General features: G+C 40.4%; 4 protein-coding genes across 8 annotated transcripts; 2 read left to right on the top strand and 2 right to left on the bottom strand.

Moving 5' to 3' along the window:
• Window positions 1–4,193: 4,193 nt before the first annotated feature.
• LOC137261855 (ras and EF-hand domain-containing protein-like) lies at window positions 4,194–44,940 on the bottom strand. 4 transcript variants are annotated; one of them, XM_067799659.1, is made up of 18 exons: window positions 44,766–44,940; window positions 32,679–33,105; window positions 21,389–21,538; window positions 20,715–20,805; window positions 16,397–16,492; window positions 15,843–16,036; window positions 15,387–15,455; window positions 14,591–14,693; window positions 14,261–14,340; window positions 13,135–13,280; window positions 12,132–12,265; window positions 11,352–11,576; window positions 10,825–10,963; window positions 10,364–10,445; window positions 9,912–10,026; window positions 9,021–9,140; window positions 8,653–8,729; window positions 4,194–7,601 (listed from the first exon to the last, which is right to left on the bottom strand). In XM_067799659.1, exons 2-18 carry the CDS (start codon window positions 33,017–33,019, stop codon window positions 7,505–7,507), a joined length of 2,259 nt encoding a protein of 752 aa, XP_067655760.1. In that variant the 5' UTR covers window positions 33,020–33,105; window positions 44,766–44,940; the 3' UTR covers window positions 4,194–7,504. The 4 variants fall into 4 exon arrangements, with proteins under 4 accessions (XP_067655760.1, XP_067655758.1, XP_067655759.1 ...); XM_067799657.1 differs by having other exon boundaries at window positions 12,132–12,280; window positions 44,766–44,924; XM_067799658.1 differs by lacking the exons at window positions 32,679–33,105; window positions 44,766–44,940 and adding an exon at window positions 28,665–30,552 and having other exon boundaries at window positions 9,900–10,026.
• A 20,334-nt stretch (window positions 44,941–65,274) lies between these two features.
• Window positions 65,275–88,662, top strand: LOC137260932 (cell cycle control protein 50A-like). Of its 2 annotated transcripts, XM_067798493.1 has the most exons (9): window positions 65,275–65,371; window positions 67,817–67,950; window positions 69,752–69,898; window positions 70,951–71,146; window positions 72,420–72,530; window positions 73,863–74,081; window positions 75,581–75,746; window positions 79,943–79,971; window positions 84,877–88,662. In XM_067798493.1, exons 1-9 carry the CDS (start codon window positions 65,311–65,313, stop codon window positions 84,888–84,890), a joined length of 1,077 nt encoding a protein of 358 aa, XP_067654594.1. In that variant the 5' UTR covers window positions 65,275–65,310; the 3' UTR covers window positions 84,891–88,662. The 2 variants fall into 2 exon arrangements, with proteins under 2 accessions (XP_067654594.1, XP_067654593.1); XM_067798492.1 differs by lacking the exon at window positions 79,943–79,971.
• A 3,323-nt stretch (window positions 88,663–91,985) lies between these two features.
• On the top strand, window positions 91,986–104,343 carry LOC137260930 (uncharacterized). Its single transcript, XM_067798491.1, has 3 exons — window positions 91,986–92,281; window positions 101,103–101,516; window positions 101,855–104,343. Exons 1-3 carry the CDS (start codon window positions 92,206–92,208, stop codon window positions 102,001–102,003), a joined length of 639 nt encoding a protein of 212 aa, XP_067654592.1. The 5' UTR covers window positions 91,986–92,205; the 3' UTR covers window positions 102,004–104,343.
• Window positions 104,344–109,985: 5,642 nt separating this feature from the next.
• On the bottom strand, window positions 109,986–131,796 carry LOC137262172 (uncharacterized). The gene is made up of 8 exons (XM_067799957.1): window positions 131,457–131,796; window positions 129,588–129,648; window positions 125,412–125,580; window positions 122,284–122,384; window positions 118,125–118,253; window positions 113,199–113,364; window positions 112,665–112,768; window positions 109,986–111,639 (listed from the first exon to the last, which is right to left on the bottom strand). Exons 1-8 carry the CDS (start codon window positions 131,457–131,459, stop codon window positions 111,521–111,523), a joined length of 852 nt encoding a protein of 283 aa, XP_067656058.1. The 5' UTR covers window positions 131,460–131,796; the 3' UTR covers window positions 109,986–111,520.
• Between the last annotated feature and the right edge of the window lie 4,907 nt (window positions 131,797–136,703).

The following is a 136,703-nucleotide window of genomic DNA, read 5'->3' as shown; positions in this document are numbered from 1 at the left end:
CCAGTCGTAACGCTAAGGTCACAGTAGTTCCTACACCCTAACATACTAGACGTACGACAGTCGTAACGCTAAGGTCACAGTAGTTCCTACACCCTAACATACTAGACTTACGACAGTCGTAACGCTAAGGTCACAGTAGTTCCTACACCCTAACATACTAGACTTACGACAGTCGTAACGCTAAGGTCGCAGTAGTTCCTATACCTTAACATACCAGACTTACTCCAGTCGTAACGCTAAGGTCACAGTAGTTCCTACACCCTAACATACTAGACTTACGACAGTCGTAACGCTAAGGTCACAGTAGTTCCTATACCTTAACATACCAGACTTACGCCAGTCGTAACGCTAAGGTCACAGTAGTTCCTACACCCTAACATACTAGACTTACGACAGTCGTAACGCTAAGGTCACAGTAGTTCCTACACCCTAACATACTAGACTTACGACAGTCGTAACGCTAAGGTCGCAGTAGTTCCTATACCTTAACATACCAGATTTACTCCAGTCGTAACGCTAAGGTCACAGTAGTTCCTACACCCTAACATACTAGACTTACGACAGTCGTAACGCTAAGGTCACAGTAGTTCCTACACCCTAACATACTAGACTTACGACAGTCGTAACGCTAAGGTCACAGTAGTTCCTATACCTTAACATACCAGACTTACTCCAGTCGTAACGCTAAGGTCACAGTAGTTCCTACACCCTAACATACTAGACGTACGACAGTCGTAACGCTAAGGTCACAGTAGTTCCTACACCCTAACATACTAGACTTACGACAGTCGTAACGCTAAGGTCACAGTAGTTCCTACACCCTAACATACTAGACTTACTCCAGTCGTAACGCTAAGGTCACAGTAGTTCCTACACCCTAACATACTAGACTTACGACAGTCGTAACGCTAAGGTCACAGTAGTTCCTATACCTTTACATACCAGACTTACGACAGTCGTAACGCTAAGGTCACAGTAGTTCCTATACCTTAACATACCAGACTTACGCCAGTCGTAACGCTAAGGTCACAGTAGTTCCTATACCTTAACATACCAGACTTACGCCAGTCGTAACGCTAAAGTCACAGTAGTTCCTACACCCTAACATACTAGACTTACGACAGTCGTAGCCGTCAAGGTGACCGTAACTGCCATTCCTTAACACAGACTTGCAACAGTCGTAACGCTAACGCTGCTTTGTACACCCAGACCAACAGGACAAGGTGTATTGTATTCTACACAAGATCAGGCTTATTCATGTGTTGTCAGTTGAAAAAATGACTAGATCATGAAGATAGAGATTTCAGTGAGTGTTATGTGTCAGGGTGACCCCGGACGTTTAGTGGTCTTGTCTATTGTTCAGTAAACATCATGCCTAAAATTCTAAAAGATGGTTCTGTGTTTGAGAAGATGCCGTATTTTTTTTTTCTTCTTTATTTTGACAAGGGTGTGCATTCCTGGATAAACTACAATTTGTACTGTGCTTACAAGAATTACTTTTGGTCCACGATCTTACTGAGAAAAATTGTTGGACGGCACATTTTCAAAATATGTTTGAGGGAAGCATATTTTCATGATCTGAACTATGACTTGACATGTGTGCAACTAATGTAGAAAGTATTATTGTATGTTTATTTTTATAGATAAATATACTTATGCGTCGGTCTACATTTTCAGCTAATTTCCAATATCATTCACTAAGGATTTGACTCACTATGCAAAATAACCACTAAAAACACTAGTAAAAATCAGCTGGTTAGGCTAGCTAGTGAATTTGCATGGGATCCTTTTTTCATTCTCTCGGACTTGTTATGTTATAATAAACTAAGTCTTTTAAATCATGCAAGATTATGGCCCTATAAAAAATCTTCATCATATTACAGAGGTTAATTATAAAACTCGTGTCTACATTCAATTTGCGGGCTTGTGAATTATTTTGTGGGCATAGCAAGCCAGCAAAATTTGGAAATTGTTTCGCACTCTGGCATTATTGGACTGATTGGAATCGACCCGTATCCTGAGGCGGGATAAGACAGCGTTCAAACTGCTCGCCTACTTCAAACCAAAAGGTTTGTCTCGGAGCATTGTTTCGAATCTTTTCACTGTTTCTCAGAAGGTTTTCTCCTTAACGGTTTTCAAATATTTTCAACACTTTTCCACATAGTCTGACGGGACAAGGAGGGACATATAGATTAACCTACACAGTGAAGACGCTTGTTGAGATTAGAAGATAATCCCTCTTCAAATGCTCACTGACCCCCAGGCTGTGGGAGGTAAACCCCGAAACATGTTCACACCGCCCTTCGTGGGGGCGGGGGTAGCTTAAAACCGCCCGGGAAAGGAGATATCGCCCACATCGATCTGTGTACAAATATGACAGCAGTCATAGGACAAGTTATCGAGCGTTATCGAGAGTTGAGTCACTGTCTATAATCTGAGGTTTGCTTTGTTTGATGGGAAACGGGCAATGTTTTTAGTAATGCCATGACATGCAGCTTTATGTGGCAGAAAACCTCAAACTGACACATGTCCTTCCGACAGACACTAAGTCAGTTCTAGCCTTTTATATAGAATTCAGGACGGTGAAAGTACATGAAGCTATTGGTCAGGCATATGAAGGTATTTCTCATGTACATGAAGGTATTCCTCGGATATATGAAGGTTTAGCTCAGGTGAATGAAGGTATTGTTTAGGTATATGAATTTACAGCTTGCGTATGTGAAGGTAATGCTCCGGAAAATGAATTTATAGCTTAAGTATATGAAGGCATTGCTCTCGTATATGAAAGTATTGCTCAGGCATATGAAGGTATTGGTCAGGTATATGAAGGTATTTCTCATGTATATGAAGGTATTGCGCAAGTATATAAACGTATTGCGTTTTAGATCTCAATAATAAATGTCAGAGATATGAATATTTCACAGGTTTATAACGTACATACCTGCTTAGGAAAAGGATTCAATCAAATTAAAGGCTGAGACATTCACGAACATGTACGAGTGTTTTGCTGCTGAAAACGGGTATAGAAATGGCAAAATATGCCGGTAACGTCGTCTAGTGTGAAGGTCACGGTGCAGTTGACCTTTAGGTGTCAAATTTAGGAAATACTTCACCCGTTTGAAACTCGAAGATATACAATTTTCAGGTGTGACTGCCTTAGCGAGTATGGCATTTTGATGAAATCCAACATGTACTGGGAGTATTACAGTTGAGGAGAGCAAGACGCCGGACCGATGCTTGCATCACATGATAATGAGCGGTAGAACAATGATTGAAGATGTGTGTTTAGGGGCTGTTCGCAGGGGCGCATGATAAGTAAAAACACTTTGTTCGAACCCCATCATGGTTACAAGGTTTGAAACCGATCTACGATAGACTAAAAATTGCTAAAAGCATCGGGAATAATCTTCACTCACACTTCCTGTGGAATATTTCTGAAAACGCCGTAAGGGCGGGGAATACTCACACACGCATGTTCACATGTAGGGAATCGAACGCGGACCTAAGTGGACACGAGAGGAAGCTTTAACCACTCTCCTACCCTCTGACCTTCATACAGTGTGCGGGAATCTTATATTGGACATACTGTGACAATGAAAACAGTTACAAAGCTGAACAATAAGGATTGACTGGTTAAGCTGTGCCCTGACTGACTGATCGGGGTAGATTAGGTTAGATTAGTGGTTAGAACGTCGCTAGAAACACCCGGGTTTGATTCCCCTCAAGGGTACAGTTTGTGAAGTCCATTTCTGCTGCTCCCGCGCAAATGTTGCTGAAATGGCAGTGAAACGGCGTAAAAACGTACCCACTCACTCACTTCTGACTAATGACATGTGACATCATGACCTTGTAGAATAGTATCCATGCTATCAACCACTGCTTACAACCCAGAAGCTCCTTTCACGAAGCAACCTTTACTAAGGTTAACCTTAACTCCCACGCTTTAACACTGCACTAAGGTACCTTAGTGACTTACGATCACCTACGTGCATTGCAAAAAGAGGCCGTGGACCTAGACTTTCGATTGACATGTGCAATACATACACATTCAACATACGACTATGTTAGCGCTAAGAGAGCACCGGGAATCAAGACCCGGGGGGTACTGCTGAAAACAGGCCATCACACTCTCCTTTGTCGTCTAACTACAGCTGTTCTGTCCAGTTTTAGTGTAGTGACATAACATAAGACAATTAAGATTTCATTTTTTTTATTGAGACTGTATTTACAGAACTTTCCCCCTTCGACTGTGAGACAGGTATTAATTACAGGAAGTCCGATAAGACACCACTGAAACAGTTATCACAGGTAAGCTGGCGGCATACTTAGCGAACGAAATCTTGATTTGTCAGAAATGGAACAGTTTCGAGCATAACACTACAGAAGCGCGGATACGGTGTCCAGTAAACCTTTTTCCACCGATCAAATATGCACATTCCACATGTGCAAAATGCCTTACACCCTCGCCCTGTTCCGAAAACATATTGTTCGGCCGATGAACCAAGAAAACATGTCCTCTCAAGATCTTCCTTCGTACAATGTCCATGTTACCGAAACTTGCATCATGTTCAACTATAAGGTCCGTAAGCAAGTCACGGCACTCTGATCTTTGGTACTTCCGGTGACAAGCAACGTTTCATGCCTTTCCGAATAGCTTCACGGTTGTCAGTTGACAGCAAAGAACCGATAATTCCAGCATGAATAACAAAGTCCCAATCTAACGACCCCTAAATTTGCCAACCATTACAACTGCCAACAGCTGTGACAGCCCAGCTAGGTTGTATACTTGGTCCGGTCTAGTAAAGTCATATTTGACGGTCGCGCAGTTTGGCACCAGAAGTGGTTCTTGAATATACGCTTGTCATCGGAAATCTGACACTGTAAGTGACCTGGGCCCCAAGCTGACACGCCCTAAGGGAGTCGGAACCAACGTATTACCGGAAGTGGATCCTCCGCGAAACTTAAAGACCCTATTCCATGATACTGTTACCTCTGCATCTGTGATACGAGATGGGACAACAGCATGTGTCACTGACTGGAATCATTTTAATCTTTTTTATGAATAACGAACAACAGAATGACTCGACCTGATTATATCAACATATAATGTAATAATGTAACCGGACGTTGTAGAGTAATTCACCCAGGATTAACAATCAGAGAGCATCTTTAACAAGACGATCCGTAAATGTGTTTGCCCAGTCTACCCGGTGACCGAACTACAAGTGTCTGTGTTAACGGGACTATCGAAACCCGGATAAACGAAATATCCCGATTATCGATGCCCATGCACAATAGATGCCCAGATTATCAAGATCGAGGCGAATGGGTGTCCAGACAATCAAGACTCGGGATAAATGGGTGTCCTGACTGTTGAGGTCACGGCTATGTGGGTTTTCGTTTCATAAGAAATATTACTAACCAGCCTCTTCACATCAAAGCTCTAGCGCTACTCAAGCGAAAATGCTATGGGCAATTGTCATCTTGATACGATTTTTGTGCGTGGTTCTCACAGCAAGGGTTAGGAACATGGATGGATGTAAACGCTATGGAATTCAAAAGACATGGAATAAATAGCCTGTCATGACGATGATAATGAAACAAGTACATTCTACATATAAGTATTCTCATGACTGTCGTTGAGGTATAGTTTCAGTATGACGTAACGCTGATACTTTGGACGGACAACCATATGACTAATCCAATGTTAATGCTGATTATTAATCGTGATGATATTATGTAAAGTAGAAAAGTGTCAACATTTACTTCTTTCTACTCTCACAGATCAAACAAATACAAACCATTGAACCAAATATCAGCATGTTGTCCATTCAATTCAAATCAAATTTAGACTTTTCACAAACTGTTAATTCAAAGTATTAAAGAGGTGTCGCTACCTGGAGATAACATAAACGAAGATTATTGTGAACCCATTGAACATCATCGCGACTTAGCGACTGTTTCCTGGAAACACAGCTACCAGAACTCTGTGAAGTGGCCAGATACAGTTGGTACAAATGAACCTATCTGTTGACGCTTTGCCAATAAGCAAAGGATGATCCGTATAAATCTAAAGAGCGCGAGGTCCGACCAGCGACAATTAGCCGAAAGCGCCGAAAGCGCCCCCAAACGCCCAAGGCACAAGCACTATCACAACTTTTCAAAACGTATTTGAGACAGACATTTTTATGCACACAATTATTTCGTTCCTATAGGTGAATTCTAATTGTTCGGAAATCTTTTGGAACAAATTAATTTCAGGGGTGTTAGTGTATTTACCGACTGATATCTCGGTATTTAGAATTCTTTACAGATACGAATACCTGGGTCAAATTTCCCCTTGTAAACAGTACGTTCAATGTAGAATCGGAAGTCCTGAAATCGTACACAAACACGCAGATTCGATAAATACATTTGGAATGCAAACATATTTGCCCCGATATTTACAAGATCATGTACAAAACAGAATAATATTATTTTATCCTAAAACTATGACTAAAGGTATAAGATAAAAACATCAGGTAAAACACCAGCATCAAAACATATTGAGATAATTTTACGAAGATATAAGTTTGGTTAATTAACACAGGCTTCTAGTTTCAAGTATGAAATGGGACTTTTATACATGTAAGCATGTACTATGAAAACTGCATGTACAATATATACCATTTCAACATGTTGGTCACGATAACTCATATATATATATAAAATAAATTATGCATTTAATGTTGCAAATGAATGCAAAAATTGCTCATCAATGATACAAGCAACACCAGTATACATAAGCAACGCTATACAAGACGCTATGGTATATATCTGAAATGGAAGCACTTAAATAGAGCCAGTTTAAGCATGACTGGGGAATATTAAAGCACGTGAACTGGATATGGGTGTCATATAATTGACCTATATTGATGGAATAGATGTGCTTGCACATAATGCCGGAATATCGTAATGTTCCGCCGACCAGTCAGTGAGTGGATACATATATATACAATACAACCCTGTCAACACTCCCAGTGGACTCGTCCGGTGATCAGTCTTGCCGATCACAATAACCCATCGATCATCATTTCAAGCACTGCTGATCACAGAATGAAGCTGGTAATATGATACTATCACTTGTTTCCTAACCAGTCCAAACTGTTTGTCGTAACGCTGGTGCCCAGTGCAGAAGGGAAATTCCTGTGTGACGTAAATGGTCACGTGTTGATGGAGCACTTCCAACCTTCATGTATGACTCAATGGCCTCCTCTAGGAAATCAGGATTCTCAAATCATCTTCAGGGATATGTAACAGGATTGGCCGGAATCAGCTCATCAAGATTTACAGGATTTCTCACAGGTGTCTTCTTGAAGCATTTATCAGAAAATAACGTTTGCTATTTACACTGTGTCCACATACTGTGTCACGTTAGTTTCTGTTTGAATACAACAGATATATGCCTGGAATTGCGACATCCCACATTGCACTAAACGTCCGTCTGTCTGTGTGTCTTTCCGTCTTATCGACAACACGAGCTGCTTTTCTTCACCGTCTTCATATCCTGCAGCTGCATGCCCACATTTTTCACCTCTAAGTCCTCATTCGTCCGCAGTAATCTGACAAAATAGAGTTCCATCATTAATCGTAATATTGTAACATCAAAAGGCAACATAAGATGTGTTTGTTGTTTGTTGTTATTGCTGTTGGTGTTCTGGTCTGGAAATCGTTTTTGTTAACCCTGAGAGCTAGAGCTATTTTTCACATTTGTAAACGACGGGATCTTTCACTTAGCTTGGTTGTTACTGGCCTCATTTTGATGTGAAACCCTAATGTGCAGAACCTTATATCTATAGCAAATGCTATAAGTAAAATGCCAAAACTAAAAAATAGTGTATCAAAGAACATACATCGCCAGCAACTCTTTGAAAATCAATTGGTATTAAGATTTTACATGGTCACCTCAGAAATGACTGAAGCTTACGTACAATCGCCAAGAAAACCTTTGCCGAGAATCAGTTATTAATGAAAAGGTTCAAGCCTGGAATCTGGCCTATGGGCCACCTCAACGTAACAGTAAAGGCACAGCTCCAGATAAGGCGCGTATTTGCGTATTTTAATAAATAAAGATCACACTTACTCAGTTAATTACAAATCTGTGAATACTAAAGAATCACTAAAAACCCGATAGGTCTGTAATACCTTTCGTACTTTATTCAGTTAACTAAATTGGTTTGCATATGATTCTTCGTGGCACCCAAACAGCATTAGCAAACGGTAGGCGGTGCCTATACAGATTATGCATATACTGTTATAGCCGCAGCCATTGTCCGGAGTTTACTATGATGGTCATATGACTTCCATGTTGAGAATATGACTGAAAACTATTTTGAAATATAACAACGAATAACAACTTTAAGTCTATTGAGAAGCATCTATACTTATATATGTAGTTAATTACCTAATAAGGATAAGAAACTCTGTGTAAAAGTACTCAGTTCTTAAAATTTGTGGGAGTATGCAAAATGCTAGTTACTCATAAAAAATGCAATTACACATACATAAACAGACATGGGAGTAAATACCCAATTACTTGAAAACGTTTTATCACGTATCGTGTATTATATAAGAGCAACGTAACACACTGAGTTAATGTAACGTTCCGCTTACCTAGTCAATTCTATGACTGCTTCTTGTATATTTGATCCGTCCTTAGCGCTGGTTTCGATAAACAATCCTTCATATTCCTGAAAATGGACAAAAATGACAATGACAACGGAACAGAAGGGTGTTAAATGTGATGAAAGTAGCCGATGGAATCATATGACATATACGAAGCCAGTCAGTGAGCCTGACGACCCAATCCCGTTAGTCGCCCCTGACGACCAGCACATGGATTGCTGAGACCTGTCACTTACACATTAAATATCCATCTGTATCATTTAATTTACTAATTATTCCATCTTGCTAAAGAAATACAATGTGAATTTCAACTACCCTTTCATATCAACAGGCTGTAGTGTTTGAGAGTTACCTACCCTTGCCAGCCTTGACCCGTCATCAAACCGGACAACTCGTCGTCCCTGTTGCTGCATTTCGTCCCTGATGTCAGTCTTGTTGGCACAGAACATGATAGGTATTTTCTTCATGGCGCCATCCTGAGATGCCAGTAACCGAAACGGAATCATGGTTTATCAAGGAACTCGGAGACAAAAATAACACTTAACAGCACAAAGTACAAGTTCTATTACCTAACTCAGTCAGCAGCAAACATCCTGATTTATGATTTCACTATCAATACAGGACAAATGGTGAAAGGCCACATTGTAGAGATTTGCCTCCCTTATCTGTGTTGGGATCTGCTTGTCATTTACGACAAGAATCTGATCGTGGTTATTTTGAACAAGTGAACAACTTCCGAATGTCCTCTCAAATGAATCTGATTCGCCGTATGTAGATCACCGATATAACATTGGTAGATACAAAATAAGCATCACGTCAGTAACAGTGCCAATATTATTTTACGCCGTCGTAACAAAACACTTTCTAACGAAAAATCTCTTTCCTTGACCCATCAAATATCATAAGTATTACGTATAGTAATATACACGTTCTAAGTGGCGTATCGTATATAGTGTCATCATCAGCTGTCTACGTTTGGTGCGGGCAACAACAGCGAAAAAGCTAATTGAGTGATAATGAGTTTTGGACCGACATTCTAACGTTCCGAGATGGTAATGAGAATGCGAATTTATTTTGTCCTAAGCACACAATTTTCAGAACCGAACAAATCACATACTCATCGTAACGTCCCCGACCCCCGTCCCAGAATAAGAAATGGTCGCTTCCCTTCTGGCATGGCGTTATAAAGCAGGACAGAGGACAGGCCACATCTAGTAAAATGGGGGTCAACTAACTTGTCTACAAACCTCCACAGCTTCCACCCAATCGCGCACGTTGAGGAAGGAACGCTCGTATGTACAGTCGTACAGCAGCAGAACGCCGTCGGCACGCCGGAAATAAGACTTTGCGATGCTCCGGAACCTGTGTGTATACATCATACATTAATTGAGTCAGGAGTATACGACTGTAGATCGGGATATATAGTTGATGGTGTTTGAGTCAAACTGGATGATGACTGACAAAAAGCCTTCAAACAGATTTTTGCAAGATAAAACAACCGCTTGTAATGAAACACTCTTTCATTTCAACGTGTGAATGAATATACCAGCCAATACGCAGAGTACTACTCCTTGCGACTGACCACAATCCGACACAACTGACCACCACACCTTGAAACTGACCCTAATCCAAAACAACTGACCACTACACTTTGAAACAGAACAACACTCCCAACTGGCCACAATACGCAATAACTGACCTCTCCTGTCCAGCGGTGTCCCAAAGTTGAAGGGCGATGGTCCGGCCATCAACTTCAATCACTTTGGTCTGGAAGTCCACACCTGTGAAAACATACACAATGGGGATACTAAACATTTTGTCAACTGAAAAAACGCGAAGGCAATAAACTTTGTAATGAGTAATTGCTTAAATGATTGTGGTACAGCCCCTTAACGAACATTATCTATGTTACGTCACGATGAGCAAGTCTGTCAAGGGAGAAAGACCCGGAGTAAGGATGTTTGTAAACGTTGACTAAAGGCTAGTAATGATGAGCCAACCCAACAGGCACATCTGGGGCTTATTAGGAATTCGAACTCACATGTCGACGGACACATTGCCTTTTGGACCCAGCAGGTCACCTCAGGTCATCCATGGTAATGTTTAATGTTTACGTCTTGGCCGATGTTGCCTTTACCACAACAGATTTACTGAACGTACCCAGTGTGGAGCTGAGGTTGTTGACGAACTTGCCCTTGCACAGTCTCATGATGAAACTTGACTTGCCGACCGCAGCATCTCCGGCCAGGACCACCTTGTACATCCTCTCGGGCTCCTTGGACACCTTGACGTTGAGTAACTGTACGGCAGACATTAGAGAGTAAGTCGGCTGGATTTTAATGTCATCCCTTGGCAAGGGAGGTAACTGACTTCTAACGTACACTTTCGATCATTCGGCAAACTGGACTTTGAAAGTTAGTTAACTCCCTGTCCTTGGTAAGATGGTTTAAAGTTATCCTGAACATTAATAACGTTAGCACTGTCTCTTTATCCCCTCGTCGAGTAAATGTGAAATTTTAAAGGCCACCATTTTTTACGACAATGGACACCTCAGTTACTGTAGAGTGACCACGATTCGGTCATTAGGGGACTGTCTATGGGTGAACAAACCTGCTCGAACTAATATTGAAGATGATTTGAAGTTTTACAAGCTGGCGCATTGTCGTCATGGTTATCTATCGAGATACCTGTTCAGGGGATATCTGCATCTGTCGTCTTGTGGATCCGCGATTTCCTTTGGGAGTTCGAGTATTTCCGGTGTCACTGGTCGGCAAAGATCGGAGACTGCCACGTGACCCTCGACTTCCGGAGGAGCTGAGACGTTTACTCTGCATGTTCTTAAACAGTTCGGCTTCTGACCTCTCAATGGCGGTCTCTGCGTCAGTCTCCATCTCGTCATGGGAGTCGAACTCCTGGAATGACATGAACAGATCTTTAACAAAATGGCCTCCGACGCGCGGTGAATTTATATAAGATCACTGTGCACATACTGTGCATGTATGGGGGTGTTCTGGGCCCAGATGCACAAAATGATTTAAGCACTGCTAACAAAACTCATCGACTTGTCAGGTGTTGTTTAAGTTGCCACTAGAGTCACCGTTTCTTGTTTTCGGCTGTATTTATGTTATTTAGTAGTATTGAAGATACCTGAAAATACCCCAGATGGATAGCACAGCCTAGAGTGATATTACAACGTTTGTTCACAGGAAGTAAGAACTGAATAATATATATGGATCGATGGCGTTTTCTTTAAACTTCCATTCGCTAGTTATCTGACGATACACCAAAACATCTTTTGGAAGCCGAAAGTTCTATCCCTCATCTCCAAACAAGTCTTTTTACACAATCATTTAAAACAAACTTACGGCTCCAAAAATATGTAAAATCTAGTGATGTTTTGCTGTCCCGGGAAATTTTATGAAAATCATTCTGGTAACCATGACAACCTCATTAGTGTGGTCACTCACCTCCTCCTCCAACATATTGCCTGGCTTCAACCGCTTCGGCCTCCGTGGCAGTGACCGGGCATCGCTCTCGTAACTGAGGCACTCCGACTCGGTGTCAGGTTCGTTGTAGTCGCGCATGGTGGAATGGCCACTGTCTGAAAAGCCCACGACTGAAAACATATAACTGACCATATCTAGGTGGTTGATGCTTTGATTGCAATGATGCTTGCAAGGATATACAATGGAACCCTTTAGTGGTGAATATCAACGTATGCACCTGATCAATGGTGACAATCTCATCAGTATACGCAATATGATGTTTATATGATCGCTCATGGCGGATATACCGGGGATATCGGAACAGTTCGTCGAAGGCATTACATAGAGGTTTTGTGAAAGGAGGTTAGCGGATGGAGGAGGTTGCATGCTAATAAATGGATGCTATAACCAGCGGCGTATAGCAACCGTTAAGAAAAATAGACCCCTCTTACACTTGTGATTGTTGGTTGGGCACGCCCTGAATACAGTCTAAACATAAAGTTTTTCATCTTATCGTGTTTACACGAAAATACTAGCTAGCTACGTGCCTGATAATATCCTTAAGTGTTTTATTCAATGTGTATAAAATATACAGTATAACCTCGCAATACTATCCCCTGAAGATATAGTAAGCGATCCTGCACGACTTCGTTCACACATGATGTTAGGTAAAGGAGTAACCGAAGTGAAGACCACGTGTTTCGCAGTCACAGGAACGGAGGGGCACACATTTTAATAAATTGGTATATATTTTCAGAAACACCATTATACCTCTTCAGTACCTCAAACACACTCTTACCACATCTGCAGGAGGCAGTGATGAGGTAACCATTTCTGCCGTCCCATGCCATGATGGCGCTATAGGCGGCGTAAACGTCTGCAGGACACACATACCGAAAACAAGACCATTATCGGCCCTACACCATGTCAACACTACGCCCAAAGTGATGCAATGGGTCGATGTTGTGTTTACTGTTCAACTTACCTATTTCCTCGTCTTCACAGCTCTCCAGGTGCCGGAATCGTCGTAATGGCGACACCGTCGTCACCTGCATCACATTGGGCTCCAATTCACAAAGCTCCTCGGCCAGCGAGGAGTTGACACTGACAGCTCGGAGGTATTGTGGAGGGCTGAAAAGGGAGATCACTCTCATTCAATCACAACAATCGTAGATGACTAGCGAGAAGAGTCAGGGTATACGTCATATACGTCACGATGCAAGCAGAACTGGAACCCTTTTGATGCGAGGCTTCAAAACGGTTGTAACACAGAATCATATTTTTACTAAAATCGTAAACAAAATAAAACATATTTAACGAAAGTGTTCATCCAATATTGGCATGTTTCAAACAATATGAAACAAAACGGTTTCAGTTCATTCCGTTTCAGCCTCCACCATGTTTTCGACCCATATGCGATTTGTCTCCCTTACATGCTGATCTGCGCGGTAAGACAATGCTGTAGTCTTTTGAGGCAACATTGTCATAGTAATGTATATGGAACGTTGGCACTGACCATTACTGCAGCAAATGTCCTGACATATGTCATGCTTTTTTCAGAATTTACATGACAGCATCCCTGACCAAAATGAATATCGGAAGTTTCAAGGTATATTCGCAAAATATGACATGCAGAAATGTGCCTCAGTACCTCAACTGTATAGAACCTCTACAAAATGGAGACAAACAGTACAATAATATTCATAGTATATCCTTGTCAAGAAAGATAAGGATTCTGCGGTTAAAATCATGATTTCACGTTACAAGGGAGTACGCTACCCTATTTCATTATTAAGCATGATCCTCATAATCCCAGTTATTGCCTTTGAACTTAGTACCTGGGTTCCTAAGGCCAAGACAGAACTGAGCATACAATAAACAATTTCATAACGTGGGAGAAATGCATGTACTTCAGTGGCAGTCTCTCAGGAAACTCAATCGCGGCATTTGTATAGAGAAAACAAACATGGTGAAATTTACATGTATGACGGATTCGGTGACTGTCCGTGATATAATATCATGAGTGTGTCACTTCGCGGTGGGATCTTGGCCTTGTGTAAGTCATCGATTGTTACTGACCAGATTTGTAGCCAAACACCATACTAACTCACCAGGTGTTTTCGAAGTAGTCACTCATCACAGAGCCTTTCCTTGGGGGTCGGGGCGATGTGCTGCGTCCACTGGCCGCAGACTGAAACAACAAACAGGATAATCATCATCAACAACAATATCATCATCAACAGCAACAAAACCATCATCATTATCATCATCATCATCATCATCATCATCATCATCATCAACAACAACAATAACAACAACAATTATCTCTATTCAACATAATCATCGCCATCATCATCATTAACATATACTATCATCATCGTCATCATCAACAATAGCATCATCATCAGCATCAACAACATCGTTATCATTTTAATACCTACATCATTCGATAACGTCCGTTTATGGGAAGTCAGTTTATTTTGAGACGTCTCGAGAGATTCTCGAAGATTATCGTTCGCGTCTAGGAGCTTCTTGTTGGTCTCGCTGAAATATGGAGAAATACTTCTAAATATTTTAAAACTGTGAAGCGTTTTAAAGTTTAGGTTCAATGTCCTTTGACGCACATTTCAAGCATTAATGAAAATACTAATCAGATTTTCTTTTGTACTTTGTTTGTACACCAGACCTGTCAACGATCTTACCAAATAGGTACATCTTACACGTGCAATAACCATCTGTAATCGTTGGTATGGATCATCAGTAAACCTTCTTTATCTTATCGCATACCGTCTTCAGTGACATCACAATGCCCAATAAATGATTATTATGGCACAGCTACACTTGTTAAAGCTTGAGATAAAGAACTGACATAATATCCTTACAAAGATAAAATTATCTCACTTTGCTTTTGGATACTGGTTTCAGATTGGATACTGAATGACAAATCGTTTCCCATGTAACTTGTTGGCAGATAAGATACAAATTTATAATCACCGCAGAGAAATGTCGTATTTAGCAGCAGAGAGAATACACAACGACATAATAACGGCATCTCGAACCTGAATACCTCAAATGCAGTACGTCGAATTTAGCAGATCCTTGTAATTCAAGGGCGATAACCCTAAGCATGAATTATATTCTTAAGGTCTACCTACATAATTTAGATACCGAGGGACACACATTACCATGTGCCCAGTGTAGGCCAATGTAACTGCCGTCTTTCAATAACGTACTTACTGTAATATATGAAGCTGGCGAGTAAGGTTGTCTTGTTCTCTGATGCAGTCCATCACTGTAGTCCTCTCTCTGAAGCACAAAGCACACGTATATTGTCACGTTATATTTACGTTAATTCACATGATGTTGTAGCTACCATCAAAAGCATTATTATCATCATCTTTCTCGTTATCGTCCTAATAATCAGCATTAGTAGTAGAGGCAGCAATGGCACAAGAAGTAGCTGAGGTTATGTTATTTTTAGAGGTCATATTGTTTTTATCAGTTCTCGTTCAGATGACATCACCGCCACTGTCATCATCATCATCATCTTCTTCTTCTTCTTCTTCTGCTGCTGCTGCTGCTGCTTCTTTTTCTTCTTCGTCTTCTTCTTCATCATCATCATCATCATCATTGTTTTTATCATATCAGACATTTTTTATCAAAATGATCACCATAACTGTCATCTAAGCTTACACTTCTAACTCCCGACTCTTCTCCTGGAACTGCTGCTTCGTGGAGACCAGCTCCCCCTTGACCAGAGCCAGGTTCGTCTGTGTGTCTGTCAGCTCACTCCTCAGTTGTCTGTTCTCGTGCTGATATTCCTCCAGACGTGCCTTCAGACTGCACATATATTCCTCTGTCTCCCTCCCCACCTTATCGATACCCTCCTGGAACAACCATATTTGAGAAAGTCAGAACAGCTACAGACTAAGAGAATATTGGCAAATAAATGGATAATATTTGGTTGTTAGCTATGCCTTCAGGTAACTGTGGGAGGAAAGTGCACAATGACACAGGTTACAGACTTCTAATTTGGTAGAACCACTATTATGCTGCTGAAGTTCATAATCAGGGCAAATTTGAATCTATTCAAACCAAAGATCCCGGATCCGGTCACGACAAAGGGAAGTAACTGCACGGAACGTTGAAAGTTGAAATGCTTCCGTGGAACAAACGTACAATTGCTTTTGTTTCTGTACACACTGGGTAAATAATGGTACTGGAACAGATATATAGACAGTGCTTACGCTCTGCATCCTCTTCAGATTCTGCTGCAGCATGGCTATTTCGGCATCCATCAACTGTTTCAGTTCCGCCTTCTCCTGGTCGGATCTCTCCATCTCCTGTTGGGGAAAAAGGACGTTTCCATACAACAACACACAATAACGAGGAGTTTGAAATGAACCTTGAGGTATTATGAAGTCAATTTTCTGCTGGCATTGTGGTTGATTTCAGTTAGACACACATGTGTCTCACCATGGTGGGTTCATTACGTAATATATTTGTACTTTTAACCCTGTAAATGTCATTATACAAACGGTGCTGGCACATTACAATGAACAGTCTGTCAAGACATATAGGGGTGGCCATTTTCAATACTAGTTTTATTTCAGTACATTATGAAGAAAACTCATACATTTCCATGAGGGGTGGTATGGTCCTTCAAGATTTACAGAAGAAAGGCACGTTAATGTAACCAAGATATCAGAGGTTACAAGAAATGTAATCCAGCAGACTGTTTTATATTTGAATACATCACGTATACCTAAAATTGGGCTGCATGTGTGCATTTTTTGCGTAACGAGCTACACAAAAAATATTTTCTGGAAATGACCTGACTTCCAAACAGTAAGTGATATATGTGATTTGGTGAATACCGTTATCACAAGACTGAATCTAAACACAGCTGACATATGTACAAATACATAATGTCAACCCCACATTCTTTATAAACGAACAAAACAGGTTTATAGATTGTCAAGGTGTGTGTCGCATTCTTGCGTTGAAAATCCATACAAGTGGCGAGTTTGCCGTTGAAACTGACACGATTCGGCAACAGCTGTTGCTACAATATGAGTCACCGTCACTCAGGTAGAGCTATCTACACCATCCTTATCAGGCGGCGCATTTGATGTCCCGCTGGCGGCGCTTTGAAGTGTTAAAGACGATTGTACATGCATTGTGTACCTTGATTGACTTCTTTACATGCTAAGGTCAAATCGAATTATAATGTCGACGTTTGCACAGTATGTTATGTTGGAAAAATGCTTGACAATGATTACCTAAGGAATGGGTCATCCTTTTCAGGACAGTTTCAGAAGAAAATTAATAGAAGGCGTTGTGAAAAATGGCATACGACTGGTTTACCAATTTTCCATTTGCTTACTACTTAATAGAGAGCATAAGACTCCTATTTCAACTCTTCATTTTCCCAGCTAACGAGTAATCGTGTGTTTTGGACACAACTCTGTAGTGTACATCTCTTTCATCGTAACAATTTGGTGAAACTTTGATTGACTCAATAAACATTTTAAAAGGGTCTCCACTGTTAGTCAGTGTAAGTGTTGCTGGTTCTTAACGAGTGAGTGACTATGGTTTCACGCCGCGGTTAGTAATATTCCAGGCATGTCAGGACCGGGGCCACCAGAAATGGGCTTTAAGCATTGTATTTACGCCGAGAATCGTGACGAGCGAACGCTCTAACCAATAGGCTGGCCCTATTTCTTTACGAACATGTATACATATATGGGAGATATGAGAGACGTAAGCACTTTAAGACAACTTGACATATTAGTGAGAAACTGTATTCGCGAAAAGAGTATGCATTTGGAATAATAATTATATCATGCCATAAGATTTTTTTTCTCTAATGTTGGGAATATGAATCAGTAGCTCATTGAGAAAGAAGAGGTTACATTAATATGTGGAGCTGGCATATTTTTTTCAGAATGGTACCAAGTTTATCTGGTTTGTTTACCACCTCAATAAGATACGTCATTGTAGGATAAATTTGTTTAGAGCACTTTTAAAATACGCTTATATATACTGACTGAGTGTCCCTTATCTAATACAATGTGAAGACTGTATAACACTATTGAAAGTGCAACATGCGGACGAGTGAATGGAAAACGAGCAGTTGCTCAAGGGACAGTTCAATATCGATCTGGTGACGAAAACACTAAAAGGACGTGACCTGCTGAAATGTGCTGACGGGACATTGGTCATATACGAATGATCTACAAGAATCGTGATTTTGTGTCTCTTGTGGTCACATGTAGTGAGTGTGACCATGTCAAATGACCAACTCTCGTGTCGCATTAGTAGCTTTCTTTAAAGTGATGTAGCACCCCAGGTCAGATAGGCCGGGTATGTTTGACTCTAACAAGTATCAGCGGATTATTTAGGGCAGAATATGTTCTATTCTTATAATTAACTATGAGTTTTGTTGAAGACGGGATATTGTTCAATCAAAGCTAGCTAGCAGTGAGTGAGTGAGTGAGTATGGTGTAACGCCGTATGCAACAGTGTTCCAGCAATATTACATCGAGTGACACCAGAAATGGGTTTCACACATTGTACCCACCCAAAGAAAATGCCAAAACAGTTCATTAATGAGAATATTACACACGGTCTGTGAACGACCATTTTCGGATCCAGAATAATCTTTTCAATTTTGGCCTTCAGGTTTGGCATCCGCGGCGGTCTGCTACCTCACTCTGGGTGAGAGTGGATTCGAGCCTAGGACTGGGCCAAACAGGTACCAGAATGTGCACTTTACTGAGAAAGTGTTATCCCACGTTCTGTAGGATTTTAATTCTTTTTTTAAAAATCACACGCATTAGAGTGACTATTCTTAAAAAGGCGAATATTTATTGTTACAAATCCTCTTTTCTGTACACTTTGCCACATCATTTACCTAAGTATGATGTTTTAAACACCCAATATCTTAGTTCTACTTGTATACATTGATTCTGGAAAATTTCAGACGTACATGTGTCCATGAATACATACAATGTCCACTTTCTTCATTTCTAATTCGAAATATAACAACGAAAGGAGGTATGTCAATAACTACACGTGTCCTGAATGTATCAAAACACCTACACAATCCTTCTTTAAGTATTTCTATATGGTTGCAATTTTGCAAAGCACATATGTTACATTTGGTCACTTTCTATATGGCATGGCGTATGCATTATTTTGCAATATAAGACAATATTACCTTTCGTGTCAATCAAGTGTGAATCGTGATCACTTAATCGCATATTGTTATTACCTGAAACGCGCTATATCTTGACGAATACATGCATATTTCATAGACGCCTACTGGAAGTTTTATTTAAAGGAAAGTGGCAGTGTGAACGTGTTATAAGTTGAGAAATAGTGGCTTTGTGCTTGCGTTGACACTTAAAAATATTGATAGATACATACATAGGTAACATGATAAGTATTAATGCCTTCAGCCTTGACATCCAGAATTATATTAATCTTAATGGTCGCTTCAAATAACAATACCCATCTCCATACATGTCGATGCTTATTGATTTGTCTCCATTGCAGCGAATAGTGCAATGCAACAAATATTGAATATGTAATTATAGGTTATTACAACGACGAGGTAGTGAATAAATAGGTTTTAATGTACACGGACATGTCTTTTTATTACCTGTTCTCATCATTAAATGTTGGAATTTATCGGGTCTTGAGTCTGTTTACCGAGTCTGCGCGAATACCATATCTTGGTGGTAAGTAATTTATAGTGGCGAAAGGAATTTATCTTTGCAGAATAAAATTGTGTATCAAATATAGGTCATTGATAATCTTTACAAAGTATGGTAATTGAGTTTCTGTCACATATGGCGTGAAAGTGAAAGGAGCAACCACGTGATGTACGCGGAGAACAGGAGACGAGAAATAAAGATCGATGTAATTCAAACCCGTAGGCGGAAATGCTTGGAATGCAATGTTCAGTTACAGATCTTAACCAGACGAGCTGTGATCACAAAAGAGGGGCGGTAGGGTAGCCTGGTGGTTAAAGCGTTCGATCATCACGTCGAGGAAAAAGGGTTCGATTCCTCAGTATTCTGATAGGTACAAAGCGTGAAGCCCATTCCTGTCCCGCCAAGAGATTGCTGGCGTAAAACCATATTCACTCACTCTGAAAGAAATAACTAAACACCCTGGATGTGCATTAAGATACCATAATTTCCCACTGTGGCCACAAAATCATATCCCCGTATCAGCGTTTACCTACTGAATCAGTTTATATAGAGCTACTGTCATGTTGAAAAGGACAGGTGTATTATGTACTAGTATGTAAATATATTATTTGGATAGCGTTATATCTACTTCTATGCTAAATGAGCTCAATAGTGACTTTGACGAGACACGGACGCGATTGTTCACCATGGGTGGGTGGGGGGTGGGGGTTGGATTCACGTTCAGTATCAACAAAATACTTGCAATACCGTGTTCCAGAAAAGCAGTTCATTTTGGTAATATCTAGTTAGACATTTACACAAAATGTTTGGTGTCGTCATGAGCTTAGTTATAGAGCATCCCTACCTCCTTTTTAACGCGTTCCTCCACTTTCTGTGTGTGGACGTCCATCTCGTCCTCCAGACTCCGCAAATGTCGTTCATGTTGTTCCTTCTCCCTGCAGACATAACAAATACATTCAGACAGGAACAAATATCAACAGAGAATCGTAACAAGCAGATAGCTGCCGTCAGTATCACCCTATTTAACCTGAAATATAGATATAGTAACAGACAGAAATTAGCAGATATCAACAGACACTTGGAGGCATTGACATACACGTGAAGATATCAGTACAGGCCAACAGGTATTAACAGATGATTTTTAAAATGTGCTTACACATTGCACAATTTCTCATTTGACCCACGAATCAGTCGAAAACGAAGCGTTGAACTTCAATAGAGAAACTTCACGTCTATCCAGTGAAGTATTTCTTCCTGTATTTCTTAAGCCACGTTGTCCTTGACATTTGACAAAGGTCTCTGTTTCTTAGGACATGCTGTTAACTTACACCCTAAAAGCATGCTCTAAATATCTGACTGCATCTACAAGTATACTTGACATCGATATGTCTTGCACTGACATTAATCCCTGTGCATTTGAATTCATTGTCATTTAGAGTATTTAGTCCTGGAAGCTGTTATCATACACTTTGAACCCTGGGACGGTTTCATGTGTATCCATGGCGACGTGGCGCTCACCTCTTGTAGGTCTTCTCCAACCTGTCATTCTCCTGCTGGTAGACCCGGATGTCCTTGATGACCCCTAGGATGATGTTCTCGAACTGGGTCAGAAGTTCTGGGTTCTCGCTGGCGTGCAGTGCCTGGTACAGCTCGATCACCTGCTCCTGGCTGAATAGACAACGTACACGATGTAGGGTACAACGTACACGATGTAGGGTACAACGTACACGATGTAGGGTACAACGTACACGATGTAGGGTACAACGTACACGATGTAGGGTATAACGTACACGATATAAGGTACATTATAGGGGTTCAGCCTACAGAATATAGCATATTAGATGTAGGGTTAAAAATAACGGTTACCTGACGTAACACAGGACATGGGATACAATACTGGGGTTGAGTGAGTGAATTGTTTTACGCCGCGTTTAGGAAAATTCCAGCAACGGCCAACACCAGAAATGGGCTTCACACATTGCACCATACGGGAATCAAACCCCGAGCCTTCCGCCTAACAAGCGAACGCCTTAACCGCTAGGCCACCCCACCACCTACATACGGGTCGAACATACGGAATATAACCTGGGTACAACATATCGGATACATGTACAACACACAGGATGCAATCTAGGATATAGGGTACAAGACGCTCGATATATAATGCAACAGAGCATCAACTATCAACATATAACATAGATGATTTAGGATATAGATTTTGGCAAAGAATATAGGATCAATGGTACAACGTGGGATACAGTATGCAGCATGAATAATTCATGTTACACCATACGCAATACAACCTAACGAATGCAGGAAAGCACATGAAACATCATACTGAATTCAGTGTGTAGCATATGGGACATATGATATCAGATATGGGATGCAAAACAATATAAATTCCTGAATATGTGTGTTACAATCACCTCAGGCAATCTGTATGATTCGAATGCTTTGTAAATGTGATATGTAAATATCGTGGCTATGAATCTTCTGTTACACTACATATATTTGAATATTTAAGCTGAACATCTGTCGTTGATAGAAATGCGTTCGTATACAGGTGCGTTGAGGTCAAACTGCAATCAGCTGTCCGGCACGCTGAGCTCATGAAACAAAGACTGGTATGTTTTGTAATACGTGAATATTTGAGTTCCATTCGTATATATACGAGCCTAAGGGGGCGGTGATGGCGTGGAGCAACAGAAACGTTCTGGTATATGGTGAACTAAAGAGACTTTTCTAAAACTATTAACATTAATATTAAAACATGTGACGTCGTTCATTATTTATGCATTGCTGAATTTACAGTTTTCAAAAAAGATTAATAGAACTAGGAAAGATTGGGCGTATGAATACAATAGCTCAGGGTAAACAGGCAGACACCGACGTGATCCACGTCATAATCCAATTGACTTAAATAGAATAATACAACCTCACTCACACTAATGCATTGATACAATATCATACAGACTTTCCTTCGCAACTCAACACCACAAAGTTTCCAAACCATGTTCAAATACCCTAAGACATAATTTATGAAATGGTGCTTCAAGATACACATGCGACAAAATGCCCTGTGACGTCATCCTAGCGCCAGGGTTGTTCTTTGTCGGTTGTACAAATCCATACACTCTAGATCTGCTATTATAATTTTTTTAAGTATATATTACGTGGGCGTAAATATTCGTTCGATGACAAGGTTTCTTGTTATTGTCAACAACAAATTAGATACCAGTCTACCATGACGTTGTTGACGTTGCTGACGTCACATAGACAAGGTTACGCAGAAGAAAGATAGTCTCTGTTTATATATGTCGGTATTCGTCGGTATTCAACACCTGTTGCACTTCACGCAGGTTACTATAGCAACATGGCGTGATATGTTATTGATCGTAATATCATCTCCCCAAAGTTATCTCCCTTTGTAGTATGAGAATGTGAATCTGTCATTGGGAGTTATTCGAGCCAGTACGAGGAAGGTCATAAACGATCGTGTATTGATGGAACCGGTTGGTCCTTTGTAACGGAAACAGTAAATAAGTTTACAAGTATGCACTTGCATAAAAACTGAAAAAATAAAACGTAGTATAGAACGATAAAGACCCCAGTACCATGACTGGTTACGTTTCCTACACTGTGAATACACGATACCATTCAGAGAGTTGTGAAAGTAACAGGTTATATTTGGGATTACACTTTCTTAGTAAAGTACCGATTCATGGGCTAGATTTCCTAAGCTCTCTTAGCGCTAAGATAGTCGTGGGTTAATGTTACCATATGGCACTTACGGCAATCTTAGCGCTAAGAGAGCTTCGAAACACTAGGATTTCATGGCTGACTTTGTGTCCTGGTAGATAGGTGCAAGACTAATTCTTGTGAGTGAAAGGGTCTCAATTGTCCAATTATGCTGCCACCTTGATCTTTATGTTTGTTATAGATATATCCTCTTACACCAGCATTTGTGGCTGAGAACAAATTGACATTTGACTGGGTCTATTAATGCACGCGCACATCTCGAGGTTCGACTTGGTCTCTCCCATGCGCGTGTTTACACAGTGACATACGCAAACATTGCGCCCGTCTGACAAACATCCTCATCCCTGCATGCCGTCAACCACGCTGATGCTAAGTCTCGGCAAATGCCAATGTCTACGAAAAGGGAGTAACGCAAACGGACTACCAGCTTTCCATGGTACAGAGATTGCACCAGTATATGGCCTCTGATATTGCACAACAATTCGCTGATAAGTCATTAGTCTTGAGAACACTACTTCACCAATTTTACTCCACCTGTGCTATATTACATATCATTCTACGTCCTTGTCTCCTTGTCACAGAGACCCTTGAAGATCTGTACGGAGCAAAACTAAACTCCTTCACTCCTTGGTGACTGAAAATTTCTTGAAGACCTAATTTCCCAAGGCGGCTTGTCTTTGAAGGTTTCAACATTCTTTGACAGACAACGGTTGGATTTTGACAACGTGAGGCAATTAAATCGCTGCTTCGACATTTCCCTGGGGTCTCTGACATCCAACGTGATACAGTGAATGAGCCTTCAAGTAGCTGTAGCGCGCTAACTGCTTAATCCAGCTATTAACATTTCAACGCCCTGAGCAAAACCACAATGACCTATCAGTGTTCGTCAGAGCGGGAGGCATGGTGGGAAGTTTCTAATTGTTTCCATAAATGTTTCCCATTATAACCTTGGTCGTTTGGTACGTGTGGTAGTTGGTACGATTCAACATACGGTTTGAAATGTAGTTCCAGTCATATAGATGCAGCCCTAATGTTTCCTTGCTATACTTTTCTGACATGTGATTGATCGATTGCCTGCCTATGGAGAAAGAGTCTGTTATTTTGAAACTGACGTTATGTTCAGAACTTTCCTTCCTCGTCATCTAGACCATGAACATGAGATTGAATAATGCGTTGCACATACAGTACATTGTACGTATAGGTGTATCTGCTTTAATGAGGCTGCGCATGACATAACAAAGCTGATAAAACAATATCATAAACGTTGTGAAACAGGGATTCGAACACCAGACCAGTGGATCCTGATACTGCCAAGAGATGTAACTCACTCACTACTGATCCGTGTCTCTAAATGCACATGGTGGCGGCGGTTTGTAAGAGGCCTGTTCAAAGGTTTATGACCCGTTATAAATATATACGTTGTAGCCAGTATTGGGGAGACGTTCTCGGAGGATTGTCGGAGGATTTCGATGTTGTATTCAAACTGTTTAATGTTCGAGAACTGGCACATGGACCTTTCTCGTAAACGACCTGTTTAATCTCTGATATCAAATGTCCACTGTGTCATGTTTAGGTTCAAAAAACGTTTAATGATTTTGTATGGAAGAGAGGTGGCCCTCTATTATCGACACTCGTGCTACTATGGGCTTAACTAAGTCAATAACAAGCACTAATGTTAAACCATATTGTGGTATAGTGGAAGTGGCGAAAGGTACGATGTGGTCAGGCCGACCATCTTTACCATCTTGTACTGACCCCTTCCGGTGACATCCTTTCACTGCACCCATACAAAACATACAAGTGAATGAGTTTGGTTTTACGCCGGTTTAGTAATGTTCCAGCAATATCACGGCGGGGACGCCAGATGAGGGCTTAGCACAGTGTACCCAAATGGAAAATCAAACCCGGATACTCGGCGTAACGCATTAACCACTAGGCTACCCCACTGCCCCTAACATATAAAAAGAGTAACCATGACAACTGATTTAACGTGTCGGATAGCAGAGACCACCATTGTTGTGCAACATGAACTACAATGTTTCCTGTATAGTCAACGGCACAGGAGAAGTAACGCTTGTAAAGTAACATTTCCAAATGGCAATACTCTGTAACGGAAAATTGCGATACCGAAGGTGGTCGGCAAATTACCATTAAATCGTCTCTATCTCTGAAAGTTATAATGGCAGAAAAATACAGCTTCGTTTAATCAGAGAAGAAGACCAACTGAAGAATTCCTCACTGCGGAAAATCTAGGCTATCTTCATTCAGGACAGCAGCACTACCTCTGGTACATCCTCAGGGCTTGGAATCAATGTTTGGACGACGTATTTTAAAATTGTTTTTGTATGTTATTTTTGAAAGAAATCGGTAAAGAAATAAAGATTGCCGAAAATTCTACCGTACACAATTATATGAGTTACAGCAGGGTGAACGAAGGGACAACCATGTTGGGCTCATAATTTTGCTTCAAGGAAAGGCTGTGTCCGAGTTTTAAATACAGCTACCTGCAGCGCCTCAAACCTGTTTAAACTTAATACGTGTCGATGTCAGGTCTGAAGCCAACTATTCGTGCCCGGGGTTGTTGAATGTTTCGGATGAATGAACCCCAGGGATACTGTTGCGGTTGGTGATTAGTGGGTCAAACCAATTAGACGTATATATCTAGTGAACGTTTACTGTTTCGGGTCACGGGTTTCAGTCTAGTTTATATAATGACTAATCTCCTGTGTAGATGTTTGTGTAGCGATTATTTCTATACGCAGTAATTGTAGCTTACCATCGTGGAATTTTGGCGATGTTGTTACAATGTTATTTACAATTATCAAAACATTGGACGACTATTACAAGAATAAAAGCCTCGGTTGAAAAGGAATAATTGTTTTTTCGTCCACAGACAAAGTATTGAATTAACAGACCTTGCACAGAACTGGGTGATTACACAAGAAGCATGAAATGTTTTGGATAATTAATTGGAACAATATTTATGTAAGTTATGTATAAAAATGTCAACACAGCTGTCCAGTAAATGATATGGATATTAACCCCATTAACATTTCATACATGAGTAGTTTTCAAATAATATTCAGTCGAATGTTACCGCAAAATATTGTCACCTCATTAGTTCGTAGAAATGTGTCACTTTATTCATATGACGGGTTCAATACACGGGCATCACTAGAAGATATTAATAGTGTCATTGCATATCACACACACTGCATGCATATTTTAACTTCATGAAATGTAACAGCTACGTATACTCACTGTGAATTCATATCATTATCAATGATGTCTTTCAACGTTCCACATAACATAATAACAATTCAATTAATGATGATGACGCACTGCCAGATTTAATCATATATATTCATATAAATATATATATTTTTATGTACAAAAGACTGGACATTGTTAGCCTAGTCATCATTATAACGACATATAACAGATACGTGAGTTTGATTTAATCTCCATTTATAGCCTCTCAGCATGGTAACACCTCGTGCTGAGATTGCCCGCAGGTTGTGTAGTTCAACTGTGAGAAATCTCAGGTGTCATTTCTCAGGTTTTCACAAAGAAATCTGCCAATTACGCCATGACAAAGCTTTTCTGTTGTATCAAGCCCCTTTACGTGCGTGTCTGCAATAATTGTCACGTTACGTAATGAGTAAAGCTTCAGCATATCTCCTTGTCCACTACCATTGACATTATATCTATTACTCAACGTTACTCGCTGAAACATTGATGTATTGTTCAGATATTACTCGATAAAATATCAGATAACTAAGTCATATCAATGTTCGCTAACCCTATGTGATATATTTTCGTTTATACCTGCATTGTGGCTTCTGGGTATTTCCAATTTTCGAAGATAGAAAATTTGATTCTGTAGACATTCAATAAACATTGTCGTGTATTAAATGTCAGGTAAGGTATCAGTTAACGAGTGGCACATTTACATTTTGAATTCTGACACTCAGCGACCCACACACCACCTCTAAAACTCTTGCCTTGCCCCCCACACACATGGACAATGTACCTCACTTATCAATGGAAACCATTCAAGTGTGCAAGACCCCGGGGCTTGTATCCGGTCAGACAGGTATAAAATATCTTTGTGTATAGAACAATCATGTTTGAAACTTACATAACACGACGTATTCAGTGATGTCTTTTCCTGAAACATGGTATTCAAAGCAACTCACTCCTGACATATCGCCTCATTACTGACTTTATTTGTCATCTAGGGCCCCGGGACCCCTTATAAGCGATATCCCACCAGAGATGCCATACAAACATATCTGTTCCACGACCATGCGCCAGGTTATATATTCCGGAACATAAGTGAATAAATTTGTTTGTTTGTTAGAATCATGGCAAACATTTATTAGCCGATTCTGGCTCTTCTTTGGTCGGATCTATAGGGTTAATGTAATGTCATCTTGCTAATGTCATTCCGACACATACGATACCAAGGACACATCCACACTCAGTCATGTGCAGATGGCAGGTTATGAATAAACATCTATATAATGACAGTGTATTAATCACATTTGGGTTAGAGCCGAAACTGGGGAAGCAGAAACGTACTGATGTAAAGGGAATCTTTCTGTGGACAAAATGGCTATGCGAGAAATTCGGTTACCTTAAATCTAACTTTGTTCTTAAAACAAGCAGTAAAGGAATAAAAGTCACAAACACACATGTAAGCAATAATTGTGAAGAGCGAATCATCATGGTTACTGCAGTCTCTACTAAGATTTACTCTGCGAACAATATGGAGGCCTAACTAAACTAAATGTGGAAATATCACAAAGTTGCATCAGCATCAAAACACTTATGTCAACGGTACACAGCTGGTATAAATAAATAAGTACCATCCAAACCATACCTGAAGTATTTGGTGACTCACTTCAGATCTGTAGTAGAGTCGTGACAAAATAAACATTTCAGCTCAATCATTAGACAAGCATGTATACTGAATCTTTTAGAGACGATTTTGATACATTCTGACAGAAATGATTCAATGTGATGTACCCACCTAGACGATGATAAAACGGCAACGTCTAATTCCTCCGGGGATACGTTCAGGTATGTCCTGCTGTCCCCCCAAGTTGTACATCCTTGAGAAACACGTCTTTTTGTTGGAGTGGAACTTTTATTGTCCGCTATTTCAAATTTCAAGTCGTCTAATGTTATATGCCCCTTGTGATCGTGGTCCAGGGCGTCGAAGATGATGTCCAGCTCATCCGAGGATAGCCGCAGAACTTGGGAGATGTCTGCGAGTTGTTCCTTCGTGATTGATTGGTTCGGATCGTGAAGTTTCAAAGCACCACACAACTGATTTAATTCCGGCGAGACTGGCTCATGTGCCATCCCAGAAGATCAGATCATTCACACTAATGTCGTCTGCCTCCCTCAGTCTCCTGTGTGTCATTCCGCTTGAAAAAGTAAACTCCCGATTTAGTTACTATCGGCCATGTTAAGCCAAGGCCGCTCGGTGAAATTTATACAAGAGTTTTGTAAACAAATAAATATCTACACAATATGCAGTATCTCAAAGCCAGCGACGTTGTCAACGTACACACACGTGAATGACAGACAGAAATCGTTTACGAGATCCTCTAAACAGACGGCAAACAGATCTCCAGTCTGTCTATTGACAAGCACACGCGACAGCCTGACTGTATTCTATCTAAAACTCTCGAAGTCTGACTCAAGAACGAGGTCAGGTCAAACGAGAATAGTTTACACCTTGAAGGCAAATATCGTAAGCAGACGACACCGCTTGCTAACGTCCTCAGTTTTTAAGTCTCGTTCAGACTCGTTCAGTAACACAACAAAGATGAGTTATAACACAACACGTGGATATGTTGGTGTAACAATCGCAGGTTCAACTGTTAAAGTGCAGAGCACCTGTTGGACAAAAAGCCTGGACTGTTTCTTGAACTCCGACCGCACCTGTACGTTATGGCGTATTGGCGTGTATTGCTTGTACCTTCTTGTCGAACTCTCTGTATGTTCCAATGCGCTTTGATCAATACACAGACTCTAAATGTCTAAATGAACACCACACTGAGCATCCGACCTGCTGCAGGTCAGCGGTTGCTGCTACTGATCCTTCAGGAGGGTGTGTAAGGATGCAAAGAGAAACCTCTGATGTAGAAACCCACTAATCCGGCCTCAATCCCCAATCAGAGAACAAGCGAGATCCGACACGGTTCACCGACGACGTAACAGCCCCTGTGTCAACACCTCGTTCTGTGGCTTTGTGTGCACCTTAGCGTCACGGCATTATCTTCGCTGACAGTCAGATTCCCGCGACGAAGAAAGTTTTGCTCAAAGATAATGCTTAGTGACAATTGCTCTAAATGACAGACTGTCTACACACTGGTTTGTATCGTTGGTTCTTCGGGTCATTCAGTGAAGCTCAATGTTCAGAAAGGTGATTTTCCCATAATTTCCGAGCCAATCGAAAATATTTTCATACCAGTTTTGACGTCCCCGATATCCTAGAATCACATGTGGACATATCTGTGAATAATTGTTAATGGCCCACGTAGATAAGCGAAGATAACGCAAGGTCGCAAAATGGTACATGGTTCAAAATTCTCAAAGACAAAATATCGTACTGAAGCAGAAATTCATTCTGTTGAGTTATTATTCCTGGTACAGATTCCGTTAACAGTCCCACTGCACCATTCCAGCTGGCAGTTACGATGCCCGTTCATAAACAGGTTGGCACAACAACGACTGTTCCAAGTTTCGGTCCACGAATGGATCCAAAGGAACGCCCGTGTCTTATGAACGCTGAGGTGAAATCTCACAACGAGAACCAGTCCCCAACCGCATGAAATAACATACACCTATAAAACTGACATGAAGTCGAACTGGTCTTTCAGGTTTGCCATTTCCATTGAACTGATGTTAAATTTTCAATATGATGGCAACAGGTGGGAGATTCATACGCCGCGCGTTTCGATCACGATGGCTAGCAGTCAACAAAGTGCACGCAAGGTGCTGAAAATTCGGCATTGTTGCCAGGGGTGAGGCCACACGAATGAAGATGATAAAACGGTTTATTGACATCGAATGTTCCTGTTTTATTTGCACAGGACCGTGTATCTGTCTTCATTTCAATATACTATATGCCAACCTACATTTACTGGCTATGTCAGGTATTGATTTTCTCGATATCCGACAGGGCATATCAAATGCACAATTGGATATATACACTGATGACTGGAAGCTAAAATTAATGTACGTTAGCAGTGACCAGAACCCTGAAATATCGAGTATATTGTTAATGTTGACTAAAGTGTTTTTCTTCTTCACCACTACAAACAGATTATGGCACCGATAAGGGACGCAACTCCCCCAGACAATGTTTTCATCGTACCGCATATAAAATCTACATGTGGATACATATACTGTTGATTGGAAATAAGGAAACACTCTACAGTAGCTGTAGACGATTTAACTGAAAAATCCATTTTAATATCAATAATGTTACTATCTTGTGGTTAATTTTAAATAAGAGTTTTGGCATCTGTGGATACATACGGTATGTCCACACGACTTTAAGTATATTTCCTTATCTTTCCGTCAGTATATCTACAAAACCCTACCTGTCTAAAACAGGTCAGTCGGTGACATTTGCAAACCACGATTTAAGGTATGTTTCAAGGTATTTGCAACATAACTAAATTACCGCATTGATCTACCTTTAAAACATTCAAACATCTAATGACATTATCTAGAAGGGCGTGAAATTCATCTCTTGAAATAAGCCCACACTCAGTAACATTTTTTACTCTTTCTATGAAGCGCCACAGAGTGTTTTAATTTTTATGTCATACTGGGCAGTATACAAATTTATATATTGTCATTATTGCTGTTATTGCATTTCCATATTCCCTGATATCAAATTTGTACAGGTTCATTAAATGCAGATTTTAAATATGTCGTAATAGTCACTGACATTATATGTCTGGCCAAGACTTGATTATCGACAGACCGCCTCCATAAAGCTGGAATGTTGCTGAGTACAGCGTAAAATTAAACTCACTCACTCACTCACCGAGGATGTGACCCTTGACTCAACAGCGATACACGACCCTCGCAACTGACAGAGTAGTGTATCGGCGACGTCAATGTCCCTTTGTATACTAAACAGCAAAGGAAACCCAACTCTGTTTTTGTCAATGTTTTAAATAGATGACATAAACATGAACGCTTACTTTATTGAGATTTCATTTTTTTTAAATTGGCACTTTTTTATTGTTCAGTATATTTGTATATCTACACGAGGTATTATTTGCCTTCACGTGTACATGTGTACAGTACAGTTCTTGTATATCAACACGTTGTAGGCTAAGTTGGTCATTCAGATGGGAAACAGACATATCGGTACGTATGTATCGAACGAAAAACTGTGCACCCTTATTCTAATTTGTTATCTATAGCAGCTGTTGAAATACGAGTGATAAACAGCCACAGTATTGCTGACTGCTGAATGGATGCTCTTGTGCTGCATCTGTGGTCTGTGTGTGCTCTAGGACAAGGACTGAGAGGAGGGTCGGGACACAAAGCTTACAACACGGAAACAGCTTCATCGTAGCCCATGGACACTCCAGCGGACTCTGGTGCCAAAATCGATCTTTCCGAAAAGATTAAAATATTCTGTGCCAAAAAAAAAGCTGGAAATGTGTTGATATGTTTTACACTATAAACTAATTAATCATTCATTGGACATACTGGATGTTCTCAAAAAAATGTTTCGTGGGAAAAGCGAACCTCTTCATGCAAATAATCAAATACCTCCCCAACATACTCGAACGTTCACACAAACGCATGCGCCCGCGAGCACACACACATTGACACTAAAATGCCAAATAACAAACTGGGAGGTTCCTGGAAACCGCTTTGTAAAGTCGCAGCACGCTGTTTGTGTTGGTGATTCTCCCTAACTCGAGTACTTGTTACAGTCTCCTCTTCGGAACGTTGGTCGGAATGGGAGGTAAAACTGAAGGAAAATAACATTTTGCTCACTTACCTTGAAATAGCTCTAAGTCCTTCGTCTAATATGCCCACAAAGTCATCCTCGTTAGCAATGATTTTGTCATCGGAGTTCTGACTCTTCAAACGTTCCCGCATCTTAACTCGACTCTTCGTCTGGAGGGCCTCGCTGATTTCCGTAAACCCTCGGGCGAACTCCTCGACACTGATTCGGCCATCTCCGTCTTTATCGAGCTGACTGAAGACATCGACGAGTTCGTCTTTAGAGAGTTCGGAACACACCGCCTGAAGTTCGTTCTGGTCGATGTAGCCGGAGCCATCTAAGTCACAAGCCCGAAACAGTTGGCCCAGTTTGGACTCAGCGTCGGTTTGGTCCATCAGAGGCGATTCCAGTGCAACTGGTGGTGATTCAGTCGTTGCTACTAATATGGTTGATTTGCGTCGTATGTGGAGACTATGCTACTCTGAAACGTAACATGAAATGCATTTAATTAATAAAACACAATAGAGGAAATATTGAACTGATTTAATTAAATAAATCACAACAAAGAATGCATTTTGAATAAAGTGAATCCAGACCATAGCGTTGAGTCATGCGAAGTAAAGCGAGGAAGAGTGAGAGATGATATTGATGTTCCCAACACATCGCCCAGAAGGCGAGGTTCGCTATAACTAAAGTTGAAACCACAGGAGTAAATGATTCTGATTTAAGAGTGAGTTTCTTTTGAAACCGCTTTTGGCAATATTACGTCGCAGAACACCAGAAACGTTCAGACGTTGTGCCCACGTGGGGAATCGAACCCAGGTTCGGCTTGACGAGTGAACGCTTTAACAACAAGGCTACTCCATCCGATTCTTTCATATCTTTGGTACAGATATATTGTCATGCTGTAACACATCAACAATGGCAATGTAAAAGAATTGGATGGGGTTTTTTTTCTCTGTAGCTGTATACATACAAACCATTGACATACAACCGGATACAGTGGCTCAAGTAAGTGTACGCTGTAGTGAGTAATACCCTCCAGTTTATAACTATTAAAGACGTCTCTCACGTCTCTCCTTACCCCGTAGTCACACGTTTAGAGTCTCATTTCAGCCAATGTGTTTCTTATTTCCGTATTAGGACACGTGACATGGGAAACCGGTTATTAATATAACTAAATGTCTGTTTTTAAGTTATAGCCTCCAGGGAAAGTTAGAATCAAAATCTGCTTCCTTTGAATTATGTTGTCGTGGGCGACTTTCGTCGACTCCAGCCCTCTGAAGCTATGAGTGCACGCAATGGTGACAGAGGAGGATGGCAGTGGTGATAAGATGATGTCACAGTCTTGCCAATCAGCGCAGTGTCGTGGACATTCGATGTCCATGACCTTTAGACATGACTTAAGAAACTTTTAGCGTGAAACAGGCACCATCTTATTATTTTTACGACTGCAGTTTCTTCCAGTTTCTGTTGTGTGTGTTTCGTGTTTAACGTCACATTCAACAAAATTCCAGCTATATGGCGGCGGTCTGTCAATATGCGAGTCTAGACCAGACAACCCAGTGATCGGCATCATGAGCATCGACCTACACAACTGTGATACGATGAAGTGTGTGAACCAAGTAAGCGAACCTGACCACGATCCCGTTTATCGCCTCTCGGTTACTTAAGATCAACGCTAACCCAGGTCTACATAAGTAAACACTGATGATATACGTGTTGTTTGAATTGTATGATGGAGTTTGCCTTCCCTTTGTCACCTTTACTGAACTTTAACTTTGACCTTTAATTTTACGCTTAATCTTAATCTTTATTTTTTCTTATTTTAAGCTTTACGTGACGGACCTGTGGTCATCATAACGAGTCGACTCAGTGTGGGAAATAATAAATATTCCAATGTTAATCACTGAAACCAATAAACAAAGTACAGCGTTAACGGGCGAAATATAACAGTTGGGTTCAAACCACGGTAAAGAGCCACAGCTTTGCACAAGGTCATGTTTTGATGACACGGCTTCTGTCTCCTTATTGCGCCTGTCAATACTATTCCGCTTGCTCGTGTTTAGGTGAGTGGGTTGGGATTGAGGTCGTTTTGACGGGCATTTCATGGAGTAGTATTTTCATCAAGGCGTGCCAGCTATGGTCAGAGGAACTGATTCAAATCGTCGATGCTTACCACGGCCATGTTGCTAAGAAACTGCACGAGATTCGGGATGAATCTGTGATCCGACGTCTCAAGATTCAGATCCCGACACAACTAAGGGATGTAACTCAACACAACCTATATACAACGCGAATGACTCCAATTCTGAAGTGTAAGTTCGTTTCTCTAAATTCATCACCGGTTCAGAAGACGTGCGCATGAATTTCATTCTCATCTCCTTGGGGAGTATACAACATAAGCTGACTGGGAGGCTTTAGATAATCGATGGTCAGATCCTAAGGTTCATGCCTGGATGAAAAGAAATATATTTCGAACAGTCATTATAGCATAAGAGAGACACGTGTAATAGTTCTGTGTGAAGTTGGACCCAAGACCTAGAGAGTTTCAGTACAAAGCTGCATAACACAATGTCATTAGTATCAGATCGTAGTCTCCCTTTCCGCTATGAGTTTTGAGGATCTCCGTTATGTCAGATAGACTTCTCCGGACCAGTTATAGACTTTCCCAAGCCTTTCGGCTTAAGCTGCAGCCTGGCCACTTCCATTACAGATTAATAACAATTCAAAACTTTGAAACTGAACAAACGACAACTCTGAAATGTCTAACAAATGGCCAAGATTGGCCACGAACAATGCAGAGGACAATTCCTTCCTTGTCAACAGTTTATTCCTTTGAGGTATTGATGATTTTGACAGCCTCAGTCACATAGTCCTTAACTGTCGTTCGGAATACCTCGTATTAACCATTCGAGGTTTAATGATTGGAAACGACTTTCTGACTGTCAATTTGATATCAGATTCGACGCTCTGATTGGTCGGATGAAAGGCAGTTTAGGCTTGATCCGTAATGGGATGTCAGACATTTCTTTAGCTGTAGCAAGAAATAGGATACGATTATAATGACACTGTCGAAAGCAGTCACCCGTACAAGTACTCCCCAAGACCATCCTTTGTTAACGCCACATGATTTGTTAATAGAAACGACAAAACACTATCCTTTTGTAGAAAATCGATTGCACAATTCCGACTATATTATGAGTATGTGTTTGTTTGATGTCACATTCAGTAGTAATACAGCTGTACGATGTGGTCTGTTAACAATCGAGTCTGGATCAGACAATGTAATGACTGACACTATGAGATACGATAACAGAGCATGTTTTTTGGTGAAACATAGGGAGATACAGCTTTCTGAGAAAGGGAGGGTGCACACTATTGAGAAAGAGGGTGTGCACACTTCGTTTTCACTAGAGTTTCACTGCTCATTTAATAAACTCTCAGGACACCGCCCACGAGACATCATCATCAAGATGTGATGATACCAGGCGCTCTCTGAAGGTGAGCGTATCCTGCTAGGTCATACACACACGCAAAGGCTAGTCAACTTGACCTTAAAACATTGGTATTGTACGTATGGTACAATTCGAATAGGGAATTGCATCGGACAAAGCAATAGTAAGTCAACTGAGTTGATTATAACTATTGAACCCAAAAGCTGACGTCTTGGCAACATGTGACTTGGCCCCAATTTCAATACATCTTATTCTGAGTGGGAGGTATCCGACATGTGTCTTATTAAGACGTATATTACAAACAATGTATTGTATGTATATTGACCCTACTGATCATAGAAACAGCCAAGGAAGTAGACAACAAAAGTTCTACCTGTGGGTCTCTGGTGCACTGTATCAGTTGCACACATCAATAATATCAGCCAATCAACATGCAGTATTCAGTCGAGATATTAACTGTCTATGCGTTGTTTTGAGGTCAATATCCGGTCCAGAATGTGACTAATATTGATTTTCTTTTCAATTATCGGTTCGTGGCCCAGCTGTACTGATGGGTTGAGCCGGGTTAATGAAATTGAACGCATATACTGTGAATATGAAATGCATTTATCGGTAATTGAAAGTGTCTATCCAGCTTCCAGAACATGTAATGAACACAGATGAGTTGAAATGCATTTGGATTTTTATAAAATATATCTAGGTTTGTAGCTATTATTTGTAGTTACCTGGCGTAAATCTGAGGTAACACATGGATTTGAAAAGCTGATTCAGTGAAGCCCGACACCCTTGCTATTTTAACTGTGGACACGCCGGCCCGCGGTTGTCTTACTGTAGGCATGGAAATATTTGAATGTATCTATTTTCAGTAACAATCTCTCACTATTGTAGTTATACGTCCTCCTGACTGGCAATATTCAACCCACTGATCCAGTATGTTCATTGTGTATCAGGTGCCCATAGCCAATATGATGCCATGTGAATGCACTGTCGCAAATACAGTTATTTGGCTACAGAACCTGCTATGTTGCAGACGGTTTCCAAGAAAACTGCGATTTGAAATTCTCAATTGCACTGTTTTCCTTTCCACGGATTAAATTTGTCCTGAACGCATTATTTATTAACTTGCACAAGTTCTTGAGCAGATGTTAAATGAAGGTATTTATGACATTCTGGGAGGCCGACGATGTACGGTCCTAGTCCCGAAGACAAGACTGATCAGTCAACACACAGGGAGATAACTGCTGGTAGAAGTATCATTATCATTAGCTCGTCTACAGTCATCCATTGTTCATGATATCATTGCTTTTTTAATGTAACGACTTTCCACCAGAAACTAAACAGGGGCTCCATTTTAGAACGAAGACATCCTCATGAGACAGTTGATGCATGTCATTACATCCCAAAATGCGTTATTGACGCTCATGACGTCAGTCACTAGATTGTCTGACCCAGAGGCGATTATTACAGGCCGCCACCAAACAATCAAACGTATTTAACTGATTACACACAATCTCAAAAGGCATACACAGCCAGACAGTAAACCTGAAATACACAGTCCGAAATGAAACGATTTGAAAACGTAAAGCAATATACATATACCAAAACAAATCGTCAGTGTAGTAATATATTTGAAAAATGTCCACGTGGCGACTGTAATAACAGTCACGAGTAATAAGTATTCAGGAATCTTGAATGGAGACAGAGAATTAGTTTGTCGCTTCAAATAGCATGAAGGAAGGTTACAAAAGAAACGCTATGGCATTACATGTTAACATTATTGAATACCGATATAGCAATACATGCTGCAGTATCATGTATATTAGCATTCAAAAGATACATTTCATTTAAATTGCAGTGGATTTTATGTACTTACATACAACGCATCCATATAATAGTTCTGTTACATCAAATCTGTTTGTCTTCAACACAGAAGGGCAATTAATTGTAATAGGGATTCAAAAGAGAAAATCTGCTCGTGTGCCCACGAAATGTGAACATGCGCTTTATCAAATATTAGGTATTCTTAGCAAAAGATGTGATATTCAGACAGTAGTAATATTAGAGCTCGATCCTGGCGTTCCGCTGACGTCATTCTGTCTAGCCTTGAGATATTTGACAAGCTATGAATGAACATGACTTGTGATTGATGGGAACAGCAGTGTATCTGATAGGCTTGTCGGTAGTGACGTCATTAACTATGTTACCCGGATGTTCCTGAGAAGGGATAGTACATGTAATGAACAGTTGAGTTCAGGTCATGACTCGTTTAACTAATGTCAAATTAACTGCAACCTATGCATTCGTAATGTGGATATGTAAGTTCAACATATATTTAATTATGATGTTGATAAAGCGAGTGAGTTTAGTTTTACGCCGTTTCTATCAATATTCCAGCACTATCACGACGGGGTACAACAGAAATGGGCTTCGCACATTGTATTCATGTTGGGAATTGAATCCCGGTCTTCGGCGTGATGGGCAGACGCTTTAACCACTGGGCTACCCGACCGCCCGTGTTGATAAAGGCATCGAATTAAGGTGATTTGGTTAGGTTTGAATATCATCATAAAACTGCTTGGAAGGAGAAGGTAAACACACATGCTTGATGATTTCTAAACACAAACAAATAATAAACGATTATCACAGGGAGGGTTACTTTTGACATCTGTGTGTTTACCTTACGTTTTCAGTGTCTCGACTACTGTTTCAGATCTTTTACAATTTCAGTCCAGTCACTTTTTGTAACATTTTGGTCAGATGCATTTGTATTCAAGTGTTCACTATATTTTGTCCAGTAGTGTATTTACATCATGGCATCCAAGCATGTGCGGGCAGTCTTGTGTGACATTGGTCGATTTGTGAATAGGGGCTAAAATACAAATGACCTCAGGGTAAACTAGGAAATCGCACCCGAGAAAGCAGATCCGAAACTGCGTATGTCATCATACGGATGTACTTTAACTTTCTCGATATACCCAAGGTGTCAGAGCAAGCCAAGTATCACTGTAAGTGTTGTTACTTGGTACCAGACAGAGTTGAGGAATATATTAACAGACATTCCACACATACGGTACTTCATAAAGATGTCCTGATCCAAATTACACATACCTTATCAAATGTAGCATTTCGTATAGGGTCAAGCAATGGCGCATTGTGCACACCGCTTTAGCAAACGAACACTTTCAGCACCAGATGGCTTATCAAGAGTGGTGTTTGGTTTTAAGAGAGAGATATTCATTTAAGGGGATTAAATCTAGTATCTTCGTTGTTCAAACGCCTAACACTGACAAAGCAGTCTGTGTACCCCTAGTACTTTGCAAACTCATCTATATAGCTGGAATGTTGATGAGTACGGCTTTTAACAGCAAATCAGCGATGCAAACAACGAACATCAGTGGGCCGAACAGTGCTTCCGATGACAGTGGAGGCAAAATGTAAACTAAACTTAAGTACATGTGTCAAAGTAAACTTTAAACTTTGATAACACTGATTCATTCAAGTCTCATTCTGTTTTGTTTTGTTTTGTTTTGGGTTTTTTGTTGTTGTTTTGTTTTGTTTTGTTTTTTTGGGGGGGGGTTGTTGTTGTTGTTTGGGGGTTTTTTATTTTCTTTTTTACTGTTTACCCAACTATATTTCTGAATAGGGAGAGATTCGCCGTGAAAAAATCAAGGGCGTGGATATGGCTGTTCGTCCTACACTGCAAACAAACGCGAGATAGTGAAGCTATTTTGAACTTTCATCTCTGGGAATGTTTAAAATAACGTTCTTAATAAAGGTTTTACCAAAGCTGTCACTCAAACCAAACAGATATAGAGGAACATTTTTGTATCACTGACAAAGGTTCCCCATATCAGACATACGTTTATGCACGCGATCATTAATCTTAATGCACTGTGTTGCCTTGACAGCCTCCCACGTGCGTCCTGAAGGACTCGAGACTGTCCTTGGTGTTTGTCTTCACAACGTGATAGATTACCGCGGACATACATGCAAGAACGGTTAAAGTGCGGGGAACTCTTCATAAAGAGGTCATTTGATTCTAACTTAGTCAACACAAAGAGTTACTACCCTTAAGTAGTGGCACATGTATCTTTCATATCGTCAAAGCAAGTTTGAAAATGATCATGAATTACATGCATGTTTAACTCCCAATGTGATGACTTGGCGTTGTTGTCAGATATACTGTTCCAATGTATGGAAAGACGATATTTTGCTCTCATATACACTCTATTGCTCACGAACAGTTTGGATGTCGTACAAGCCTTGTACATAGAGCACATTTGACACATTGCCATGGATCTAACTGGGTCTGTTTCTTAACTGAATGATACATGAACAAGATGAAATAACCTGCTAATGTTCCTTATGTGCATTGTGAGTTCAAACTTAAATGATATATCATATGGTATCGCTGTGTCATATTTATTATTCGTGGGCCTAAATATAGTAGTAGTCGAGTGGTCGAGTTTTAATGCCTTATTCATGGGCTGAAATGTACAAAATCCTGCCGTATTCATGAACCTAAATATCCGGACCCTATCGTAAGCGAGTTTTAATGCCTTATTCGTGGATTAAAATGTGAAAAAGCCTGCCGTATTCATGGAAGCGTCTTAATGCCTTATTTTTGGACTTTAACATACGAATCCTACCTCAGTCGTGTTTCAGTACCTTATTCATCGACATTCGTGTTTCGGTTGTATTATTCACGTTCTGCGTGTAACTCGGTACTCATAGGTGATACCATATGGCGATACCAAAAATGGTTTCTGCAACTAATTCCTCCGCCATCAAAACAACATGCATGTATGTATTCGTATGCGCCTTCTTTTGGCTTGGTGGCAGTGCCAACATGTAATATCATTCGAGCCCTGTTGTGGCCTAAATTATTGAACTTGTTGTTGATTGAGTTTCGTGTGTTTAGTGGTAAAATAAAACATGTCAGCTAGTATTTCCCGCATTCTCTGAGTGGAGCATCCACATTAACCTCCGTGGAATAGCATACCTCAGTTTGATACAGCAGACGTTCACACAAGCAGACAACCACATATACGCGCACGCGCACGCGCACGCGCACACGCACATGCGTGCATGCACGTGCATTATATGAATTTTGCATCATTCAAACTGACAGACAAACACGCTGGTAGGTGCTCCCTACGTTGTTCTGTCAAGGAAGGCACATACTCATCCATATATTCCTGGAGCAATAATATATCACTTTCAAGCGACGTTCTCGTCAAATTAAATCTAATACAGTGGAGCCTTGAGACAGGGAATCAGTTTATCATGGGCTAGTGTAAAGGACAGCCTTGCTATTGGTGTTTCCATGATCTCGCCTTCGGACTGACGTAAGTATGACAAAAGAGCGAGATCGCGAGGATACGACAGTCTTGCGAGCTGGTTTTCTGCAGATTATATTTTTTTTAACAGCATGAAACGCGTGACTGCGACTTTGAGTACAAAATATCAGAATTCAACAATCTCACATTGTCAAATCAGATCTCAAGCAGACTGTCTCTCGCATATCTGCATTTTAGACACTGTTCTCGCGCATGCGTAACAGCACGAGTAACACCGTTAGTCCTTGACAATTCTTTGCTCCTGGAATTCATTCTCATTGTATTATTAAGAGTGTCCCTGACGGTATTCCGTAATTTACAGAAACTTTGCCATACAGCTGCACATCTAAACACCGTGTTGGCAAGGCGGGTTATCTTTCGCGTTACTGGTTGCACTTCTATTTTTAATATCATTTACCGACCTAAAGGTCTGATTGAAAGTTCGAACTCATACCTCTATACCATTTGGCGTAGGAGGAATACGTCGCTTTTAGTTATGATAGGGAATGCTTCGAAAATATGTTTTCAAGATCAGTTTTGCACGAGATACGAGAGTGAGGTCCCTTTTAATGGTGTTTTGGTTTGTTTTGAAGCTTTTGAACTGCATGTCGATCTTATTTTAGAGGTTGCGGCAAATGTAGCGAAGTTTTCCGTGGTGAACATCCACAGTGCGGGTTGGATCCGTCAGACTAGGTGTCATTATATGTGAAACCTGGAATCCGAACCAATTAACAGCGGATCCTGGTAGTTAATATAACAACTGTAATTCTGCACAGTATGGCGCCGCAGACAGAGTCTTGTCTGACACGTAGCAAAATTATTATGGCGAAAAAGTTTCAGACCGAATTAGCAATTTCGATACCAGCTTCTCACATTATCTGTCATAAAGATGACCCCTCAAGCTGCAACCAGTAACCTTCAGATGAATCACGTGAGCCTTCAGACGGATCACATAAACCTTCAGATGGATCACATAAACCTTCATACTGATTACGTGAACATTCAGATGGATCACGTGAGCCGCCTTCAGATGGATCACATAAGCCTTCAGATGGATCACGTGAGCCTTCAGATGGATCATAAAAACCTTCAGATGGATCACATAAACCTTCAGATGGATCATAAAAACCTTCAGATGGAACACATAAACCTTCAGATGGATGACGTGAGCCTTCAGATGGATCACATAAACCTTCACACGGATTACGTGAGCCTTCAGATGGAACACGTGAGCCGCCTTCAGATGGATCACATAAGCCTTCAGATGGATCACATAAACCTTCAGATGGACCACGTGAGCCCTCAGATGGGTCACATAAACCTTCAGATGGATGACGTGAGCCCTCAGATGGATCACATAAACCTTCAGATGGATGACGTGAGCCTTCAGATGGGTCACATAAACCTTCAGATGGATCACATAAACCTTCAGATGGACCACGTGAGCCCTCAGATGGGTCACATAAACCTTCAGATGGACCACGTGAGCCCTCAGATGGATCACATAAACCTTCAGATGGATGACGTGAGCCTTCAGATGGGTCACATAAACCTTCAGATGGATCACATAAACCTTCAGATGGACCACGTGAGCCCTCAGATGGGTCACATAAACCTTCAGATGGATCACGTGAGCCCTCAGATAGATCACATAAACCTTCAGATGGGTCACATAAACCTTCAGATGGATGACGTGCGCCTTCAGATGAATCACATAAACCTTCAGATGGATCACATAACCTTCAGATGGATCACGTGAGCCTTCAAATGGATCACATAAACCTTCAGATTGATTACGTGAGCCTTCAGATGGATCACATAAACCTTCAGATGGATCTCGTGAGCCGCCTTCAGATGGATCACATAAACCTTCAGATGGATCACATAAACCTTCAGGTGGACCACATGAGCCTTCAGATTGATTACGTGGGCCTTCAGATGGATCACATAAACCTTCCAATGGATCACATAACCTTCAGATGGATCACGTGAGAGTTCACATGGATCACATCAACCTTCAAATGGATCACATAAACCTTCAGATGGACCACGTGAGCCTTCAGATGGATCATATAAACCTTCCAATGGATCACATAACCTTCAGATGGATCACGTGAGAGTTCACATGGATCACATAAACCTTCAGATGGATCACGTGAGCCTTCAGATGGATCACATAAACCTTCACACGGATTACGTGAGCCTTTGGATGGATCACATAAACCTTCAGATGGATCACAGATGGGACACCTGAAACGGACTCAGCGCATTGTATCTATGTGGGGAATCGACCGAGTGAGCACTTTAACCACAAGGCTACTCATCCGCCACTATCAGCCTACTACTCTACCTGCACGAACATCCTCCTTCCCTAAACATAAAATTCTAAATTGGTGCTTCTGAATAAATAAACAGAAATGATGTGGAAATTAGGTTGCGACCGAAATATCTCTGTAAGTTTATTTTAAGACCTAGTACTAAGCTCGCACTAGCGAAGTTGTTTGAATAGCGACTGGTATTCAGATAACGGTTGCCATTCACAACGGTTATTAATACGCAATAGTCTTGATCTGCATGGACGTGTTTAAAACGCTGGTTATAAGAGGGTGTCAGTCTTAACATCAGTTTACGTATAAAACCTTGAAACATATCATGTATAAACATTATACTTTTATACACTTTCATGTAATGTTTCATCAGGGTTATATGTCGACTTGAAATAATAAAGTATGTCTTCGAGTGATAGCTGTAGTTATTTCGGGCTTTCCTCCCTCTTTTAACAGGCCAAATATACATGTCATTTAAATAATGTTGGGAGGGACATTAACAGACGACACCGAAACCGTTTCTCTAAACAGTAAATGCCCAAGTTGGTTATATTTACTCAGATCATCTCTCTGTTATCGCTATCGGTCGATGAATCACACTTTCACTATAACCAGCTATAAGAATTCAACACGCAATACCTTACCTCGACATAACGCACGCTCAACTCCTCATCATGTTGAAATGAACATGCAAAATATTACATTATATAGTATATATGTGCATATTAACGCCAGCCTTCCCGCAATGCATACACGTCAATGACATAATTCAGATATGACACGACTTTCAGAGAGAACTGACCAACAGCTGTTGAGATCTTAAATAGCCCACATACCGCGCACAGATAGCAAAGAGAAAACAAAATGGAAAAGAAATAGGATATTTTATTGAAATTTACAGACCATCACCAAAACAAACCGCAACCATGACACAGGGTGCAGAGAGCTAGGCAGGTACGCATATACGTTCCATTCAGCTGACAAGAGGATAAATCCCGCTACCGATTGTAAACTTACAGGTATATGTGAATATACTCCTGGTCCGTTAGGCCATATTCCTGTGTAAGCTAGCAAGCACAGTGTGATTCTAACCAGTCCGTGGGTTGTGAGGTTTTACGTCCCTGCTGGCTATATCAACTCAGGTTGCATGCGATAGACTTGCTGACTTGACCCCATGCGAAAGCGACGTGACACAGGCGGAATCGATAAGTTTGGGTCACGTGACTGACGTCACTCGGCATGTGTTCATCCGGGCACTGTCTGTGACGTGGTACGACAGTTGTGAGCGGTTGTGTTGCTATTCAAGCGGTTAGAACGCACATGTTCCTATATCAAGGTTATCAGATAACGAGTAATAAGTGATATTGAATTACCAGTCAATTATCTATAGACATCAAAGCAGAGCCGACAATGACTGGCACTGACGCTACATTGGAAATTTGATACTTAATATATATGTTTACATGTTCGTAGGAATAATATAAATAGTTGTATGATATTGATTCACAGATTAATTGAGGGTCCGTTGTAAATAGGAAATATGATTAACATTTTGTCCCTAAATCGATATATTCTCTATACACATCTAGTGGATGCTAATCTCTTGACACATTATTGCACTAGCTGTGTAGGTAGGGGGCCGAATGTCCAAAAAACTTATGCAACATTTAACTTATTTAACCAAACTATTAAAATAATATTTCGCTTTGTAGATGTTTTCTATAAAATCTAATTTCTACTAGCTGTTCCGATGCATCACTGGCATCTTAGTAATGAAATTTTAGTAGTGCTGAGGATGTCACCGTCACTTTCATCATCATCATCATCAGCAGCAGCAGCAGCAGCAGCAGCATCGTCATCAGTTAAGGTCGTCATCGTTACAATCATCGTCGTCGTCGTTGTCGTCCATAAATACATTTAAGATTGTTAAGATTTGTGATGATGATGATGACGATGATGATGAAAATGACGACGATGACGATGATGACGACGACGACGACGACGATGATGATGATGATGATGATGATGATGATGATGATGATGATGATGGTGGTGGTGGTGGTGATGGTGGTGGTGGTGGTTGTGATGATGATGATGACGACGACGACAACTACAAGAATGGTAATATTTCTGCATCTGCAACCAACTATCATAATTCTTTCTCGGATGACGACAGTGACTGTCACCACACCAACACAGACCACAGTGCGCAGACATCAACTCCTTGTTTTCAAACCATCATTTACGACATGCGCCCGATTGTTTCACCACGCATCAGTCACGACAGTGTCTTACATAAGCGGTATTTAACACGTGCTTACGTTCATATATCGCTCAGGTAATTTTATGCCGTTGTTTACAACAGCAACAAGAGTTGTGTCCCGACGTCGGCGACTGGCAACAGGTGGCTGACGGGCGGGAGATGGTGGCCAACACGATTTGTTTGAAAAGGAATTGATCCGTTCGTAGCATGAGATGCGTGACCTTTAAATACAACACGTTATTGATTAATAAGCCAGAAACTACTTACATTCCTGTCAATTTCTATAGCAGGCGCGATCGAATCGAATGATTATACATCCATTGTATACTTGTTTATTGTGATGGTTTTAATTCCTGCTGATTGATGCGGTACGTACGTATGACAGTCCGTGGTTGATTCTCTTGAAGGCCATTCTTACCGTAGTTGACCGTAATATCGTAGTTATCATATGTTAGGTTTGGGATTACACTTTTCTTAAAGAACCGATTCCGGTGTCAGTTCGGGGCGATCGGAGAGGAGCCAATGTACCTTTACAGAGCGGTACACAAAGTACAGTGGAAGCTGTCAAAACCAGCATCTGTCCAATCCGGCAAGTTGTCAAAACTGGCATAAAATCTCATGCCCTTCCGTGGCTTGTACATTTATCATCAGCTCTACAATCCAGCTCATTGTTAAACCGGATTATTTCTTCAGTCCCATTGAGTGCTGGTGTAGACAGATTTTACTGTAAGTGATGTAGACTACTGGTTGTCAGACTTTACTCTTTGTGAGTAAGTGAGTGAGTTTAGCCTAACACCGCACTCAGCAATATTCCTGCTACATGTGTATGGATTGGGACTGTAAATAATCGAGTCTGAACCAGACAATGTCGTGATCAACAGCCTGAGCATCGATGTACCTACTGGGATACAATGACATATGTCAACGAGCTTGATCACCCGAGCTTGATCACCCGAGCTTGACCACCCGAGCTTGACCACCCGAGCTTGACCACCCGAGCTTGATCACCCGATTTCGTTAGTCGCCTTTTCTGACAATCACGAGTTACCGAAGATCAGTTCTAACCAAGATCTTCACGTATCTGGATGTGGAAGCCACAGTGGCTGAGATGATTTAACGGCTTGTTTGGGGCGCGGTGGGCGAACACTCTAAACCGCCAGACTAGTAATCCAACGAGGTTGAGGTGTCGGGATCGAGCCCACCTGTTTCCGGGTGCAACAACCCTGGCGTCAATTTTGTGCGCAGACTCTTTTCGTGTTGTCACAACCTCTAGTGTACAGTTACAACCCTATGCACTCAAAAGAACCCACGAATCGATTGGTATATGGCCGGGTGGTGGCCACATGAATACGTCCACAAACCTAGCTAGGGGACATCAACGTGCAGCGAACTTGGACAAAGAACTCTTTGAGCGTCCCAGTCCATCCGGCTATGAACAGTTACCTCGTTAGGATGTGAAAGCCACAATAAACTCGGTGAGCCAAAAGGCAGCAAGATCCCGGGGGAATTGAAAGTGATATCACATTGTGCCGTTGAGATTGACATCCAATGATCCAGGAAAAAATACCCGTGCCCAGAGCAAGCTTTAGTTGTGTGGAAGTGAGCGCTATATAAATATCCTGTGATGAAATACGAGCGATTAGGTGCCTAACACTGAGAGTGTGGGTTCGAATCCCGGATGGACCCTAGTCCCCGTACGTCTCCACTTACCTATGCATACACTGGCCGTAAAAGACGATAGTAGTTTTATGGCGCCCCTTGTACACACTGCTCATGTATGTTCAGACATTACCTGAATATTAACGACCCGCAACAAACAAACACAACACATGTACACTTTTCCGCTTAATTACGATGCATTATATACTGGCAAGTAGAGTGAGTGACTTTAATTTTACGCCGTTTTAGCAATATCCGTGCAATATCACGGCGGGGCGCCACAAACGGGGGCTTACTCTTTGGGGAATCGAACCCCGTCTTCGGTGTAACGAGCGTACGCTTCATCCACTAGCTTACCTCACCGCCTTAGCAGCAATTAAGGAACTTACGATACATATAGATGTGTATGTGTTTGCACATGAGTGTACGAATGCGGATGCGAATGTGGATGTGTATGAATGTATCAATATGTTAGTACGTTTGTGCGTATGTGGATGCGGGAGTGCTTATGCGTTGTAACTAGACCGGGTCAATAACGGTTTTCTAATTTTGGCACGGTCTCACCTCGCAGTACACTATGGATTTCAGGTAGTAACTGAACTAAACGCATGGTGTGTTAATTGATTTAAAACCGCCATCCATTTACAAAAGCTAGCATTAAACAAAGGAATTCGCCCGTTACGTTTTGCATGATTATACAGATACTGAACAGAAACAGTTATGTTTTGCCATTTTAATTTGCGATGATGCTATTGAAACTATACAGATATGAATGTATGACCAGTAAACATGAATACATTTGATTGTACATAGCATTTCTAAAACATATATTTTCTTTGGTTACAGATTTTGTTGCACTATGTAATTCGTCACGCCGAGGACCCGGGTTCGAACCCAGCATGAGTGCAACGCGTGAAACCCGTTTCTGGTGTGCCCCCTCCGAGATATTGCTGGAATATTGCTAAAAGCGGAGTAAAACTTAACTCACTCACTCACTCATACCTGACTAGACATTTGAGGATGTCACCCGCATGTTTAATCGCCATGGTTTGGGGCTAGAGTACTAGTCGAACTAAAGCACCTAAGAAGCGCAGCACATTGGTATAATAAAAGAAAAACGCAAACGAAACGTCACCCTACCAAAACGTTTGCCAGCTATGTTTCATCTAAACTTAAATAATTATTTGACTTGATGTTAGATAGACCTGGTTCGAAACTTTGGTTTTAGATTCTGTATTTGATGCAATAAAACGTCATCATAACGCAGTTACTAAGGTAATGATGGGACGAGGTTTTTGTGCGTATTTCATGAAACTGGTACTACATTTGCATCCCGAGGTGTCATCCCTATGAGAGGAGCCACCGACAATGCCCCGAATTATTCACAATAGCTACATGCCACGATTATCAAGGGAAAACAGGGACCAAGCTTTAGGAAGACTGAATGCTGGCCAGACTGAAAAACATTCTGCAAATCATTTTTCTGTTCATGTTCGAACGCCATACCGCCTGCAACAACGAGCCGACCGTCCTCGCAGTGGAAGACCACCCGTGACAACAACGTTGATATCGTTTCGCTAGGTCTACGAAAACTTGGTCTACGGAAACAACCATTGACAATCACCAGAGACCAACCAGCGCCGACGCTCTGCGTAGGTAGAGAAACGTCTGATGCCTCAGGACCTTACCGGGATCCGATCCTCACACTTCGACATCGTCGTGCTCGTCTCCAGTCGGTCACAAATCACCGGAAATGGCGTCACTTGGAGTCTACAACGAAAGCCAGTATTGCGTCTCGACGGTTGAGGGCAGAGTGAGAGTGAAGCGACGACGCGAGGATCGCTTTACAGATGACTGGTGTCCTGGAAAGAAGCTCGTGGGGAGGTCCGAGCATAATGGTGTGGGGTGCTTTTGCTCTCAATCACGTGGTAGCCCTATGGTGTTCCAGAATGTTGGTCATGGTAGAGGAAATGGTGTAACATCTGCCCGCTACATTAATTACGCGCTGATCGAGACCCTTCGTCATGCCACATTTAGGTCGTCATGGAAACCACAAGTTCCAGCTGGACAACGCCCATACTGGCCATACTGCCAGAGCAACTAGAGACTCTCCGTCAACACGGCATACAAACTCTTCAGTGGTCTGCCCTCACTCCAGACTTAAACCCGATAGAACACTTGTGGACCGATATTCAGAGAGGTTCAGCGATGCGCGACCAAGGCCAGTAACTGCAGCTGAAGTCTATCAGTCGTTTCACCGAGTCTGTGCGCACGATCCTATGGTCTTCATCAACCGTCTCATCCAGTCCATGTACAAAATGCAACGCTGTTGTCAACGCTCAAGGAGGTCATTCATGTTATTGACTTTCACTGTCGCGCCACCTGTCGTCATTTCCACTTGTAATTGTTTTAAATTTGTCGTTAAGTATTGATGATCAAACATGTCAATTTTGAAATCTTTCCGACAGTTATTTTGTTTTTACACGTGTTTGAATCAAGCTCATTACCAATTTCAAAGATGGAGTGACGGTTTTTTTCGAGTTTCATTGTAAAACATGTCGTTCAGCACTTGTTTTTGTTTTTTGTTTGATGTTCAGCACCACACTCATCGACATTCCAGCTGCATGGAATGTATATAATCATCTTCGATGAGATATTTCTGCGATTCCAGACCACACAATCCATTGACTGAGATCATGAGCGTACAGCGATGATAATGTAGGTGATCGTGTATAAATCTTCACGTCACCAAAAAGCAATAACTCTGAACCACTACAGTAGTTTGTGATCATCAATGGGCAAGAGAAACCAGTGGTTGACAGTATGACAAATGGTCCACTCCGACGAATTACGTCATGATTAACATAAGAGAAAAACCTTTAAAGCATTTTAATCCCTCGATCGATAGTAATTGACTGTTTTGCTAGCAACGGAGAGGGTCGGATGTTTTGATAGCCACGGACACTGTTGGCTGTTTTGATAGCCACGGACACTCTTGGCTGTTTTTATAGCCACGGACACTCTTGGCTGTTTTGATAGCCACGGACACTGTTGGCTGTTTTGATAGTCACGGAGAGCGTTGGATGTTTTGATAGCCACGAACATTGCTGGCTGTTTTGACAGAAACGTACACTGTTGGGTGTTTTGATAGCTACGGACACTGTTGGTTGTTTTTATAGTCATGGAGAGTGTTGGATATTTTGATAACACTGCTCTCTGTTTTGATAGACACTGTTGGCTCTCTGATGACCACGGACACTTATCTGTTTCAATAACCACGGACACCGTTGGGTGTTTTTATGGCCACGGACACTGTTGCCTTTTTTTATGTCCTGAAATATCTAGGAAGTCACAAAGGACGGGCCGGTATAGATCCGGGTTAGAATTGGTCTTCAACACAACATATTTGGTGTAAGAAGCGACTGACGGGATCGGTTGATTGGACTCACTGACATGGTTGAGGAAAGATGAAATAGGGTTTAACGTCGGACTAAAGAATATTTCGCACATATATCGACGTGCATGTGGGCGCCAGACAATGACCATCAAACGCCATATTTTCACGTCTTTTAGTATGACGCGGCGTGGGTTCGAACCTGCCACCGCCGTTCTCCGGACTCTAACCACTACAACACGGTGGCCTTCTGACATGGTCGATTACCGAAGTCTTATTACACAAAGCGGCAATAAAATCTTCAATATTTATCTGACGCGTTCTGTTAACACAAAAAGATCCTTCGTATGAACATGAGTCAGTGGGAATGTAGTTCACTCAGAAAGGAGGAATAAGGAAACAAAGGCTCATAAAAGAAAATTAAATCACCACTGACCTCTCTAACTTTCCTGGTCAAGGGCACATGAAGCCCTGATATTCACACACGGAAATAAATATCACGTTCAATTTGAATAGTAGGCTAAATGGACCGGACACGCCTCTGTTGATATATTAACATAAATATATTACCTGAATGAACACAGGTGTCGCGTTTAACACTTCCTGGTGTTAAGACATCATTTACTGTTATATTTACTATTCTGATACTTTAAATCCGTGGAAGCTAGTCATGACAAAAAGTTCGTTTCACAGTCTTCAAATAAACCTTTACTAAACACAGAGGCGATAAAATATATTTTGAACCCGAACACCATTAACATCAGTGCGCCGATGCCAAACGCTTGTGATCATAAAAAAGCGTTCAATTCCTTCCAATGTAAACTTCGTGAATTTACATTTTCTAAGCATAAATTAATTAATTAATCAGTTAATTAAATGTTACAATTACAAAGATACAGATATACCACGAAGCTATACGTTACAGTTGATATTATACTTTGTTTAAAATCAATTCTCATTCTTCACAATTGTTGATGGGTACTTAAAACATGATGCCTTTGAAAGCAAATACAGTTTTACCAGCACAAAAATAAATTTTAAACATGGTCACATTACAAAATCACTTCTTACCCAAATCTTCATTGAACAAATTTATTTTGCTCAAAATTATCCAGTTAAACATTAATTTCCACGAACAGTTGCGTGAATGTTCATAGGTTAAATATGCACACTCAAACTGCCAGTGTTCATTAACGTGAAAAATGCTCGATATAAATTCTTCTGCCCCTTGATTTATATCTGTACATTGTCAGTTATCTACATTGCCTATAGCATCTTAACTATGCATTTCACCATCTGATCGGCATTGTTACATTGGTAATAATCTGGTTTACAGTATTTAAGAAAGCAGACAGGTCATAATTTCTAAGTCTTGTAGAGAAATCCTCGCATAAGGGGTGAATTCAATTTTACGCCGCTTTTAGCAATATTCCAGCAGTATCACGGCGGGAGACACCAGAAATGGGCTTCACACATTGTGTCCATGTGGGGAATCGAACACGTGTCTGGCAGTGTAACGAGCGGACACTTTAACCATTAGTCTATCCCATCGCCCCCTCAAATAAGGAAGAACTATTATCAAGGGATGTTTACCGATTTTAAGAAGAAATTGTTGCGTCTTCTCTGATGTAACTGGAAAAAGAGAATCCCTAAATGCTGACAACCAGCATGTCACTACACACCGCCAAGTCTAATTGTGCCTGCATATCGGGATGTATATAAAACTAACTTTCCAGACGGTCCAACGTTGAGGAAAAAATACTATACTACGAGTTGCCCAAGGTTCCATTGTAAATTTATAAAATGAAAAATCTACCTCTTAAGTTCCCGGCGACAACTGCCAACATACCAGCAAGACCTCCGTCAAGTGACAGCTTGTTGTGGACATATACAGTCTCCATATTTTATAGATATCCGCCATTAACGATAATGCCTTTATTACAAGCAACGCCCCTTTCTTATCATTGTGGATTTCTTGACAACCAGAGCACCACAAGCCTGAACCCTGAATCACTCTATGATAACATGGGCAATCGTTGACATGCTATCTAGAAGCATGCTTGTCAATGTACAACACATCATTGTCAATTTCAATACGCCACACAGCTGACTGAAACCGAATAGGCTCTCTTACATCGAGGTCGTTCGTTCACTTGATCCCCACCTTGACCGGCAGACCATATCGGAGTGTACTAGTTGTATTTAAGCCTATTTTCTTTTCAGATTTCGGTTTAGGACTAAAAGTAGTTACAATAGTGGCCTATTTTGACCACGATCTATTCAATTCCGAAGTGCAAATGTTTGGAATTTAGTGTAGGTTTACTAGATAGTTTTGTATTTATAACGTGCAAACGTTTGATTAAGACATTGCTTAACCTGTAGACATAGTCACGATGAAGGTACAATACTACCCATCACTACTTTCCATACTTTATATTAACGACCGTGGCCATTCGAGTGAGTGAGTGAGTTTACGCCACACTCAGCAATATACCAGGTATATGACAGCGGTAGGTAAATAATCGAGTCTCGACCAGTGATCAAAAGCATGTGCAAACATCTACGCTATTGGGATACGATGACATGTGTCAACCAAGTCAGCGAATCTGACCAACCGATCCTATTAGTCGCCTCTTGCGATAAACATGGTTTGCCGAATTCTGACCCGGATCTTCAAGGTTCGCAGGGTTGAGGACAGAGAAATCTATTATTGTTGGTTCGAACTTTAGGTTCGCCACATGGTTTACTGGCACCATACCCCTGTTCGAGGGCAAAGTGGGAAACATCTAAGAGGTCCCAGGCGCTATCACATTCAGATGACATGGCATTAAACTTCTCTCTCTCTCTCTCTCTCTCTCTCTCTCTCTCTCTCTCTCTCTCTATCTATCTATCTATCTCTCTCTCTCTCACTCACTCACACTGACATCAGAGATACACGATATCGTTGTCGACTTAAGATATATCCTACACTAACCCGTAACACGTAAAGAATAACCCACTGTTTGTAACTGTCTCAGGAGAAGTCCATTCTATAAAGTGTCACCTTCAGTCACTTACGACAAGGCACGTATTTGTTCATTGTATAAATGCACGCTCAGCAATATTCTAATTCTATGACGGCGGTGTGTAAATAATCAAGTCTGGACCAGATACTCCAGTGACTCTCATCGATCTAGGAATCGGCAACGATGACAAGTGTCAACCAAGAGAGAGAGTCTGACCACACGATCCGCTAGTAACCTCGGAAAATAAGCTAAAGTTGCTGAAGGTCAGTCCCAATCCTGATCGCCAATGACGCTGAGACGACGACTCCGCGTTAGAGGCCTAACAGTCAGCGGGATACTACCTATACCAGTGTCCGTATTGAAAGTAGGGCTGTGTGGTAGCCTAGTGGTCAAAGAGTTCGCTTGTCACGCTGAACACCCGGGTTTGATTCCCCACTTGTCTGGGTGTCCCCAGCTGGAATACTGCTAAAAGCGGCGTAAAACTAAACTCACTCACCCGTACTGAAACTTTGAAATATATCTAATCTCTCTGCGTGAAAGATGATGGCGAGAAATATAAGCTGATTCGGGTTTCCTGCACCTGTACCAGGCAGCCACAAAGCAAATATAATGATGTGATGTGCACCTAGAGGCAGATCAATATATTCATAATCTTGACTGAAATCACATTATAGCAAGAGGTCCATCTGATAATTATTGTAAAAGATCTATTTTGCAATTTACGTACGAATAGTTAATCATGTATCATTCCACAATAACATCATTTTTATAGTCAAATAAGTAAGTTTGCTTATAGTTTTAAGTATTATGTATGGAAAAGGGGGCGATAGGGGTATTCCTAATGATTAAGGTGTTGACTCGCCACGCCGAATTCCCCACAATGTTTGAAGCCCATGTTTGGTGTCCCCTACCGTGATATTGCGGGAATATTGCTACAAGCGGCGTAAAACTAAACTCACTCACTTGTGTGAAAAATGTTTTTGTTGTGTTAATAGTTATATAAGTTTTGATGTTGCGAGAAGAAGCCAGGGAAAATAAGGTTAAGTGTCATAGGTAGGATGGAAACAATGAACAATGGAAAAACAATTGAAAATGGCAACTACAGCCTTCAACATGGCCGTATACACATACCTCCCAGAGTGTCTCTTATCACAAGCTGTTGGCGTCCTCTCCCTGTCTGGGCGTGGGACGACGTGTGAGCTGTGTAATGTACAACGTTACGACGTGACAGCTGAGCAGATTCAGCTGCATTAAGTGTAGTTTTACAGCATCCCTTCCGCATGCACAAAAGCTGGGTTGATTTGCTTAATGCACAGAAATATGTTTAACGGGTAAAATTGATTCCAGTTCATTCAGATGATAGATAATAAGTGATCGTTAGTGTATTTCCCACTCGTTCGTATACTTATTGTCCCGCAATAACATCCGTTTGAAGAATTTTATGCTGTTAGTGTATTTGTCAGTGGTGCGACTTCGTGGATGCACATTAAGACGAGTGTGTAGTCATGTAGGATGTGAAACGTTCTCGCACGTCCTAACAGCGCCTTCTTACAATCACATCTGTCTCCTTTGTCCTGCTTCCCTTTGTTACATTCCCATTTGTCATACTAACTTGCTGCTGTCATTCGCTGGTTGTTCAACACTTTTCCGGTTATGTACAAAGCTTGAAATATAACAGTGCTAGAGCCTTTGTCGAACTTTTTCAATGGCAGAAGGGGTTAGATCACTGGCTTCATGTTCTGGCGATTTGGTTACTCGAATACCGGACTGGCTTTAACTCCCACCATTCTAGAATCTTTACTTTACTGAGTGTTATTCCGCATAATATACTACCGACAGAAAATAAGGGAACCAAGAAATTGAATGTAGATGACTTTGACTGTGACAGGGTCCGTTATCATGGCGTATCTGCCAAACGCAACATCCAATGACAATGGAATTTCGCATAATGCATGTCCAGCACGTGCTACACGTGCATACAGAAGTTAACGCCTGTAAATGTACTGTATATCCATATACTATACTGTTAGTGGATATCCTAGAATCTGTACTTTACAGAGTGTAATTCCGCATAAAATATTCATATACTATACTCTTAGTGGATATCCTAGAATTTGTACTTTACTGAGTGTCATTCCACAAAACCTATTCATACTCAATACTGTTAGTGGTTATACCGTTTGGGGATGATAGTATTTGGGATTCACGTTGTATGCGTGAGCATGAATATGGGGAAATGATCATCGGAATCACAACGTATGGGTTTCATGAAACAAACCAAGTTCATGAAATGTCTAATGATGTGCACGTGAACATGGTAAAAATCGCAACCTGCAATATTACGTAGACTGTGACCTATTCTCTGAATGTACATACATTTAATAGTAACAAATAACCCGTTTTACCTGAAAATGGGAGACCAGAGGAAATCTAGGTTTGTTTCATATAGGGACTTTAGCGTTGCAAGTAAGGCTGGGCAGCAGGGACAATGTAGTTCAAGGACGGTGTGAGAGCAAATAAACGCAGTCGGTACAGTTCAGTGATAGAACTAGACAGGTTTGTTATTCTTGTTTTAAACTCAGTCAAACGTTTTATCAGAAAGACTGTTTCATGATATGACGGATATCATATGATATTATGCTGTAATATAATGAAAGCGCCCTTTACTTTGGAGAAGAGCTTTACGTGTTAGGGTAAGTGGACAAAGAATTCGTAATCGCCTATGTAGATGGAACCCGAATGCGACGACCACGTTTTGTCCCACGACGTACGTACCGTCACATTACAAGAGGACGTCGTCGTTGGTATCAACAACCACAGCGATTGTTGTCGGTAAGCGTTCTCAGATGAATCAATGATTAGTTTGTTTTACACACGACCTGTGCCGAGCCTGTGACATCTCTTGGATTGAGTGCGTGAGAATTGCTTTCGTCGATTTTACAATATTCCAACAATATCACATCTAGGACACCACAAAATAGGTTTACACTTTGTACTCATGTAAGGAAACAAATCGGGGTCTTTGACGTGGCGAGCAAACACTTTAACCACTAGGCTACCCCACCGCTCCTTATCTGGGAGACCTAACGTAGCACTCACAAGGGGAATAACAAAGTACAAAAATAACGGAAAACCAGATTCAATTAAAGGTTTTTACCTACACCGAAACGTCGCACTCAGTGCAGTAAAAAAGTTTACTATCTATAGAATTTGGTTTTCCTCCATCTTCACAAGTTCAAAAATGCCTCTCAAAGAATTAGATTACAAAAATATCATTATTACATAATACTACAGACTGACCTAACAAAACACGTGATATACCGTATTCAAAGGGCCATCGTATGAAATCAAGTATCTCACGTGACTGGAGGGTAGGGGTCCTCAAGAAGCTGTTTCACGTACTACATTGCCTTAACCTCAAACAAACGCAGTTACCTACCCCTTCGTCATCTAAACCATTGTGTTGAATGTACATACCTATAATTAACCTTCGCGCCTCAACAGGTATGCGAATTATATTGTTAGTAATTCGTATGTACATTCTGATTCAAGCGATTCGGCCATTATAGTCGAATGTAAGTCACAGAGTACAGTGGCACCATCTGTGATGTCGTACAACATTCTATGAAGAGCACTACCTGTATTTTGACAATGTGGTGTACATGTACTGGCCTGTGTAGTGGGCGTATAGGCGTGGAGGTGATGCATGTTCTCTAAAAACAAATATTACGCTTATTATTAATAATGCTTGAATAAATAAAGAAATAGGTATATAATCGATGACATTATTGATCTTCTATAGTTGCCCATATCTAAATATTATAATATTATAATATTATAATTGAACCTTGTTTGATTGTTGTATTGATCTAAAGGGCAAGTTCAACTTTGAGACTGACCTCTTCCTTTTTCATTATGTAGATTTTGTCGGGAGGGTAACAAAATATATTTGGATTACTATGGTGATAACATGTAAGATACACCGTTACAAAATTCGTTTCTATAGTATATGTAGTCTTTGGATTATTAATTTGCAAAGTGATCTTAACCGTCGGCACCATGAAAACCCTTTCGGGGTTTCTGATTTGGTTTATCGGGGATAGGAGAGTCGCTTTTTGTTTTGTTAGATCGTTGTTTATTTTATTTGTTTAATTTTGGGTTGGATGTAAAAGAATATGAGAACCTCAAATTAAATTTCAATTTTTCAACGTACCCTTTTGCTCCAGTCTGCCCGTTACGGCTACGTTTGTCGGAAAGCGTGTGGATCTACAACGCCGTAACAATCACCATTAAACAATAATAATTCATACACTTTTCAACCCAGTTTCCAATAGTATCTCTGTTAAAACCAGCACTTTTAAGCAACATTTTACGGAAATGAATTTTTACTAATCACTTGTTGATTTGTTGATAGTTTTGTTTGACATTTTCCCATGCAGTTTTGGTTGTTGTTCTTGTTGTGATCGGTGACGGTGTCAACACGGCTTTGGTGAATCCCTCATGTGCATCATAGCTGAGCTATTAAATCAGCATTTCCAGCAGAAATATACTGCGCACTTCAAGCGGATCTGAATGCGTCAAGCAGTTGGCAACAATGCTATCGACGGTGGATTCTTGCAACAATGCCAACTACGGATTGCCAGAAACACTCACCCAAAACTACAAAGAGTGCAAAACTCAACAGCTCGCATTGTGAAAGAAAGTGTCCAAGGGGGAACATATCTCTCCATATTACAAGCCTTACAGTAGTGACGCCGGTTGCCCAAAGGAACCAGAGTGGAGTATAAGATCCTGAGTCTAACCCACCTGTGCTATGATGAAACTGACCCTGACTACCTCAACCACTTGATGACCAAACATGTTCCATCGATGGCGATGCGATCGGCTGACCAATATCTATTAGTCACCCCAAGACGTAAAACTAAGAGACTGTGGTTTCCACCCTTTTAGATACGGAGTTCCAACTCTGTGGTACCAGCTGCCACTCGCACTGAGACGAACAACATCCCTTGATTCCTTCAGATGTGCCTTGAAAACATCCCTCTTTTAAAAAATGTTACAGTGTTTAACAAACATATCCTGAAAAGTTACAAACTTTTGCGTACAGGCGTGTTGGAGCACTTCCATCACCTTTCAAAGCTTTGAGTATACATTTTTGTATAGAATCCTGCGCGGTATGAATACATGTATTATTATAATAGTATTCATGAATGGTGTGACGACAATGGGCGCGGCTCTCTTCGAGTAGCAAATGTACTTTAGCTTCTACAGGCGGTACAAATAAACACACTCTGACTACCACGAGGGTATCGACGCGGACCATTTATATTACGGTGATACCTCAAAGTTTGTTTTCCCTCAACTTGTAAGTATGCTTATAGGTAGATGAGAGATTAAAGTTCCGGATGTTGCATCCGCAAGGAAAATTTAACCATATACAAATAAACAGAAAGACATTAACATGTTCATGTTACTACGAAGATTTCTTCTTGAAAATACAAATATCACCGTGAACATGAAAATAATATCATGAGTGAGTGAGTGAGTGAGCTGGATGTTACGCATCTTTCAGCAATATTCCAGCAACATCACGGCGGGGATGCCAGATATGGACTTCGCACATTGTACCGATGAGGGCATCGAACTCGGACTTTGGGTTTGACAAGCGAACACTTGAACCATTAGGCTATCCACCTTCCCTCTTACTATGAACGTATGATGATCATGAATAGATCATGAACATGAGTATATCATCATGTGCATATCTTGAGCATTAACATTTCGTTAACATAAACATATCATCGTAAGCTCGAACATATCATCTTGAAGTTGAACGTATCAAGAACATATATCCACACAAACATATCCTCATCCAGCCTGACAGTTAAATCCAAGGACGGCAACTCGTGTTATAATGACCCGTGAGTTGGTTATAGGATTTCCACCATGCACCAATACCCACAGGTACACAACCACGACAGTCAAAGTGTAGAGGCTGGATCAACGACGACATATTAAGCATACAGTACAAGCACCGACCATGAAACTCTGCCAGTAGCAAGCATTACGTACTTTCAAAGAAAGCAGCTACTCCCGGTATCACGCTTGTTTAGAATCCCCTTACAATTGTCCATTATAAAGAAAGCATATATCTAACCTTGACTCGTAAGGTATACATTTGACTTGTCGTGCTAGACAGCATTCCATTATAGAGAAGATTTCACCGGGTACGTAGGTGTTGCGGTTGTTGACACTGTCTACGTTTAGAAACACAAATGTGTACTTACAGCTGGAGTTGTCAAACGCAGCGTTGCGCCATTTCAACCGCAATCCCGCTTACAACAGCGACATCGCCCACTGCTGTCCTCGCACGCCGTGACTCTCTATGTGTGTAACAGTTCGCCAACTAACGACACTGTCTTATTGTGTCTGTGCAACTGAAGCCACAACTGTCAATGTCAGACATACAGTGGTATGTCACACGCAGGGCGCGATATGACGTTCACATACCCGTATGTCGATCATTTACCCCGCAATCGCAAGTGAGAGGGCAAATTTTGTCAATGTTTTCACGCTTCTCCAATCGAGTCGTGAACGTCATGGTTAAGTACACACCATGAAAGGCGTTGTCGACCACAGTGGTCCGACCTACCCGTGATGTCTTCATTGCCACTGTAATAGGCGCCGTGAGTTCTTTGTATATCTTCTTGTTATTTTCACATGGGTTATGACAAGTCAGTGAAACGCGCTAATTGTGGTCACGTTGTTGCCGTGGCTTGTTTCTTCTCGACGCTCAGAGTAAACACCTCAGAAAATATTTACTTTTTTCGTTCGTTCATGTATTAGCTCGTTCGCGTTTGATTTACTTAACATATGACACAAATACGGTCTACTGTGGACATGACTTGCAACCGGTAATGATGTCGGTTTAGATTGAACCTGGATTAGAGGGAGCTTTTAGAAACTCAGTCCAAAATTATACAACACACAGACAAAACTAAACAAACACATTGAAATGTATGTTTATATCAATGCCTGTTTATTAACAATATCCTCTGTGGAATAACAAATGATGAAAATTAATAATAGTAATGATGAACAAAGAACTCAGTCATGGTGGCTCCGTAACAATTTCTGCATGAACGTCTTTTATTGTTCATTCTAAGTAATTCTCCTTGTGTTGACATATGAATACCCTGTCTAACTGTTTCCCTCTAAATATATATGTAGTTCTTATTAAGACAAACAATGCAAAGCAGCCACTGATCAATCCGTACTTTCTTATTCTACATAAAGGGCAGAGCGGAAGAGTATACAGTTTGGTTCAGGGACCACACATTTTGCGCACGCGTGACTGAAAAATACATAAACATGTATCAAACGCTTTTATTATGGTCTTGAGTTGGTCAAGAAACGCTGATAAATAAACGAAAATCCACTGTCTATTCAGTCATGTTAGCTGTAATTAAAGGAGGGCCTCGGTCCCAAATAGAATAGTATTGTCCTGGACAGCATTAAGTACATAGCGTACATCATTACGTACATGTATCTGTTGTCAGAGCTACAGCACAGAACATCCTAGACGCCATACTTCCATGGACACAAGGCGATACAATGAACAGATGTATTTATGAGCTGAAATTATGTCTGTTCGGTTTAGAAACAAATTGAAACAACTATTTATTTAAGATAACCAACGTTTAAAGGAACCCATTAAAGTAGAATCTACGGTTACGTATTGCATGCACAATGACTCTAAGCGTTCATAGTAGTATGATATTCGTAAGCCTATGGTAAACCATATACTTACGACTGCTCGTAACGTACGATCGGTCTGTGGATCTGGATCCTTGTTATAAGCTGATATTTTCTATTTTGAGGGTTAAAAACCTCCAGAGCAGTACAAGCATGTGTTGTCAATGTTCTCTAATCCGAGCATGAAGCATATATGTTTTGCAAATTTTCATGTTACAGAGTGATTAAGTATGGCTTCGTGGTGAGCGAAACTAGAAACTGGCTTCACTCACTGTACGCATGTAGGGAATCGAAATGGGTCGTGGGCGTGACGAGACAACACTCTAAACACAAAGCTACCCCCACCGACAATGGATTTGAGTTACACATTCCTCTACCTTTCTATACCTTTACCTGACTGTGTGACTATTGATTTCCACTGCTATTAGCAATAATCCCGCCATATCCAGCTTTTAGCAATATTTCAGAAAATGTAATTGACTTTACCCATAGTTCCCTTGTGGGGAATCGAAACCCGTGATGTAACGAACCAACGCTTAGTGAGAGCACTGAGTGAGTGACTACTGTTTTGCGACGGGGGACGTCAGAAATGGGGTTCACAAATTGTACCCATTTTGGAGGATCGAATCCAGGTCTTCAGAGTGACCAGTGGCCGCTGTAGCCATTAGGCTGTCCAACCAACACAAAGGAGCCATTAGGTTACCCCGGCGACCCACCAACACTGAGGAACCATTAGGCTACCCTGGCGCCCCACCAACACTAAGGAGCCATTAGGGAACCCAGCTGAAGGAGACCTAAATTCACAGACCGACTGACCGACCGACCGACCGACAGACAGACAGACAGACAAATATCAATTCCATAACGAATTCAAATCGAGGTATAGCAATCGAAACGGCAATAAATGTGTTCACTTCATTACCTGCCTAGTGATACAAGTATATCACCGTGGAGTAAACATAGGATATGACTCTTTCCACAAATATCCCAAGACGGTATGTCAAATTGTTATACCCAGATGGACTGTTTCAACTCAGGTGCTGTCTAAAGTGACCGGACGGACATCTCCGATTATTTATTGTAAGACACGGCAGAGGATATATGGAATAGCGCTTTTTCTTCAGTTACGAGTGACTGGGTATGGTTTTTTACGTCGCTTTTAGACATATTCCAGCAATATCACGACGGGGGACACCTAAAACGGGTTTCACACAATTTACCCAATGGTGGGGAATCGAACCCGAGTCTTCGGCGAACGCTCTAATCACTAGGCTACCCTACCGCCCCTCTTCAGAAACGAACGAGGTTACAACCCAGAAAGGATTGACGGGAGAGTGATATCGATGAAACCACTAAGTACATTACAGGGCAGCTAAGTGCAGGAGCACTCCCCCGAAGCATTTCAAGTTTGAATGTCAATATCATGAAGATTTTGTATTTGATCAGATCGACCGGCGTGTTGTGTAGTTGCCCAAGAACAACATAGACATCCCAAAGACTGTAAATCGTTTAAAGAAGGTTTACGACTCTGGGGGTGATGACGTAATCAATTCATTTTCAGACTGAAAGTGTTATGAACATATTTTCTGCGATATTTGTCAATAAACTGTATGAGTCTCTAGATCGATGCTCATGCTGTTGATCACTATATTGTCTTGATTAGACTATTTACGAACCGCCGCCATATCACTGAAATATTGCTGAGAACGGCGTTAAACAACACACGAACATGAAGAAACAACCATCAGTTTTTTTAGAGCTTTGCACGATGTATATTTAAGTGGGAGCACTGAATGGATCTATACCTCTGTGAGATGTAATGATAACATTTTCATTGAATATTTTGATTGTTCATGCGAGAAAAACAAGGCTGTTTACTTACCTCTCTACTTGTTTCCTTTTCTCATTAATGTATTCATTTGTCATTTGCAAACGACGAAAACTGATGTGTGCCATATATGAGAAAAAAAGTTACTTTCTATCCTGAGCCAAACACTGTACCAGGTCTTTGTAGTTGGGTCAAGTTGGAGTAAAGGTTAGTCACTAGTGTAGGTTACTTTCAATCCTGAGTCAAACATTGTACAAGGTCTTAGGAGTTGGGTGTTCCAATCAAACGCCCGACCATAAGGAGTATCCCCGATATACCACCACTTCACGATCTCTGGACAGGGCATACGATGCAGTCAAAGCAACTCTATTAAAGTCATTGAGTCTAGTTTAACGACGTGCACATCGATATTCTAGTTATATGGCCGTGGACCGGGTCAGACAATATACAGCGATCAACAGCATGAACATCGATCGATGCATTTGGGATAAGATAACTAAGACAGAGAGCCTGATCACCCGATCCCGTTAGTCGCCTTTTATGACAAGCATGGGCTACTGGGGATTACAATCCATTACAATCTAGAGGTTAACTGTGAGTTGGAGTGTGGGTTGATAAATACAGCTGAATTTATTCACAGTTCTTTCAGTTTTCTTATTTGTGTATAGCAACACGACACTTGCCAGCTAAGGTAAACAACTGGGTCATTAACAAATCATCAATAATACATTGGTGAACAAGAGCTAAGAGTCTGTAATACCAGTCTGACCAGTTGTTGGCTAACTGAGTGATCTTATTTCCCTATTTCATTTTCAAGCTGGCGCCACGCACGGCCATGACTGAAAACCGAAAAAGTGCATCCGTTGAAATGCAGTGCTTCAACCAGATTCTCTACGCAAAATGCATTAGTTGCAAGAGATAAGCTACCTTCCCATATTCGTTATATTTTGCTCTGTACAGATGTGGAGACTGGCTCTCAAAGTTCCCCCTACTCCTTTCACTAGTCGGGGAGGTGGGGTAGTTTAGTGGTTAAAGAGTTCGCTCGTTACTCCGAAGACCCGAGTTCGATTTCCCGGATGGGTACAATGTGTGAATTTCTGATGCTGCCCTTCGTGATGTTGCGTTAACACTGATAAAAGCTACGTATGCTAAACTCCCTTGTCACTTGTCGGAGCAGGTTACTCGATTTACATCAGATGCTAAATCCAGCGCTTTAAGAGTAGATGGTTTTGAAGATAACCGACAAATAACTTCGAGGTGGGATAGCGTGGTGAAAAACTGCGCGTTCAGAGAACTGATCTGAGCTTTTGTTTGTCTTTCAATACATAATCCATACATGAACACACTTCTATCGTGAATGTGGGATTGCAGTTCTATATTTACTTGGGCTGGGGCTACTTGCGTTGGGGCATGGGTAATACGCTACTTTACTTTGTCTCTATTTACCTGTTTAATTGCAAGTTGTATATGTAAATAATGTAAGGTAATTTAATCTGAAAATTTAGTTTGCGACGTGTACGAGGGCAGTTATTTTGGCTACTGGGACAGAAATAGAAAATAAATTTAGCAGGTGCTCGTCCGACGAACCGATCGAGCTTTAACGTTATGCGAGAGTGGCCTCCCTTGTAGGTGGCGCTTCAGTCTAGCCTGTTTGGACGATGGCGACGAATTCAGCTGAATCTCCAACCGAAGAAAAACCAGCGAGTAAAAAGCCTAAAGGTAGCGATCGTGTTTAATTGTCATCATCTGCACGCTATATGTGATATTATGGATCTAAGTGGTAGCAAAAGAATCCATCGCGATCGTCAGATCGATTACAGCAGGACGTCAAATATCTAGGTTGTTCTGTTTCCGTCATCTGATTTTGTTTATGGTTGATGGTAATGTCGCAATGTACCTACATTATCCAGTTGGTAATGACGCTAGGAAAAAGGAAAGACCCTTTTCCTTGTATTGGCAGTGAGTACATTCGGAATATGGCTGATGATCTGATAATGTTTTTGGGTGGAATCGTGTTGGTCTGTGCCGTGTTGTCAATGTTCATGATGGTGGGATCAGGTGTCGACAGTCTATAGTATGTATCGACACACTGACCCGTTTTTAATTATCAACAGAAATATGACACGGTATATTGATAAAGCGCAAAACTGATTATAGCAAAATGCTCTGAACAACCACAAAAAGTGTAGCAAGACCTTAATCCCTTTGTGAAAGGACTACGCTCAAAAGTGAAAAGGAAAGACCTCCACACCTATACCCCCTATTATAATCAAATCATATAACCCGAATACAGATTCGTCTTCTGTTAAGGATGAGTTTTAACATGTTTCTTTTTAATTGTATCTGAACATACTGAAAGACATATTCAAGAGATATTTTTCCTCACTGTTAATATTTTGTGGGGCATACAGACAGAAGTCTTGCCTGTAAAATGGCCACACACCCAAACAGTCAATACATTTCTTATGGATATAGAAGAGTAGGATATTAGACCATTTGTGCCCCACAACATTTGCTTCCAATTTGACGCATAGTCACTATCTTCTGATAAAAATAATTGCAGTGTATTCAAATTGATTAACTATCATTGATTTTTCAGTGCCAAACTTAATCGTTTGATAATCTTGATCAACAGTTCAGAAGTTTAATACGTGTTTTATTTGGGATGACACTTTATTGGTAAAGTACAGATTCTAGTACTTATTTTGAGTTGAGTTCCATCTGGGATTCGACCCCACGCCCTCAGAGTGAGGCACCTAATCGCCAGCACACAAAATCAGCTGCCTAACCCACTCAGCCACCACGACTTCCACCTGTGTAATCAGAGTTCAGTAGTTACTAAATTTTTTATAGATGACACCTTCTTGTTTATTGCTTGATTGTCTTAAGTATGACATGCGGTGTAAGATTGTACAACAAGACATCACTCTGTGCAAGAAACAAGAGGTCGTTATTCATAAATATGTATGCTTTTTTATTAATTTAATGTAAATTCACTTAATTACCCATAATTACTAGACAAACACTGAGCTGACCTTAGTCCTTACTTTGCAGTTTCATTGCGAAAATTTGGTAAAGAAAACACTCACAGGTTTTATTACTGATTGAAATTTTGGTGGATAAAAGAAGCAGCCAGAAGAAACTAATACAGTTTATGCATTATGTGCAAAAATAACATCATTTGGATTCTGTCCTGACTTCTTAAGAATAAATCCCATCTACAGGCAGCAAAAACAAGAATGGTTTACCTTTGTTGGGTCAGCTGTCGTGAGGTAAATGTGAAGATCTGAGGTCAGTGATTTTTTTTTTTCAAAAAGGGCTCTCTGTCATGTCCATGCTTACTGGTCATTTTGCAGTATCAACATTTATCAGGGTTAGTTTTGATGAAGATGTGTATGAATGAATGATGATTGACAGCTGGCACTGAGTGTCACAAGTACTGACTGCAAGCACCAGGATAGCCTTGAGATTAATGCATTTCTCACTAGAGAAGATACTTGTGTAATTCTTCAATGATACTTACGTTTCATCGTGATGTGTAACTGTTACGGTAGTAACCATGGTAACACTAGAGAGACTGAATCCTCAGTCAGGGATTTTCGTTACTCTGGAGACTCTTAGTATCACATTTCGGGAGTATGAAGCATAAACGAGACTTAAGTCTAATTTGTCTCTCAGTCTTACTAGAGAAGATACTGGTGTGATTCCTCAGTGATACTTATGTTTCATCATGATGTGAGACTGAGTTACTGCTGTAACCATGGTAACACTAGAGAGATTGAGGCCACAGTCAAGAATTTTCATCAGTCTGTTAAGACTCTTGGAGTCTCTCAATATCACAATCCAGGAGTACAAAGCATAAACAAAACTTGAGTCTAATATGAATTTGGATTTCTGTTTTAGATGAAAAAAATTAAACAGTGAAATTCCGAAGTTTGTAGCAACCCCCTGGACATGCAATATAAATTGTTTACGTCCATTTTGAATATGTATACAGTAAACCCCTGGTTATTAGATGATAATTGATATCCCTATAGTTCTGTACCAGTGTTTACACAATTAGGTCCAAGGTACATGTGGAATAACACTGGGTCTGTTAATAGTGTTATCATGACATCTCTCTGAAACTGGCTTAAATGCTTTATTATCATTTTATGATTTCAGATACAAAGTTCAAGCAACAGAAACTTCCAGCATGGCAGCCGATCCTAACAGCGAACACCGTACTTCCAGCGTTTTTCGCCATCGGCATCGCCTTCATCCCCCTAGGTGTAGCCCTGCTCGTAACATCAGATAATGTAAATATTTATGCATGACTTGAATTTAGTGTTGTAATGTAAAATATTTTCTCAGAATCCCTGAAAAAAGCATTGATGAATATCATCTGTTTTATGACTAGGGGTACAAGATGTCACTTGGTTCTCATAAAGTTTATTCTCCCCAATGAGTATTGTAGGTTTTGCAACAGTATGCAGGGGTAGGGAAGGAGAACTTTCACAATGGGCCATTTTCGATATTATAGGCCATTTTGTGAATTTAGAATTGGTCATTGCCCTTTTGTCAATTGTAAACTTACAGATTTTAATGAGCCATTTTTCATTCTAATGGCCCATGGCCCCTGTCCTTTCCTAATCCCTGAGGATGGTTGTCATGTCAAAGGTCAGTGTGCCATCCCATAACATATGAAGGATGAAACAAAACAGCAAAATATATCTGTATCTGAATATGTGGTGGTGTGTGGTCCTGTGTATAAAGCCCAGGTCACGTTCACAAATCAGTTAAAGTTAAGTAATATAAGGTGCAGAGAGTATTTTGATGGATGACCGTGCATGGCAGCTTGTTTATAGGACTGAAGTATAGCCCTACAACATGGCTCTTAAGATACATATGGTTTTACCTCAAGCAACTGAGTTTGTTCAAACTTTCCATTCGCTCAGCAGAAAATGGGTACCTGGTGGGATAAGTTATATGACTATTATCCTTCTAGCACCTCGCTGACAGCTTGGGTTATCCAGGGAAAAAATATCAGGTTGTTTGTGAGTGTTTTGAGCATGTGCCTTGTTCTTGGAAAAGGTGCGTAATTAATTCGCAGTCATTGTTATGTGTGTTTGTATCAAATCACATGTAAACTTACTGGCACTAAATATATCACTGGTTGATAGCAAGGTTGAATAAATTTGAAACACCAGTGTGATTTTATTTTGCGATATTTGAGAGATTAAGTTTATTGAGTGTCCTCGAGAGTAGTTTTTTGCCCTGTTTTGATATGAGAGAAAATATCATGTATTAACTGACGAGAACTCATGGTGCACAGTTCCTTAGTGTATCATTTCATAATAATACATCTTCATTATTGCTCTTTGAAAAGGATGTCCTACAGTGATGTCCTTCATAAGATGAAGCAACTGTTTCAATCAGTGTGGCGATTCGTTATGTGGTATCAATATTGCAGATACGATACTGGTTATTGTTTTAGTGACATGCATCTGGCAGCTGTGGCCCTAGCATGACTCATCTGTCCTCCATCTTTAATACGGTTTAGCAAACTTTCCCATGATGCATTGGGTTTCTTGAACATTTCTTCCATTGTAATGTTAGAAAGGGTTCTTGATTTAGCAAGTTTTAGGCATCTCAGAATTAGGGCAGCAACAAATACATTTGATTCATCAGAAATTATGTCTGACACCTTAGTGTCCATTCTTGATAAGCATTATCACTATTTCATTTCGATATTTGAATACTTATTTATATTATTTCCAGTCAGGGAGCACATAATTTTTCACTTGAGCTCGAGCAGTTTCGAATGCTGAAATAAGGCGAAATGTTTTTAGTTGAGGCAGGGCTTATTATTCAATGAAAATTGTTATTAATAGAGATTGTTAAGTTTACAATAGATTTCACACTAAAAAGTGACTGTATGAGTTAAATCAAATCTTATGTTTTTACTTGTAACTTCCAGATATATTGTGAGCAGTCCATTTCCTGTACCTCCTCAGTGATATTTCTGGAGAACACCTGACATTATTTGTGCCATTAATAATACATTTAATAGAATAGATAGGAAGCCTGATGTGATGAAATATTTGTATTCTGTTTCAGATTCAGGAATTTGTGCTTGACTACACCAACTGTAACAACTCCGACATGCCCAACCAAACATGCTCCAACTTCCTGAGTGACCCTAACACCACCGCCTACCACAAGACCTGCACCTGCAAACGGACAGTGTCACTTAACAAGTTTGAGGTCAGTTTTTATCAGTCATGCCTGAAGGTCCCGTGATCCATTTGTTTGACACAATAATCATCACTTGAATAGAATCATAAAGAAAGCAATTGATTACGAGGGCCAATACGTCACGACAGTATGCAGAAGAGACTGGCCTGCTGGCCCTTGGCTAGTAAAAATCCAGTCGGGACAATAAATCTCCAGAGTCACCTGACTGGTTTGTGAATTTTCATTGGATCATTTTGTGAATATATCGCTCTCTCTGACTTGTTTATTTGTAATACACTTTTAAAGAATGCAAGACTATGGTCTGATACAGATGTACATCATGTCAGTAGCTTAATGATGAAACCGATGTCTTCATTCAAATTTTAGACTAATGACTTACTTTGTGACCTTGTAACTTTCAGCCATGGCTAGCCCTAATGGCTAGAAAAATTTGGAAACTGCACATTGCTTGATAATGTGAAAAGAAGCATTCCTGCAATGCGGAATATTGCTGTAATCACAGTAATTGGAAAGTGTACATGTAATTACAGGCATGAGAATTTTTCCAGCGATGGCAGATTTGCTGCACTTACATACCAGTTTGAGTCGTTTTTGAGATCAGCATTAGTTAGTTTTGAACATAACATTCAGTGGCAATTTCAAAATTGAAATTGGCTGTTCTCATGCCTGCCTGTTTCATCAACAATGAGATTCATGACATGGTCAAAATCCAATTTTGGACTGATGATCAGGTAAATGCAAGTGGATATATTTTGCAGGAGGTGCAGCATATGTGCATAAGCTGCACAAATTGATAGCTAAAAAAATTCAGATGTAGCATTTAAAATGCCATTAACCATACTCACTTCTTAATATACCAGTCAGTCACCGACTGTCAATTCAGACCAAGATGTGATCATAACACAGTGATATTTCTCGTTAGCATGACTTATTGACGTGGCATTTACTGGTTTAGTTAAAGAGAGATAAAGAGACCATGCTTTGGTTTGCAACAGTTGAACACAAAACAAGTAGATATATGGCATTTATTTAAAGATGTCCTCTTGCCATGCTCACTTCAGGGCAAGGTGTACATGTACTATGGCCTCACCAACTTCTACCAGAATCACCGTCGCTATGTCAGATCACGTGATGACAACCAGCTCAATGGACAGAGCATTGCACCTGGCAGTCTGAACCAAGACTGTGATCCATACAGGCTTCTCAACAGTTCCGGTATTGCTCCTTGCGGTGCCATTGCAAACAGTCTCTTTAATGGTGAGAAATATTCAAATCTGTATTGGAATAAAGCCGATTTTCCTTGTGAAGTGCATTAAATTTGAATATGGAAAATATTTATTGACATGGTTGAGACCATGATGGCAATGTACATGTTTTGCAAATTCTACAATTGACTGAAGTCTATGTTGATCAAGATGTTTGGGAACTGGATGTTAAGTTCTTTAAACTGTTTTGATTGGACTTTTTCAGAGACTGTTATGACCAGTTGTTTAGCAGGAATTCTAGCCCTGTTTATATAGAGTGTTAGCTTGATTTATTATTTTGTGTGCCATCAAATTGTACAGAAATTGAAATAATTGAGCTGTTGATTGATATTATTGAGTCAAACAGTGCTGTGATCATCTATTTTGATGCAGGTGTTGTCAAGTTACCTCCCCTGTCCATTTGTCATTTTCTGTCTGTTCATTTGGGAAATCAGAAACGACAACAAAGAACCCAGGCATTGTTGTAGAAATCCATTCAGTGTTATTGGCTGTTATGAAATGTTTGGACCAGTAAACTCTTGGGACAGTTATCTTGTGAGATATGGTACCAGGATGGCTGTTTTGTCAAACAGTCTTCTGTTCAGTTATGGCCCTTTGGCACACCAGAAGCCTAAGTTCAAATCCCAGCTCAACCTGATGACTGTATGGTTCAAGGTTTGTCAACACCTTATCTGTGGGTTTTTACTTAAGTGGACAGTAACTGAGAAGTACGTCACTGAGGGCTTTCCTCCCTCATCCCTCATTAGACAAATGTTGAATGGACACTCCTGATAGTGGTCCTATAGCTAACTCTTTCAATCTAGTAGATCAGGCTACGTCTTTGAATTCATAGTTTCTTTCCGGAGAGACCCTTGAAGATCTGGGTTAGGATTGGTCCTCAGAAACCCATGCTTGTTGTAAGAGGTAACTTACGGAGACAGGTGGCAAGGCTCGCTTACTTGGATGACACATATCATCACATTCTCATCATGTAGATCGATGCTCATGATGTTGATCACTGGATCACCTGGTCCAGACTTGACCATTTACAGACTGCCAATGTATACCTGGAATAATGCTGAGTGCGACAACCAAACCACATAATAAACAATCCTTCTGGAAACTGTACATATTTATAGAAATACTGTTGAAAGTGGCTTTTAGGCACATTTACTCTCTTACTCAAAGCATCTTAATAAGCCAATAGTTTATGAATCCTTACCATGCTAAATGTCTGTTGTCTGTATTTGAGTATGCTCAAGTCTGTTTTTTTTTTTTGTTTGTAGACTCGTTCACTTTGTCCTACAAATCAAATGATTCATCAGAAAATGTCACCCTGTTGAGAACCGGAATCGCTTGGGTGTCGGACAAGAATGTGAAGTTTGGCAACCCGGCTTGTGAGTTATTGTTCATTCTAATTCCTCATTTAGAGGTTGTACATCTCTGTAACTACCTCTAATTGATTTTGAATTGCCTTCCGCTTAGCTGTGGAAGCTAATATTTATAGAATTATTTCTGTGTTAGTCATTGTTGGTACTTATACAATAAATTGATTACCCCGATAACGAGTAGGTGTTTCTACAAGATTCAAAGTATATGTGGCAATAGAATTTGGAATCGAGTCAACAGACTGAAATCATTGCAAGTTTCGCAACAACAGGGAAATTGTAATTATGCACTTTTGTTTATCCAAAGTTGACGTGACATCTTTTTCACATCAGTGGCCATTGTGATGTGCAGACCTTCTTGTTTGACAGAGTCCGAAATGATACCCCAGGGATTGGGAAAGAGAATCTATTTTGAGGATTATTAGCCATTTTCTGAATTTAGAATGGGCCTTTGCCCTTGTATAAGTTGTAAACATAAAAATTTTTATAGACCATTTTTTATTCAAATGTGCAAAATGGCCCATGGCCCCTGCCTTTCCTAGTTCCTGATACCCCCTGCCAAATTATTTTAGACTCTGTCTGTCCATCTGCACTGTATTAATTAACGCCCACGTGAGATTGGCTAGATTTCTGACGGGTGGTCTAAATTTACAAATTACAGCTAGCCAGTACGATGGTCAGGAAAAAAAATTGATGTTCCATACATCTGAGTGAGTTAACAAAATCTTGGTGTCTTGTCTGGTTAAGCACATTTTGGGCTGGATCATTTAAAAGTTACCAGCCATTATGTCTGGCTTTGTTTTTGGGCTATTGCATAAACTGCCATCTGTAATCATTTTGTTTCCGGAGCATAACTCAAAAACTATTTAATATTTTTTATAAAAAAGTGGTAGATATATCAAACAGAACCTAAAGTAGTGCTGTTTGCAATTTACAGATGTTTGTCATTTATTTCTTGGTGTCCATGGAAACAATTTGGGCACAGTCTCAAAAGGGAGGGGTGAGCTTCTTTTCTGGAGCACAATTTTACAAAAATCTTTCTACAACACTTGGTAGATGTATCAGATCTTAAAGTGGTGGCTTTTGCTGTTTTCAGATTTGGGGCATTTATATTTTTCTTGATTTCCTTGGAAACGATTTGGACTTAGTACAAAAAAGGCCAATTTGGACCTAAAGTAGCTGCCAGATGATTTGTTCTTTCAAATATGGTGGGGCACCAAGGGGACTGTTCTTATCTATATTGTAGACAAAAAGCAAACCCTAATATTGTAAAACTGTTGTATCATGACTGATAAACAAGAATGCAACACTCTGTTCATATGTCACGTTTGCTTATTCCAGCCTGGTCCGGTTTCACCAAGCCACCAAACTGGCGCTATCCAGTGTGGGAACTTGACACCTCTGATTCTGGTAACAATGGGTACGTGAACGAAGACCTGATTGTGTGGATGAGAACAGCTGCCCTTCCTACCTTCCGCAAACTGTATCGACGTATTGACCACAAAGGAACATTCAGCGGGGGACTTCCTGCTGGGGACTATGAGATCACCATCACTTACGGTTTGCACAATTCAATTGTCATGTTCTTTTTCTGTCGTGACTTTCATGTGATTATGAAAACAATTTTTTTAAGTCATATCCAGTCAAAGTTGTGCCAAAGGCGACCTGACATATGTAGTTAATCCAGTGAATGATATAATGATATGATATTATTGTCACCATTATGCAATGACCAGTTCTGACCATCCAATCCACAAAGTCACCTCTAATGATAAGCATATGTTACTGAGCATTCTGAAAGTAGATAGTTAGGCTAAATGAAAAACATGAAATGTTTCTCGGGCATTGGCACATCACTTTTATTTGTGCGTGTAACAATTTTTTATTGTCATTTGAAAGGAACGGTTTTGATTTGGCCATACCCAAATCATCCAATATGTTCACTTTAAGGTGAGTGTCTGTAAGAATGAGTGTGACTGATTCTGCTACTCATTATAATGTTCTAAACTTCCCAAGCTGTATTTCTGAGAGAAAAAAATAATAGTAGGTTCCTCCCACGTCACTATTTTTTCCTATCAAAAATTAGGAAAGAAAGTCCTACAGCCCCTGTCACTTTTGAAACATTTAATATTTTTTATCCAGCCTTATACTTGTGATGTACATCTTTGGCACTAACAGTTGATCAGTATTCACCAAAATCTATACTTGACAGAAGAGCTCACTTAATGGATTGGGTGGTCAGGTGAAATTGGTCAATTACATGTTGTCATACTTGGCCGTCATGGAATATTGGTCATAATATTAGCAGGTGGTTGGATGTGTCCATCATGAAAATGCTGTTTTATTGTTGAGTATACTAGTGAATCCCGACCTGTTAAGGTCCCGTGGTCGAATAGGCCTTCAGCAACCCATGCTTAATGCCATAAAAGGTGACTAACAGGATCAGGTGATCAGCCTCGCTGAGTTGGTTGACACATGTCATCAGTTCCCAGTTGCGTAGATCGATGCTCATGTTGTTAGTCACTGGATTGTCTGCTCCAGACTTGATTATTTACAGACAACCTCCATATATCTGGAATATTGCTGAGTGTGGGGTAAAGCTAGACTCACTCACTCACACACGCATTAGTGAATCCCAAGATGACATTGGCAGTGGGGTAGCCTAGTGGTAAAAGCTTTTGTTTGTCATGCAAAAGCATCTGATTGTAGTGATATTGCTGAAATATTGCTGAAAGTGGCAGAAAATACAAGTCAGTCATACAGGCTGATGGTTTCATATTTTAGGCATACCATATTACATGTTTCCTGTATTTGCTTTTCAAGCATCAAGTGAGTTTTTTTCCAAACTGCCTCTGTTCACCCAGCAGAATATAGGTACCTGATGGGATAAGTCATGTGACTTTTAACCGTCAAGGCACTCACAGGCTGCTTAACCTTCGAGCTGGGTTGTTGGGGTTATCCAAGGTAATATTTACAGTGCTTCTGAATAGTGCTACATTGGTAATAAGCGCTATACAAATAAATAACATAATGATCATTATATTTCTATTTGTCTCCAGCATACCCTGTAGAGGCTTTTGGTGGAACGAAGAGCATCATTCTGACCACCACTTCTTGGTTGGGTGGCAAGAACCCCTTCCTGGGCATTGCCTACCTCGTTGTGGGCAGCTTGTGCATCATCCTCGGCATTGTGTTCCTCATCATACACCTCAAGTTTGGCAAGAAGTAAGTAGAGTCACCATGGTACTTGTTTGCCATGTCAGTAGGCTGTCACACTACCATCGTTGTTTTTGCCATGTCAGCAGGTTGTCATGCTACAGTCGTTGTTTGCCATGTCAGTAGGCTGTCACACTACCGTCGTCGTTTGCCTTGTCAGCAGGTTATGCTACAGTTGTTGTTTTCCACGTAAGTAGGTTGTGATGCCACAGTCGTTGGTTGCTATGTCTGTAGGTTGTCATGCTACAGTTGTTGTTTGCCACATCAGTAGGCTGTCATGCCACAGATGTTATTTGCCATGTCAGTAGGTTGTCACGCTAATGTTGTTATTTGCTATGTCAGTAGGTTATCACACTATATTTGTTGTTTGCCACATCAGTAGGTTGTCACGCTAAAGTCATTGTTTGCTATGTCAGTAGGTTGTCACGCTGCACATGTTTTTCACGTCAGTAGGCTGTCGTGCTACAAATATTATTTGCCATGTCAGTAGATTGTCACACTAATGTTGTTATTTGCCGTGTCAGTAGGTTGTCACGCTAATGTTATTTGCTATGTCAGTAGGTTGTTACACTATAGTTGTTGTTTGCTGCGTTGGTAGGTTGTCTCATTCCAGGTGAAATATACAGTGTTGTGTCACGTAAAATAGACCGTGTTGCTTCACATGACATAATGTTACATCAAATGAAATAGGGATGAGTCAGATGAAATGTACAGGGTTCTATCGCGTAAAATGTTCTGTCTGGTGAAATAAGAAATAATATCAGGTTAAATTGTGTTACTTTGGGTGTAAAGGTGTTATGTCAGCATGAATGGAGTTTTACATCAGTGAGATTAGTCAGGTGAAATAGGTGATGTTATGTCAAGTGAAATAGTGTGATAACTGTTATAAAGGTGAAATAGTGTCGTAACACTAACAGGGAAAATAGCATTATGACAAGTGAAATAGACAGTGTTATGACAGTAGCTGGCCCCAATGTATCCCATCTTTTCTTGCTGTCACCATGGTGACTCAACTGATCAAATATAGATAAAGCTAGATGTCACTGATACTGACGTAACATATTGATAGCCAGGAGGATGCTGTTTTCAGTTGGCGTGTGAATGTATTGATGCTGCAACCTGCCTGGAGTAAACAACGCTTTTGGCCACCGCCCCCTCCTGATTCTGAAATACAGGATGCTAACCTATGTTTCAGACTTCCTGAACAGTTGTGACGAATACTTGATAAGTCCCATGCTCATGGAACCGTTCCACTAAGCAGAGTTAAGGTTATGTTTGTACTAACCCAGGAGCCAGTTCCACAAAGCAGTATTAGCACTGTCCATATGACTGTCATAGGCCTATCATGCCTATGTTAAAGTATGGTAGCTGGGATCATCTTAGTGCTAAAATCACTTTGTGAATCAGAGCCCAAATTGTTGATTTTTTTGTCATGTTGAATTATTGTTGTTTTCTTGTAATGAGAGAGCATTTAAATTTAATGGAAGACCTATCATGTTTCTTGGATTTTTTTTAGTGTTTTGTTGGATAATATACCTTTATATATAATAACAGTCATAGTCCATAAGTGCTATCAGATAAAATGGATGTAAATTTACTCTTTGTACTATATTATTCCTCTTTCTCAGTTGTATGAGACAGAAATTTAAGACAACATAGTTTCTAAACTGCTAAAGTCTTAAGAGAAATGAAGCACCTGTCTATTGTCACAAAATCACTGCATCTCACTCTCAATAGTTTTATTCATTCAGTTTTAAGCGTGAGTTTGTAGTTGCGACATGGCTGAGTTTGTCTGCAAATCATGGAGTTGTTGTCCTACAAGTGACTGTGTGTTTTATGTAACAGCCGATTCAATGCCTGGTAGTCATCTAGTGTCATGGTGGTAAGGATATATGGTGTTTATTTGTTTCCTACTAACTAAATGTTGACTTGCTGTGCTGTTTACTTCAAAGTGTTCATAGTATTACAGTTTTGTTTGCTGTTGAAACATTTTGCACCTACGTTTGACGTACCTTAACACAAAGTCTGAATTTACCAAATCACTATTGGGTGAGCTCTAACAAGTACCTGTTGTCTTTCATTGATTAGAAGTGTCTGTTGATAAAACTTGAAAATCATTGCTTATATTTCAGGATTTGGGTTCCATAATATTTGTATTGTTTGTTTGTGTTTTATGCATAATAATCTAATAGCTATGTGACATTCAAGGTAAAAAGTGTTGTATGGACCAGGCGATCCAGTGAATGATATTGTCACTATGGCCATGGTGCAGTGACCAGTTCTGACCACCCAATCCACAATGTCACCTCTTATGACAAACATGTTGCTGAGGATCATTCCGAGGTTGATTCTGCCATGACTGATGTACCACCTTTGGAACCAGATCATGTTTTGACTGAAATCTATACTTGTCATAGGGGCTGACCTAATGGATTATAGGTTGTCAGGTGAATTGGTCAGTGGTCACACCTGGCTGGCATGGGATACTGGTCATAATATTAGCAGATGGCTTGACATGTCCATGGCTGTATTACACAGCTGTGTTATTGATTAGTATCCTTGTGATTTCCAAAACAACACATGGGCATTGAGTTCGCCTAGTGGTTGAAAGAATAGCTTCAGTATTTAACGTAGCCTTAGTTCTGCCTTAGCTCACTTGTGGCATGACTGCTTTGTTAACATGGCAGTCTAACATGGCTGACAGGTAGGATGGAGGTATGCATGTGTTTCCCTAGCAACACCGTCTGACGTCCCCCATGTAACCATGGTAACCCACCATGCATGACCTGACACATACATTGGATTTATGGTGTATATATCATAATACTAATATCTTCAAATATCTTTAAGACTCTGCAATTTAATAATGATTAATGATGCTAAACATCAAATCAATTCAATTCAGTATTCATTTGGGTCTTGGGCACAGTCTCCTAAACTTATTTAATACAGATTGTATCCTTCTAGCATTCACTTACTTCAAACTTTAATAAAAAGTAAACTTTCCAGCTGTTCTTTGGAACCCATTATGTCATGTCTTTCATGTTATTAAACAGATGATTATTAAAATATGAAATGATACGCTACTGAGATGAAATAAGGGAACTCTTGAAATGATGGTGTAATCACAGTAAATATCTGTAAAATCAGTTTCAGTCGTATAGATCAATGTCCACCATGTCTTGCAGTACAGGCATGATGCCATATGGACATACTGTTTATTAACTTGTGACAATATTTTTCCCCATAGTTGTTTATCACACTGTTTGATGTGACAACCATTCCGGCAAAGTGGGATATTGATGTCCCCCTGCTGTTCATGTACCCACAAATCATACCTGTGAAGATTTTGGTTGGAACTGACCTTCACTAACCCATGCTTGTTGTAAGAGACAACTTAAGGGATTGGATGGTCAGACTGAATGACTTGGTTAGCACATGTCATCGTATTCTAGTTGCGCAGATCAATATTCATTCTGTTAATCACTGGATTGTCTGGCCCAGACTCGATTATTTACAGATTGCAGCCATACTGCTTGAATATTGCTGAGTGTGGTGTAAAGCTAAACTCACTCACGACAAATACAGTCTTCAGCATGTTTAGCTCAGTTAGTATGTTAGTTGCATACGTTGACTTTAGTGTGCTGTTTACATGCTGTGCATGCATGATGTGAAATTTCATTGTGACAAATGTTGCTTTCAAATGAAACACCTCAGTAATGTATGCACATGTCAGCATTCAAATTCAATTGTTCCCTTATTTTTTTTCAGTAGTGTACATACTGATAGATTTTGTTTAATAGTAATAATGGAATGAAGATTTTATGGATTTTTGTGAAAAGATATATGGGTATTTGATGTTGACAGCTTGTCAAAATTAACGTCAATACAGACCTACTGCCCTTTGATCAATGTCTGAGTGGTATAACTCATATAATAATTTTTATATATATCTCTCTAATGTTTCTTAATTAACAGAAGAATCATTTCTCAACATTTATTGGTATTACCTCTAATAATGACAAAGCACACTCATAATTCATGTTTTGCACATTTAAACATTTTATATTACATGTAACATCACCAAAATTTAATGGACATTGTCGATTGCATATTATTTTATGCAGTGGCAGTGATATTTGTCTTGTTTGATATGACGATATACTCATTCATATTTTTCTTTTTCTTTTCCCCTTTTCTTGAAGAAAAAGACAAGATATTTCATTTGCAATAGGTACCAGTATGAATTCAGCTACTGAAATAGCTTTATTTGCTGGCAACTGCTTCAAAATACAGATTTTGAAAGATCTGTTGTATGTTTTGTTATTATAAATCTGCTTCTTATTATGATTATTGTTAATTTCATCGTTACTGAATAACTTTTGAGATACGTATATTTCAAAGAACTCTTTGAGGAATCCTAAGAAAGTGAAATTTCATTTTTTAAAAATTGGGATATTTAAATATTCCATTCAAGTGAGTTTAAAAATAATTTTTTTGTGACTATATATAGTAGTCATGGATATATTTCTGGAGTAATTCCTGTTTAAGTATACTTTATTTGAATATGGGTGAAACATTGCCTTAGGTGTTTTATATTTTCAAATTCTGTCAAAGAGTTCACATTAAGAAATTCCTGATAGATATAATTTGAAACTGAACATTTTATGAATATGCAAGAGCTATGTTGTATTCAATGAAACTATGACAACAATGTGGTAATTGTTACCATGGTTACGCAGTGTTGCGATGCTGATATTAACGAAGCTGTTTACAAGTAGGTTTGCCAACCCTCTTTCAAAATCTGTGAGGAAGCAAGGAGCACCTGAAGTATTTCGGTAGCTGTGTACACGAATTCCGTGGCATCCTTTAAGTTTTACTGGGATGTGTAACATGCCGCTTGCAACTGTCTGCTACAACTGTCTGCTACAACACCACACCTTGACCTTAGTGCATGACTTGCCAGGTCCCGCTTCCATTGGTTACGGTTGTAGGTCTTAACTGACCATCCACATGACTAGCCTTTAGTGTTTCATAGTGTTTAGTATCTGGTACTGGTGGTCACACTCTTCATTTTCAGCCTGTAAGCTCAAAGGCACACTTTCATGCCAAGCTCCTCTAAAATTCAATAATGCATTTCTCTCATCAATACTATCAGCCCCCAGCAAAGCTACCACATAGTTTATTTCGAAAAATATTACGTATTAAGATTGCAATATGAGTTTAGAGAGTTTGAGTGAATTAATGCAACTTGATTTTAAGCGAAACCCATAGAGTTGTGTCCCTTGGAATGCTTTGAAATTTCAATTATTGATCGCAGACAAGCCGGATAATAAGGGATAATAAGTCTTTTATTGTATCAATACGAAGCTAAAGTGAGTGCTTATGCCCTATATATATTATAGACCAAAATATTGTCAAAAAAGTGTGACATTGTGCCTTTAATTTCTGAAGATGGAAGACTTTCAGTTCCAGTTGTTTTAGGGGATGAGGGGTGTACTAAAAGATACAGAGTTATATATTTAAGGGAGTGTTTTCATGACAGAACTTTGCCTGAGGAAACACTAGGTCACCTTTTTCTGTATTGTGTTGTTTTCTTGTGCCTTTTTCGTAATTAGTGACATTTTTTGGAAGTGATAGTCACTAATTTCCTAATATAGCATGTAAGCTAAACGATATGCTATGTAAGGAAAGCAATGAAATATTCCTTTAAGTAAGAATTTTTGCCTTTTGAGATAAGGATATACAAAACAAATTTTGAAGAAATTGCTTTTCGAAAGTGACAGTTGCTTCATCTAAAGTGTCTGCAGCGTCTTTGCTAGATTTGGCTTCATTGTCATTGACTGAGGCATAACATAAAAAGTGCTTTCAGTGTTCAGATTCTTTCCTTGTACCGTATTTCGAATAATATGAGCTTTGACGCCTTTTTGGCATCAGTCACAGATCCAGTGCTTATAAGAAGCCTGGTGCTTATCGGAGACCCGGTGCTTATTGCATTTACTTGATGTACTGTAATTAATTGTTAGTAAGCATTGCATCCGAGTTAGGGACCATTCCTTAATAAATCTATTTTGGGATCAAGAGAAAGTACATTTATTTAGAAAGTACTTGGCGTTTATTAGAGATCTAGTGCTTATAAGAGGTAATGCTGTATTTCACTTTGTTGCTGCATTAGTTCAGACTAGTGGGTATAAATGGAAGGAGGCTTCTCCAAAATGAGGTTTAAGACTAGTCAGAAACTCGGTACTTGTATGTTGATCAGATCATAGGGAGAATTCTGATTTGAGCATGTATGCAAGTGCAAATGTAGAATTCTAAAGTATTTTGAACAGTTTGGCAGTTGTGTTTCTTAACTCACCTCACTAAAAGTCAAGTGAGTACTGTCTTGGCCCTCTTGTCTGTGGTGGTGTGTGAAGAATCAAAAATTAAGATGATGCATCACAAGATTATTTTTATCAGTGATCTCAGTTCAACTTGCTTAATTCAAATTAGATTCTCAATATGGCTGCCATGGCAGATGTAGCAACTCTCACACTGATAGGCACTACCCAGCCATTTCCATTTAGTGTGTACAGTAAAACTATCTAAATTGTAGATATAGCTTTTTCGGTGTCACAGTGGAAAGAAGGTATGGTATAACATCAGTAAAAAGCTGTGAAAGAAAATAAGGAGATGGTCATTAAATAATATATTCATTGCAGCAGTGTTCTATAATTCTACATTCATTCTTGCAGATGTGGAAATTCCATATTTTTTAATACTTGTGTGTTTAACAGTGCAATTCAAATGCGTTCTACATTATACTAAGTAACCCACATTGATAACATTTTATAAATACATTGGACTACCTATCCTGATGAACTGCTATGACAATTATCAGTTGTATGTCTTTTCATGTAAAAATAGAAGATGACGTTGTATTATGATTTGGGAGCGGGGAGGGGGTTCTGTTACGATTAAACTGGGACTTCCTCATTATTCATATGTGTCAGCGTTATCTTCTCTGTCTCATGGACAAGCCTGTTACATCAACATAGGACTATGCATCTTCATCATCTGTGCATGTGAATGACAGCATTAACCGAGCATATAATCCAGTGCCCCATAGAGACCTGCCTCAGTCTTTTATGCTATACTTTATATCAGTAGTAACTCACAGACAAATCTCAGAATTTGGTTTTTGCATGAATGTTTCTTTTGCTATATCTGTGTTAAGTTCAATATTATATATATATGTCATCTTGGTCCTGTGATGGTAGAACCATACACATTTGCTGATGTGACTGGCAGTCTGTGACCTCATGTAGGGCTGTATGTTAGAGATCCTGTAGGATGGAACGTAGCAGACAGTTGAAAGCATGTTACACAGGGACCTATAGAAGAAGTAGCTGCAGAACAAGCTCCTTGGCATGGGAAGGCATCTAGCAGAAGCTTACGTGCAAATCAGAATATTTTACCCAAACGTCGTCTTCATTTTTGTCCTTTTATCCTTTCAATTTCATTTTTGTTTATGCATCCATTTAATACCTAAGCAAAACATATAAATCATAATTATTAATCCCTAAATTTGTAATAGATGTTTCACATTTTTTATTGAGAACACTCAGTTATTTTATCAGAATTGTTTTATTGTCTAAATTACTTGTAGTATTTTGATAAGGATGACAATATGTTCATTTAAATTAATTAATTGATTTCCATATCGAAGAGAGTCGTTTGGAAGTGTAAAATGTCCTGATCTTCATTAACTAAGTGTCTTCATTTGCTGTGGTAAAGAGAGTTATCCCCCATCTCTCTAGACGAAAGTCAGCCAGATATGTCTTTATATTTCAGACACAATGTTTGGACAATGAATGTTCATTCATCATGTTCATTCACTTTGGTAAATTTGGTATTTTTACCTGGGTGTATCATTTTGTTCTATGCCTAGCTCCCCTTTTATCAACATGGACGCTTAGTGTTTGTGTGATCAATATATTGCTTGTCATGTGCATGCCGAAAATAGCTTCATGCAATGTGAATTGATCGAATGAATAGATTTCACCATTTTTTCATATTTCCAAGATTAAATTGCTTGTTCGTATTGCGTATTTTTAGAAATTTGTCACCTAAACTGTCAAAAAAACAAAAACATTTTATTACCAGGGTTTATTTCTGTTGACAATCAGCCTTCAAAATCAGTTTATTTGTTATTCATATCTACAACACTGAGAAAGGTCAACCTGAAAAATAAAAACTTACTGGCCTATCTGTATTGTTTGGAAGTAAAGACTGGTATCAAACCGATAATTTGTCAGAGCCGACTGAGGGTGAATTGCAGAGTCGTGTCCCTTAGTTTCCAGGATCTTCTGATTGTGAGAATCCAAATTTGCCTGTAAGCAGCGTCAGTTTGATCACTTACATGTGAGCAGTAAATGCTTTGGACATCCCTTGCATATTACATAGACATGATGCCATCTTAATTAAATGAGTGAAAAAAAAAATGTGCACCATTTGCATCACATACAAATAGATTGACCATTTCTTGCCTGTACAAATATGATCATCCATCAGGCTGAAAGTCAAACAAACTTTAGAAATGTGTAACAGAAATTGCTATGTTAGAATGCTAAAAATATGATTGCATGACACATGCCATGACATGCAATATGCCATGACAGTCATGTCATGTAAAAGTAGAGAAATATATCTGATCACGTCAAGCTTCACAACCAGTGGTTCAGGTAGCTGATGGTTATTCATAGGTTTGAATTCGTTTTCATATTTATTCTTTTCGGTTTACATTTTCTTCTTTTGCCCTTTGTGTTTATTTATAATCACCATCCAAGATTCAGTATGTATCTTCATATTGTAATATCGGATATCATGGAATAAGATAATGCTATTATAATATTTATCATGAAAAAGTTAGAATATTGATAATATTGTTTGTGAAACAGTTATCCTATATTATCTGTTTATGTTTTTAAAAATTATTTGCTGATATTGGGAGAAATAGACATAAGAAATGCTAATGTTTGCGATCATGTTCAATAGCTTTTTGTTAATACAATTAATATTTTAAGACTGTACTATTTTCAATCAGTGTGTGACATTGTTCTAACTCATTTGTTTATTAAGAGTCCTTGTTTGTTTACAGACATAGTGACATGACCAGTGTGACAAACCGTGACGCCTACTAGTACAGGAACAAGAACAGCAGGAACCACTGAGGTCATCACCTCAACATTTTCACTCTTAGAAGTTCTCCAGCTACAGCTTTTTAATCAAAACAGTTTGTTAGTGAAAAAGCCTTCAGGACATTTTTTTTCTCTAAAATTATAGTTAAGCTTTGTCAAGCACTTTGTCATACACTTTTGGTTTATGGATACCAGGGTCAAAAGTTACCACTAGCCAACTAGCCTGTGTCCAAGTACAAATGTCTCAATTTGAGCATTTTGACATTAAAAGAGCATTTTGTCTTTATCAGGCAAGTAAAACTTCTGAGTTCTGACCCATTGAATTATTTTCATGTCACAACATTTATAAGGTTGCTGGTTAAGATATGAAAGCATTGATGACACACATTTATTCCTTGAGAGATGTGTTTAGTAAACTGTGGTTAGTAAGAAAGAAATATAAGTTAACTATGAAGTAAGCCAATTGTCATTATTTCAAAATCCTGTTGTGTTTTGAAATGGTTAAGGGCTTTGTAGATATAAGGATTTTACATTAGTGTTATTGGTTGATCCAGAGAACAAGTTGAACTTGATGAATTATCACTTGTATTTGGTAAATAGACAATATACTGAAGAAATTTTGTAAGGGAACAGATATGAATAAAATCATGATTGATATGATGTTTGGTATGTTGCCTTACATTGGTTATAATTTCTTGGACACAATTGTTTTCAATCAAGTGTTTTGTGTTCTGCTTTGTTTCTATGTGTTGCCATATTTCTTTCCATCGGTTTATCTGGTGTTTTGGCCTTGTTTTGTCTAGTTAGCACCTATCACCATGGTAACTTTGGAATACTTGGATTCCTATTCTGGTTGCTGGGATATGACAGGTATCATAGCCATATATTCACATGACTTTTCTATTGTCTTGATACATAATCATGAAACATGTCATTTATGAAATTATCTTGGATCCCTTTTGTGCATGTGTGAACTAAATATTTTCTTCAAGAAATAGATTGTATATCTTAACAATTGACATTTCCAAATGTCAGAAATGATTATCTAAATAGTTTTATATGATTTGTGGTGACATTCTGTGCACTAACATTGTAGGTTTGGAATGCAGTCTTGAAGATTTCCACTTTTTGAATTATCAAAACTCTTGAGTAAGTTTCATGCTTTGTCTTGCAAATCAAACCATATTTTTCAGATTACTCATTCCTTTTACCGGCTACTGCTGAATTTTTGCTGATTTTTATATCTATGTGAAGAGTTCTAAAAATTCTTGATTTAAATCATTTGGAAAATATTTTTATGTCCATTATTTGAACTTCATGTGTACACTTTTAAAAATTTGAGGATCAAGCAAATCATATTAATCTGCAATATCTCTAGCCCATGTAGTTGGTTGTAAACTATTACCAATCATTTCCGGAATGTGTATTTTCATAATTGTTGTTTATTCCTGTTGTTCAGTCTGTGGTGTCTGTGATCAGTAATAGTTGTGCAATAAGACTGTCATTCTTAATATCAAAATTTCTTTCCAATTTCTAATATGATGTCTCAGTTAGATGGTCTGGCCATGTATTTTGGTGACTTACACTGCAGCAAGCAGCAATCATTGCTGTTATGTTTGGAACATGTGTTTACAGTGTTTCAGTAACTTTTGAATTGTTTTGGTAAGGCCAGACCTTTTGTACATCTTGTTTTATGGATTTTTGTCCTTAGAAAACCTAAGGACAGGGGTGAAAAAATTATAAACAATCCCAAGTGAAAGTAATTCCCTCTTCAAATACAAAAAGTATTTTATTTTTAGCAATTTGCGAAGTATACATGGGACCCCCCAAAAAACTAAAATATTCTTGCATCTTTACATCTTTACCATCGGATCACCCTTGAAACAAGAAATAAAATTGGTCTGACCTAAAAGACGATGTGCCATAGCATACCCTGACCCAGCCGTTCATCAGATGCTGGGTATAAGGTAACTGAATATTGGCCGTCTTGGCTCCCTGATGTCATGGTTCTTTGTGATATGAGCTTTGCACAGTCTCAGTTATTTATAACTCTTTATGACCTCAGTTACAAAACTGGATTGTTTACTGACTGGCACAAAGTTAGCAGACTAGTTACGTTTCTTAGTGTGGTGAGGATCTGCTGATTCAGCAAGATTAAATCTTGGTCCATCAGAGACTTAATAGGATGGAGGATCACGTGTCACAGCTTCCCATATCGTAATTGGTATTTTGTTCTCTGATATTCCACAGACTCAAGATTAGGTTGGCAGGAGAATTATGGTTCTTAGTGATGCGGGGATCTGCTGATTCAAACAGATCATGATCCCCGTTCATCAGCATCCGGTGCTCCTGGGCTTCTCCAAAGTGGTGTCCCTTCCCTCCTCTTGCAGTACTCCATTGTCATGCTGGGATCCAGATAAAATATGCTTCAAATGGCTTAAAGCTTAATTCTCTTGGAATTGAATGAACTTATTGAACTAATCTGATTTTACATTCCACGACCAGTCATGGATAATCAGCAGTTCAGTTCCATGAAATTGCTGTTGACAGGCTTCATTAAGCTGCCTCTTGCACAAGGATCCCTTGATGTTGTGATCTCATTTTGTAAGCTAGGTCTAAAACTGTAACGTTTCAATTGTACAGCAACAGTTCTTGCAGTAATAAGTACTCTTTAATCAGTCATCGAGAGCTTTTCTGATATTGAATGTCACCTCAATGTTCCTCTAGTTCTTGGCAGAGATACTCTTGTCACAAGAAGCTATTAAACTACAATTTTGCCTTGATTGAAGTCTGTTGTAATCTATATTTTACTCTACATCAGGGATGTAAGTATAGCGTGTATGTATGTTGCTGTGAGTAGCTGGTGTAATAAATACAACTTGTATTGTGTATATGATGATAATGTGTTTATCTTGATATTGCAGTTCTATATGCTGTGTAAGATACCCAGTGGCTGTACATCTTGCTTGCATGTTAATTCTGTTTGCACGTCCTTTTATCATTGGTGAAATGTTTACTTCTCTTTTCTTCACCACATCACTACTGCTACAAACAGTTGTACATTGTACATATGCTATGTATTAGTCAGTGTCCCTTATCCTTCATGGTGGATTGTGACAGCATTGTACTATGTGAATATCAGACCATGGAAAGTGTTATAAATATTTCCTTAACCTTCCATATCAAAACTGTCACTTATTATCAACACAATCGATAATTTACTTGAATAGATCTATCAAAGTAAACAAACGCTATCGTTCATGTTTACTCCCTATCAAAATGAAAGAATGTGATCTAGTTTATTAAAAGTGGTAATATTCTATTTTGGACGTATTAAGAAGAAAAAGAAAATGTCATTTTGATTGTCACTCTAAAGCAAGAGATTATGAAAGTCAACGTATTTGCAATTTTTAGAAGAACCTTTTATTCAGAGTGAGTAAGCTGAGTTAAAACATGGGAAATTTTGTCAACGATCATACATAAGAAAACATGAAAATGAAAGCAGTGACTCTTTCCCCGTCGGCTGTGTGGTCCCCAAAGCAGGAAGTGAATCTCTGAGGTCACCAGCTATCCCGCAGAGCAAAGTAACCTTCACCTTTTCAGTTTTCTCACAGTTTCCTTCCCTCCTTCTTCATGAAATACATGTACATAGCAATCGTTGTCACTGTGATTTTAATTTATGTCAATGTATACATTTCGTTTGGTAATTATCAACTGTTATGTTTTCAATAAATCTATTCTACGAATATGTGCTGTTTGTTTCTTCTTGCGCAAAAGATCGCATATGGTGTATTTCAGAAGCATACTAGAGAATCCCAACCCACGAAGATTAATACCCAACGAATATCTGGACTTACTATTTTTTTCCAAATTGACGTCAAATCGTGCCTTCATTTTGATGACACGTACCCATGATCTTCTCGGCCGGAACCGGATGGCATAAACCGGCATCAACCGTACTGAACTACTTAAGATGTATTGCTCTTATTAATGTATTCATGGTGTATTCCAGTAATTTGAAAGGACTTTATTCTTAGCACTTTTATTTTTGCAATATTCAATCATTTCAAACATTTGTACATTTTGTATACTTACTCATTATCGTTTCATTAATTCACAATATCAGAGGGTTATGTGAATGTGGATTGGCCTTATTGGGTATGAGTGATGCTGTTGTTTAGCGACGAGTGGGTCAATCTGGGGACAAGTCCGCCACGAATCTCAATATGTACGGATTGTTCAGTTCCATATCAGAAGGGATGAGAGGTCCAAGATTTACTTCAGATATAAAGTGAATTCGATTTTGTCAAGAGCACTGCGGTAACGGTATATGTTCTGGGTGTCGTGCAAAACAACCATAGCTCTACGATGACCAGTGACCTCTGCTTAAGCATTGTGGTTACATTGCCTTAGCGCTGAAGTCGTTTTGTGCAACGTCCTATCGCCTCGCTGTCTATGGGGCACTTTCCCTTGGATTGGTAGTGCGGGACAGTCCCGTGTTCTTGGACATTTAGTCCAGCTGTTGGAGCCTCAAGCTGTTGAACAGTTGCCTCAAACTGCAGGGAGAACCAACAGCTGTCATCCATATTTGTTATATCCAGATTACAAAGTAGAATATTACGAACGAGAGGTTTGTATGTAATGTTGGCGTCCAATAAGCCGTGAAGGAAATTCTTCCAGTAGCACCTTTAGTGTTGCCCGATCGATCGGATGATGCCATGCCATCTAAAAGTTCAGTATTGTGGAAATTATTATTCATATTTGACATGAAACCACTATGCCCTTCGACCTCCGCAAATAATAACCTCTTGTATGTGATCACTATTACAAATTACAGATCCACACCACTTGCTCCAAACATTCTCGCACACCGAATCACAATTCCCGGGATGGAAGGAGGCCTATTTCCTGTTCATTAAACTCGTAGGTTCAGGTATTTGCATTCGGAATCTACACGACCATTACTATTGCATTTGAAGTACCACTCAGCGGACCTAGGACAAGGTCATCAACATAAAGGTCGCAGTGCCCTCACGTGCAATGTGGATAGTGTTTAGGTAAATGTCAACAAACTCTTATGTAACAGATGCTTTGCCGATTGTTAATCGTAAACCGTAATTCGTTACATGACAGAATACCGAGAACGGAAGTATAATGCAACAAAAGGCAACGATTTTTTTTCTACGGATACGTAGTTTACATAAAACCACCGTATACGCTATCGCTTATATCGGCTAAATGCAGACCCCGAGGCGTACACTAACACATATGCAGAGGTCGTAAAGGTGAAACTAAGTCGTCCCCGGGCATATAACGTCGCCTGCCGCATGGAATGTGACAACCGCCAGTCGAACACGCTGCCAGTGGAACAGTCAGGTATTTGTTGACAGATCGGGCCTCTACCATGATGTATTAGCCTTTCCTGTGCATGACCATGTAGATTACAGTAACAGTTCCTTGTCCATTCCGTTTGTCACGATTCAGTAAATTGAATATCTAATGACGTCACAGTCAGCACTGGACAAGAGGCTCCATATGCGTTCATTTTTAAGCTATTTGTGGATCAATACAGATATTGTGAAAGTTGGGGAAACGCCCATAACGTCCAGTAGGGAACTTGAGTAACAAATGTCTATTTCGAAACGAACTCATTTGTTTTGTTTGTTGAAACATGTTGTTGACGAACTTGTCCTCAGCAATGACAGGGAGAGACTTAAACTCATCGGCCATCCTTTCAGCTACTCCTAAAGTTCCGTTCGGTCGCACCAACTCGTAATCCGGAAACACATGAAAAAAATCGGATTGTGTCGGCAACAGGATGTGGATGCTTGTTGAGAATCCCCGCATGTTCCAGTCAAACTTGGTTGAGAGCATCTTTGATAAACAGATTCACGTGGGAACGTAAATGGTGCGATAACATAGAAAAGATATGATATTCTATCGATTACAGGTGGTATAAGTTATAAGGATGTAGTTTGGTTAGAGGTTCGTTAGCTGGTTGGTTGATTGGTTAGTTGGTTGACTTGTTAGTTGGTTGGAAGGTTGACTAGTTGGTTTGTTGGCTAGTTGGTTAGTTAGTTGGCTGTTTGGTTTGTTGGTTAGTCGACTAGTTGGTTGACTGGCAAGCGGATTAGCTGGTTGGTTGGGTGATTAGTTGGTTGAATGGCAGGGCCCCGTTCCTCAAAGTGATCGTAACGGTAAGGTGATCGTAACGCCCATACCTTAACATAGACTTACGGATATTGTAGCGCTACGACCGCATTGAGGAACATGACCCTGGTTGGTTAGCTGGCTGGTTGGTAGTATGGTAAGTTGGTAGATTAGTTAGGTGGATGGATTTTTAATGGCGCACTAAACACTTACATGGCGGCGATCAGTAAATATTGAAGTGTGAGCCAGATAACTGAGTGACATGAGCATCGATATACGCAATCTGGGATAGGATGATATTCATCAACACTTAAAACTGTTTACTTAATGTTACGGTTCATACTTCCTGACAGTCTGTCTTTGAAACAAAGACCTCACATTAAAACTGATAAGTTTGAAACAGACAATTTCAAACTGAAATTATTTTGATATATGTACATATACAAGGTTTCCTATCATCCTTAAATAAGAAGAAATACTTGGTAGTGTGTGAGACAAAGGTTGATATTCCCCTAATTTGAAAATGACTTTGTAACTATACTAAAAGTCTCCAAAATTAGTGTGTGACTGAGTGAGTATGGTTTAACGCCGCATTTTGCAGTATTCCAACAATATCGCGGCGGAGGCACCAGAAATGGTCTTCATATATTGTACCCATGTGGGGAATCAGACACGAGTCTTCGGCGTGACGAGCGAACGCTTTAACCACTAGGCTACCCTTCCTCCCCAAGACAACTAATATGGTCAGTAAAAAGCTGGCTATTGTTAAAGTTACGAAATTAACTGTCTAACAAAATGACAGAAACTCAGGCAGACTGAACCCTAGCTGACAAAACTGTAACACCAAACCTTCTAACGATGGTCAAATCCCAAAGGATCTGGGTCGTTTTAAAATATACCGATGAACATAGAACAATTTATCTCAGTACGCTAGTGTACACTGAACAGATCGCCAAAACGGAGCATGTCACACAGCTAGACAAACTGGCTGCTCTATGCAGGACAAGAGCGTTGTTGACACACGGCACCCCGGAGAGGAATCTGCATTATGTGCTTGTTACAGTAAATACTCGACTGTAACTGTCGGGGAGTGAATACAACCAGCATGAATTAACTTCAACTCTGCGACCGACCTTGTGATGATGGAGACGGACATACCAACTGAAATGTGTCTCTTCTTTGGACTCTTAATTTCGCTATTTCTAGGATGCAAAGGTTAGTATTTAAGCCCTAATGGATATTTGGAGAGATAGGTCGGCAACTTAACAACTTCCTTTCGTACATGGAACCTGAATTTGATTTAGTGTATTTTTTAAGAAAGTGTCCCAAACGTTGTGGCATGAACAAGGTTGCACCTTAACAATCATAACGCTCTGATGAAATTATACGTCATTCTTAACCCGCAATACTTGCGGTCTTAGGATGTATGACGCCTCGCTCGAAGTCTTTGAGGTCTCTCTATTTTGATTCATTCATTCTTCTGAGGTGGGTTTTTATGTTTCAGAATCAAAACTGATTGTAGAATTGTCGATTGGGCGTAGAGTGTGTGTGAGTGAGTTTAGTTTTACACCGCTGTTAGCAATATTCCAACAATATCACAGCAGTGGTTACGTAGAACAGAGGGAAATATTTATGCTTAGATAAGACAAATAAACTTGCGAACAATTACTTCCTTCTCGCATTGACCTACTTTGAATCTGTTGTAATTACTCAAATCAGCTCCACAAAATGTAAAACACAATTAAGTGTTCATAAATTAATATTCTGCTGTTTGGAAAATTGCTTTTTAAAATACAACACCTGACAAATGTACCCTTTTCTATGTTTATACTGACTGCGAAAATGTGTTCATGTAGGTTTTAATATTAAGTCAGGGTCACACTGAATTCCCATTGAGTGAACGTTACTTAAACATGGCTGTCCTTCTTCCTTCACAAGTCGATCCACAATTTGAAAAGTACTGTCGCTATTGTCGGTCTGTCTGCCGGTCTGGCCCCTACAGTCCGGAACAGGCGGCTTCTGACAGAGGAACTAGAATAGTGCGGTGTGATCATATGTATACTACAATATTTTCGCGTGCGATGGTAGTAGTAGTAGTAGTAGTAGTAGTAGTAGTAGTAGTAGTAGTAGTAGTAGTAGTAGTAGTAGCGAACAGCAATGTTCATGTTTGATGTCACGCAGGGCGTACACTAATGTTTATATTCGATGTCATTCATGATACACACTGATGTCACTCGGAGTGAAGTTATAACTGCATTTGTCGACAATGACTACGTACGGTACTTACTAGCAGCAGTATTAGTAGTAGCAGCAGCAGTAGTAGTAGCAGTAGTAGTAGCAGTAGTAGTAGTAGTAGTAGTGTACTAGAAGCAGCAGCAGCAGCAGTAGTAGTAGTAGTAGTGTAGTAGAAGCAGCAGCAGCAGTAGTAGTAGTAGTGTGTTGTAGTAGTAGTGTAGTAGTGTAGCAACAGCAGCAGCAGTAGTAGTGTGGTAGTAGCAACTGCAGCAGCAGTAGTAGTGGAGCAGCAGCAGCAGCAGTAGTAGTAGTAGTAGTAGTGTAGTAGAAGCAGCAGCAGCAGCAGTAGTAGTAGTGTAGTAGAAGCAGCAGCAGCAGCAGCAGTAGTAGTAGTGTAGTAGTAGCAACTGCAGCAGCAGCAGTAGTAGTAGTAGTGTAGCAGCAGCAGCAGCAGTAGTAGTAGTAGTGTAGCAGCAGCAGCAGCAGTAGTAGTAGTAGAGTGGTAGTAGTAGTGTAGTAGTGTAGCAACTGCAGCAGCAGCAGTAGTAGTGTAGTAGAAGCAGCAGTAGTAGTAGTAGTAGCAGCAGCAGTAGTTGTGTAGTAGAAGCAGCAGCAGCGGTAGTAGTAGCAGCAGCAGCAGTAGTAGTAGTATTAGTGTAGCAACAGCAGCAGCAGTAGTAGTGTAGCAGCAGCAGTAGTAGTAGTAGTGTAGTAAAAGCAGCAGCAGTAGTAGTGTAGTAGAAGCAGCAGCAGCAGCAGCGGTAGTAGTAGTAGCAGCAGCAGTAGTAGTAGTGTAGTAGAAGCAGCAGCAGCAGCAGTAGTAGTAGTGTAGTAGAAGCAGCAGCAGCAGTAGTAGTAGTAGCAGCAGTAGTAGTAGTGTAGTAGAAGCAGCAGCAGCAGCAGTAGTAGTAGCAGTAGTAGTGTAGTGGAAGCAGCAGCAGCAGCAGCAGTAGTAGTAGCAGTAGTAGTGTAGTAGAAGCAGCAGCAGCAGTAGTAGTAGTAGCAGCAGTAGTAGTAGTAGTGTAGTAGAAGCAGCAGCAGCAGCAGTAGTAGTAGTGTAGTAGAAGCAGCAGCAGCAGTAGTAGTAGTAGCAGTAGTAGTGTAGTAGAAGCAGCAGCAGCAGTAGTAGTAGTAGCAGCAGCAGTAGTAGTAGTGTAGTAGAAGCAGCAGCAGCAGCAGTAGTAGTAGCAGTAGTAGTGTAGTAGAAGCAGCAGCAGCAGTAGTAGTAGTAGCAGCAGCAGTAGTAGTAGTGTAGTAGAAGCAGCAGCAGCAGCAGTAGTAGTAGCAGTAGTAGTGTAGTAGAAGCAGCAGCAGCAGTAGTAGTAGTAGCAGCAGCAGTAGTAGTAGTGTAGTAGAAGCAGCAGCAGTAGTAGTAGTGTAGTAGAAGCAGCAGCAGCAGCAGTAGTAGTAGCAGTAGTAGTGTAGTGGAAGCAGCAGCAGCAGCAGCAGTAGTAGTAGCAGTAGTAGTGTAGTAGAAGCAGCAGCAGCAGCAGTAGTAGTAGTGTGGTAGTAGTAGTAGTGTAGTAGTGTAGCAACAGCAGCAGCAGCAGTAGTAGTAGTGTAGTAGAAGCAGCAGCAGCAGCAGTAGTAGTAGTGTAGTAGAAGCAGCAGCAGCAGTAGTAGTAGTAGCAGCAGTAGTAGTAGTGTAGTAGAAGCAGCAGCAGCAGCAGTAGTAGTAGCAGTAGTAGTGTAGTGGAAGCAGCAGCAGCAGCAGCAGTAGTAGTAGCAGTAGTAGTGTAGTAGAAGCAGCAGCAGCAGTAGTAGTAGTAGCAGCAGTAGTAGTAGTAGTGTAGTAGAAGCAGCAGCAGCAGCAGTAGTAGTAGTGTAGTAGAAGCAGCAGCAGCAGTAGTAGTAGTAGCAGTAGTAGTGTAGTAGAAGCAGCAGCAGCAGTAGTAGTAGTAGCAGCAGCAGTAGTAGTAGTGTAGTAGAAGCAGCAGCAGCAGCAGTAGTAGTAGCAGTAGTAGTGTAGTAGAAGCAGCAGCAGCAGTAGTAGTAGTAGCAGCAGCAGTAGTAGTAGTGTAGTAGAAGCAGCAGCAGCAGCAGTAGTAGTAGCAGTAGTAGTGTAGTAGAAGCAGCAGCAGCAGTAGTAGTAGTAGCAGCAGCAGTAGTAGTAGTGTAGTAGAAGCAGCAGCAGTAGTAGTAGTGTAGTAGAAGCAGCAGCAGCAGCAGTAGTAGTAGCAGTAGTAGTGTAGTGGAAGCAGCAGCAGCAGCAGCAGTAGTAGTAGCAGTAGTAGTGTAGTAGAAGCAGCAGCAGCAGCAGTAGTAGTAGTGTGGTAGTAGTAGTAGTGTAGTAGTGTAGCAACAGCAGCAGCAGCAGTAGTAGTAGTGTAGTAGAAGCAGCAGCAGCAGCAGTAGTAGTAGTAGTAGTAGTAGTGTAGAAGCCGCAGTAGTAGCAGTGTAGCAACAGCAGCAGCAGTAGTAGTGTAGCAACAGCAGTAGTAGTAGTGTAGTAGTAGCAGCAGCAGTAGTAGTGTAGTAGAAGCAGCAGCAGTAGTAGTGTAGTAGAAGCAGCAGCAGCAGCAGTAGTAGTAGCAGCAGCAGTAGTAGTAGTGTAGTAGAAGCAGCAGCAGTAGTAGTGTGGTAGTAGTAGTAGTGTAGTAGTGTAGCAACAGCAGCAGCAGTAGTAGTGTGGTAGTAGCAACTGCAGCAACAGCAGCAGTAGTAGTAGTAGTGTAGCAGCAGCAGCAGCAGTAGTAGTAGTAGTAGTGTAGCAGCAGCAGTAGTAGCAGTGTAGTAGAAGCAGCAGCAGTAGTACTTAGTTGTCGTTGTCGTTGTTGTGGTTTTGTTGCAAGACAGAGGTATTTGTAAGTTGTTATATCAAAAGCACTTGTAAAACTGAAAAAGTGGCGTAAAAATAGAAATATTAGTAGAAGTAGTCGTAATGAAAACAAACAGAGAATGTTGTTGTTCATGATAGAAGATGTTGTAAAATAGGCGATGATAAGACCATCAGAGATAGTGGTACCAGGCGCACACGTAGCAGTACTTGTTCATTGTGTGCAGGCAGACACCTAGGGGGAGGAGAGTGTACGCATCACTCAAGTCACGTAATCTACAGCGACAAAAGATTGGGAGACAAGCTTAAGGTTTAGAGAAGCGGTGAAAGTTATTTCGGTATTTCGTCGCCATGTCTCGAAATATTACTGATGGTTTAAAAGATTTCTACAGCAGCCCAATGGGTGCAGGTTCGCTGACTTTGTTGATACGTGTTATCATATCCTAACTGTGTAAACTAGTGCTCATGATGTCAACCATTGGGTTGTTCTTCAACCATAGTACATTCCCTTCCGCCCAGCCTATATATGCACAGCTCCTGGAACTTGTAGTAAGTCGGATATTCCATGGGATCTGAACTACTAGTGTGGCGATAAACAACAAGCATACAACGCATAAAGTATAATCGATTTGTTCAAGTTTTCACGCAACTGATTTATTTAATCATAATTCAAGAACCTGTGTGGTATTTGGTCATAAGAGACTTTTTCATTTATAGCTGGGAGAGATGATGATAACGATGATGATGATGATGATGATGATGATCGCTTACATTCTACATGCTTATCCATAAAAAAACTATTAATGTGTTATTGATGTGTGTGTCTTGCGGTACATATCCCTATAGATACCGTATTTTAATGGCGTGTTTACCCATTCTTTAGAATACACAGTCCCCATTTGTCAGGGTTAGCTGACCCGTGTGCACATGTCGAGGGCGTGGCCCATATCGCAACATTCGCTAAGAAACAATTTGTTACACCACGCCCACGATATAAAGAAGGGAAATGATTAAGCGCCTCTTGACCGACTATTCAGATAAACACAATAGACAAGCCAGTAAACTGTTTAGTGGTCTCAGTTATAGAGACCGTTTGCTCTGGAAACCTAAATTACGGTTATAATATTTATGATCTGGGTCACATCGACGTTTATGTTCGGTAAAATTTGTCTCTAAATTTTATGACAGTATTTTTAAAATAGATTTCACTATCTCATCACACTTTCGGCTCAACGTTGCTTATTGGCAGTCGTCCAAAACAGACTGAGACTGTCACGACACTCCCTTATGTAACCAAATGTTGTAAACACACGAGAGAAACATTCACTACATTTCTCAAGATAATATTTTAATGGTAGCAAGACACAAATCTCGGGTTATTATGTTATATCTAAAACGCTTGCACATGGAACTTGAAATAACAACAATAATAATCATATTTGTATGCCTTAAATCAGTATTGCCTTAAATCTAAACATGTGCTTCTGCGCATAAAATCTTTAGCTTAATTTCCGGACAACAGACAGTTGATGTATATTCATATTTATACCACACATACCAGATGACCGTGTATATTATAAGTCAGAACACGTTTCAATTTATATACACAAAGTTATGCTGAAGTGTCTGAGGTAGACGAAGGTCGGGGATAATTAAGATGCGTTTTATCACACTTTCTTTATTTACTAGGGATATTTAGAATATTAAAATATTAGCTAAATACGATTTCCTGGTAAATCCGGAAGTTGACATGGCTAAGGATAGATCACAGTCTGTTTGTGAGTGAGTACATCTACAGCAATATTCCATCACCATTACGGTGAGGGACAACTTCACGATGGGGGACAACTGGGCTTCACACATTGTACCCATGTGGGGAATCGAACCCGGGTCTTCAGCGTGACGAGCGGACGCTTTAACCACTACGCTTACCCAATTCCCACAGCCTGCTTAAAAGACGAGAGGTACGAAGTATACAGCCATAGAATGCTGTGAGGGATAACAATCAAGGTGCCGGCCGGCACACAAAACATTTATTCACGGCGACTGAACAAGACAGAAGACGACTGGACAAGACATGCTCACATGTAGCATGGACGGCCAGCTTACAGTACACTCATCTGATAAGCTCACCGTGTGATGCACGGGTAGTGCACTAATTAAAGGGACCATTGTCTCATGTTTACATCTCACATCACTCCCCTCCAGTATGGTTTAAGATTACAAGATCTTTACTAACCAAAATATTTTTACGTCGCGTATCAACTGTTTTAGAATTCACACACAGAAAATCACCAAAGATTTTACTGACAACAAAACCCGTCTGAAAAAGTTGCTTGCGAGATTTATAGGACCAGTTAGAACAGTAAGTGCAACGTTATCACCTATTTCAAAGCTTCTCGAGTGTCTATCACACGTATCGTCTTGACGTTCATATTTGGCTTGAAGATGTTTCTTTGAACACAGTTCCCACAGACAACGCCCTATCACGTGTGCTGCACGGGTATCGCACTAATTAAAGGGACTATCCGCCCCATGTTTACATCTCACAATGCATGACATGTTTAATCAGTATGGTCCGAGTTAATATCCATACAATACAGTTGTAAAATACAAAAGAAGATAGAAAATAACGATTTTATGACATTGTTATTTTCAGGCTACACAATATTCAATGTTAAAACCCCAATAAACCACAACGTACGAGAAATTGAATTCGCTTATAAAACGAATTCCGTGTGGGGTTAAAGTTGTCATTTTTACAAATACTAATCAATCATATATATTGATAACATCTGCCCCACAGCAAAGGACTAATGTATGTTACTATGGTAACAAGCTGAGGACACTATAGTTGTTTTGTTTGCAATTCACATAAGCACCACGTATCGCAGGTACGTGTGGTTCCATATATAAGAACGTGGGTTCTATGCATGTACTACAACGCCAGATGTTCAACACCATGTGTGCCAGGGTTCCAATCTTTCTGCCGGCTTGTTAATGAACTTTACCCAACCAGTCTGTTGAGTCATGGTCAAGAACAAGGCAGTGGTACTATGTTGGAGGACACACTTGTACCAAAGTCGGTATCGATCTGGATTTGGGTTGTCATGCTCGTTACCTCACACAAAATCAAGGTTCCTCTTCATTTTCTGTTTAATCTGTTGTGTTTGTTTGTTTTTTAATATTCGCATTCAATATATTTGTTGTTTTAGCAATGTTCAACCAATACCGCGATGGGGTGAAATGGGCTTCACACATTGTAACCATGTGGGGGAATCGAACCTGGATCTTCCACGTGACGAGGAATGCTTTACCCACTAGGCTACCCCACCGCCCCATATTTGTATATTAAATCTCAGGTTCCGGGCGTTCTGCACGCAGTTGTTTTAATACAGTATTGCTAAACACCTTATCCCTTCCACTAACCCAGCGCCATGGAATGTTGTTCGTAATATCGATCACTAGTATGCCTGATCTAGACCAAACCTTTCCAGACAACAGTCATATAGATGCGGGAAGGGTCATCAAACAAAATACGTGGCATAATCATGCCTGTCTGCATTAAATCAAGATATGAAAGATCATGAATGACTTGAATGATTTTGTTCTACGTGTAAGTACTAACATACGTACTGACATGCAAAACGCAATCGTGACCATGAACCATAGACTTACTAGTCTCGTCATAACAACGGGGCACGTAAGGGTGCTCTTTAACGTACGACTGTATCAGGGAAGGAAACTCACGCAAGACGAGAGATAAAACAAGCCGTGCATGTTCCTACTTACGTGGAGAAGGATCTAAAACGACATCAAAGTGGAACATATTACTGGTATATGTGATTGGGGGACATCTCAAACGGCGCTGTGATATACCCTAAACTGTCTCAAAGCAACACACTGCGTTAACCAGTCTCCACCCATTATAACCCCTGGTTTCAGCTAGTACTAGGTATGGATGTAGGACGCTAAGAAATTGATCGGGTGACCTTTCTGATTGAAATCAGCTAGGTAGCAATCTGTATTTCCCCATAACGCTAAATATTTCGGTAGGATATGGTAAGGAAAGCAACCCGTCCCTTTAGCTATTATCCTTGTAATTGTCTTTCAAACAGTTCATATTAAAACCCCATTTTAGAGTAGAAATATATTTACCGCCCTTTAACGTAAATCTCGTTCACACGGCGTCGTAAATTAACGATGCGGTGGCCCAGTCTGAGCCCCTTTTCACGAAATTACGAAGAATGCCGTAAGTCTATATTAGTCTATGTGTGAGTGCGTTTTGTTTTGCGCCGTTGTCTCAGGCGGGGGACACCAGAAATGGGCTTCACACATTGTGCCCAGTCAGTATTGTACACACTATGATCTATATAGTGAGGAGGTACGAGAGACGTAGCACTACGCTGACTTTTCCATATGGGACCCTGGTAGTGAAAGCGTTCGCGGTGTTAAAGCGTTTCTGGTGTCCCCCGTCATAAGATTGCTGAAATATTGCTAAAAGCGGCGTAAGACCCAACCATTTTGAGTAATACCTCCACTGAGGGACAATGGACTCTGTATACCTAGATACGCTTTATATGTATTGACTTGCAATAATTGTTGATTTATATCCGGGTTATGTTCACATGACAATGGAGGAAGCCAGGTACTTGTACATTTATTATTTATTTATTAGCATTTTGTATGAAGGGGTTGTGCTTTTATCCTCCGTCGACATGATTGGTGAATCTATTTGTAAATACTTGACTATGAATGTGTTACCGCCGTGTGAAAAGAAACTTCGGAAAAATGACAACCAATATAGCTGGAGGTGGGTGGGGGGTCGTTCACATTTTCTCTGTCGAATGTGTCGGTGGTGTGACTGAATATAGTCAAACATACCAAATATTCTGTGTGGTCCTTGACACCCGGCACTCATAGATATTTGTAGTTAACCAACTAATCGGCAGTGCCTCGTTGTTGTTATTATTGTTGTTGTTATTATTGTTGTTGTTTTTATTGTTGTTATTCGATGTCTTCCAGCTTCTTGTCCGTCAGTCAACTGGGTAGAGCGGGACAACATGTGCTATCTGTTCCAAGCTACCACCGTCTCTCACCCGGATGCAGAAGCGTCATGCGCAGAGAGCGGAGGAAACATCGCTTCAATCAAAACCGATCAAAACGCATATTTCGTCAAGTCGTTGTTTACATCTAGCAGTGACATAAAGACTGTGTGGTCGCGCTATCTGCTGATAAAACACGACAGCGACGCGTACGTTACATCTAGACTGGAGAACGTCACAGACTGTGTCGGATGCAATTCCCTTAAACCTTCCTTCGTCAGTCAAGGGGTGAATGCATCGTGTATAGTGACGGGGTCCATAACGTCATCTTCAGCAACGTGGAACACCGCCGACTGTTACGAGGTTCATCAAGTAATATGTGAAAAAACATCAGGTACGTGAATAAACAGGAATATGTTCGGATGAGGAGGATCGTGCAAATTACGCATAGATAAGACATCTTAAGTATAAACACTTGCGTGAGTATTCTCATGATCTGTATAAATGCTGTGCATCTTTAACGAAGTGTAAAAGCTATCAGAAATCGCAGGTTGGGATGGTTCGAATTGGGTACGGTCATTCCATTATTCAAGCTGTTGGTAATTTAGACGGAGAACGTCTAACAGACAGACGCATAGAGGGTGATGTAAAAACGGTGAATATAGGTTTATGATAGAAAATGAACAAATAATTTTCCATGTTCTTTCCAATATTTATTTTTCCATGTTCCAGTTATCAGTAGTCTGGCAGTGAAGGACATCGCCGCCATTGCCTGTCTCGCCTTCCTCGTCGTTAGCTTCATCATCGTCATCACCATCGACCTCTTCAAGAACCCTGTGCCTGAAGACAGGAGGCGGATCTTAGAGGACAGGAACCTGTAGATAGTGCATTCTGGGAAAACATTGTGCCTTAACACAGGAGGCGGATCTTAGATGACCGGAACTTGTAGACAGTGCATTCTGAGAAAACATTGTGCCTGAAGGCAGGAGACGGATCTTAGAGGACCAGAAATTGTAGACAGTGCATTCTGGGAGAACCCCATGTCTGAAGACAGGACGCGGATCTGAGAGGACCGGAACTTGTAGAGAGTGCATTCTGGGAAAACACTGTACTTGAGGACAGGAGGCGGATCTTGGAGGACCAGAACATGTAGACAGTGCACTCTGGGACAAGACTGTGCCTGGAGACATGTGGATTTAAACAGTCTGTGATATTTGGTCAAAAAGGTTGATCATTTCTATTATTATCCCCGTGTTGTGGGATATCTGATCAACCTAAATGAATGATTTGAGTGGTTGAATCATGTATATAAGTATAAGTCACTCTTACACACCTGATAGCTACATGCAACAGTCTTTTGTCCACCCGATCGTCAATGTGCAGTCGTATATGATTATGCTTGATGGATTCTCTATATACACATTGTTTTGTACGTGTATATGTCTCCGAATCATGTGTTGAACCACAGTCATCTGTAAGTTTGTTCCATGAAATATGGCTGTGAAAAGATGAAACTATTATAGCTATGATTCATCGTCGCCGATGCCTCGTCAGGGAAGAAGTTGAGAGATCTTACAAAAAGACGATCAAGTGTGAAATTTATTGTGACACTGCCTGACGCTAGGGTTAGGGAGTGCGTTAAGTTTTACGCCGCGTTTAGCAATATTCCCGCAATAAATGACTTCTCCAGAAATGGGCTTCACACATAGTACCCGTGTGTGGAATCGAACTCGGCGTGACGACCGAACGCTTTAGCAAACTACGCTATCCCACCGCCCTCGCCTGACGCAAGGCTTAACAGGGGACTGTCTACTCGGAGTCAGAATAACGTATGGGCGCGGGGTATCCGGGATTCAGAAGACTACCAGTATAGCATCTGCATCATTCCAGACTTTAGTAGAAGGCACACAAAAGTAAAAAGACAAGAAATGGTTATTCAATGGTAGTACAGTTGATCAAGATGCGCGTAGCATTAATAGGTTATAGCTGAATCTTGTCAGCCAACGGGATGTTTTATTTTTTTTTTTTAAACAAATTCCAGTTTTAAGTGCATAGTTTTAAAGCGGACAGTTTAGCGCACACACGCATAAACGCGAGAGCGACCATGCACACGTCGCTGTTTGAGGGGAATAATGTTGAGAACGACGTTCAACCCAATTTCACTCCACTTTGCGCGACGGCGTCATCACCACCGCCCCCACCGTCGCCATCATCACATTAACTGACACCCAGACTACTAGGGAACGAGTTGCAGTTATAAACAGTGATACATATGCACAGTTAAGTTATATGGGAGTTAAGTTATATACCTACCCAACCCATTACGGGATTCGTCATATTGTGGTGCAAGAATTTAATGTAAATGGGCCCGGTTCCCAGATTTACACTGTTATTGACCCTTGTCCTTGTGAGCACCATGCACGTCTTGTAGGGTTCACGAAAGTGAGTGACCTGCTTTACTTCAGTTTTCCTCCATTCTTATTCTTATTCTCTCCCTTCCCCTGTTATGACCAGTGTTGTAGCAGCATGGTCATCATGACTTATGTTACTGCCGTGGCTGCACGTTAGAATTAAATGTTCTTTTATGAAAAAAGAAAAGATATTGTCGACCACATACGTCACTCTTGTAACTTTAGATAGCAAGACTCTCAGCATCGTGAATTTGGCACCTTTTAGTCCGATGATTTGGAGCCACAAACGTGGGGTTAGTGTCAGGTGAACTTTCTACATCCGGAACATTCAGAAGGTTAAATTAATCAGAGTCTACTATACTGTTGTGTGACTTAACATCCTGTCGTTACTGAGCGCCATGTGATCTATACCCAGAAAGAAATACTATCGAAGGAAGATGTAAGTTATGTGACGGTTTTCATTTGTGTGAAGCAAAATTTCTAAATCGGATATATAAAGAAATGAAGAATGGAAGACTGACAACTGATGGATGACTGGCTCAAGAATTAGCGGATACTGCTTTGAGACCAGGCTGATTTCACCTACTGCCATCGCGAGTTATCTTAGCTTCAGACTGAGACGTTTTGTATCTGAGTTCATTATTTACACACATATTTTTGTCCCAAAGGGCAAAGTTTTGACAACTGTGATATCGATCGGCCCAAGTGATTGAAACAGCTCGTCATGCCAGTTCTTATGTACACACGTAATCAGTATCCATTTACTAGGGCATTACACGTCTATATATATAAACCATGGTTGTCCTTTAAGTGGCATCAGATACTGCTTTACTTACATGATTGATCTGAGTTACTTATTCCGTGACGTGTATCAATCAATTTCTTGTCAGTGATATCAAGGAAAGGTCATGACACAAGTGAAGGAAGTTAAAACATTAAATACACGCCGCCTGAAAGCTGAAATCCGAGATAATAACACACCAATAAAGCATTTATAAAAAGGATACAGTATTTACTGTAAGACGCACCTTCTTACTTAAAATACTTGTTTTTTGAAAATTATTTAATGAAACTAGCACCTGGAAATCTGAACTCTCTTCATCAAACCATATATATGATCCCGAGAACATTGTGTCCAGGTTTTCAAGTAGTAAAGGGAGATAACTCTTATACCTCTACCGTACCATCAACGCAACTCAAAGTTACACAACACCAAATGTTTTCCCATAGACAACTGTAGTACGCGTACATTTTTCTAAATCAGGCTATCAACAGCCATTCCATGCACACATGAATACGTTCTGGCCTTTAAACTGCAATAAAACACAATATCTGACCAACTAGTCCGGCTAACTTTCCCAGCACAGGAAGCTGAACACATCAGCCCCAGTACAACGTTCCTTTAAAAACAAACATATTACACTATTTCATCCAGTCACAGCTGTCACATGCATCTGTCTCTTCAGTTGTACGGTACTCGCTCAGGGATCATATGTTTAGTGCAGTGGAACCTATAGCCTAGTGTTTATTCAGACCTTCTAAAACGGCAAAAGTTGTTTTATGGTCGTTTACTTGAGAAGTATATACAGACATCATCCTGTATGTAAGTGCTTGGAATGACACTTTCATTGCATTTCATATTTCACGTACTGTCTCCTCTCAAGTGCCCGAGAAGCGTTGAGTTACTGACCTGCTGTTATAGACTTATAACACTTACGACTGTCTTAGCGCTAAGATATATATCTAAAACTACTTTCATCCTTTCTGTGCATGCATTATGTTACATGTATGGAGATTGTACTGTTTTGCGATGTGGGTTAAGGTAAAGTCTCTTAAAATTCATACGATATCAACTGTAAGTCTCACAGTTGTCTCATCCGCAACTTGTTCACTGTTATAATATGGTTCCAACACATAGATGAAAGTCAGTTGCGACTGTATAAAACAATCAAGGCGCAGCACAGTCACTGTTCCAGGTCAGCACACTCTGTAGGTGTTCATTCCTGAAGGATTAAGTAGACTAAGGCGTGTCGTGCCACCGACCTTCCAGGATGGTGATCGTCCTTCTACTGCCTCCCACAGTGCTGACTTCATACTTTCTGGATGACTCTTGGACTGACCTCTTCTTCCAGTCTTTTTCTTCCTGATGGCATACACCATTGCATATCTTTGTGATTTACCACAACCAAACAATGTGCTCAAGTATCTTGCTAAGAATATGCCTGTTTACATGAATGTCCACAACAATAGATTTTCTATTTTACTCCGTTCCCACTGTCTGAAGCTAAAAACACACGTCATTCTTATATATACTGAACAGCAAATGAAACGCAATTTTCACCCAAAAAAAAGTGAAATCGCCTAAAAGTTAGCGTTCACGTTAATGCCTTCTATTAAAAAAAATGACAAAAAAGCTAGTGTTGCGTTTATTTTGCTGGTCAGTTTTTGAAAACCGTTGTGGTCGCACATGATCATATTGTCCAGATTACATGTACAATGTACAATGTTTTATGAGAAGAAGAAAAATTCAAAGACTTGACACTTCTAAATGACATTCAAAGACTTAATGTTTTATGAGTTTCCAACTATGATAACCTGATTACTGCAGATCTTGACGTTTTGTTATATTACCAAGGCGTGCCCACACTGTGACCCTGGTCAGGCATATCTTTAAGACCCTAAATAATATCATCCTGTGTTGGGTTTAATTTTATCCAGGTGTTACGTGTAGATGTATGATCAACCTTCCGTGTCCATATATGGAGTTGAGTTTTAAAATACATACCAAAACATAAGTCTCATTAACCTATTCAGACACTGACCTACTTTTCAGCCGATCCGAATGTTCTCGTGTGGAAGTGTAAATCGACACTTCAAACAATTCTAGTTAAACTGAATTTCAGTTCATTGTTTCATAAGAAAATGATATTTATAAATGAATTGTAATTATAAACGTTAACAACACCGTCTTTCTATACTTTAAGTCGAGGTTAAGACAGCATATCTTAACTATGGAATTGCAGACTGCCCCTGTATGATGAGGTCGTAAAATAAGTCACAATGCATCTGGCTCACTGGTTAAACCTGTTATGTATTTTTTGCGCTTATTCACCGTAGTCCTGTGACGCACAACGAGGTTGATGTAATATCAGTTCCGTCAGAGACCGCCAAACTTTTCTAGCGGCAGAGCCTCGTTTTGAGATTTCCTGATTTCTAGGTTTCCGTTTGTCAGAGCCCGCTTTACGACAGAGCACGCCGTACGACGTGTTTGCTATGATTAGAAAGAGCTTAGTGTTTCAATATTCAAGTGCATAGACTTATCAAATCATACTGATTAATATTTATGCACCCAGTTAACTGACTTAGTTTAAAAATTCTGGACTGGTTATCGCACTAAGTTGCGCAATAGGACGGAGCCAAGTAAACAGGAAACGAGACTGTTCTCTAGTCAGTGTTTTGACATGTTTATTGCATCCTTGTCGTTAAATGATTAGAGTGTTAGATGAATGCCCTTATCTGTGTATGTGTACATGACATCACAAATAGATATGATATTCTGATGTTGTAGGATTTATTGGACTGTTTTTCATGTGGGTTCTAAAACAGAATGTTTGCGTTTTATTTTGGTGTACGTTGTGTTTACGAGTCGGGTACAGACTGAGCCCTGACACTGTACTTCACCTGTACTTCAACAGTATAAGATATCAACAAGACCACAATATATTGTAAGGGATAACAATCAAGGCGCCGGCCGGCACACAAAACATTTATTCACGACGACTGGACAAGACAGAAGACAAGACGAGACTGATGCACACATGTAGCACGGACGCCCCGCTTATAGTACTCTCCTCCGATTGGCTCACCGTGTCACGTGTGATGCACAGGTATCGCACTAATTAAAAGGACCGTCCGTCTCATGTTTACATCTCACAATATCCTCTCAGTTTTGCAACTCAACTATATAGGCCCAATAATTAGGACAATGGCAATAACCATTTGAAACAATTATTCAGATTTCGACATTACTTATAAATCTGCAATAAGGAATGTGTAGGGCAGGCGTAATTTTGTGGCAATAAACGACAGGAACAGTAATTGTGACAAATTTTCGACTTTCAGGACAGAAGATGTTTTCTGATGCCATATCACTGTCAAATACACGGACGACAGAGAAAGCTATGCTAAATTGTAAATCATGCTTTAAAAAATAAAGTCAAGGTGATACTCAAGCAGGCGTTTGCACTCATACAAAGAGAAAACAGCCAAGATATATTCACTTTGGTAGTACATGAGGCACAAGGCCCCTGGGGGTATTTATTGTGAAAATACAAAATGGTTAAGGGGCACTGATGCGGAGCAATTTCCATTGACTGGTGTAAACTTTTGTTATTGTTTTTCTCCCGTACGTACCCGGATGATATCCCAGAATTTGCGACTGGTTCGTGACCTCTGCTGCGCAATCCGTATGCGCTATTGAGAGTTTAATTATAGACAGATCAACTAAGGAGAAGTCATTTTTACTTCATTACAAATGTATTATGAAAACAAATGAAGCACTTTGAAGGTTAATCATGTGCCAGTGGTAGAAACGGTCAAAAACTATTGATACGGAAAAATAACGAAGCCAATGTACGTCTCTATATTTTGTCTCATAACCCTAATTAGTTTATTGTCATATTTGTATGATTTTGAAAATTAATAAAAGAACACACGGTCTGCTTATACTTATGGTAAATTTCTTTCATGACAGCACTATTTATACATTGTATAGATTGCCAGTGTGGATCCTATGTCACACACATACGCGATCTAGTGTGTGTTTTCTGTCATATCGATTCTGCTAAACGCTACAACAAATAAATTAAAACAAAATGCAAATAATGAATGTAAAACAGACTAACTTTATAGCAACAATGTCAGGCTACTACCTTGTTCAGGAATGTATCCATCAAAATCCACATAAAAGAAATGGTATTCCATTCAACTGCAGCTGGTAAATAATCCTGCTCTATGCCGTGTGTCTTACAACAGTCTAGTTTGCGAGAAAGTGACACATCATTTCAAGTCTTTCACATTGGTGAAAACCTGATAAACATCTCTTTCGTCGCCCAAGATAGCACACCTGGCAACTAACTGTATGATTTCCGCCATTCTAAGTAATTTAGTTAACCAATAATGAGCAATCAAACTTCAACGCAAGGGTGGTTAATTCTTTGAAGGGAGGATGTTGTTTTTGACACTCGCACTTTACGACAGGGTGTAGTCAGTATAAATTAGTGCATCTACACACACTACCTTTTGACAAATCCGCTAGAAGATAAAAGTAAAGCCCCTTTACGTCATTTCCGCCTTTGTTGCATTCTGGCGATCAGGGCACCGTTTCACTAAACTCTCGTAAGCCTAAGATCTCGTAACTTTTCTCGTAGCATTCGTACTTCCTGTACTGCAACACAGGGAGTACGAATGATACGGGAAAAGTTACGAGATCGTAGGCTTAAGGGAGTATAGTGAAAGGGGGCCCTGGATTACATGCAATACGTCAAGGTGATAACAAGACGAAACGTTAATCTTACCGGTCTGCAGAAGAAAGTGCTGGATATATGATCTAGTGAGTGAGTTTAGTTTTACGCCGCACTCAGCAATATTCCAGCTATATGGCGGCGGTCTGTAAATAATCGAGTCTGGACCAGACAATCCAGTGATCAACAACATGAACACAGATCTGCGCAATTGGGAACCGATGACACGTGTCAACCAAGTCAGCGAGCCTGACCACCCGATCCCTTGGAGAAAATAGGTTGAAACAAGGCATCCTCTATATTGCACGATTTTGCATTTCGGTAAACCTATATCCCTGGCTCTCTTTTGGTTTTTCTTGCGGTTTCAAATTAGCTGCTTTTTTGACAGGCATGTTAGTTTTACACCGCACTTTGCAATATTCCAGCTATATGTCAGTAGTATCCCAATGCTCATGCTGTTAATCACTGGACTGTTTGGTTCAGACACAGTTATTTAAAGTCCGCTGACATATAGCTGGAATATTGCTAAGTGCGGTGTAAAACTAACCCGCCTTTCAGAAGCAGGTAAAATCAAAAGCAGGTAATTTGAAATCGCAAGAAAAACTAAAAGGGATCCAGGGATGTAGGTTTACCAAAATGCGAAATCGTGCGAAATAGAGGATGCCTTGTATCAACCTATTTTCTCCAAGGCCAAGGACAAAAAATTAAGAATTAATGATTCTGTATCAAGTGAAAGATTTGACAAGCAGTGACTGTTTCAGCCCGAGTCCTGAAATTCAGCATTTGAATTTAGATATATTGTGATTCCGTAGATGTGAATAAAGAAGATCACTTTGTCCTACCATCCAGATGCCCTGCATTTTACGTCCGCTTCATCCAATATGTGAAAACGACACCTGACATGTAAACACATGTAAACACATGCCTGAGTACGGTTTCATTTACTTTATTAAATGAACATGTCAGAATTTCTCTACAAATTGAACATGACAATGATATTTACAAACATCTACATGTGCCAATGTACAAAATGCTAAGAAACCACAAATAACAGAACGAAATCCCAAAATTCAAACACAACAAAATACCCTTCCTTATTGTACAGTCTATAAGTACAATGGCAATTCATGTTTGTACATATTCCTCTGAAAATAAATTATACCACAACATTCAAAAATGGCACAAAAAATGTAAAACACTTGCACAAAGCGATCTTAGCCCTACGACAATCTGTAGCCTACGGAGAACGGGAGTTACAATCACTGCAGCGCTGAAATCGCTTTGTGCATATGTGTCCTGAACTACGCCTAACGAACATCCAAACTGCATAATACGTTATGAATATGAATCCATTACAATGAAATGATAAAAGGTGACTGTTTAACACAGACTGAAACAAGTTAAGTCCTTCCCGGCTAACAATTTCACCTTGTCACTCCGTTCCATTGTTACAACGTCATACTGTGGATTCCCATTTACGTTGTCACAAAGTTGTAATACGTCATTTTATGTCGCCACTAGGTAACGTCACTTGATGGTAATATATTTTACTTTGTCCTAATCTTCCATTTAACGTTAATTGTTCAGTAGTGTTCCCAGTGGTGAACCGTTCGTATGAGACAAAGCAGAAATTCATTCCCAATTCATTCGTCAATTTATATGATGTTTTTTGTTTTGTTTTTGTTTTGTTTTGTTTTGTTTTTGTTTGTTGTTGTTTGTTTTTTTGGTTTGTTTTTTTTTGTTTTGTGTGTGTGTGTGTGTGTGTGTGTGTGTGTGTGTGTGTGTGTGTGTGTGTGTGTGTGTGTGTGTGTGTGTGTGTGTGTGTGTGTGTGTATTTTCTAAAGCTGTAGCTGAATAGTGAAGAAAGACTCTCGAAAGTGAAACGTTTTGCAGGAACCTATCGTGACACCAAGTCCAGTTGGTATAACGTTGTGAGGAGCCCAAAGCATAACGTTTCCTCAACGTAAATTTGCACCGTTGATATTACGTTGTGACCTAACGCTATAAAATGACGTAATACTGACGTCGTGACATGACGTTCTCAATCTACAACCTTCCCACAACGTCGCGGAACCGTTGTACATTAACTGGGTCGTGTTCTATTTAAAACTTGTCACTTTATAACGTAAATTTGCAACAATGCCGTGATTACGTTGTGACATGACGCTATAAAATGACGCAATACTAACGTTATGATGATAAAACTTGTCTACCACTGGTGACATCAGTTTGCTGGTGGATATCAATCAGTTGAGAGTTCTCACAGCCACTTCGGTTTTTACATCAACTACTCCGTTAGGAAGTCAATGTTTTGGTTTTTTTTTAAATAATACAGTTTCAATCACAAGTGTATATCAGTCATTGATAGGGGGCTGTTTAACACCCAAACACAACTGGTTGAAATGTCGTCGCTGGTGTGTTTGTGATATTTCTCACTGATACATCGAAAAATTGTCTGTCTTGTTTTACATGGGGTAAATATATTCAGGTCTGGCGGGACTGTCCAGCCAATCACAGTCAGTGTGCAACAGCACGCGCTTCCCGCGTTCAACCAACACGAGCTTCCCGTCCATCTCGACCCCGCCTGTGCACATGGTAAGAAAAACGTAAACTAGTTATGACGTCACAACACTAATTTCACATTACAGTAATGTGGCGTCTCATTTCTGTGCAGTTCCAGGATCCGAAGATCATGGTTCCATAATGAGTGAGTGACTTTAATTTGACGCCACACTTCGCTGTCTTTCAGCTATATGGCGGTGGTCTATAGATAATCGAGTCTGGACCAGACAGTTCAGTGGTAAACAGCATGAAGGTCTATCCGACACATGATGACATGTGTCCGCCAAGTCAGTGAGGCTGACTACCCGATCACGTTAGTTGCCTTTTACGACAAGCATGGTTTACTGAAGATCAATTCTAACCCGGATCTTCACAGGTGGTTCCATTATGGTCCAATGTTGAGGTGTGTGGATTTGACAGGGGCAAACCTAAAAGTCACATTCCTCCTGAATCAAGGTAAAAAGTCGTGACATTACTGAAATACTGTTCAAAGCGGCCCTAAGCCAAACTTACTCACTCCCGCATGTACGTCTTCCACATACCATACAACTGTAATCAAACCGAACAGTGTATTATCTGTTCCATTGGCTAATGACCATTATGTTACTGCATCATGAATTTTCAGTGTCACTCTTCGCCATTTAAACTGCTTAGACACTGCTCAAATGGCCAACAAAGAAGGAAAGGTTATGTAACTTCAAATGTTTGTCAATATATACTGACCAGCAATAACGCAACATTTTTGCGCAAAATCTTTGTAGCATTGAACAGCATGAGGCGCAGTCTGGGGCCTGCCAGTGTTTGTGGGTGGATGAGTTAACATTGCTTGACGTCCCTTTATGCAGTATTCCAGCAATATCACTATGGGGGACACCAGAAATGGGCTTCACACATGTTTACCCAGGTATATGTCATGTCGCATTTGACTCTTCGGCGTGACGAACGAACGCTACAACTACTAGGCTACCCATCCGCCCTGTTGTGTATGTGAAATAGTAAGAGGGTAGATACCCTGGTCATGTATATCACGTTGCCATGGTTACTCACTGTTAGTTCTTGAGAGCTGGTAGTCGTAGAAGGGGTCGTCCTCCAATGGGTCAAGTCTCATGCACATGATGGCGTCCTTGCCCGTACCCTTGTAGCCAACGTTTCTGAAACAAATGATTGGATAGTTGGTTGGTTGTTGTTCAACGCCGCTCGTTAATCGACTTTGGACCAGACAGTCCATTGCTCAGCAGCACTGGCATCGATCTACTCGGCTGGGATACGATAATACATGTCAACCAAGACAGCGAGGATGACCTACTACAATATATCTCCGTACGTTGTGTGGAACTTTAATCTGTCTGTTGTCTCGAAGTTGAAGTTTAGACCGTTATTTTACTTCATTTCTTAGCAGCATCAAACATGGATGGGTGCCGCATTCAACATTGTTCCAGCTATATCATGGCACCAAGTAATGTCATATATACTGGGACCAGTGGTTGATGCCATGAGCACCGAATCACATCGTCGGGGCGCGATGACACGTAATCGACATCATGAAGCTTGTCTTCCTTAACGATCAAACGCGGAACCCACCTGATGACGAAGTTGTCCCTGTCTCTCGAGTCACAATAGAAGATGTAGCGTTCGCCGTTCAGGAGGTGTAGTGTGAGGTTGTTTAGGGAGAACGTCAGATGGTGCGCATGTCTGTACGTGTAGTTCCAGTCTCCGAGCAATTTGGAGGGAAATTTACACCCGGGGCCTAAACAGAGATGACAGATCAATAGTAACAGTACGCATTTGCAGGTATCATTTCTAAATACCAAGGTAGCATTTGGAATATATGTACATACAGAGATCCATACAACAATACATTGATACAAATACAATGAAAAGTAAGAATACCCAGGTGAATGTTGTTTTACGCCGAAGTGAGCAATAATCCAGCTAATGACGGCGCTTAAAACAGATCGAGTCCGAACCTCGCCAACCAGTCACTAAGAGCAGATGCAACGAGACTTGTCACTCGGGCAAAATGGCCCAATCATAGTTTCTAAAACCGGCCTTACTGTTCCGCTCCCGTTGTCAGACCAGCCACGGGATATATGACAATTAGATCGATGCTCATGTTGTTGATCACTGGATTGACCAGTCAGCACTGGATTATTCACAGACCGGAACACAGCTGGAATGTTGCTGAGTGCGGCATTAAACATCAGATCAAGAAAAAATATAAACCAGACGTCCCGTTTCTGTCCAGAAAGGATGACATCAGAGACGGGCCAGACTAGATATTCAGTATGATGTAGGCAATGGTTTCAAATGCTCCAGTTTCAAACGTTAGAACACGGAACAGAGAAGCTTCATGTCGATACTTACATCTAAATGGAGGGTCCAGATCATACATACAATGACATTGTATCGACAAGTTTGAAGTACATTAAACAGGTGGACCCATTCGTGGACGTATTCAAACGTGTATAGGCAGATGAACTTCGGATCACAGTTCATATATATAATATATCAATACACTAGAACGTGCTCATATGCAACACATGTTATATTAGAGATCAAGACTTTCTCAGTTAAGTACTTGTACTCGTGGGGTAGATGGCTGACTGCGCTGGCGATTGGTGCCTGACGCTGAGAGTGTGTGATCGAATTCCGGATCGGACTCAACCTAACAAGAGAACTAGAATCGGAACGATACTATACATAACCTAGGAGAAGAGAAGAAGCTCATTCAAGAGGAAAGATGGAGAACTTTATTGTGAATGAATGATATTTACAGCAACATTATTGTAATTATTTGGGGAACAGTACCATTGTACCCACCATGTGGGAATCGAAAGGGGTCCCAGGCGTGACCCAGCGAACGTTTTAACCTCTAGACTACTCAGTACTTCCAAAATGAAGAGAGGCATTACTCCTTTATGTCCATAGATGACAACTGGAAATCAATATGAAACGGCCGAAAACTTCTGTTATGAGACTACCCCAACATACTGACACCGGCCAAGATCTCGTCAACCCGTCAAACCGCCAACAAGTTACGTGGCTTGTTTGCGATTGATGTGATGGTCTGTCTTGATATAAATTGTCGTTGAAGACATTACCGTTGCAGCATCTACTTAACCAATACTTGTACTGGTGTCGCAGTGCTTTAACAAATAATGTCTGTTTGTGTTGTAATCATTGATAATAAATGGTTTCATTGTCACTAAACTACTGGCAATCATGTTGCATTTTTCAATTTGTCAATATAGTTTCGGTATGCTCAATGCGTAACTTTTCATGACAGTATCATTAGATAGTATCACCAGTGGCATTAAGTGGCATGATACCTGTATATCAATACCGCATCTTACTCAATATCTTGGATGTTCATGTTCTGCTATCTTATCTGGGAACAGGGGGAAATACCAATATCCTTCCATGTTGGCTCTGTGCCCTTCAAGTCATCACTTAGGCAGCATGTTAATATCTGAGAAGATGTTTTTCATGTGTTTGGCATCAACATGGCGATTTGGAGTCAGCAGTAGGTCCCATGTTGCTTTAAGGTTCGACGGAGGTATCAGTGAATAGAGTAGGTAAGTGAATATGTTTAAAATTCCGCCGCTTTTTTGCAATATTCCTGCAATATCACGACAGGGGACACCAGAAATGGACTTCACGTGTTGTAACCTTGTGGAAATCGAACCAGGGTCTTTTGAGTGACTAGCAAACACTTTAAACTCTAGGCTACACCACTACCCCGTGAGTGAATCGAGGCAACGTGTGGAATCACTAGAAATCGGTGTGTCGAGGCAATGTATAGAATCACTAGAAATCGGTGTATCGAGGCAATGTATGGAATCACTAGAAATCGGTGTGTCGAGGCAATGTATGGAATCACTCGAAATCGGTGTATCGAGGCAATGTATGGAATCACTAGAAATCGGTGTGTCGAGGCAATGTATAGAATCACTAGAAATCGGTGTGTCGAGGCAATGTATAGAATCACTAGAAATCGGTGTATCGAGGCATTGTATGGAATCACTCGAAATCGGTGTATCGAGGCAATGTATGGAATCACTAGAAATCGGTGTGTCGAGGCAATGTATAGAATCACTAGAAATCGGTGTGTCGAGGCAATGTATAGAATCACTAGAAATCGGTGTATCGAGGCATTGTATGGAATCACTAGAAATCGGTGTATCGAGGCAATGTATGGAATCACTAGAAATCGGTGTGTCGAGGCAATGTATAGAATCACTAGAAATCGGTGTGTCGAGGCAATGTATAGAATCACTAGAAATCGGTGTGTCGAGGCAATGTATAGAATCACTAGAAATCGGTGTATCGAGGCATTGTATGGAATCACTAGAAATCGGTGTATCGAGGCAATGTATGGAATCACTAGAAATCGGTGTGTCGAGGCAATGTATAGAATCACTAGAAATCGGTGTATCGAGGCAATGTATGGAATCACTACAAATCGGTGTATCGAGGCAATGTATGGAATCACTAGAAATCGGTGTGTCGAGGCAATGTATAGAATCACTAGAAATCGGTGTGTCGAGGCAATGTATGGAATCACTACAAATCGGTGTATCGAGGCATTGTATGGAATCAATAGAAATCGGTGTATCGAGGCATTGTATGGAATCACTACAAATCGGTGTATCGAGGCAATGTATGGAATCACTACAAATGTTGTATCAGGTCGTCATTGAATCACGAGAAACAGTGTATCGAGCAGTGCATTGCATTTCATGCCAGGTGAGTCGACGCTCTGTCGTCATACCTGGCTGTGTGACCTAATTGCCATCTGTAGCCTGATCTATGGTTAGTCGTATGTTTTCTATGTTTTGCCCGATTTAACGAACAAACACATCTGTGTATGTAGACAATGCAATGTTTCTAGTCATGGTGACCCACTGACAAGTTGGATATTTTCCGCTGGTCATTTGCCAGTTTCCCCCAAACCGTTTTGGTAAGCTGGATGTCGAGAAATGTGAAAAATATGTGTTTGGCACAGCTTTCCTGTTGCAGGCATGGTGTTTACAAACAATGTTTGCCACCGTGTAACCGACACACGATGTGCGCCAGCCTTCAAACGTTCTCGGTTTGATTCAAATTAAGAAATCAAATAAAGCGGAACGCGGAAAGTGTCTATTTTCTGTCTATGTACCGATTACATAGTGACAGTGTACGAGGCTATTATAGACCGAGAAATGGAAATTAAATAGCGCGAGGCGAAATGTTTTTCGTCACATTGAGTTTGAAATGGAGCCAGACCAATATCAAATTACCTGCTTCCCTAGCGTGGGTCTTTTTGCTCAAAATGTCAAGACACAGGATGCAACAAGCAAACATATTTCCTCGATCTATTTGAGATGTATTGCCGGTCGTACTTTTAAGTTAAGTAAAATAGTTCTACACAACTAAAGATGATTTGCTACTGGAATATTTGGCAAACTCTGCTCCTTAGTGACGAAAATACAAATTACATGTCGATGTAAGTCAGATCAGACATCCGTTCATAGATAACAAATGACTTCAATGAAAATGGTAAGCCTTCAGCTGGTAGAAGAATTGTTTTCAGAAGATGAATGACAACGTAAAACTGGCACATTTAGTAGAAGAGTGGAGACCATTCCGACATGCGCCAAACAAGTTTTGACGATCACAGTTGCAGCAGTATTTACGTCTTCTGTTGTGTATGGGCACGGCGTAATGTTCTGCACAACCTTGACGTGCACGACGTACTGTTCTGCACAACCTTACCGTGCACGACGTACTGTTCTGCACAACCTTACCGTGCACGACGTACTGTTCTGCACAACTTAAACGTTCACCGCGTAATGTTCTGTACAACATTGACCCGTACGACGTACTGCTCTACACAACCTTACCGTGCACGACATACTGTTCTGTACAACCTTGACGTGCACCACGTACTGCTCTGTACAACTTTAACGTGAACGGCGTATTGCTCTGTACAACCTTCATGTGCACGACACACTGTTCTGTACAATCTTGACCTGCACGACGTACGGCTCTACACAAACTTCACGTGCACGACGTACTGTTCTATACAACCTTAACGTGCACGAGGTACTGCCCCATACAACCTTGGCGATTCGGGACATTCACGACACTCTGTTTGTCAAGACTCCGGTGTTTACGTGTACGCCATATTTATATGTCCTCCTTTTCTTCGCCTGTATGATGCTGATGTGTTCAGTCCTCACATCATCTGCATCCAACATGAACACCGAAGTGACCTTCTGAGAGTGGAAGGACAAGACGCAATACCACCTACCGATGCTTTTGCGGAATCAAACAAGGAACCAAAGCAACACAATCTAGAAAATGGCGTTCAAAGTCTAACAATACACGGAGTAATTACATGTAGTCAAATGTACCTTTACCTGTCCGAAGGGAGTGTCAAGCATTTACAGACAGACACACAGAGAAACACATACACACAGAAGGACAGCCACGCGGAAACACACACATTCTGCTCAAGCTACTTACTGCGCCTCTTGATGAAGGTATACAGTCTACGGTCGTCACCCTGAAGAAATTCACACGAGTTGTCGATGTTGACCCTCGACCCCCTGTTGATGACCTTGGGGCTCATGATGTGCGATGACACCCCCGGGGCTAGACAGCAACAAGGGAAGTCTTACATCAGATAGAAATACCCACGCTACCACGCAACAAGCACGCCAGAATACCAAGCTAAACTACATCATATCAAATCTGGACAATTTAAACATCAGTATGATTTGCGACAGCTTATTCCCAGACGAGTCACTAAGCCGTTATACTTCAGTCACACGTGCTGTTCATTGTTATGCGGTTTTCCGGAACATGTTGAGGAGCTTGATTTCCCAAAGGTTCCATAAAATTTAAAATCAATGCTGAGACATAAATTACCCTTTAATTCTGTGGAGAAGGAAATGTCAGCACCACTTTCCAAATATCAACAGATATTATAATCAGTAATACAAGGCATTGTGCAACATTAGATATACAGTCAGCTCTCGTTTATCCGACATTTATGGTTACAGAGAAATGTGTCGGATTAAGGAGGGTGTCGGATTAATGGATTTGTGTGATAATATCAAAATTTACTAAAGGTCATGATCGTCATTCGTCACGATCGCCACAGTATTTAAAAATAATAACAATACATTCTTGTTATTATTTATTGTACCATCACTTTGAACTTAACGTATTCGTGAAAGGATTTTCAATTTTCAAGGGTTTTTATCATACACGATATAAAAACGTCATCATTGCGAGTTCTTCAACATCTAAGTGATACACTTGGGAACTACTAAAATTATTTCGTTGTATCGGCGTTATTTCACAATAACAAAGATAATGATTACATCTTCCAGGACTGTTGTCAGGTTTCCTCGCCTTGATATTTATCGAAGCGGTGTGAATCCCCACTTACTCACTCATACTCTGAGGAATTGTCAATTAAAATGGTTATAGCCGACATCTTGTCTGTGAACCGTCTGAGACCCGACTAAGAGAGACAACCCTCCCCGACGGTGTTGGTCGTCGGTCAACCAGTAGATTGCCCCAGCCACACTCATAAGTGGCCGGGATATACTGGTATTAGATGCATTGCGACATAAAACAACATGCACCCACTCAAAAATATGCCTCAGAGGGTGATTTTAACGGTATCCGTGTTTGAGTGTGTGAAGTTTTACGCCCTATTCAGCAATATTCCAGCTATGTGGTGGCGTTCTGTAAATAATCGAGTCTGGACCAATCCAGAGATCAACAGCATGAGCATCTTTCCATGTGTCAGCGAGCCTGTCCATCCGATCCCTTTACAACAAACACGGGCTACTGTGTGGCTGTTTGTACTAGCCCAGACTTCTGCTAGTTTTATACTAGTGTTGAGACGTCACAGACTGCCCCTGTTTGAAGAGGTACAATGATTCACAATTCATCTGTCCCCCCCTGCTTTTAGCTCTATGAGATACCATGCCACAGTTAAGCATGACACATCATACTGAGTGAGTCGACCAGTCCGTCTTGTACCCATTAATACCGATCGCCCGGCAAGGACCAACAAGTACCATATTTTTACGTCTTTTGGTGTGACGCGGCCGGGGATCGAAACCGCGATCTTCTGCTCTCCGGGCAGACAATCTAACCGCCGCACCACGGAGGTGGTCTAGTTGTCTATCAAGGAATGAGTTCAACTGAAGACATGTCATCATGAATACTGCTTAAGTATTATTTCATTTGAGGCGATTATAAGAAGTGGGATTTTGATTTCATTTATCATGTACTTTAACATTTATTAGCATCGAACACGTCCTTGGTCATATAGTTCATGCCTCAGCTAAGTTTCCTAATTAATCGACATTTCGGGGGTTCAGCATATACGCGTAAGCCGAACTTCAGGTTACATTCATATCTAGTGTCCCTATAAGCCCCTGTTTTAATCAGTGGGTTTAAGTTGTATGCTCAACTCTGATAACACCGTGATGGAATGCATAACCAGAAATTGTTAAACTGGAAACGTTCGCGAGGCCATGCTGCAAGTAAGTGTACACGAACATTTAATTTGGACAGTGAAAAACTTAAACACTTTGCGTAAGAGTAACGAGTACAAATTTCATGGCACAAAAATAAATCCGTATCTTAATGTGTGGTTTTCGGCTAATGTAAGGTAATCGTTGAGTGCAGAGGCCCGAGGAAGACATCGGTGGGATTATATGTCTAAGTCTTGAACAAACCAAGGCCTAAAGTGCCACTTGCCGATCGAAGTGTCAGAAAAAAAACATTGGATCTGTTGAAAAAAGTAGTAACACAGCCAAATCAATTACAAAAAATACTGCTTTGGAAAATTAAATGTTCCCCTTTGCCTTTAGTTCCTGTCTGGAGTGTTGCATAGCAAATTTGACCTGAATGTAGATATTTAAACCTAGAAAGACACCCGGTATGGAATAAGGTGAGATTTCAACGTCTCGTAAAATAATATTATAGAACTTATCCAGCGTGCAATTGTGCGAGTAAGTTGCAGCTTGTACTAAATTTTGGTACACCTAGTGTGTGTTTATTAGTTCTAGTCCACTGGGATATCATGCCGCAGTTGAACATGGATATTCCACACTGACGTAATATACTGACCACGAGCTGACCGCCCTGGTTGTATTCCTTCAATGCCAAGCTCCAACCAGGGTAACAAAAAGTATCATCTTTTGATTTGAGCTTCAGATATGCATGTATATGTCCTTGCCTTGTTCAGTGAAACAAACACTCAACGTAAAGTAGAATTGCGATATTTCGCCCTTCGACCTGTTCGACATAAAAAGAGTAGTGTTACAACAGCGCCAGTTAGTCTGTAATTTTACACCGCAGTAAGCGCTTTTAGTTATAACTACGTTTACAACGATCACGCTCGTAATAAAGCGTTTATTATTGTAGACGAAGTGGTGTTCCTTTGAGTTCGATATAGCCGAAGTTCATACTTTGAAATGTGTTCTAGTTGTATCACAATGAATTAATTCGAATGGGTCAAATTAAGTAATTAAATCTGTTATTATTAGTGTGTAGGAAAAAATAGAGTTTATAAAAATGCTGGATCAATGTACCGCGTCGCGTTTCTATACATTGTATGTTTGAGAGAAGTCGAAAAGAAACATTTGGCGCTAACCATATTACCATCCGGGCCCTTTGTAGAGAACACGAACAATTTTGTCAAATGACTGTTAAGTATTTTGCCTTTTCACACAAATGGTCGCAGTGATAGAACAGTAATAGGTAGTCTCCCATTTTCCATGTGTTTGGTCGTTAGTTCTCCAAACAAAGCCACGTGTGAGCGATCATACTAATGGTATCGGCTGGATGAGTGAATCGGGCTTTGCGCCGCTCTGAATACCGTCGGCGCTATTTCACGAAGGTTCTGATGAAAGAAAGCCTTTCGTGCATCACGTCTCACACGTATTACACACGTATACCAGTTTGGTTAAACCCACACGCGCGGATATGGCGCATGAGCGTAATTACTCGTCTCATTCCGGCAAGTCGGATGGCGACTCATACCTAAGCTGGTTACATTTCCAGGTTTCCGTTTGTCAGAGATCGCTGAACGATAGAGCACACTGTACGACGTGTTTGCAAGGATTAGAAGGAGCGTTGTGATACAATATACAATTTCCAAGAGCGGAGACGTATCAGATCATACTGATTAATATTTCTGGATGACGTTAAATGAATTAGTCAAAAAATTCTGGACTGGTTAGCGCACAAAGTTGCGCAATAGGACTCAGTCCAGTAAACAGGAAACGAGACTGTTTTGTAACCAATGTTTTGACATGAAATTAACAATGAAAATCGATAATCACAAAGAAAATATCTGGCTCATTTCACATTTTACTACGCGCGATTTGATTGCCACGATTCTTGACAATAATGGAGTACTATTCGGGCAGGGGTCTTCTTGTAGGTCACGAAAAGAGGCGAGTAGTTACGAATACGTGGATATTATAACGCTGGTAAAGCCCCGTCTTTAAAGCATTACCTCGTCGATGGCCAGGTTTTGTTCCCAAAACGGGTACATCGTGCTGAGTCTTATACGGGCGGCGACCCTTGGCCGCGATAGAGTATTGCTAAAACTCGAGACTAAAACTCGTCTCGATGACTAACACCAACTTACACATGAGACGGACGAGACTGAACTCGGCGTTAGGGTGGTCGGCCAGGTAGCTGAACCCGATACACAGGACGCCGTCCTTGCCGGGCTCGAACCGGTTTTTCCTGGGGACAGAGAGATACAGTTAGCTATATGAGCACACACCCCAGAAACATGCACAAAAGAAACCAGTCACCATACCCGTCTTTCGGCAACACTTGCACAATACTGGTAACTTCTAAGTCACAATCAAAACACTTTTCGAAATATTTGGGTTTAATCCCCTACCACCAAGTGTGTACTTTCTTTTGTCAGTTTGTGTACTGATATAAAAAAAATTACAAACAAAACAAATTGCTTATTTCAAATATAAATGTTAAATTATTGTAAACTTTCTTTTGGACAAAGGTATATTAATAGGCTACTATCTATATTGTTACCAAGACATTGTTTAAGGAAGTTAATCACGTCTTCACTAAAAATATGGACAACTGGACGGACGATTTGAGAGATCGATATGGTGACAAAGCGTGTATTCCCAACCTAAAACTCGACAAGAAAAACGGATCCGAGCATGCTTGTATAAGCACAGCTATCATTACTTCCACTCGGGTGCTCACTTGAACATCACAATTTCCCGATAACACTCGAACCAGAAAAAACGTGTAATTGTCAAACCATTTAATTTACGGTCACGAATCTTACACCATTTTTATTTTTGACTGTTAAGTAAGTGGCTAGAAACTCGAATACACGTTGTCCACGATTCACCTATACTCACGTCTAGAACACGTTCAATAGCACCTTGTAAGCTGTAACTTTCCTGACTTACATTCAATAAACTCCGCGTATAACTAACACGGTTATCACAAACCCTCGGACATAACGAAGTGGTTTTAGATCCCTGCATCTTTCGGCTATATCGAAGTACTTTTAAGCCGTGGCAACTTGTTGCATATTTTAGTCGAAATGTTTGGCAAACTATTGTTGTAACGAACTAAAATAAGTGGACCTATTGAGTTCGTTTTAATCATTGTTTTTTTGTAATCCCAGGTGCCTTATAATCATACAAAATGCTTTAGATCCTAGTTTAATCCATTTATGTCCGACATGGCTGACCCAGCTGTCATAAGCCGCTGGACCCCATATACATTGATTGTAAGTTGAAAATCCAGAATCTCCCAATTATCATCCGTGGTATGTCAGCGTTATGTCGGTGCTCGTGGGTTCCGGCAAAAATTTAACGTGTAAGACCCCATCAAAGGCATGGCTCTGACAAGCCTGTGTAACTAGACTTACATTATGTTGCGGAAAGCTGTGCAACTGAAAGACAAAGTTGGCTGTGGTGCTATTTCAACCTTTGTAGAGTGAGTGAGTAAGGTCTTGCACTGTGTTTGCATCATCCTTACAATATCACGACAGGGAACACCATACACTGGATTGGGGAATCGAACCAAAGTCTTTGACATAACGCTAACCCTTTGGCTAACCAAACGACCCGCAGCGTTTTAAGTTTACTTGGGGCAAGGTCAAAGGTGAAAGGACAGGGCGTCTTGTTTGGACTGTACCCTAGTGTAACATTTACGGCAATAGAGTATAGACATGGGTGGGTACAGTTCTGATGGTGATAATAGCTTCTAAACAACAGTGATGTGTTAGACGGAACTTTCTACGTATTACTGGATGTAGCTCCACGAATAATTACAAACGCTACAACCTACAAGAGGTTTGGCCTGTGCAACTGTGGTCAGATACGAATAAAGGATGGATGTATCGAGGTGCTTATCAAGTATTCATTACATCCATCTTTAAGAGTGCAAAAATACACACAAAATAAGGAAAAAATGCAGGGAAGATTTTTTTTTGTATTTATTGATTTACCGAAACGAAATTGACGTTTCCGGTATACCACTTTAAATTATGTCCAATTAAAGACCTCTTCAGTCAGGTCTGCGCTCGTACAAAAACAATGACTTGGATTTTTACGAAAAACGTGCCATAATTAGCCAAACAATTTATTCATTTGTCATCTTATTTTTGTTTGTTTTGGTTATTTCAATAAACACAAACGAAAAATACATCTAAATATACATCAAACACGTTTCATGTCATTCAGCGTGCAGTGCGGCATTTAACAGGACCTGTTATCACGCACGCAAGGTTTCGGGCTTTCGTGTGATGGTTGGGGTAACGGGAAGGTTTCAATTAATGAATAAAATAAAATGACAATGAAAGTTGAGTATAGTTTGCAATATGCCAGTGAGTAAATTTAGACCAGAGACCAAAGTAATGTAGTTCTCAGATGTTTACTACTTTGGGGTATGGTGCAGACAGCCCTCGAAACATGATAAAAACGAAGCGGGATTCGAACCCGGTCTCGGGTGTGCAGTGAATGAATATGGTTCTACGTAACCTTTAGCAATATTCCAGCAACATCACGACATGGGGCACCACCAAAGAGCTTCACACACTGTAAGCATGTAGGGGATCGAAACCGGGCTTTGCGAACGCTTACACCACAAGACTACCCCCACGGTCCCAGATGTGCAGAGGTGACGTGGATCTACGCAATTTGTGTGTTTGGTTCTGTTTTGCGCTCAGCAATATTCCAGCTATATTCCAGCTGCTATTCGATTATGGAAATCATTCCACTGATCAACATCATGAGCATCAATCTACGCAACTGGGGTAAAATGTCATGTGTCAGCCAGGTCATCGAGCCTGACCCCTCGATCCATTTAGTCGCCTCTTACGACAAGCATGGCTTGCTGAAGATCAATTCTGACTTAGATCTTCACGGGTAAGCTCTGCACAGCGAAATGCAGCGCCGTGGGTGACTGGACCACCAACGCTTAAGATATTTCCTAGAACATTTGACAAATAAACGAAGGAGTGTTGATTCCGCTCCTGACTGAAAATGAACCCCCTAAAAATGTTAACATGTTGTATAAAGTCGTTACCATGGATACGATGAACACGTGCCAAGTCGACGGATTGACAGGCGCATGTCGATTTCACTGCCAGCTGAAAGATGCACGTGTTTGAAGTCCCTCAGAAATTCAACGTTGATCTGAATGAAAGCACGTCGTTAATGAAACAACAAATATTTATGGAGGAGGGTCGAAGCGCCCCGCTGGTGAGTGTGGACCTACCTCATTAGGTAAATATTTCCTCTGCTCTCCACGCACTTATAACGGATCTTGTGGTTCCTGTCAGCATGGAACTGAACAGCTGATCGACGAATCCGGATAAATGTGTTTCGATTCTGTCCTTGAAAGTACCATTTGTCTCGGAGCCGATGCTTGAACTCGCACCTACCAGCTGCACATGCAGAAACAGAAATGGAATGAGTGAATGAGCATAGTTTTACGCCGCACTAAGCAATATTCCGGCTGTATGACGGTGATTTGTAAATATTCGAGTCTGGACCAGATAATCCAGTGATATAGCATCGACATCCATGATCCATACAGTTGGGAAACGTGTGTCAACCAAGTCAGCGAGCTGGACCACCAAGTCCCGTTAGTCGCCTCTTACGCCAATCTTTCATTACAGAAGATCAATTCTAGGAGTGGGGGAATGAGGGAGGGAGGGAGGGAGGGAGGGACACGGGTGTTAGTCGTGCTATCGGATTAACAAGATTTCATTGTAGCTGTTCATGTATTGCAACTGCATCGTTGGCTTGCAATCAGCCTTGTTCACAGAACGAGTGAATGACAGTGTAAACAGTAATTAGAACCGTTCGAGATCGCTGATGTAAACTGCCGGGGAAAATGAAAGTTTGTTTTGTTTCTTGTCTTACCCAGCAGTCAGCAATAATCCAGCCATATGGCCCGTAAACAGTCCGTACAAATCGGTTTTTCACGTGTATACTTTAATCTTGAACCCATTAAAACTCGGGTTAAAACTTGTCTTCAGTAGCCCATGCTTGTCGTAAGAGTGACACGCCAACACGTGTCATCGTACCCTGACTGTGTAGGTCGATGTTCATGACGTTGATAACTGGAGTCTCTGGTCTAGACACGATTATTAACAGATCGTCGCCATACAGCTGGAATACTGCTGAGTGTAGAGTTAGACAACAAACAAACATTGAAAGTACGGTTACTTCATAACGTGCCCTTATGATGAACGAGGGTTTAAATCCATTTGTGGTTGAATCGAAACGAACGAAAGTCTACAACGAAGACTGGAGGACCTTCCTGAAATGTCGATACACACAGCCGCCTTTAATGACTAAGATAATTAGCTTTTAAGTTAATGAATTACAGTTATTCTATGCAATTAATGAAATAAAATGTCAACCTATTTTACGTTTATACATACACATGGTTCATCAAAGAAGTCTTGTTTTCAATGTTCAGCGTGACTCTTTTCCGTGACACATTAAGATTGCAAAGATGAACGTAAATCTAGTTTTCTTGATAAGCATAGAATCAAATGGGCAGTCAAAATAAACGATCTACAGAAACTAATTTCTTATAGCTTAATGGAGCTTTTATGGTCGCTATATTACACTTTATGCTGCTGAAAATCTACTTATTGGCTTCACCTCTGTACGAAACTCGATAAGTGTTGAAAGCGGGTTTCAATTAGTACCGGCAATGGGTTCGAAATAAAAGAATTAAAAATGCCAGGATCAAGCAACTGTCGTTCGGTTTTTTTCTGTTTTCTCTGAAGCGGTATTGAAATGGTCGAGCGCTTCATTTTGATTTATCTCCCAATGTTAGCAAAGAAAGGTCGAAGACGGACCAGTGATAGATACGTCTAGTGTTATTAGGTAAACCCTCCTTGAAGTAAAATAACAGGCGTTCGTCAACGGAACTCTGAATTCTTCATCATCCTGAAATATGTGAAAACAATTATCTTGTTGTATTGGAAGGCTTTGTGCCCAGGTTGAGTTGACCTTCATTACTAGACATCCTGCGAGGCAACAACAGAACCTATTTTATCTCAGCCACCAATTGTGGGGAGGGTATGCGTGTTAGAGCACGTACGCGTTAAGATCAAGCTGTTTAACAATTACTTTGAAACGAATTTATTCTGATGTGATGATTTTTCATGTTATATATTTCTGCTACGTTTGAAATGTTATCTTTTGACAATTATTTGGCAAGAAATACGAGAATATACTTTCCCTGCAGACTTGAGTGATGAGTGCGATACTTGTACATAACTGCCTTAATTGATAATACCCTGAAAAGGCACTGTGCCAAGAATCTAATCAAACTGTCCTTTGCGTCACTGTTGCCATGTGTCTGATCAAACGTTACTTTGAGTCACTGTAGCCACGTGTCTGATGAAACAATACACTGCGGCACTATAGTTACGTGGCTGTTTAAACGTTCCGTTCCGTCACTGTAGCCATGTCTCTGATTAAACGTTACGTTGTGGCACAGTAGACACAGTCATGTCTGATCAAACGTTCCTTACGTAATTTTACATACATGTCTGCACACTGTGTTACGCGTAGTATCAAAGGCTCTTTCCTCACGCATGCAGTAGCCATGTATAACATGAACCACATGTTCAGTCTGATTAACTCTGTCTACACAATCTCCTCTGGTCTAAATCTGACCATATAATGTTTCTCTGTTAAGTACAAATGGTTTGATCGAACCACCCTTTGGATCAAACCACACTAAGCCACGTTGTCTCAGTACACCGCTACACGTCTGATACGTGTTTGATCATATAGTAGTATTTCTCTACACAGTAGCCAAGAGTAACGTTGTATCATACAGTCCATCTCTAAATGGTCGTCTCGCACTGGGTACGATCCTTCTTGGTACAACAACCACAAGTTTGACCAAGTCATCATGTTTGACAATACATGCGTTGATTGGTCAAGCTGAAGACCCGGGTTAGATTCTCAAATTGTTACAAATTGTACATGTCAAAGCTGACGCCCACAAGGCATACAACTTCACTCATCTAACACGGTTTGTCTTCTTCCTTTACACATTTAAACTGTACTTTCTAAAAAAACGAAGTACATTCCGGGTGTGACTCAGAAGGACAATACCGATTATCAGCTACAGCGAATCGTATTCTTGTTGAAACGAAATGTAGTCAGTACTATTGCAGTATTATTAATAATGAGCTTCGAATAAAGGAAATGGCGGCCAATGTATGTCCCCTCAGGCGAATCTAATCTGACTGATATTTACCCCATAGCCAAAGGAGTAAATTGTGATTAATCTGAGATGAAACATTTATAAGCTGGATGATCAGTGATATACTTATACTGGATATTTATTGGTTAACGCCGCAGTGTACTAACGTCATTACGGGGGTCTGTAAATAATCTAGTCTTGACAATCAAGTGATTGATATCAAGAGCATTGATCCTACCGGCTGGACATGATAACATGCAATCAACCACCCGATCCACACAGCCGCCCCAAGCATGGCTTGCTGGAGTCATGTGTTCTTACACAGAATTAGTGAGTTTAGTTTTACGCCGCATTCGGCAATATCCCAGCTATATGTCGGCGGTTTGTAAATAGTTGGGTCTGGACCAGACAATACAGTGATCAACAGCATGAGCATCGATCTACGCCATTGAGATACGACGACATGCGTCAACCAAGTCTGACCACCCGATAATGCTTGTCACCTCTTACGACAAGCATGGGTTACTGAAGATCAATTTTAACCCGTACCTTCACGGGTATTTCACCCGTCTCCTAACAGGTATGTATATCTATATGTGTATCTGATGGAAAGATAGCATTGACTATATTATTTCCAAACAGATGATGATCAGGTACTTGATGGTTTATGAGTATCTACACTGAAACGTCGCAACAAATGTTAATAAAATTTAGAAGTTGATCATCAATACGCTATTATCAATAACATGTTGAACTTATCACCTAAGTATAACCTCAAAAATGTGTTCAGAATGTCAACACGCGCGTAAAAGTATCTTAACATCTAAATCGGTTTAGGAATATGTTTAAAACATCTACAGAGTATACATTTTTGTTGTGGTCTCACTTTTTATACAAGCTTAGTCTAAACATCACCTGAACTTAACATCCCCAAACATCATCACCACCACCGTCAAAATAAGACTCCTCAACATATTCAAATATGTTCACCTATAGCTGTTTCGTACCTCACTGTCTATCATGAGTGGTATAACACTCCCATTATTCAAATTGTTATAAATGTTCTCTATTTCTTTCATTCAAACATTTCCTACTACAATTGTTTCGTATCTGACGAAGATATCAGAAGTAATATTACGGAATGACATATCACCCTGGTTTTCATCTCGTAGGAGGCATTGAGAAAAAAATACAAAATCGTAAATTACAAACCTGTTTGTGAAATGATGAATACTATAAGGCACGTACACACGTTCAGAGATGTCTGCATAATCTGAAACATCACAACACATCAATAGTCAGCCTGTATCTAAACGGATCTGCCACAGTCACTCAAACACCTCACATCTGAGGCCTTTCAGCACAAACTGCCGGAAACTATTCATCTCAATAATGGAGGTTTAAGAATAAGCCGCACATCGATAATAAGAGTGTCGCAAAAAATGATCAAAAATATGGATTAAAAGTGGAAAGTTTTCTATTAATATTTCTTTGATTTTAGTAATGAAAGGAACCGTATTAAGATTGTATACTCGTGGGAAGTTGTGAGATAGAATGTCGGAATAGTGAACATTCCGAGATCAAGAGACAAAACGTGTTGCCTGCGTCAGAAATCCCGTGTATTTCTTCCTCTTCGGGGAGTTGGGGGAAGTGCGATATCAATTAAAGCAACTCAAACGGTCATTTTCTTCAGCATTGATTGCATTGTTGAGGGACGTACATCGACAAAAACCTTTTGTTCTTCGATTGGTGAACGTCTGTCGGGGAGAGATGTGAAACTGAACCGACATTCCGACGTTACAGCTCAAGTTGAGGTTAGACACAAGTTGTTGTTGAACGGTCGTATATCAATATCGTAATGTCGGACAACGCGTTTCAGTAATAATATCATGATACAAAGACTATGTACATGTATGCTAGACATATTAAGTCTGATGATCGCTTCCCGGCTGCTCATAATGGCAGTATTTCTACAACGTAGTGCATTATCAAGATATCTTTGTGAGTCAGCGATTCTACTGTTTCCTTGCTCTGATGCTTTCGTGAATGAATGTTGTTTTACGTCGCACTTTTCCACGGCTCTTAGTTGCGGTTTGTTTTCATGCAGATGGTGGAATATGGATGGTTGAGGCGTTCACTTGACAAAATATCGACCGGAGTTTGATCCCCATACAAGTACAATAGATAAGGTTCATTCCTGGTGTATTCCCCTGTGGAACTGGGGACCTTTAACACGATCCCTCTCCTGCTCGTATCACTAACTAATGTTTCACAGTGTCTAACAAACATAGACCAAAGTAGGTGTACTAAGACCATGCACGTGCTTAGCCATCTGAAATGACGATGCTGACAAGGGGGTAAGGGAGGTAGGTGTTCCCATGTATACATGTGTTTGTTCAGTATTGGTAAACAAATTTGATTACAAAATTTTCCCTACAGTTTTTGTTCAGTAATACTATGGATAAACAAATTTTATTACAAAGTATCCCTACAATGGCCTACGAGGTACATTTATATATGACGTGCAGGCATTTTTTTATAAACGATATAGTAACAAGATTATAATCAATGCGAAATTAACCTCAACGACAAATCATTCGTCCAAACCTCTACGGAACCATATTTCTACACCATTAAGCTCCATGGTATTAGCAAGAAACGGAACTGCAGTATGGCCGCGACTCACAGCAGACAGTTTCACTGTCGCGAACCATAACTACCATCAATCTGTGCTCCATAGCTAAATATGTTTTGGCCATAATGACATTTCATGCAATACTGCCGTAAATGCTTCAGGTTTTCCCGTAGGAGTTATTTATTAATTTTTAATATCTCCTATGAACACAACGTAAACTGACAAAACATGCTTGATTTTGCAACGATGAAAATAGACGGTGATATTAAAACCTGACAGCTAAGAATCATATTTATCATTACACCCTAGGCCAGAATATGAAATTCTAAACTTTATTCATAATTTGTACCAATGAAAGATGAACAGCGTTTTCATTTTACAAATTAAATTGTGTTGATAATTGACAAGTAATTTACAGGTACATTTCTAGGAACCGTATTACCTACCATTGTGAATCAATCCTTGGAACTATCTTCAACATTCCATCACTGAGACTAACACAGAAACCATGGTGTTTCTATCGATAACTGGAATTCCTTCAACAAGCGAGGGCATTTTAGAATCACTTCCGCACATCCCAAGTTCTGGCAGAGAATGGCCAATTATAGCACTGGAAGCTAATTACTTCCCCTGCTTATAAGGGACTTTCACAATCTAATCAGCATGTTCAATCCATCGTGCTCGGATCCGAGAAATGAACGGATTGCCCTTCAGAAAAACACACAGTGCTTAACTATCGGCACTCTGAGACACAGCCCGCCCGAGATTCACCGAGCTTCTCTGAATGCACTTTACCGGCTTCCATGCTCAACAAGTGAAGAGGGGTCTTAATATGAGGGGCTCTATCATTATGGTAATTGAGTCAATTACATCTTCGACCCCTTCTGACCTTGTCGATTGCGTTTCTGGTTTAGCTATTCACAGCTGAATAATACTCTCTGAAATGAAAGAGATCTTTCTGAGAAGATCGGAGATTAAAAGTGGGCGATTGTGAAGAGATTCAAATGCTTCGAAGTAATGTTCAGAAGACAAAGGATCGTAAATTAGCAAGTAAGACGAACATGTTTGTCGATTACGTGATGCAAGCAGGAAGAGGCAGGAATCGCTCAGCAGCCGAGACAACACTTCTTAGTCAACGTTTCAAAAGCATTTAGAAGATTCTTGTCTTTTTAAGAAGCGTTTACGTCCCTTTTATTGACATAATAGTATATTACGGTGAAGGCTTTGTGTCGGGGGTATTCAGGTCACGCGTTGACAGTCGGAAGATCAGTGGAGATCTTCTTTCCTCAATCAATGCTTCTGTAAAGGAAATGTACGAGTTCCTTGCACTGGAGTTATCAACAGAGATTTTATCATGCGCTTCAATATCGCTTTTTAAACATGTTGCCATTGTAGTGTGCATGTACAATCGGAGAGACGAATTGATCTGTGTTCAACAAAAACATCGTGGAAAAATCCGGAAACGAATTCCGAACAAAGACGCCATTTCTATCGTCGAAATGTTTCTTTACTCAGTGTAAAAAGTGCAATTATGTCTAATTTTGGATATTTGATATTGAAATAACGTATTCGTTTTTTTCTTATTCACTGCGTATAATGACCTGCTTTGTCAGCCTATCATCTACGGTAATGGTGGATGGGTTTGAAAGAGGAGCAACAGCATGTCACGTTTTATCTTGTAATCTACAGTGACTGAAAATTGAAAAGACTGCCGTTTTTGTCAGATTTCAGATGAAATGTTTTTTAAAGAAGAACCGTTACGAAACTCGAAGGAAGCGTCCATACAATCTTCGAGCAATTAACCCAGTTCCGATACACAGCAGCAGAACTCGTGGCATGTCCCCAGAAAATGCCAAAGAAACCTTTCTCCGTAGTTACAGAATTGACTGAGTCAGGGCGACACGCGAGTATACTCAAATGTGTATATGTTTTACTAGTAGCAAAACACATATGCCCCTCGATTACACGATGCCATCCAATGCAACATATATCATATTTGGGATTTCACTTTCTCAGTAAAGTACAAATTCTAGTACTTTTTTGGGTTGAGTCCCATCCGGGATTCAAACCCGCACCCTCAGAGTCAGGTACCTGATCGCCAGCACTCAAAGTCAGCCGCCTAGCCCGCTCAGCCACCGCGACTTCCACAAATATGAAAGTCGGACAACTGGTAGTCTAGACTGCGTACTTTGTGTACCCTTCATATAAGTGTAAATTAGCACGGCTTCCGCGGCCGAAAGCTATGATTACACGATGCCATTTAGAAAGTGGTCCAATGCAACATATGTCATATTTGGAATTTCACTTTCTCAGTAAAGTACAAATTCTAGTACTTTTTTTGGTTGAGTCACTGGACACTGGTCACGTTGGTACAGCTGAGTACTTCGGAGGTGCTGACAGATTATCTTGAGTCTGATACCTACCAGCAGCAGATCCTGACGCAGCTAAAGGAGGTAAGTCTGTATCTGTACAGCAATTCTCTCATTATCATACACATTATTCCATCCCATCCCATCAGCAACCTCCCTCCTTTCCTCTCGTTTAATGGTCTGATCTTGACACTGTGTCCATGGCGCTCATTTGGATGTCGACATGGCTCTCTTGCCTCAATCCCCTGCATCATGCCCGTCCATTTATTCACTTCCAACTTTCCGATGACAGGACCATGTGCTTTCAGTTGGGAGGATCTCCGACATCTCAGACTGCGCGGTCCCAGGTGTCGTGCTGAAGATTATTTCACAGCCGATATATTGAACATTCCATTGCTATCTTTTTGGAATCGATGACAGTTTATAACGGACCCTGTCAGAAGACATCACTGTCTTTGTATTGTTATCTCCCTTTGATGAGCACGTTTATGGTTTTGAGATTGATTTTTCTTCATGTCGATATCATTCATATTCATCTTCGATTGGTTTGACTCTTCTGGGTTCGATGAGGGCCTTAGCTGAAGAAAGAAAGGCTTAAGGCATCAGGAATCGCAGTAAATCTTACTCAAAAGTAACCACGAAGAAGATTTTACTAAGGATAATATATAGCATTGTACGTTAACCTTTGTTATCGCCAGAATATCTCTTTTCTCAGTTTCGTTTTCAGCTGAATAAAGAAGATAAACCAAGCGGTAGCCCTGCACTAGACGAACTAACAAATCTGGGTTTTTTTTCGGAAATATATATCCACAGAATAAATAATAAAATCCAATGCTCGGTGCTGAGGCAAAGTACACTAGCCACGCCATTGTCTGGGAGATAGACCTGCCAACACACGTGATTCTCTGTATTATACAACTTAGGTGCATGGTGGAATGGGTGCTTATCCCACACGATCCATATACGGGGGTGAGGTTTCATTCCAGCTCCTTTGTCAAAGAGAATGGTTCGGACCATGCACGCGTCCTTGCTTGCTCGCTTACTTGGAGATTTGCCTTTTTTGGTTGGCCACGGTCACTTTACAGGTTTGATGTTTGATTCCAGTTCTTTTGGCAAAGAGAATGATTTTGACCATACATACAAGACTCGTACGCATTGTAATTGTTGGAGGTTTGCCTTTCTGGGGTGTGTGCGTGTTTTTACAAGGGGAGAGGGATGTGACACACACTCTGTTTAAGGTTTATATGGATCGTCATTGCGGGCTAGAGCACGTGCACCCTAAAATCAGATGAAAATATTTGTATACATACCATTAAAAAGTAGGGGATGTTGGATTTACAAGACAAAATGGAAGTTATGACGCCAAGGAGGAAGCAGATGGTGAAGAGAAATTATAAGGGGAAATAGGACAATTTATTCCATTCCTCTGGAAATGGAATCTTTTTCGATAAATATTACTCTTTCACATATACATTGGCTCTGGCTTTTGGTATGCTCGCAGACTGGAGTATCCCCTACTCTTTTGAATGGCATATATGTAACTTTACTGTTTGTCATCCGAATGGGTTTGATCAATTATTTACATGAGGTGAGTGAATCAAAGTATATTTTCACTGATGCAAATTGACAGTGTATTTTATCTGACCGCTGGACCGTCGTCGAAAGTGACCGGGGACTACCCTCACCAGAGTGTTTGTGTTTGACCTGCAAGTAGAGTACTACAGTACACCCATCTTTACCTCACGGATATGTTCGCACTATTAATTGTCAATATATCAGCTTACACCTGAAGATCACGGTCAGAATTGGTCTTCAGTAACCCATGCTTGTCGTAAAAGGCGACAAACGGGGTCGGGTGGTGATTCTGCCTGACATGGTTGACACATGGCATCATATCCCACACGTGTAGATCGATGCTCTATTTTTTAATCCTGTTACTCTCATCCGCCAACCACCCCACCCCTACCCGAAAAAGAAAACCACTAACTGCCACTGGTGTAGGAGGTAGCTGATATAGATCTGGCCGTGTATGGAACAGTGAAAGTATGGATGGTTTCCTCTTCGGCCTATTAGTTACGTACTTTGACAGTGCCATGAGTCGCTCATCACGGCTTCTAATCCCTGGCTGTACCAGGAGTCGCCCATCACGGCTTCTAATCCCTGATTATTTCACATTCGTGGTGATTGGTTCCCCCAAGTAATAAGCGTCTCCGAGCTGCATCTCGGGGCTTGCCTCATCCCGATTATGTAACTGACTCTATGGGGATTAGGGGTTAGAATGGGTCCCTGGCAACCGCTGACAAGTACGAGGAGACAGGGTGTAGGTCGGGTACACAGAGACCATGTAAGAAGAGACTAGTATATAGGTTCACAGGCTCTGTTCTTACTTTAATATTTCGAGTTCAACAACTATCACGAATGTCAGAAATGCATAATCCAGTGATCGATGTCAAAATGCTATGCACACACACGCACGCACACACATTCCATTTAGCGAGCATATCACTAGACAGTGCCAATGCGAGAAAAAGCACTGCTTATCCATACAGGTGAAACGTTTCCAAAGGAATGGTATAAATTGCCAGATTTTCCTTTAATTTCTCTTCATCATCTGTTTCCTCCTTGCCTTCATCATTTGCGTTTTATCAATCTTGTGTAAATCCAATATCCCCTACTTTTTTTGGGGGGTGGGGTGGTGGTGGTGGTATATTTATGCTTACATAAACAGCTACACAAGGGCCAGTGGTCGTGTTCGTCGACTCTGTTGATACAGCATGTCATTGCATCCTGACGGTGTGGACGTTACACATCTGTTGCATCCACGTGGAGAGAGGATGCAGTATCATTCATCACCATCTATTCCCTCCGCCAACTTGAATCCACTCACCTATACAAGGAGTGGCCACACACTCCGCACCGGCGTATTTCTCGTGGCGTTCAACTCACTAACAGTGAGATATACAGGTGTACTAAATACAAACGAGATATTTTTAACACTGGGAAGTCTATTGGCCTATAGGTGTCAACTACTGCATGTCTGAGTGTTACAAAGAATAGCATAAAAGAAGAAACATCAAACTGGAAACAGCTTTATGTGTGCGCTTCAGCATGGCCACCTCAGCTGTTGTTGAGAAATAGTCTTCTAGCACGTCTCATAGACATATTGGCTCGGCTGAATTCCTTTAACACAAACGTTAAGCAAAAGTGTAAATATTGATTCGAGTTTGCCGTGCGTGATCCCAATATTTGACTCAGATTTGGTGATGTTAGGGCGCCGGGACCCCCAATTAGTAAGGAATAATCGACTTGGACAGACCATGTAGG

The sequence above is a fragment of the Haliotis asinina genome, chromosome 14 (genome assembly GCF_037392515.1).
Source record: "Haliotis asinina isolate JCU_RB_2024 chromosome 14, JCU_Hal_asi_v2, whole genome shotgun sequence".
Classification (NCBI taxonomy): Eukaryota; Metazoa; Mollusca; class Gastropoda; order Lepetellida; family Haliotidae; genus Haliotis; species Haliotis asinina.
Note: the sequence above shows the minus strand (reverse complement) of the source record. Positions and strands in the feature narration are given on the sequence as shown.

Excerpts from the sequence above, each read along its gene's own strand:
- LOC137261855 (XM_067799657.1), bottom strand. The coding sequence starts at position 33,019 with ATGGACCAAACCGACGCTGAGTCCAAACTGGGCCAACTGTTTCGGGCT. Across the intron at positions 16,037-16,396 it reads ATCTGAAGAGGATGCAGAGC|GAGGGTATCGATAAGGTGGG; the intron begins GTAAGCACTGTC and ends TGGTTGTTCCAG. Across the intron at positions 7,602-8,652 it reads GCAGTCATAGAATTGACTAG|ATTACTGCGGACGAATGAGG; the intron begins GTAAGCGGAACG and ends CTATTTTGTCAG.
- LOC137260932 (XM_067798492.1), top strand. The coding sequence starts at position 65,311 with ATGGCGACGAATTCAGCTGAATCTCCAACCGAAGAAAAACCAGCGAGT. Across the intron at positions 67,951-69,751 it reads TGCTCGTAACATCAGATAAT|ATTCAGGAATTTGTGCTTGA; the intron begins GTAAATATTTAT and ends ATTCTGTTTCAG. Across the intron at positions 71,147-72,419 it reads TGCAAACAGTCTCTTTAATG|ACTCGTTCACTTTGTCCTAC; the intron begins GTGAGAAATATT and ends TTTTGTTTGTAG.
- LOC137260930 (XM_067798491.1), top strand. The coding sequence starts at position 92,206 with ATGATGGAGACGGACATACCAACTGAAATGTGTCTCTTCTTTGGACTC. Across the intron at positions 92,282-101,102 it reads GCTATTTCTAGGATGCAAAG|CTTCTTGTCCGTCAGTCAAC; the intron begins GTTAGTATTTAA and ends GATGTCTTCCAG. Across the intron at positions 101,517-101,854 it reads AATATGTGAAAAAACATCAG|TTATCAGTAGTCTGGCAGTG; the intron begins GTACGTGAATAA and ends TCCATGTTCCAG.
- LOC137262172 (XM_067799957.1), bottom strand. Across the intron at positions 125,581-129,587 it reads ATTCATCATTTCACAAACAG|CTGGTAGGTGCGAGTTCAAG; the intron begins GTTTGTAATTTA and ends CTGCATGTGCAG. Across the intron at positions 118,254-122,283 it reads CAGTCTCGTCCGTCTCATGT|CCCCGGGGGTGTCATCGCAC; the intron begins GTAAGTTGGTGT and ends GTTGCTGTCTAG.